This window comes from Rutilus rutilus (assembly GCF_951802725.1).
Source record: "Rutilus rutilus genome assembly, chromosome: 2".
Classification (NCBI taxonomy): domain Eukaryota; kingdom Metazoa; phylum Chordata; class Actinopteri; order Cypriniformes; family Leuciscidae; genus Rutilus; species Rutilus rutilus.
Genome location: NC_140210.1, coordinates 13,115,441 through 13,253,319, shown reverse-complemented (window position 1 = coordinate 13,253,319; position 137,879 = coordinate 13,115,441). Strand labels below are relative to the sequence as shown.

The 137,879-nt window shown below is 38.0% G+C and overlaps 7 protein-coding genes across 14 annotated transcripts in view; 3 read left to right on the top strand and 4 right to left on the bottom strand.

Moving 5' to 3' along the window:
* Window positions 1-5,106, bottom strand: part of LOC311278291 (ecto-ADP-ribosyltransferase 5) — a 5,333-nt gene extending 227 nt beyond the window's left edge. The window contains exons 1-6 of one of the 7 annotated variants that reach the window (XM_084389035.1): window positions 2,699-5,085; window positions 2,369-2,447; window positions 1,529-2,250; window positions 507-523; window positions 426-470; window positions 1-371 (exon numbers count right to left, since the gene is read on the bottom strand). The exon at window positions 1-371 is cut by the window's left edge and continues 227 nt beyond it. In XM_084389035.1, coding sequence (XP_084245161.1) covers window positions 265-371; window positions 426-470; window positions 507-523; window positions 1,529-2,250; window positions 2,369-2,416 — 939 coding nt within the window. In that variant the 5' untranslated portion in view covers window positions 2,417-2,447; window positions 2,699-5,085 and the 3' untranslated portion in view covers window positions 1-264. Of the gene's footprint in view, window positions 524-1,528; window positions 2,251-2,368; window positions 2,448-2,698 lie in introns of all 7 variants that reach the window. The other 6 variants (XM_084389036.1, XM_084389033.1, XM_084389034.1 and 3 more) reach the window with 6 other exon arrangements.
* A 14,233-nt stretch (window positions 5,107-19,339) lies between these two features.
* On the bottom strand, window positions 19,340-31,948 carry gpank1 (G patch domain and ankyrin repeats 1). Its single transcript, XM_084401950.1, has 5 exons — window positions 31,852-31,948; window positions 31,153-31,407; window positions 24,456-24,730; window positions 23,120-23,235; window positions 19,340-20,289 (listed from the first exon to the last, which is right to left on the bottom strand). The coding sequence occupies exons 2-5, from the start codon at window positions 31,343-31,345 to the stop codon at window positions 19,839-19,841; spliced, it is 1,035 nt and encodes a 344-aa protein (XP_084258076.1). The 5' UTR covers window positions 31,346-31,407; window positions 31,852-31,948; the 3' UTR covers window positions 19,340-19,838.
* Window positions 31,949-35,362: 3,414 nt separating this feature from the next.
* Window positions 35,363-53,951, bottom strand: pdcd4a (programmed cell death 4a). Its single transcript, XM_084401664.1, has 12 exons — window positions 53,701-53,951; window positions 53,462-53,535; window positions 49,079-49,369; window positions 48,627-48,724; window positions 46,995-47,108; window positions 42,267-42,488; window positions 41,989-42,086; window positions 41,048-41,162; window positions 38,928-39,035; window positions 37,893-38,003; window positions 36,729-36,868; window positions 35,363-36,589 (listed from the first exon to the last, which is right to left on the bottom strand). Exons 2-12 carry the CDS (start codon window positions 53,505-53,507, stop codon window positions 36,538-36,540), a joined length of 1,395 nt encoding a protein of 464 aa, XP_084257790.1. The 5' UTR covers window positions 53,508-53,535; window positions 53,701-53,951; the 3' UTR covers window positions 35,363-36,537.
* Window positions 53,952-60,545: 6,594 nt separating this feature from the next.
* Window positions 60,546-94,223, top strand: mxd4 (MAX dimerization protein 4). 2 transcript variants are annotated; one of them, XM_084400110.1, is made up of 7 exons: window positions 60,546-60,814; window positions 61,251-61,350; window positions 63,097-63,126; window positions 86,265-86,379; window positions 89,511-89,670; window positions 91,545-91,583; window positions 93,014-94,223. In XM_084400110.1, exons 1-7 carry the CDS (start codon window positions 60,751-60,753, stop codon window positions 93,112-93,114), a joined length of 609 nt encoding a protein of 202 aa, XP_084256236.1. In that variant the 5' UTR covers window positions 60,546-60,750; the 3' UTR covers window positions 93,115-94,223. The 2 variants fall into 2 exon arrangements, with proteins under 2 accessions (XP_084256236.1, XP_084256235.1); XM_084400109.1 differs by lacking the exon at window positions 93,014-94,223 and having other exon boundaries at window positions 60,548-60,814; window positions 91,545-92,735.
* A 1,773-nt stretch (window positions 94,224-95,996) lies between these two features.
* Window positions 95,997-98,815, top strand: ndufb6 (NADH:ubiquinone oxidoreductase subunit B). The gene is made up of 4 exons (XM_084394604.1): window positions 95,997-96,290; window positions 96,446-96,538; window positions 98,367-98,411; window positions 98,650-98,815. The coding sequence occupies exons 1-4, from the start codon at window positions 96,111-96,113 to the stop codon at window positions 98,719-98,721; spliced, it is 390 nt and encodes a 129-aa protein (XP_084250730.1). The 5' UTR covers window positions 95,997-96,110; the 3' UTR covers window positions 98,722-98,815.
* A 726-nt stretch (window positions 98,816-99,541) lies between these two features.
* On the top strand, window positions 99,542-116,267 carry toporsa (topoisomerase I binding, arginine/serine-rich a). Its single transcript, XM_084402768.1, has 11 exons — window positions 99,542-99,681; window positions 99,793-99,878; window positions 100,496-103,131; window positions 104,073-104,133; window positions 105,190-105,276; window positions 105,502-105,560; window positions 105,668-105,835; window positions 113,279-113,381; window positions 113,463-113,702; window positions 115,577-115,699; window positions 115,844-116,267. Exons 3-11 carry the CDS (start codon window positions 100,499-100,501, stop codon window positions 115,880-115,882), a joined length of 3,513 nt encoding a protein of 1,170 aa, XP_084258894.1. The 5' UTR covers window positions 99,542-99,681; window positions 99,793-99,878; window positions 100,496-100,498; the 3' UTR covers window positions 115,883-116,267.
* An 860-nt stretch (window positions 116,268-117,127) lies between these two features.
* On the bottom strand, window positions 117,128-119,972 carry cdkn2a/b (cyclin-dependent kinase inhibitor 2A/B (p15, inhibits CDK4)). The gene is made up of 2 exons (XM_084389983.1): window positions 119,711-119,972; window positions 117,128-118,134 (listed from the first exon to the last, which is right to left on the bottom strand). Exons 1-2 carry the CDS (start codon window positions 119,843-119,845, stop codon window positions 117,883-117,885), a joined length of 387 nt encoding a protein of 128 aa, XP_084246109.1. The 5' UTR covers window positions 119,846-119,972; the 3' UTR covers window positions 117,128-117,882.
* Window positions 119,973-137,879: the final 17,907 nt, after the last annotated feature.

Genomic DNA, 137,879 nt, shown 5'->3' with positions numbered 1-137,879 from the left:
GACTTTCAAAGAAATGTCAAAAACAGTAAAGCATAATAGGTTTACTAAAAAGATTATAGGCCTATATCAATTTATATGGGTGTAAATTATAGGCATAAGGATTAGAACAGAGAATATGCATTGAAACAATGTAATCTATTATTGTGATAAATTCTTCCTTATAAGTCAAGAACACTGAATGTGTTTATAAAATTCATTAAAAAAGGAATGCCGCTTTTACTTTTCCACATGAGTTTGTGCATTTTTGAGAACACACAGAGTATTTTACAGAGTCGGCATGAGGAAGTACATCATGAGTAAAGAAGCCATCAGACTCAGTGAACTGGAACTCAGGAAACTTGAAGACGATTCTTTAGATTCTTCAGATTCTTTAGATTCTTTAGATTCTTCAGATTCTTTAGATTCTTTAGATTCTTTAGATTCTTCAGATTCTTTAGATTCTTTAGATTCTTTAGATTCTTTAGATTCTTCAGATTCTTTAGATTCTTTAGATTCTTTAGATTCTTTAGATTCTTCAGACACGCTTTAGACAGAAAGAGAAAATTCAAGTCAGTAGGTTTATTTTAGTTATGCTCAGTTTATTAGAAATTAGTATTTCTACATTAGTTTTATTCAATCAAATAAATCATAAAGGATTAGTTCACTTCGGAATTAAAATTTCCGGATAATTTACTCACCCCCATGTCATCCAAGATAATCATGTCTTTCTTTCTTCAGTCAAAAAGAAATTAAGGTTTTTGAGGAAAACTTTCCAGGATTTTTCTCCATATAGTGGACTTCAATGGGGTACAACGGTTTGAAGGTCCAAATTGCAGTTTCAGGGCAGCTTCAGAGGTCTCTACACGATCCCAGCCGAGGACTAAGGGTCTTATCTAGCAAAACAATCGGTCATTTTATTAAAATTTTTTACATTTCTATACTTTTTATCCTGCACTAACTCTGCGATGTGCCACGCATTACGTAATCACGTTGAAAGGTCACACGTTACATAGGCATAAGTATGGACCTAGTGTTTACAAAGCAAACGTGCAAAGACTAAGTCAAACGCCATTTACCAAAAAAATTAGAAAAATAAAAGGTAAAACAACTATGTGGGACGATTTTGAAGTTGGAGGAGAAAATTAAATTAGACCCTAATTTTTGAACCGAAACACGTATGACCTTTCAACATGTTTACGTAATGCTTGGCGCATCGCAGAGTTAGTGCAAGACGAGCATTTGTGGTGAAAAAAATATATGTCTATATTTATTTATTTTTGAAAATGACATATTGTTTCGCTAGATAAGACCCTTATTCCTCAGCTGGGATCGTGTAGAGCCCTTTAAAGCTGCATTGAAACCATTGTAACCCATTTAAGTCCATGGAGAAAAATCCTGTAATATTTTCCTCAAAAACCCTAATTTTTTTTCGACTGAAGAGAGAAAGACATGAACATCTTGGATGACGTGGGGGTGAGAAAATTATCAGGAAATTTGAATTCTGAAGTGAACTAATCCTTTAACTGCTCTCTCTCTCTCTCTCTCTTACCTGACAAGGCTACTGCAGTTGGATGAGCTGTGCATGTGTGAATGCATTAAGTTGATCTCTGTATAATGTTCATCATCATTATCAACAGTCTTGATATTCCTAACTGTGAAAACTTCAGTGGGTGGTATTAGCAGATCTATTTCCTCTGATATACACACTTCATCAAGGTTGATCACAGAACAGGAAACGATATTGAAAACAGTCCCAGTGGTGTCATAATTTGCTGTATCTTCGGTTGCAACAGTATATTCCGTATATGCTGGAAAAAAACTCTCAAAACGTACTTTGTCCCCAATTTCGAATCTATAGTCCTTCTCTGTGGCAGAGTACACTGTAGTACAATTGCTTTTCAAGAGTTGTATGGCATCTGTCAGCAGGAAGAAAAGAGATTTGAAAGGAAACATATCTTGGTAAGTTGAATTGTTCCTGCTTTCGGTGTGAATCAACTTATTAAATTTTTTATGAAATGCCGGTTCAGCGTCAACATAGCTCTTCAGTGCAGTTATGTGCTCTGGTGTAGCCTCTGGAATGGCCTTCTCACATGTTGTGTTACCTTTCCACATATTCTTAAAATCTGTATTGTTGTTAAGCTCTGTCTGCAGCAAACCTCCAGCTTTTGTGACCATTTGCAGCATCTCTTTCCGACAACTGTAGAATGAGTAATCTGCATATTCAGGAAACATGCTCACATGTATCAGCTCTTCAGTTATCTGCACCACAGTCTGAAAGCACAAGAAATTTGGAGAGAAATAAAATCAAAGATTATGCCTCACAAAGTTTGATGAGTTCTCCAAGTTAAACAGTTTAAAGTAGTGAGGATATGTTCAATGGAGACCTTACAGTGTACAAGAGCACCAGGAGAAATGCAGGAAACCGCAAACTACCCATTGTATCAGTTGGCGTATGTGCACGGGAAAGTCTGGGAAAAGACAATAACATGAACAACAAGCTAAAAAATAAAGATGGTAAATATATGCTTGCTAAATATATATCAAATACAATTGTTTTCAGCACAGACAGAACAAAAGCACAAACCCATAAAAAAAAATAAGAAGCGAAAAATTAACAAGAAGCACAAATGTACATGGTACATTGATGTTGTCAGAAACATCTGCCTAAACCCAGTGGCTTATCAAAAAACTAAGAGAAACTGAGAAAGGCAGTACTCACCGTCTCAAGATGCCTGGTATTTTTAAGGTTGGTTAAACATGACAAAGCTACAGGTCAGAAGGGTGTCCACAAACTGGAAAAAAAAAAATATACAGGAAAGCTTATCAGGGCTGTACTCTGCCTTTTCCTTCCTGCAATTTAATCACTATGGTGATCAACAATGAGCAAAACAAGACAGCATAAAAATGTAAGAAGAATCACAGAGTAGGTCATTTAAAAAAAAAAAAAAGGTAAACTTTTGTACAGGGTTGTGTGGTGGTACTTGTCTGTGAAACCGGGCCATAGTAACAACTTTTTAAAAAAGAGTGCGAATTACTCTATTAATACTTTTGGAGGTTAATAAAAAACTAATTTTGCCAACAATGGTTTCAAAAACATCAAATGAGGTCAACTCATAGAAAAAGTATTCAAATGCACCATTCGATGGAATCGAACCAATAACAATAGAAAACTCTTTTTGAGAAACTGGTATTTTAAAACAAATTCTTTATATGAGAGAAACTGTCCTTCATTATATAATTGACCAGCAAGTTTAATATTATCAGATAAGAAAAGATGATTACAGAAGAAACCTACAGTATCTAAAAATAAATAAAAATAAACTTAACTTTAGGAAAACTCTGGTGTCCTAACTTAAAACCTTTTGAAAGCCAACAGTAAAAATAACATTAAAATAGCTTAGTTCGAGAATGGCGTTACATTTATTAATTTTAAAAGGTGAAGAGCAGTGATGTTTGATGGTGGAGACTTTTAGAAAACCCAGATGTACTGCGCTTTGATGACAAAATACTTGTAAATTACAGACTCCCACAACATTTATAGTGAGCGAAGGTAAAAACTTACTGAAGTGGGAGTGAAAGTAAAAACTTACCGAATAGAATAGATTCTACCTTTTCTACTGAGCTTATCAAAAATTCTGTAACACTTTAGAATACTGTTCAGTCATTATAACTACACAGGAACAAATGAGTAACTCACTATTAACATTCTAGTAACTATTAACAAGAAACTCTGATTAACTATCTGATTAGCTATTAAAGGTGCTGTATGTAACTTTTCTACTAAAATGAATCCTTTTATTGCCTGTGTGTGAAGGGGTTGTAATCTCACATTAAAACGATCCACTTTGCGGGTTTTGCTATTACCTCGGAATTTAAGCAAGTATTCTTATTTTTATGTGAAGGTGCCGGGTCGGATTTACCGCGAAATCCAGTGACGTGACCTGCACGCGCGCTCCCGAGCCTCTCGCCTCGTCTAGCCTACTGACTTTGCACTCAACAGCGACGAAACTGCAACTTATGACATGGACTTATGCAACTTATGACATGTCTGATAACACTAAGAAACGACCTGCTCCCAGCACAACACAGACTCCAACACAAACTCCACATATAAAAAAAAAAGAAGAAAAAAAAAGAAGTTTTTTTCTGGCTCAACATCGGCAGGGCATTTGAATCATGGAAAAACCTTATCTACAAACCTAGAATGTACATTTCCTAAAGAAAATGTGAAGTGGTGCTTGCAGTGGCAAAATTCGGCACGGTTGATAGGGTTCCATACTTATCATGGTACGAGCATGGAGCATTAGTTCAACGTCAAGCTGATAAAAGTAGCCTATTATTGTAACGTTGCAGTGGGAGTTTACCTTAGTTTCCAGCATGTTGTGTGATGCTTTCTCCGGTGTGTTGCGTCTCGGTACCCACAGTGCTCGCTCATAAATTCGAGCACGCGCTTGTAAACTTATTGGTTGCAATCTGAAACATCACCGCTAGAGGTCGCTGAAAACTACATACAGCACCTTTAAGTAATAGCGCTCAGTTAAATGTGGTAGTTCACTATTAGATCATCTGTAACTACTATTTGTTTTTTCATACCTCCAGAGGACTATTAAGAACTACTATACACAGGTTCATAATTAACATGAATAATGGATAATGTATAATTCATTCTAAAGTAAAGATCATAGTAACCCACTAGTAGTTACTCAAGTATTACCAAATCCTTCAGAAGGAATTACTAGTTATTTGGATCAGTATTCTAATGTGAAAAGCATGATAACTCTCTAATATTGACAAAAGTCATTGCAAACTTTTGACTTATAAGTAAAAAAGAATGTATTATTCATATTAATTATAAACCTGTAGGCCTATATAGCCTATTAGCCTATATAGCCTATATAGAGTTCACAGGGAGGTATGAAAAAAATAGTAGTTTTTGACTAGCTAATAGAGAACCAAGGTTAATTTTGTAAATGAAAACTGAAACTAAGACTAAAACTATTGGTCAAAAAACATTTTCGTAAACTGAAATAAAATAAAAAAATCATAATAAATGAAAAACTAAAACGTACTCGGTTACTAACGTAACCTCTGTTCTCTCTAGAGAGGGAACGAGTATTGCGTAAGCTAGCTTACGCTGCGGGAAAGTCTCCTTTCACGAGATACTGAAGCCAAAAATTATCCTAATTTTTTAAAACTTGTCAACGCAGTGCGGCAGCCTGCAGACCTAGGGCAAGCGAGTCGCGTGCCCATTGGCTGCTCTGCGGCAACTGCAGCAGCCTATGGCTGAGCCTTGCGCGTGACGTCACGTCCAATGAGCGCGCTTGGCGCGCTTAGTGCGTCACAGCCCGTCATTAGGGGTGTGGCTTAGCGTATATAAGCAAGGAACAGAGGCTGCTTCGCTGGTTTCTGTCGCATGAAGCGAAAATGAGCTCGTGGCGAGAGCACGGCGGGTTACGCAATACTCGTTCCCTCTCTAGAGAGAACAGAGGTTACGTTAGTAACCGAGTACGTTCTCTTACGAGAGGTTCTCTCGTATTGCGTAAGCTAGCTTACGCTGCGGGAACACCTTTGTCAACGCCGTGCGCGCGCCCAGCATCCTGAATGAATTCCCGTGGGGAGCCCAGGGGACGCGAAGCGGAGCTGGGCGGCCAAGATACCACAGTTCATAAGCACATAATATGGGGCAGGGAGCGGCACAGCCGGTCCAACTAACACTTCCATATAGTGTAGCTCAACCAGTAGAGCCAAATCAGCAGCGTAGCCCGCGCACAGACAGTGGGCTGGCTTACGCGAGACTTAGACTGATAGTACTTTGGCCTGCAAAGCGGGGACTTCCAGGTTGTAAAACCTAACAAATGTGGAGGGGGAGGCCCAGCCTGCCGCTGCACAAATGTCATGAATGGGAATCCCACTGGACCACGCCCACGATGAGGCCATGCCTCTGGTGGAGTGTGCCCGAATGCCCAAGGGGCACTGCAGGTTTTTAGATGCGTAAGCAGCTGCGATAGCATCGACTATCCATCTGGACAGGGTGTGTTTCGAGGCGGCGAGACCCTTGGTGCGCCCACCAAACGAAACAAAAAGCTGCTCTGAACGCCTGAAGGCGGCGGAGCGCGAAATATAGCTTCTCAGCGCCCTAACTGGGCAGAGGAGGTGACTATCTGCCTCGCAGCCAGTATTCGGCAGGGCTGAAAGGGAAATGACCTGCGCTCTGAAGGGAGTGCCCAAAATTTTTGGGACGTACCCATGCCTCGGTCTGAGAATAACTTTAGAGTCATTGGGTCCGAACTCGAGGCACGCAGCGTTAGTGGATAACGCGTGAAGGTCTCCCACACGTTTTACTGAAGACAGTGCTATCAGAAAAACGGTTTTGAGCGTGAGGTATTTCATATCCACAGTTTCTAAGGGTTCAAAGGGATGTGCTTTCAGTGCGTCTAAGACCAGTGAAAGATCCCACATAGGAACCGAAGGGGGTCGCGGGGGGTTCATCCTCCTCGCTCCTCTAAGGAAGCGGATGACAAACTCGTTCCTTCCTAATGCGCGGCCCGGCTCTGAAACAGAGAGCGCTGAAATGGCCGCGACATAAACTTTGAGCGTGGAGGGGGACCTGCCCGCGTCCAGTAGCTCTTGAAGGAAGCACAATACTTGCGAGACCCCACATGTCTGTGGATTGAGCCCTTTGGTAGTGCACCATTTGTTAAACACAGACCATTTAGACGTGTAGAGCCGCCTCGTGGAGGGGGCTCTAGATTGTATGATCGTGTTCATCACCCCTTCTGGTAGGTCAGCATGTAATTGTTGAGGCTCCACGCATGCAGAGACCAGTGCTCTGGGTGGGGATGCCAAATCGAGCCGCGGGCTTGAGAGAGAAGGTCTCTCCGCACCGGAATCGGCCAAGGGGCTGAGTCTGCCAATTGTATGAGTTCCGGGAACCAAGCTTGGTTCTCCCAGAACGGGGCTATGAGGAGCACTGTGTGGCGCGCTTTCCTGACTCTCTCGATGACCTGAGGCAGCAGAGAGACTGGTGGAAACGCATATAGCGGGCCGCTGGGCCAAGACTGGGCCAGCGCGTCCTCGCTCTTCGAAAAGAACGCTGGGCAGTGTGCGTTGTCTTTTGACGCAAAGAGGTCGACTTTCGCTCTGCCAAAGCGGCGCCACAGCGACTGGACTGTTTGGGGGTGTAGAGACCACTCCCCAGGGGGAACGTTGTCCCTGGACAGTCTGTCGGGACCCTCGTTCAGATGGCCAGGCACATGCGATGCTCTCAGAGAGCGCAGAGAGTGCTGAGCCCATACGAGGAGGCGTTCCGTCAGGGCGCAGAGTTGCTTTGATCTGACACCGCCCTGGCGGTTCACATAGGCCACTACTGAAGTGTTGTCCGTGCGGACTAGAACATGGTGACCATGGAGGAAAGGGAGGAAGTGCATGAGCGCTTTCTCGACCGCGAGCATCTCTAGACAGTTTATGTGTAGGAGATTCTCCTGGTCTGACCAGTGGCCAAAGACCGGTCTGCCTTCGAAGAGCGCTCCCCAACCTAGGTTGGACGCGTCTGTTGAGACAACTTTCCGGTGAAACCACTCCCATATTCACTCCCGTGTGATACCATTCGGCTGCTAGCCAGGGCTGCAGGGCTGAGACACAGACCTGAGTCACTCTGATTAGCGAGCCGCCGGTCGCCCAGGCTCGATGGGATACGCGCGTTCTCAGCCAGCGTTGAAGCGGGCGCATGCGCAGTAAACCCAGCTGAAGCACTGCTGCAGCTGAGGCCATATGCCCCAGAATGCGCTGAAATGCCTTCAGGGGAACCCGGTCGCCTTCTTTGAAGGATGCAGCGAGGCGCTGGATGCGGCGCGCGCGCTGCTCCGACAATCTGGCCGTCATCGCCACCGAGTCCAGATCTATTCCGAGAAAGGAAATCGACTGCCGGGGCGAGAGCGAGCTCTTGGTCCAGTTGACCGCCAGGCCTAGACCCTCCAGGTGGTCGAGTAGCGCTGTTCTGTGAGACACAAGTTCTGTCTCTGACTGCGCTAGAACGAGCCAATCGTCCAAGTAGTTCAGAATTCGCATTCCCTGACTCCTCAGGGGAGCGAGAGCCGTGTCCATGCATTTCGTAAATGTACGGGGTGCTAAAGACAGGCCGAACGGCAGGACTGTGTATTGATAAGCTCGACCGTCGAAGGCGAATCTCAAAAATGGCCTGTGACGGGGAGTTATCTGGATCTGGAAATAAGCGTCTTTCAGATCGAGAGAGATAAACCAGTCTCCTGGGCGAATTTGCGCGAGGATCTGTCTGGTTGTAATCATCCTGAACGGCCGTCTCATGAGAGCCTTGTTCAGATGTCTCAGATCTAAAATAGGTCTTAATGCTCCGTCCTTCTTGGGAACGAGGAAGTAACGGCTGTAAAAGCCTGACTCGCTCAGGGAAGGATGCACCTGTTCTATGGCCCCTTTTCGCAGCAGCTTTGATATCTCTGCTTGAAGCAGATGTGCTGTTTCCAAACTCACTTTCGTTTCCGTCTGCGCTAGAAAGCGCGGAGGGCGACGAGCAAATTGGAGCGAATAACCGTGTCTTATGGTGTTGAGCACCCATTCTGACGCGCCCTGAATAGCCTCCCATGCTTTTGCATGCATGGCTAGGGGTCGAATGGTCTCTGGGTTCAGATCGCCGCGTTGCGCGGGATGGGGAACCTGTATCAGAGAAGACGGGGCGGCGCGCGCGCCGCCGATGCTCGGACACGAGGGCAGAAGAACAGGGCTGGCCGACTGTGCAGAATTTAGTAGCTCGATCTCGGACGATGGAGCGTGAGCTGCTGTCAAACAACCCAGGCGCGAGAGCGGCGTGGGGATTATGGTGTCTGAAAGTGGGCGCGCGTGCTCGTGAGCTGGCGCGGGATTTGCACTTATGACACGGCCAGTGTTTGGGGGCTTTATGAGGTTTGCAACCTGTCTGGCAGAGCGAGCAGTGGGCAGGTGTGAGCACAGGGCTGTGGGCACATTCCCTACACTTGATACTCGAGCGGAAAGTTTCCGCTTTAAGAGATAGCGCTCTGGACGCGTTGCCATGGGAACCTGGTCTGTGTGAGGCAGTGAGCACACGGGAGTGGGCACTTTTTCTACACTTAATACCCCTGCGGCTTGAGCCGTGGCAATTTGAGGTAACTGAGTGACAGAGCGAGCAGCGAGTAGTTGTGAGCACGGAAGTGTGGGCACATTTACTACATTTAGTACTCGAGCGGTGTGAGGCCGCTTTATGAGAGAGCGCTCTGGGCGCGTTACCATGGGGATTGTACTTGTGTGAGGCAGTGAGCACATGGGTGTGGGCACATTTTCTACACTTAAAGCACTTATACTCTTTTTGAGATTTATCTGGGTCGCCGTAAAAACGGCGTTTGTGTGCAGGCGAGCGAGTGTTAATACTGGCTCGTTGGCTGCGGTGTGTGCTGCTGCAGTAGCCTGAACATAGGGGACTGACAGAGCTGTGCGTTTTGATGGCGGTCCGGCCGTAGCGGGACTCAACCATCTTTTCCTCCCTGCGGATGCTAGGAGGACTTCGCGGGCTCGGGCTTCAACGCGATCTTGGGCCGCGGGCCCCGTGGGGGCGGCGGTCTGTGACGGCTGGTCGAGCGCGACCTGGGGCGATTGCCCTGGCGTCGCTGCGAAGCGCTGGGAGGCCTGGAAGAGCGCTGGTTAGAGCTGCGCACAGGAGGCTGCGTTTGAGGGCGGCCTGTGGCTGAGCTCGAACGGCGGGGCAGGAAGAGGTCCATCGCCTGCGACGCCTTCTGCACTTCAGAGAACCGATCCACAATTCCGCTGACCGCAGGGCCAAAGAGGCCGGTGGGCGAGAGTGGTGCGTTCAGAAACACAGCGCGCTCTGACTCACTCATGTCCGCGAGCGTCAACCATAGATGTCTGTCGATGACGGTGAGCGCGGCCATGGATCTGCCGATGGCTTGAGCAGCGGTCTTGGTAGCGCGCAGCGCGAGATCCGTAGCGCTGCGCAGATCGGTAAAGGCAGACTGATCCGAGCCCTTCTCGTCCAGTTCACGGAGGAGGTCGGCCTGAAGGATCTGAAGGATAGCCATTGAGTGCAGGGCGGAAGCAGCCTGGCCGGAGGCGGCGAAAGCGCGGCCGGCGAGAGCTGAGGTGGTCCTGCAGGCTTTAGACGGCAGGGCAGACTTTGAGCGCCATCTAGCAGACGGCGGGCAAAGGTGCGTTGCCACAGCGTCCTCAACGGCGGGGATGCCGTTATAGCCGTTCTCGGCGGCTCCGTCCACCTGGGAGAGAGCCGAGGAGACTGGCGGGCGGAGTCTGGTGGAGAACGGAGCGTTCCAGGACTTAGAGAGCTCGGCGTGGAGCTCAGGCAGGAAGGGTGCTGACCTAGAGGCAGGCGCAGGGCGGCGGCTAGGCAGAAAAAACCCGTCAAGGCGATTGGGCTCCGGCTCCTTAGGTGGGGACCAATCCAGTCCCATTCTCTCGACCGCTAAAGTGAGGAGGCGGAGAAGCTCTGCGTCGAAACTAGCGCGGGTTCGAGAAGACTCCAGAGTCGAGGGGGCGGAGCGGTGAGAGCCCGACCACTCCTCGCTGTCGGACGCGAGCAGAGAGCAGCTGTCAGCGGCATCATCTGCATCGTCCCCCAGGGCGACGGCAGTGCGGGCAGTGGCCGGCCGCTGCGCGTCGGTGAAGGGTGGGGGGGAAGGAGAGAGCGAGGCTCGCGGGAGAGGTTCCGGCGAGCGCTCAGCTGTAGCGTCCAGTTCCGGCGGCCTTTGAGAGCGACGTTTCTTCTTTCGTGGCCCGGAAGAAGCGGCCGGAGAAGGTGGAGTTCCTTCAAAGTTAGCGAGTCGAGCCCGTAGGGTCGACATCGGTAACTCCTCACACTGTTCGCAGCCGCCCTCGGAGAGAGCACGAACAGCGTGGTCAAAACCCAGGCAGAGAGCGCACAGCACGTGGCGGTCTCCGTCGCTGAGCGAGGCTCTGCACGAGCCACAGGATGTGCGAGGCATTTGAAACAACGCCTCGCGCTCTTTTAGATGCAAGTGTGTCGTGGCGGACACACAAACACAAACACAGAGCAGAAAAGGATATATATGCCGGATGGCGCAGCAGGCAGGGAAGGCTGAAGGCGGCGAGCGGCCGGCGTCCTCAGGCTGAGATCCTCGGCGTGCTGGTCGCTGGATTCGACGGCGGCTTCCTCGGAGATCAGCGATGCGAAGAGCTTCGCTGAAGAGACAGAAATCAGCGAAGCAGCCTCTGTTCCTTGCTTATATACGCTAAGCCACACCCCTAATGACGGGCTGTGACGCACTAAGCGCGCCAAGCGTGCTCATTGGACGTGACGTCACGCGCAAGGCTCAGCCATAGGCTGCTGCAGTTGCCGCAGAGCAGCCAATGGGCACGCGACTCGCTTGCCCTAGGTCTGCAGGCTGCCGCACTGCGTTGACAAGTTTTAAAAAATTAGGATAATTTTTGGCTTCAGTATCTCGTGAAAGGAGACTTTCCCGCAGCGTAAGCTAGCTTACGCAATACGAGAGAACCTCTCGTAAGAGAACTAAATGCATAAAGCATATGGGGAAACTCAGTTTTCTCAGAATACTGGAGCCTGATTGGTTAACGTCTGTGCACTTGCACAGACAAATGGCTTTTTAGCCCGCCAAAGAGGGTGGGGCCGACTGCCTATTTAAGTCGCGCAAAAAGGCCATTAATCAGATTTTCTCTCCTGGTGTTTTTGGGGTCCTTGAGATGTTTTGACATTTTTTCAGTTACTTATAAACATATTAATGGCAAAGGTGTAATTACACTCTATTTAGTACAAACAGGGCTACCATAATATGTGGGCAACATGTATGTACATGTTTGTATTTTTGAGAGAATAATGTTTATGCATGGTTATTGAAAAAACTAATAATGGGTGTTGTCACTTAGAGTTTTTTCTTCAAAATGATCTGAAAATCATCCTGCCTAATCATTCACATAAAACAATACATTGATTTAAACTTTGTGAGACACGTTTTGTTTGGAAAGGCAATATGTGTGGGGGGCGTAAATGATCATGAATAATGCTGTGGTTCACACCTGAGAAGACAATGACCCACATAATGAGCCTTTGAGCCTTTCAGTCAGGTGTGTCACTGAGAGGGTACCAGAAGAAAGAATGCGAGGACAATATATACATATATATATATATATATACACACTGTAAATGTTAATTTGCACTTTAATACGTTGCTTATACAAAGACATTTTATTTCAACATATTTCAGTCGATCTTTTCTCATCTCAGTATAGTAATACAGTTTGGTCAAAGCTAAACTAGTAGATGTGTTCATGTAAAAATAACACGTTTACTAATGTAAGTGCAAGTGTGAATGAATGGCACAGATGCCCGCTTTAATTGTTTACTACAGCTGTAGTAAACAACAGTTGTGCCGTTCATTCATTCACACACAGACACACAATTCATATTTAAACAGTCGTTTTGCGGTTTACAGACACCATCGCGATTAGAACAAAGGACTTAAGAATAAATAATTTACTATTCACAATCCTCGGCTGGATCCGTTGCTCCTCGAAATGAAACTAAACCAGCACTTCTGAGGTAAATTTCTCAGGATTATTCCTCACAGCGAAGCAAGATGACGTAAAGTACATTAAAGGTGAACTAAGTAACTTTTGTACCTTAACTGAACAGCTTCAGAGTAATTGGAATGGTTATATTACTTATTTCGGGTTGAATGGTGGTCGTTTCGCACCCCCCTGGTGCCCGTGAGCGGAAAATCTGCACTTGCAACTTTGAGCCGGCGGGCCGCCGGCTGCCGCGTCAGGAAGTATCGCGTGATATCAGGTCTCGCGATGTAAACAATTGCTTTACGGCCAAAATAAATCTGCTAAAATGCTGTCATTACTGCGCTCCCTCATGCTGTTCGAACCCGAATGAAGAAGATGTTTTAAAGAATGTCCCATCTGCTTTGATGTCGTTGATCTGCTAGCCTCTGCTGTCTGAGAATCGCCAACAAGTTTTTACAACAGTGTTGTCAAATATCTATTCCGAAGCTGTGGGGGGAGCTCTAGAGAGAAACCTGCGAGCAAAAAGCGAGAATACAGCGAAGAAATCCCGAAACTACTGAGCCCCGCTTTAAAGGTAGGGTAGGTAATCCTTTTTTCTAAAAAAAAAACATTCCAAATTTGTTTAAACTGTCTTTATATACCAATACATAATTAAAATGTAAGTACTCTGAAAAAGAAAATATAAAAATCGAGTGACTGTAGACCTTTTAATCTGCAATAAACACAGCTCATTATTTCCATTCACTCCCACCCCCTCCCTTCTGAGCTCCTTCCAAAGCCACGCCCCCAAAACACATGAACGCGCGACGCCAAACGCTCAGGCTGGAACAAGACACATTTATTACCTGAGACGAGTGGAGAGGAAGGAGCGCAGTACATACAGTGACATCATGTCAGAATCACATGTAATAAAATACCTAACTTTATCACTATGAATATAAACAAATAAGATTTATTTTAGTACTCACTATCAAGCTAGCATATCGATAATGGTAAAGTTTCATTCGGTAACGAGCTATATTTATAAGGCAAAACTAAAAACAGGTTGCATTGATACACGTTTTTCCATTACCATCAGTTACACTGTGATGAAGGTGAATTTCGTGTAAGATTCATAACATATACGGTGTTTTGCATGTAAGAGTTTCCATGATGAAAACATTGTTGACTCTAATGAAGACTAACGTACACTCCGAGTCCGGAGACAAGTACCGCATCGTCGGTTCGAGGACAGGTCCGGGGTTGAGGGCGAAGCAGAGGAGGTCGTTCAAGAGTGCGGGCAGGGTCCGAGGAAGTAGTTTTTGCCTTGTTTGCCTTCGCTGACTGCATGCAGGTGCTTTGAGCTGAATATTTCCGGGAACGGTGACATGTGATGAGTGCGCGCAGGGCAGCGCACGCAGTGGGGCTCGGGCACGAGACATGAAGGCATCTGATTGGTTCTTTACATTCGCACCGAATGGCAGTGATTGGTCAGAGTTTTTACTGTCCTGCAGCTGCTACAGAGGTCTGATTTTTTTCATTCCTTTTTCTAAACACATAATGTATTGACTACTATCAGGATGGAAGGACCATTTCACCCAGTATAAAAAAAGTGTTTCTGAACAGGATTACCTACCCTACCTTTAAGTAAAAAGTTGCTTATCTGGAAAATATTTTTTTTGATGGGTGTAAATATCATTTACACTGAAGCAATATTCTCATCAGCGTTCTATCAACTTTGACATATTTAAATGTTCATATTTGTGAAATTTACCCCAAGGGCATTTTTTTTTTATTCTATCAAAAATTGTCAAGAAGTACCTGTAATAGGCCCTACTGACTAAGCACAACATGATTCCGCACGTGTGGATAATAAATGTACATAGACGAGATATATTAATATAAAACATAATAAACTTCAGTTGGCATTTGGCCTGGTCGTATTTTTAATATTCCAACGTGCAGGTTACGTTATTTAAACGCAGGTATAAAACATCCCAAAAAGTTGAGGTTTGGTCTGGTTTCTCCTTCCACCTCGGGCGCTCACCCTCCGACCCCTGGGATGTTACACGGCACGAGGATGCACCTTCCGGGAGGGGGGGCTACTGTCACAGATCTATCACCCTCCTTGGCTCCCACCTGTTTGTCATTCCCTATCGCTCCTCATCACTGCCACTATAAATGCACTCACCTCACCCCAGCTCATTGTCCAATCTTGTTCATGCGAAGTGGACTTCTCACAACCTGTCTCCAGCGATCTCCCTGTCTCCAGTGTCTTCTATTTCTCTGTCTCCCTCAAGATCATCCTTTGGACTCTCACTTACCTGCTCACTGCCCCATTGCTGTCAATAAACCTCACTGTTTACCCTCCATCTTCCTCTCCAGTGTCTACTTCCGTAACAGTTTGCTGCAATGTTTTTAAGAAATAGGGATTACCATACTCCAAAAAGTTCCTGTCATAATGAAACCATTAAAGAAGGCCAACGGTTCAGGTAAATAGGTTAAAGCACTACATATGTAAGTTAGTTTCCAACTTTTCCCCCAAAATCAAATACTGTATTACACGTTTTCAAAGGATAATCATGCTTTAAAGTTTGCATAAAAAGTTTAAATCAAACGTATCTTCATACCGGTTGTGTTCTGACACAATGCCATTAATTGGATCTTTTTGTTTTAAAAATTTACATTTCTTATTTCTACAAAGGTTCACTCTACCTTCAGGTATTCCCTAACGTTGTGTGGACAAAATGTGGCCAAAAGGGCAGTAATACCAAATTTTTTTGCCCTGAGCAAAACCGCTTATAAATTATATTAAATTATGTTGGGTTTTTTTTTGTTTTTTTTTAAATGTAAAAATGCAGAACGTTTTCTGTGAGGGTCGTGTTTAGGTGTACAGGATAGAATATACAGTTACAGTACAAAAATCATTAAGGCTATGGAAAGCCCCCAAATAAAACATTGAAACCCAATGTGTGTGTGTGGTGATTTTCTTAAAGATACAACAGCAGTCGTGTTCCTGGTGGCAGTACTCGACTCGTCCGAAATGCAGGCTTGAATTTAGCCAGATCGCTCCCTGAAAATTCAGCAGCTAGCAACTGGGGAGCAACCTCCCCTTGAAGACATTTCAGAAGCTACTGGGCCTTATTGCAGCAGCCTCCTCAGTAGTTCCCTTGGGCCTGTTACACATGCTGCCTCTGCAACACAGCTTGAAGGCTTGCGTTCCACCTCGAACGTGGCGCGAAGGCCGTATTATTCTCAGGGTGAGCCATGGCTGTACCAGAGCCCTAGCTGGGGCCTCATTTATAACCGTTGCGTATGCACAAAACAGGCCCTGAAAGAGGCGTACGCCACTTCTGACGCATTCTTCTGACGCAAGTTGTGATTTATAAAAACAAACTTGACGGGAAAATTTGCACACCTGCACGCAAACTCTGACCCATGCGTACGAACGTTTTGGAGATGGAGCAGTTTGGCGACACCGATGGTGAGCTGGAGTTAAGTGTCTTTTTGGTCACTTTTAGACAGAAAATCTAAAGAAAATTAAACATATACAGAAATATAATACAAATATAATTTCACTCAAGCCTGTCACTTGAGGCAAATATCCATCCCTTCTTAAATGTCCGCGCCAGCGAGCGCGTTTGGCCGTTTAGTGAAACTGACGCAAATAACAGTTTAAATAAATAAAATAATGATTTAAACTATGTTTTACTTCTGATATAAACATTTAGATTAAATATGCCATTCAAATTAATGGAGTTAAACACTTAAACATGAAATCATTACTGAGAAGTTACAACATTTTTTATATTCAAATTCAATCAATAGAAATATTTGTTGTGGATGCGATGTTTTTTAACACTGTGGCGTGCTGTGTTTTAATGTTTTAACCACAGAGATAATTGCTTATCATGATCATACCAGATTGTCTGAGAAAATAGTTTCGTGCAAATAATGCCCAAGGCCTATCTGTTTCCATTAAAATACAATTCGGCCAGTGGAAAAGATTGAGAAAAACTTTCTCTGAAATGTATTTTATACACTATTTGATTTATGTATTCAAAAACAAGGCAAGGATAGGCAACTACATGATTTTTATGTGTCTTGTACCGTTAAACGTTATCACGTGGATGAATAATCATATGTAAATGATATGCAGATGAGGATCTGCATAGTAAAACTAGGCGTTGTAAGCTCCAGATATGGTTATTTCGGGGTGGAGACGCATATGCGCACAATCTTCCGCTGACTGGGATTTATAAAGTGAATTCTGCGCAGGTTCTGTCGTACGTACGGTTTTATAAGTCTGAATATTTTTTTGCGTACGCCTTTTTTGGCTTTCGGGCGCACGTACACTTTTATTAAGGTTCCTACGCACAGTTTTATAAATGAGACCCCTGGACCCCTGGAAATCGCCCCATCTGTATCAAGGGGCGTGGAACTGGGCTCAGTTTCCAGAAGGAAGGTAGTCATGACAGACACCTCTAAGACGGGTTGGGGCACACTGTGTGATGGCAGGCCAGCCTTTGGCTCTGGGACAAGCCCAATTTTGAGCTGGCACATCAAATGCCTGGAAATGATGGCAATGCTTAGTGCAGGCGCTATATGGATCCTATGATGTATCTCGTAAATTACCCCACTAATAAGGCCCAGAATGGTACCAAACTTATACAGTAGTACAAATAGGTTCTGTACTCATAAAACGAGGCATTGGAAAGTTTACATCAGGAGTTTAAAATAACACTTGCCTGACGGCTCATGCTACTGCTAACCCGGACGTCGACGTCACTTCAGTGATTAGGGAAAAGCACGTAAAAGTCCTGGCAGAAAGCGATGCATAAGGATGTAGTGTATGCTCCGCTACATCTGCTTCTGCTCCGCTGCTTTGCGCATGCGTAGAAGTATGAGAAAATAAATAATTAATACGAGAAAGTTTCTCATTCTCATTATTACAAGAAAGTTATAATGAGAAACTTTCTCGTAATCATGACTTAGTATGTCATAATAATGAAAAATGAAGTCATTATTATGAGAAACTTTCTCAATATAATGAGATACTAAGTCATAATAATGAGAACATTTCTCCTTACGACTTAAAGAATCATATTTTTTTACTCATCCGTGGCAGAAACGGGCTTCCATACTGTGTGATTGTGCATGTCAACAACTCATTTTATGGAACTTCTTGTCCTTTTTGTAGCTTAAACATTCATATCATCACCTAGTTTTACTATAATGAAAAAAGAGAAGTTAGGAAACTCAGCTAATGTGTCAGGAGTGTCATGAGCAAGTACATACATCTGGATTAGAAACTATACTTTTATATACATACATACATTATGAATGTGTAAGAATTGATAAATTAGGAAATGCCGGACAGTCTGTTTCGGGGGTGACCAGACCCTGAGAGGACAAAAGGACCTCTCTGGAGATTACCATTTGAACTGGCCCTCGTGCACTATGGAGACGAAAGTCTCACCTCCGAGTCATCTTAATCTACATCTCTTTCCCTCTCCCCTCACCCCCTCTCTCTCATGCTCAGATGATCACCTAGCCTGGGTGCCAGCCCGAACCCCGCCCACAATATTTTTTGGTCGGGAAGTTCGGTCTGGACTCGCTCCGTTGAGGAGCTATTATGCCCGAACAAAAATTGTTCGGACCAATCAAATTGTCAGGGCGGGCTTTATACGATGATGGACAGATAAGCAACGGTAACGTCATCATCCACGTCATCAACGAGCGCTTGGGTTGAATTCAAATGACTGCCGCTGAAGAATTGAGATTTCACGAGTTCACGCTTACAAATAAGTCAGATAGAATAAATGCATATTTGGCGTGCTGTCTGAGGAGAGGCTTCGGGCTCGGTATTCGGCCCGAACCCAAAGTACTCCCCCCGTATTCCTGGCTGTGGAAGAACAAGCCAAGAGTGAGTGCAGGGATGCTGAAAACTGTCATGTTAGGTGAGTTGACCGAGTGAATAAATATATGCTTTCCTCTCATGCTGATAGACGGTTGATTGGATTGATTATTTGAATGTGCTCCTCCTGAAATTTGTTTATAAAACATCATGTGTAGATTCCGCCATCGCGTCTGTTATAGAAGATATCGACAGCGCATTAATTTTAAAAGAGGAACAGAGAACCGCGATTGGAAACATGAATGAAAAACATTCGTCACTTACTCCGTTGCTCTGATTGGTTGTAGGTCTATCCAATTGAGTGCAGAGGAATTTTTTTTCCTGGTTCGGTTGAAACACGCCCCATAATCAAAGCTCAATGGAGAAGTATCAGACTCACATTCTGACTAGAATTGAGTATGACGACGTCAGGCTAATGATCACCTGAATTCACCCAAGAAAATGTATAGTTTAATGTGAATGATTATCACAGAGTATTTTTCATGTTTGGTATCATTTAAAATGTCACAGTGCGACTGGTACAAATGTCTCATTTTCAATAAGTAAAACAAAAGGCAATAAGGTTTTTAAGAGTTTAAAGATAACTGACTTACAAAGGAAGGTGGTCTCTCAAGACAAATGGTCACACACAATGTATTTCTCAATGTTGGGTTGCATCTTTTCTCTTTATTATAGAGCATTTGATGTTTTGTATCAATTATCTTTGAATTGATTATGAAATTGGCATGATACTTTTACCTGACATAATAAATTGTTACATTTGATTATTCTAACTGACTTTGACATTATTTTCATTGAAGAGTTAAACGGAATAGTCAAACATTCGCTCATAATTAATGATCCACAGATATCATTAAAACCTTTTCATTTATGGAGTCAGATGAAATAACGAGAGAATACATATTCAAATGTATTGCATTTAATCAAAAAATACTTTCCCTCGAGAAAAGGACAGTAACACGTAAAGACCTTCCGCGCTGGTCGGATGCCGGACTTTGGGCCGATTTAGCGTGAGCTTACAAATGCATTAAAACTGAATACAAAAGATGACCATTCAAAATTTGAGATTGATTGCATTAAATAAAAATAAAAAACGATGCTTGTTTATTCATGTTTTCTAATCTAATTATGTAATTATAATTTGTTGACAAAAAATGTTTTTCATAAAGTGTCATCCAGTTCCTGTTTATTGTCAGACAACTGTTTTGTCCTCTAGAAATGGAAAAAGAGTAGAAATGTTTACAGTGTTCCATGTAGGCTGAATACAATTTGTTACTGCCAAAGCTACAGTTTGTTCAACAGATCAAGTTTCAGTTACAGCAGAAAAGTAAAAAGACCACTGAATTTCACTGAAAAATACAAATGTTTATGTTACAAAATTCCCCACAAGAGCCATGGTAGTTCAGAAGTCAAAGTTAAATGAAGAACGGTAGTTTCTCTCCCATCTCTTTTCTCGCTCTTCTTTCCTCTCAAGTTGTTTGGCACTGAGGGTTGTTTCTCTCTCCTGTCTCAGTCTTTTTTCTTTATGTTTGTGTTGCACTGCCTGAGGATCTTTGGCCTTGAAGTGAGTGACTTTAGGCTGTGGGGTCACACCATATCCCAGTCCCGTCTGATCTCTCTTTAGTACTGTGCTTACTGGATTTTTGCGGCCAGAGTGGACAGGTCCAAGACCAGAGGAGGGGTCCCACCCCAAGCGAAGCATCATTTTATAGCTAGTGCTGGAAGAGGGCAGACAGTATTGAGGGGTGGCTGGGGTGCGGCGCTCACTGAACTGATGCATTGTGGACCTGTTGTGTGCTTCAGTGTTGTCTGTGTAATCAACAGCACACACATTGCACCACTGAGAATGAACACTGTGGAAACAGGCGCACATATAAATAGGTATATAAAAAAAACTTAGACTTATTAACTGTAACAGCAAATAAACTTTTATAAACATAATGGAACATCATGTCAAATACATGTGTTATACATGGGGGAAAATACAAAAGAAAATAAAAAAGCACAGCATTGAGCAAGTTTACTGTACAATCACATTGATATGCTGATAGCTCCTAAAAATCTTTTTTTATTATTTTTTTATTAAACCAATAAATGCCAATGCAAGTAAACTGTTTACAAGACTTATTCCCCTGGAATTGACTGAGTATTCCAATTGTTATGTAAGGTTTTATGTTAAATAAATAAGCAGTATTTTGCATTATTACAACAAGGAGAAGATATTTATTATTATTATTATTATTATTAATTATTTCACTCTAATGTTAAAACTCTGTAAGTCAATTACTTTATAAATTAATACAATTTAAAATATCATCAATGTTGGGCAGAAACCCCGTATCACCATATTTCGTCTTTTTTTTCTCTTTCATAAATGTATTACTATTGGTCACCCTTTACATCTATCATCTATCTTTCATTAACAAATGAAAAGTATTAAAGAGAGCTTGTGACTAAACAAGACTAAACTAAGCTTGTGACTAAACTCCATTGGCTTTTCAAACTTACGGTACACCCCTCCTCTATCATCAAAGAAGTGCTGCATGCAGTTTGTGCCATCTCTGGTTCTTTGCAGTGCAAGAATAAATAAATAACTGGTTGTTGTTTAAATAAGTACAACATTTTCTTTACTCCAGAAAAAAAAAAGAATTTTTATATATATAAGGCTAATGTTTTATGTATTTGAGGACCAAAGAAGAGTGTCATAGTCTAGCATTTGCAGTAGAGTCAATACTGTTTTAAATAGCCTGTGCATAGCACTTCATCTTTTATAACATGAGATTTTGGCCAAATGAATCTGCGCACACATAGCAACAGTAAACTTTATAACCTGCAACTTGATGAAAACACAATGCAATGCACTTATTGCCTCAGATGCGGCCGCTCTAATGACGGACAAAAACATGACATTCGCTGGTCAAAACCTTCGTAACTTAATTTGAGCTTGATTTTGGTCAAATGCAAGTATATAATCATATAAAAAGCCACAATATCAGCTTTGACAACACAGTGTTTAATTAATTAAAGAATAGTGTTTTTCAATTTCCTGAAAAGTAGTAGTTTTGATCATGTTTCTGACCGACAGCGGGGCAAGGTTTACCTATGTCACAATATGACCACATGCATTGTCGGCTTATACATTATTTAAATTTTGACAAACAAAGAACATTGTTTTGATTGTGCTTCGGCTGTTCTTGATTGTGCGGATGAATATGGTTATCCTGCTGCTCTTAAAACATTCACTACTAGGCTTAAGAGATAAAAAACAGCTTATGCTGGATACACACCAAAAGATTTTTTACATCTTATAAGATTTTCAAAATGTGATAGACCACAAACATGAGGACAAAAAAATCCTAGATTTAAGCTTTTTGCTCCTATAGTGTGTGGTGTGCCATGATGTGACAAAGACAGCACACCACACACCAACAGATCTTCAACCAGAGTCTCGACTGTGAACACAGGAAATCTCGCAAAATCTCGCGAGACTTCAGAATAAGCATCGCAGACGATATGCAGGAAGAAATTGCGATGATAGTGTTAGGAATGATTTTCACACAAAATTAACGTGAAAAAAACCATTGTACCCACCATTATATATAACCTTTTATACAGAAATATATTCATTCTTTATTGTCTTTCTTTATTCTTTATTGGATTTATTGTCTCTTTAGAAAAAGTTATTTAATCCCTCTATAGAACCTCACTGAACCCTTAACACTCAGCTTCCTGCAAGTGTGTGTGTGTGAGAATGACCGTATCTTCCATCATCTCGCTTTCTGATTGGATATTGTTAGAGCGTGCGCGCGTTTGTCCTCGGAGTTCCCCCCACACATCAGGATTTCTGATCGTAAATATTAAACATGTTGAATATTTACGATTCGCGATCGGGGCGGCTCCGACGTTCTTCTGATCAGGTTCGGACACTCTTAACACACCTCACACCAAGGGAAAATCTGATAAGATAATCTGTTGAACCATCAAGATAATCGGGACAGAGCTAGGATTGTCGGAAGGGGGGAAATCGGCCCAAAATCAGCCCGATTATCTTTTGGTGTGTACCCAGCATTAGGTGGAAAGGATCCAAGCTGACTAGCTGAAGACGTTACAGTGGCTATATACTCATTAATAGATAAAAGCCAAGCCAATGTTGATTCTCTTATTACAAGCTCAGTTGCGTTCTCTTTTTGCCAGCAGACTCTCCTCTGTCCGTTTTCTTTTTTTTTTAAACGGGTGATTCCCCGGAAGTTCGAGATTTAGCGTTTAGCGTGCTCCATCAAGCTAGTAAACTTGTCGCTCATTGTGACAAGTAACCTATGCCACTCCCACACCATACACACGTGTCAAAGTAGCCAGAGCAGCTTTTTACTATTTACAGATATGAAGAGACACTTACGGGCGAGTGACCCATGTACGCAAATACCCGCTAGGTCTAAAATATAAACACTTATAATAGGCTTACCACAGTTAATCAGGGTAAGGCAAAAACATTTTAGAAGGAATTATGATGTATTGACTCATTTTAATTTTGTTAATAAAAAAAAAGAAAAAAAAAAAGTGTACCTTTACGCAAAATCGGGTTAAGAACATGCATGTTAATGATAATGTTAACTGCTATATTTAAGTGTGAATTTCTGTACTTTAGACATCTGGACACTAAGTTATAACTGTAAACCATCTAACCTGTCTGCATTGTTTGTAGTAGGTGTGTTTGTAGTCTCTGACACACTAAACTGCTCCAGGTCTCTCACTACATCCTGATGACCTGCCTGCAGGGCCAGATCCCGAGCATCTCTGCCCTGAGAGAGAAAGAAAAAAGGAAGGAGATAAAACTAAAAGGAATGAGACAAAACAAGACATAACCAGAGATAATGTATTTGCAAAATATTACATCAATAGTGTTTCAGGATTTTGTGTTTGAAGTAGCAGTACTACTTCCATTAGGGATCATATAGGTTAACTTAATTAGTTTAGCTTACAGACATATAACTATTTTTAAAGTAATTTTATGAATAACAATGTATTGTGTAAATGTTTCACTGCCCTTGTGTTAAATGTTCACATTTTCTCTTTTTGACGTATTCAGTGTCAATATTGTTAAATAAAACTAAAACTATTTAAAATATTTTAACTGAAATACAGATGAAATAAAATAAAATATAAATACTAGATGAATAACAAACTAAAATAAGCACTAAAATTACTAATTGTAAATAAATAATAATAATAATAATAATAATGACAAAAGCTCATACAATTACTAAAAAGTGATCTAAAATTAAATCTTAAGATATAAAAACAACAGGTAATTGAAAATAATAATAAAAATTACATTAGTATATAAATGATAGTAAAGGTTGTCATCTGCTGCTTTAAATGCTCAAGCTCTTTAATGATTCTGATTAGCTGTCAATGCTTTTATAGTTCATTAGATGAAAAACAAAAAGTTCTGAAAAGTTCTTTTGTCATAGAATTTGAATAGTTACCGCAATTATACTTAGTTATCGCAAGTATTATTGTCCTTGAATGGGCCTTAAAAGTACTGGTAGTGTTATAAAAGTCTGTGATACGCTAATTCGATTTTTTTTTCCTTTAATGAAGTCACATTTTAGTTTTTTTTGTTTTTTAAACATCGAAACCATCCATTTAACTACAGCTAATTAAACATCTCCCAAAGAGAACATCTTATTATTAATAATAATATTAGTATTACTATACTTATAAGTAATAATGCACACAAGTCTAGTTCCAGGGGCGTTATTGTGTGACTGATATTTCAAGTGCATAATAATTACAATCAGATCAAATAATCATCAAAGTACTTTAGTAGTTTGAGTGGCCAGCAGTACAATCTGATCTATATCATCACTCCACTATTAATCAACTGACCATATTGACAAATTGCTAACAAATAAGTAGAAGCCAATGGGGAAAAAAGTAAATCATCCTTATCTCCACCACTTTAATTTTTCAAAAAGGAAGAGGCAGAGGGATTTTTTCATAATTGAATGTTATGCACCTGTTTGTCCACTACTCCCACCCAAGCAGCGCCGTGTTGAAGAAGAAACCGAACAGCCTCTGTTTTTCCTGCCTTACTTGCACACATCACACCCGTCCAGTAAAAATCATCACGGAAGTTGACATCACAGCCACACCGCAAGAGGTCTTTCAAGGCCCGAATGTTGCCCTCCTGGGCATATCGCAGAAGTTTGTGTCCATCACGCTCTGAGGTCCTGACCGGTTGGACATAAGAAGCTTCTTGTCTTTGTGCTTCTCTTCTTCTGCGACTGGGTCCTCATGTCAAAAGATAATGGGTTATCATGATAAAACTGTAGAATAATGTGTCTTAAACAGCTACAACTATTATAAATTAAAGGGGATGTCTAATGCTATTTCATGCATACTGACTTATTTACACTGTTAAAGAGTTGGATTCTCCTGCTAAACATGGCCAAATTTTTTAAATATGAGTTGAACATTATTCTGTGCTAAAATACACTCCATCAGGGTTCGTATAAGTTTCGGAAAGTTTTTTTCCTGAGTATAGCCCTGTATGAAGGGCGGAATTCCTTGTATGGGTACTTTTCCTGGAAAAGCGCACGCACACATCAACCAGAGTGAGAGTAAAGCCTGGAACACACCAAGCCGATGCCGACGAACTAGCGCTGATGAAAGCCGACAGTGTTGCTGCCTCGGGTTGGGGTAAAAAGCTGCACTTGAACACACCGAGAGAACTACAGCCGACTGTCAGCTAGAATGTGCGTTCTGCGCCTGCGTGTAAATGAGACAACTGTCTATTTCTGCAGATATATTTGTCTATATTCGTCATTCAGAAAGGGAAAGCGATGCTGCAGGCTGCAGATACACGAACCATAAACAAAACAGTGTATACTTACCGTTTTGAATATCAATCCTGCTAAAAACTTTCTTTATTCCACTCCGCTCGAGTTAATATTGAAATATTCGCCAAGGAACACTCAAGTAAGATGACGTAACATTAGAACAGCCTTCTATCTGTACCGTTTTGACTTCTTTGCTCACTGTTTTGCTATTATTCTCGTGCACTGACTCGTTCACTAAGCTGAACAGCCAATCAGAGTTCCCTCTTTCACCAACGACCCGACGCCGAATTCAACATGTCGAATCACCCGAAAAAAGCAGAGACAAGGACCAATTTTTGCCAACGGCGCAGAACCGTGCGGAACACACTGAGAAAATTTAGTCGGCCAACACACAAAAACTGCCCGACGGCCGACCGTCGGCTTGGTGTGTTTCAGGCTTAAGAGCACGCCCATCAACGTGCTTCATTTGGGTTACGGAAGTCGTATGCAGTGCTGCACGGCATGCATCCAAGAGCTCAACTGTTTTCGGAAAGAAGCAGTACAGCTGTATCTGTTTTTTATAAATCTGATAAAACTAAAGACTCTTTGGAGATATGAAGGATGCAATACTACTCTATAGGTACTTACGATTAACATGAGATTGGCAGAAACTGTGTGTTATGTCCCCTTTAAACTCTGAAGGAATGCAAAGATTAAATTTCTTAAAGGAGAACTCCGGTCAATTTTAACATTGAGCTCATTTTTTTGTACATTTGGAGTGCTGTCAATACAGAGAACAACGACAAAAATCGGTGTTGCCTACACCGAGTTATTCTATTTTTAAAATTTGCACGCTATTGACTTCAATGGGGCAAGTAGTAAGCCTGCTTTTTAGCCTTTTAACATCCTTTAAGTGTCATTACAAGTGCACAGAAAATGTGAGTGATTCCTTCCGAGTGAACACGGGTGGATCTGACTGCAGTAGATGTTAGAGATATTAATAAAAATGAAGTTAATTCAGCCAGCGCACATACCTTTGTTTACATCCTGTTTTCGGTGGAAGGCCATAGTAATCGATTGTCGAGTTCACGCGCGTGATCATAGGTAACTAAGCAACAGTGGAGACTCAGACTGTCAGCCCAGCCGATGACGGTGCTGTGTGGTGTTCTGAGAATATCAGATCTGATGGATAGTTCATCCGAATCAGATGTTGAACACACAGAGGATTTTTTTGAACTCGACAATCGATTACTATGGCCTTCCACCGAAAACAAGATGTAAACAAAGGTATGAGCGCTGGCTGAATTAACTTCATTTTTATTAATATCTCTAACATCTACTGCAGTCAGATCCACCCGTGTTCACTCGGAAGGAATCACTCACATTTTCTGTGCACTTGTAATGACACTTAAAGGATGTTAAGAGGCTAAAAAGCAGGCTTACTACTTGCCCCATTGAAGTCAATAGGGTGCAAATTTTAAAAATATAATAACTCGGTGTAGGCAACACCGATTTTTGTCGTTGTTCTCTGTATTGACAGCACTCCAAATGTACAAAAAAATGAGCTCAATGTTAAAATTGACCGGAGTTCTCCTTTAATGAAGACTACTCATACTGTATAGGATTTTGAAGGGCACAATTACTATATAGCCTAGACTTTATGCGCCAGAGAAACAAGCCCACAGCCATCTTTAAAATGTTGTGTTTAAACTTCCAGTTTTGCGGTAGCTCTATATATTACTATGTCATTGCTCTGGAACGCTGGTTACTTGCGTAACCATGGTTCTATGAATGGTGGAAGACCACCAGAGATGGTCAGTACATGGTGGAAGGAGTCGCATCTCATGCATCACATCGAGAATCTCGTATTAATTCAGTCACACGTGACTATGACCGATGACAGGTCGGATGCTATATCAGTTCTGACTACGTTACGGTCGGTCTCTTAGTCATTCTCAATCAGAGTGACTAGAGACTCCGACAGTCTTCCACCATTCATAGAACAACGGTTACGCAAGTAACCAGCATTCTATTTCACTGTTTCAGACCGCCAGATACGATCAGTACATGGAGGAAAATGAATACAGCCAAGTCACGAGGATAAAATAACTTAAACGTTATCTGGCAACACAGGGGAGACAAACAAAGGCATAGGAGCCACATTAAGCATATAAAACCTTGTGAACGTGCAAGATGATTCCTATGTGGCTGTCACGCATATCTCTGAGAGGGGCACGCCACGTAATGCTGCCCAAGAAGTAGCCACAGCCTTGTCCTCCTTTCTAAATGCCTCCAGCTGAATAGGCTGATTTGTGAATTTCTGATGACAATACCTTGGGCTGGAAAGCTGGGTTTGGCCAAAGTGTAACTTGACTGCTCACTGCGGACTCTCCAACTGTCCAGCAATCCCTTGCAAATCCCACTGGGAACACACTAAACTTAAGCCGCATAGCTCCTTTAAGAAAAACCACCACTAGCCTATTTGCACTGATTGACACCTGCCCCATAGGATCTCGATGGGCTGACAGGGTTGCCACAAACACCTTAAGAGTGGCTAGAGAGCGTCAAATAAGTACTGCAGAAATACTGCAGAAATCCAAGACTACACTGATAGGGCAATCAATTGAAAACCATAACAGGCAATGTGTCGTTGCCTTGCTGGCAAGAGGTCCACAGCTGCTGTTACATAAATTATCCAGATTGACCGGACAACCTCCTTGTGCATACACTACTCCCCTGGTTTCGGCCTTGAACGGGAAAGTGAGTCTGCCACACTGTTGCAGCAACCGGAATGTGTGCTGCTCTGACTGACAGGAAGTGTTTGTTTGCCCACAATGGAAGCACTTTCGTCAACTGGAGACAGGGTAGGGACCTCGTGCCTCCCTGGTGGTTGTTTAAAAATACCACTGTGGTATTGTCCGTCCTTACCAGAATGTGTCTCCCTGAGAGTTCCTGCCTGAAATGTCTTAGGGTAAAGAGTACTGCCCACAGCTCCAGGAGTTTGATGTGAGGTGCCCCCAACTGAGGGTACCAACTGCCCCGTATACCTCGGTGTTGCCAAAGTCCTTCCCAGGCATCTACAATCTGTAACATGCAGAAAGGAAGACGGTCGAGGCTCTTGAGGTCCAGGATGGGCATAAAGCTCCCATCTTTCTTAAGGACAAGAAAATACTTTGAGTGGAATCCCCCGGGGTCTACTGGCTCTATCGGATCCTTCAAAATGTTTTGGACCTCCACCGGGCAAGGGCACTGACAAGGGTCCTGGACCACTGTAGAATGGACCTGGGTGCTAACTAGGGGTCTGTGACGGAACTGAAGACAATAGCCCAGCCCAGCCCAGTCCAGTCAGTGCAGGATGGTTCACACTGCGCCCAATATGCTGAGATCGGGATTCTGCTGCTAGAGGTAACTGACGAAGGTTGTTACGGCATGCCGCTAAAAGCTTGGACTGAGCAAAGCACACTTGCCACCTGGCCTGCGTAATAAGTCAAAGAGACTTTACACTGGAGAAGGCAATCGATCCAAAGGCCTGCTGAGAAGCGTCACCAGCAACAGATGAGCCATTGAATTCCCCACACGACTCAACCCTGAGAAAGTGTTATAAATACGCACCAATAAGTCATCAGTACGCCTGCACGGTTTGGGGGAGCGGATTTCCTGTTTCAGGGCTTCATCTGGAGATACCAATGGAAGATTAAAGATTTCAAGGAAAAAATACATGGCTCTAAAGGAGGCATACTACCAAGCCCTTTCTCCTGGGCTTCGGCCATTGCTGCTAGAGTGCACGCTACTAAATCCGGCCTGAATGACGGAGCTGAGCAAAACGCAGAGAAGACCACTTCAGTAAAGTCAGGACAGCAAGGTATCTGGAAGTCCTCCGGCTGTGCAACCGGAAGACGCAAGAGGTTTGAAGGACCCAACACAGGAAGAGGTGGGTCCAAGTTCAGCCTAGCAACGGCCATCTTGATTGTGTCCTGCAGCGAGAACACTACTGAAGAATCAGCACCTTGAAGACCTGAGCCCTCATCACTATGAGAGTGTTGAGACTGAGAATGTAAAGATGAAGTCTCCTCTAAAGGTGCAAAACACTCCTGCTCATGAACAATTAATGAATCCGATGCTGCTAAAGACAAGGTGTCCAGTTCCTCCCTGGAACATTCAGCTGCTGGTTTGAACCTGGGCAATGAGGAGGTAGATACGGATCCCCCCCATTTCCTCATTTACGTTCAGAGTGCCAGAAGGAAATTACATTGCCAAAAGAGCTTGAATGCCCTGCACAGCATTATAGTTCAGCCACCTGGTGGGATAGTGTCGTAGATATGGTTTGTTTCTTCCTTGGAGGCCCTTCAGTTTTGCTAGCTGAACGCTTACTACCAGTCTGAACCTTGGCTCTGGCTGGTGCTGATGAATTTTGAACTTCAGGCCAGTCTGTTGCCTAACCTCAAAAGGCATCAAATTACATTCTGGGAAAGGATCAACAAAGGCCTCCCTGAGATGCTTGATGCCTAGACAGACAGGACATTGTAAATTGGCATCAATTTCTGACAGGAACACGCGTTAAGTGAAGACCCTGGATAACTAATGGGTCCAAAACAATTTAAAATCCAATATAAATCCAATAACGAAACCAACGACGAATCCAATGTTGTTTTGTTTTCTCGAGACACAGCTATAACAGGGAACAAATGCCAACCACTCGAGCAAGATCTCTTTGCGAGAATGACAAAGAGACCGACCGTGACGTAGTCAGAACTGAAATAGCTTCCATTAAGTCAAAGTCACGTGTAACTGAATTAATACGAGATTCTTGATGTGATGCATGAGTCGCGACTCCTTCCACCATGTACTGACCGTCTCTGGCGGTCTGGAACAGTGAAATAGAAGAGTAATTAGCGGGTGAAGTGGATTTACTTATTATAGAGTTTACAAAAGTTATCATGAGCATTATAACGTTTGAAGCGGATGTCTTAAAAAATGTCAGTTGACCGGGAAGGTTTTAAAACAAGCGGTTAATTTATAAGATCTGTAAGATCTTACCTTTATGCTGTGCAAATACAAACCGGAAGACATGAAACAAAGAGCGCAGCGCTGAAAAGGGGCAGGGCTACATAAGGTCTATAGATTCTAGTTTTATGAAAAAGGTAGTTTAGTAGAAGCCACACTGTGCCAATAATTATATAAATACATTTGTGACAAATATCAATGCAACTTAAAAAAAAAAGTGCAATCTATTTATGGAATCATATTTTAAGACATAATTTAAACATATATGCTTGTAGTCAAAGCTCTATGGAAAATTTCAGTTTGAATGTTCTAACAGTTATGAAGTAATAAGAGCAATTACAGCTATACCATGGTTTAGGCCAATGATTTTTTTCCTTCTTTCATTTTCCCACCCTGTCAAAATGCAAAGACATTCAGAATAAATTATAGAAACTAGGTCTGTCAAAGTTTAGCTTTTCATGACCATTTCCCGCTTTTTTGGTGCTGTGTCTTTAAAGCGTAACTGGTTGCCGCAGGTGCTAACATATTTAGGGAAAAATATATGGTTAGCTGACTCTTATCAGTTTTTATAAATAATAAATGTGTAAATATTGGTGGTCATGGTAATGTATTTATCAGCTTTTTTGCAAAAAAGTGTTACAGAATATATTCATAACACCACTATTATTTTTTACTTTCAATCATCAGTTGTATCAATGTAACAATGTGCCAGCTGATAACTAGATTTTTCATTTGACCGCTTTAAATACTTTTAAATCATGCAAAAAAGGATTCCAACTTCAGCTGAGTTGTGACCAGGAGAACTGGGAAGGAAATAAAATCAGAATGAAACAATATTTTTTTAGATGCTGTGATCATAATTCTCAATCTACGTATTATCTCCAAATCTACCTGCTCTTCTTCTCACTCTCCTTATGGTTGCTGCTTCTCCCTCTTTTGGCCTTTCTCCATCTCTCTCTTGTAGCAGGGTTTGGTAGAAGTCTCTGGCCTCCTCCCCAGAAAGTGTTTGCTTGTCTTCTCTCTTTCTTTCTATCCAGAGATTTTCCTCCTCTTTAGCTCTCGTAAAGTAGACTGGTTTGTTCATCTTTAACACAGTATCTACTAAAGAGGAAATATCTGATGGGACTGCTGCTCATGTCTTTGAGACTAAAACCAAGAGAAAGAATAAAAGCTTTAAAATATTCAATGCCTTCTTATTCTTAGGTCAGTTAAATGTCTTGCTTTATATGGGCAGCTAAACATTATCTCTAAAATAAATTCATTAACAGCAAATGATTAAATCAAAGAAGCTTGATCAAGACTAGATAAAATAAGTAATGGGTAACGTTAAACACAGAGTTCTTGTTTTCTAAATAAAAGGATTTACATCCTTAGATACTGATAGTGTTATTATAGTCACTGTGCCATTTAGCATTCCACAAATCAGAGAGAGGTACAATAGTTACACAGCCACAATATGTATAACTATAATTACATAAAATAAATCAAAGGAAAGAAATAACAATACACTTTTAATTGCGCGTGAATTTGGGACTATAATTCTCACATCCAGAAAAATGAAACAAACGATTAAAAAAAATCTACACGTACGGTAAACAAACACTGTGCTCCTCTTCTTGTTGTGATGTTTATTGGCGACCAAAGTGCACTATTGCCACCAACTGGTCTGGAGTATGAAACGGACAGTGGAAACAAAACAACCGTAGCAAAATGATTCACTGTTTTGAAGCTCTCTGAACGCCAAACACGCTGGTGACGCCTGCTGGTCAGAATGGTGTAAATGCATCGAAAACTCAGTGAAAAACATTTTACAAACCAATTGCAAATGTTTTATTGAAAGTGTAATCTATTAAATGCAATTAACAACTAATCTAATACCATTAAATATGAACTGTCGGTATAAATGTGTTATTTTTATTAAATTGTTGTTACTAAATTTGTTCTTTTTTTTTTTTTTTATGGAGAGCTTGGCTAATCAGGCCAATAAGAGACAACAAATCTTCCTTTGTATTATACAAATGTGTCAAAAAAATGTCCACAAATGTATAAAATCGATCAGAGATCAATTTTGTACAATTGTAAAAGTGTAAAAACCATACACTGGGTTTGGTTAATTATTGAACCATTGAAATTTCTAAACAGTTATAACGTCATGAAGCCTCGTTTACTGAAATCACGTGACTCTTGCATTTTGATACGAGCTCCGAATCACTGGTTCGAAACAAAAGATTCACAAAGGTTCCGAAGCTTCACTAAGCAGTGTTTCGAAAACGCCCATCACTATTTAAATTGTGAATAATAGTTATTTTGAGATATGCATGGCATGTAATGATCACATGCTAACAGCCTCTGGGTGTATGGCAAACCGTTTTAACCTAGTTTTTTTTTACAGTCTATGGTTTTAACATTTAATCCTTAAAACCTACTAGTCTCTATTTTCATGCTGCTACTACTAGTAGCCTACTAAGTCATTAGATACTTTAGGTACTAGTGCCTATTCTTTAGATACTACTACCTTTTTAAAATATAGCCTACTAGTAGGCTAGTTATTCATTACATTCTAGGGCCTATTAAATTGGTACTAGTACGTATTTATTATATACTAGTACTTATTCATTAGTCACTAGTACTTATTATTAGATACTAGTACGTATTCATAAGATACTATTACTTATTTCAATAGTGACTAGTAGTAACTATTCTTTTGTTAGTAACATGTTTTTTTTTTTTTTTTTTTGCCATTGACTTCTGGGGATCTGTCATTCAGATATCAACTATTCAGTTCTGACTAGTATGTATTCCAATTGTGACTAGTACATATTTATTAGATACAAGCTGTTATTCATTATGTAGTACTTATTTTTTAGATACCAGTACCTATTACTAGATACTAGCACTTATTCATTAGCTACTAGTACTTATTAATTAATTAGATACTAGTACCTATTAATTAGATGATAGTACTTATTCATTAGCTACTAGTACTTATTCAATAGATACTAGTACCTATTTATTAGATACTAGTATTTATTCCAAATGTTACTAGTAAGATTTTTTTATTTTACTAGTAAGATTTTTAATTGACCTCTTCAGTGGTCATTCTGATTAGTCATAACATAAGACGAGTAAAAAAACAGTTGTGACAAGTAAAATAAGAATAGTTACTAGTAACAATTACAAAAGATACTAGTGTCTAATAAATAAGTAGTATCTATTGAATCAGTTCTAGTAGCTAATTAATAAGTACTATCTATTTTATAGGAACTAGAATCTATTTAATAGGTCCTAGTATCTAATGACTAAGTAGTAAGTACTAGTATCTATTGAACAAGAACTAGTATCTAGTAATAGCTGGTATCTAAAAAATAAGTACTAGTTCCTAATGAATAACTATAGTATCTAATAAAAACACACTAGTCACAATTGGAATACAGTCAGAACTAAATAGTTGATATCTGAATGACAGATCCCCATAGAAGTCAATGGCAAAAATGTAAAATGTGTCACTAGTAACAAAAGAATAGTTATTGAAATAAGCATAGTATATAATGAATACATACTAGTATCTAATAATAAGGACTAGTAACTAATGAATAAGTACTAGTGTCTAATAAATAAGTACTAGTACCAATTTAATAGGCACTAGAATCTAATTAATAAGTACTAGTGTCTGTTTAATAGGTATAGGCCTAGGATCTAATGAATGAGTACCAGTCTCTAAAAAATTAACAACTAATGAATAACTACTAGTATCTTTTAAAAAGGTACTAGTATCTAAAGAATAGGCACTAGTACCTAAAGAATAAGCGCTAGTACTTAATGAAAATAGATACTAGTAGGTTTTAAGGATTAAATGGTGTGTCCACACTCCACAACGTTCATTTTTGTCGATGCCCTGTTTGAATAATGAACGGTTTAAACCATGATGCTGTATGCGTTATTTATAAGAAATGTTTCTTGCAACACATGAGACAGGAGAATGATTTCTGAAGGGTGCTGGTGGGTAGTAATTATATCTGAATTATGTAATCAGATTCCTAAAATGAAATAGGTTACAAGTCCTATTGTAATTCGATTTTAAAATAAATAGACTTAAGCCTACAGTTTTTTTTTTTTTATTGACATGGTCAATTTATATTCACAAAACGGCAGTAGATGATTCATAATTTAAAGAATCTACCTAATTCTCCTAATTTTATCTTTTAAATTTTCCTTTCTAAAGAAAAGCTATATTGCTGAAGCCTATACATTCAGAAAGTCTTCAAGGTTTTGTGGAATTACACACACAAGAACGGCTTGAGAGGCCACTCAGCATAAACAAGTAAAATATTTTTTTAGTTAGTGTTTTATTTTTATTTAAAAACAATTCTTTAAATGTAACATTTTTAAGATTTAATTATTAGCTTTTCATTAATTTACAAACCCCCTAGTTACACAACCCCCAGTTTGAGAAAGCCTGACATATGTTTAATGCACTTCACGTTAACAAAGAGTGGAATACATTTTCTTTCTCTTTGCATTTTTATATCAATATGCTACAAGATTATTCTATACAAATCAGTGTGATAAATGAGTTAAGTCAAAAGTAATAAGATTATTTTACCTAAAATGTGTAATGTAATAGATTACGTTACTAATCACGATTTTCATCATGTAATTTGTATTCAGTAATGGATTAATTTGTAAGGAATCTACTCAGCACTGCTGAAGTACACATAACACTGGTGTAATGGCTGCTGAATATTCAGCTTTACATCGTCATTTTACAATGGTTATTTTAAATTGTAGTATTTCACAATATTACTGCTATTACCGTATAATGAATCAAACAAATGTAGTCTTAGTGAGCATAAGAGACTTCTTTCAATCAAATAACATAAAAAAAAAAAAAAAAATCCCAGTCCTAAAATTTTGAAAGGTAATGTGCAATATTAGCAGATAAGTGATTTTATCACTAGTTTCATGTTATAACCTAATTTTAGGTCTTGTAGCCAGTTTCAAATCAGTACTGTATTTTGACACGTCTACATATAAATTGACTGGAAAATCTATGAAAAAAAAAAAAAAAAAAGAGTGTAAAACTATCACAAAGAAACCGGAATATGAGCATTATGAATTTTATTGAAATAATTAGTGTCAAAATGTATTCAATGCTGGAACTCTGGAACTGCTGGTTGACAAAAATAATGTTTTTGCTTTGAAAAAGTGTCCCATGAACAAGCAGACACAAAGACTGATCGCATGACAAAAGTAAAAAAAAAAAAAAAAATTCACCCATCATATTATAACTGAGACTAAGTATTGATTGCTGAAAAGTTTAACACTTCCAAAATGATAGATATTTTCATTAATTGTCTCAGCTGGCTTCTCTTTGTCCAAATAAATACAAGGACTAAATATGAAAATGGATGCTCAGAACTTCATCAAATAGGGGTACAAAACTTTAGGCTGCTATGAAGATGGGAGGCAAAAGTCTCACAGGCATCAGCCTGACTGAGAGGTGATGATGCTCTCTCTCCTCCATTCCTTGGCAGCTAAAACATCCAAAGATGTCAAAACTAACCAGAAACATTAGAATTTCTTGACATGCATTTGGCATAAACCATGAATAAGCATAAAAAAGAAAAAAAAAAGTCTGTATGCAGCTAACCAAAAATCTCCCAGATCCTTGTGAATCTGTAAACGTATGGTTTCTTTATGCAATAAGACAAATTTGAAGATAAACATGCAATCAAATGAAAACAATTAGAAGTGACCCCAATCGTTTCATAAAATATTGTTTTTTGGCCCAACAGTTAGATTAAGCACTTCCGTTGAATAGCACAAATTCTTTTAATACCTTATTCTAAATACTTCATATTTTATGCATTACATTGCAAAAATTGGGAGATCACTGTGAACACTAACAAGTGAACACTTGTGAACAAAAACAGAAAACCAACTTAAGCTAAAAAAGATAAAGCAAAATTAATCCCTCAACCCAAACTGTATTTCATGGCCATTTGAAACTGCTGATTTCCCCTCTCTTCTTTTTTTCACTGCAGCATTTATGCTGCGTACAAACGCACATAAATTCACAAACAAATGAAACAAAGCCTGTAATAGAGGAGAGAACAGCATTTCTCAGTTGTCACTCTTCTACATGATATCATTTCTGAGGCTGAGTATTTCTGTGTACTCGGAAGATGAGCAAGACAGTGAGGACAGACTCCCATGGAAGTGCAGGAGATCCCAGCCTGCTCAGCATCAGGGTCCTGCGGAGCTCTCCTGATTCTTCTAGCTTTTCACGATCCCTCCGTCGCCCTCACTCACAAAGCGCTTACGCCCCCTGTTGGCCACAGGAATACATTTGTTATAATGCTAGTGTTCACAGGAAGAGAATTACCATCAAATATTAGACAGTAACAAATTAAAAATCCTTATTCCCTAAAGAACATTGATAAACAGGGAAGATGCAAGTCTCTGACCTGGTTGGACAGAAATCCCTCAACTGCTTAGTGATGACTGACTCCTGGTAACAAAGGTCCACAAAGGTTTCCATAATGGAGTGTGCATGAGGCACATCCAGGTTAATCTCAGGCAGCTCATCATATACACGCTGGAAGCCCTGTGTATAACACGCAAACCCATTAATTCTCTCACAAACAACTACATGGAAAATGTTGCCAACCATGTTGGAGCAATTCCATATCTAACCTGGTCAGATCCAAATTATTGAATTATGTGGAATTCAATTATTGACTTGAAAGTCATTGTTATGAGCAGATCAAGCTAAAATATTACAACTGTAACAAGTTTAATGCCAGATTATTAAAAATATGGAAAATAAATAAATAAAGACTACTTTGTGGGTTTATGTCCCTTGCTCACAAGCACAATAATAACGGCTCTCAGACTTTCCTCTGCATGGTTTGAACCTGCAACCTTCAAATGACCAGGTCAAGTTGGATATCAATACAACAAGCTTCGCTGAGAAACTTCTACTGACGTTACAAAAGCAAACCATTTTGAATACAACCATGATCCAAAGATTAACAGACCCAAATTTAGTGCAAAAACTCAGGCACCTCACTATCCGATTATGATTCCAATTCTAGGAATCACAATTCAATTCTAAAACGGATTTTTTTTCCGATCGATAAATTCGTTTTTTAAATGCATTTTATTTTAAAAAACATACACACACTCAAATCAAAACAATTGTATGTTAAGTTCATTATTACATATATCTTTAAAGTAATTTGTAACAATTTCAAATGGCATAAATGATGCCTTGTGCAATGAAGTCCACGATTGCCGTTTAATTTGGTTTGGACCATGAAACCATATGCAAGTTTATATACTCGTTCAATGGTTTTGTGTGTGTGTGCGTGTGTAACTGGCAGCAAGCAGAACACAGCTGTCTCTAGCACATACAAGTGCCATCGCACATATGTGGAAAAAACTCATTTTCAGAATGTTGGCTAATAATTAAAATAACAATAATAGTAAGCAATCATTAGGATCTGAAATTACTAGAAGAATAATGGTAGAATGTTTAGACAGTTTTAGCTAATTGGTAACAGTATATCACCCAGCTGCATAATAGGTAAAAAAAAAAGAAAAAAGAAAGAAGTCAAGTTTGTACAAACCCTGTTCATCTGGTCCAGAGTGATTAGGCCAGTTTGCCACAACACCTTGAGGAGTTTGACCATCATCTGAATGGCTGTGTCACCTGTAGATTCTAGTACCATAATCACAGCCTATATCAACCAGACAGAAAAACAGGTGAGAGAAATCAGAATGAAGAGGAATGAGAGGAATCATACAAAATGCATGTTGTTTTTTATTTAGTACTGTCCTGTATAAGATATTTTACAGACACAATGCATTTAGAGCCGGGAAATTAAAACTTTTGAACAGGATGTCGTCCAAATTTTCTTATTTTGTTTAAATATAAAAATATATATTTTAGCACTGCCCTTCGAAAGCAGCAGAAGATACTTATATTTTTCACGGACGACAAATTAATTAGTATTTAAATTAATTGTAAATGTGTAAAATTTTATTACAATCTTCCTTTATCTTCAAATGCAAAAGTTTTCATCCCTGGCCTTTAATGCATCATGTTTCTTTCCGGAGCATCAGTGAATGTTTGAACCTTTTTTCACTGTTGTGTTTGAGTCCCTCAATTGTGCTCAATGTGAAAAGATCTCAAAATCATACAGTCACTGCTGGAAAGTGTTCAAATATGAAAAAGATACTGAAACTGAAGAATTTGCAGGACCTGAGGGATTTTTCTGAAGAACATTGGGCAGTTTAACTCCTCAGGACAAAAAAAAGTTGTGGATCATCCAGGTAACGACACACAGTATTAAGAATCAAGGGCACGTAAACTTTTGAAAAGGGTCATTTTTATAAATTCAGCAATTTTTTTGTCTTGTGGACTTTATGTAAACATCTTCTATGTAAAATATCTTATTTAGGACAGTACAAAATAAAAAATAAAATGCATTTGATATGATCTCTTTTTTTTTATAATTAACATTTTGAAGAGTCTGCAAGGGCTTTTGAGCACAACTGTATATATAATAGTCGTTTTTATATATTGTCATATATGACAATGATGACAATTTATGTGCATTCAATATATTGACTATTTTAGTATGTGAAATGTTCATCCATACCTCATAGACCAGTTCATGATGAAAGTGTGGCACTTCTAGATCTCGCAGACAGTGCTCAGCCTCAGAAAGCACACCTGACACCAGGTACTCCTTTAGCAGCAGGTTCATCTGTAAAACAAACAGCAACAGAATATATAAACGGCAAATAAGGTGTAGGATGTTGAACAAAATTTGAGTTTCTTCATTTACATGTTTTGTGCCCAAGAAGTTTGAAGATAGCGTCACCTAACCTTCAAGAGATAGTGTTTTTACCAAAACTTTTTTTGTTTTCTTTGTCTCACTATATTCCATGGGTTATGTTGATTCCAACAATATTCTATGTATAATTTTCTGTAATTTTGCTTGTCTGTCATTTTAAAGTTTTGTTGTCAACTCCTACTACAAATCTTGTCCAATTTTGTCCAAAATCGGCTCAGATGATCTTTGGACTGAGCCACACAGAAAGGACCAAACAGATGTTTGATTATTGCTACTGTTACAGTAAAACAACATTCCAAAATGTGTATTTGTTGTCTTATGCAATGTAGTTTAATGCTAACCATTAGCCATTCTTTCTAATGTGGCTCTTCAGCTATAAAACTAACAGTAAACTTTGTTAATGGTTAATACTCTAGTTTAGCATACTAATCAGTTAGCATTACTAATGCTTTTGTATGTACATTCTCACCTTGGAAGCTCTCCTTTGCACCGAGACAAATGTGTCCTCAATGTGGCAAACAAGCACAATAAGCAGCAAGCTCCCGAACTGAAGGTTCTGACTCTAGCATGTTACAATGTTCAAATTTATTGTGATATGCTAAATACATCGTATTCTGTTCTTCTTTTACATGTATTCTTTTGGCTCAGCACTGCAGTACTTTTTGGCAAAATATTTTTTGTGCCTGTTCATTCTCATCTCCTGATACTGGCATTTCGACAATTTTTTGTTTTTGTTCATTCAAGTGAGATAAGATGCAAAAGACAACTCAAATCAGTACTGGCAGGCTATCTAAGAAGTGGCTTTCTGTGCGCAAATTTCATAGCAATTTCACAGCACGCCAGTACTGAATTTAGGTCTCTTTTGCGTCATTAAAAAAGCCTTTATCACAGTCCGCGTGTCGTCACATTCTGCTCCGATTAGTAGCGTAAAGGAATTCCCCGCTGCATTATTGTCAATGACAGCAGTTTTGAGAAGAAAATTATACTCATTTAGCTTCATTTAACAAAAAAGGTAAATGTTCAAAACTTTTTATTTAGACTTACATGATACCCCACCATGCATGTTATCTTTCATTCTAATGTTTAACATGATCTGAGAGACGCGATTGTCAGCGCTGCCGAGAATAACGAGCAGCGCGCAGCTCAAGTAAATGTCAGAGGAATGATTTCATTTTATTTTTAATGTTATTTCGTTTATTTTTGCATTATATTACCACCCATTATTGTCTACAGTATCACTGCACTCAAACACGGATGATACGTTTACGATGATCAAAACAGTTATTTTTGAATAATTGTCTATGGGCTGGAAAATTTCTTTATTCAAACTACTTGAACTACTAAAAAATTTGAACATTATGGTTTAATACAATAAGTTTTCCCCAACCTTTAATTGAATCCCCATAAAATAGACTTCAGTCATAATTAATATTTTAAGATTTGCCTAATTCTAATGCTCTTTAATGTAATACAGTATGCTGTTTGTATTCTATTCTTGTAGTTCTGCAATAAAATAAGGTGATCGGATTCTGAAGTATTGCGCTCAGACATACAGTATGGCTTGCGTGCTCCCCTTTAAATCACAAAATATGCGTCGGAATATTATGACACATTTTTTCTTTGTTTCACAATACTCAATTAATGATTGTAAACTAAGGCTGGTGTCTTTAGAAGAGGTATCTGTGCTGAATTTTACAAAAACATAATCAAACCAATCCCATGCTATGGGCACAGCCATTGATACAGGCTGGAGTGGAAGTTTTTTTACGCTCCTATTTGAAGCTTCCGCTTTTCGATAAAGCCCTATTGCGCTTGAATTGTTTAAAAGTACTTGAATTAATGATTGGCTGATCATTGGATAAGCCTACATTAGTACCATCCTCGGTAATGATGGAGGGATTTGAAATCCGGCCTCACTTTACCTCTTTGATGAGATGTTTGACAGGCCTCTGTCCGCCACCAACTCCCCACACATTATCAAGCCGCATGATTTCCCTCTTCATGGAGAGCAGAACTGATGCTCTGTCCAGTGCAGCTCTAACAGTAATAAAGGCATGAACACACAAACATGGAAACAGCATATCAGTGGGTCAGGAGCAGATAATACAGAAAATAGAACAAAAAGAATGATTTCACACATTAGATAAAACTGCATATTCAATCTAGGGCCCCATGGCATGTAGGGTGGGAAATTACCTTCATTGCCCACAAGCCACAATGACTGGTAAAAGCACAATTTGCCACTTTAGTTCTAATAGTAGCCATTTTAACTTTTTAATTCAAATACACGCCATTCATAAATCCCTATTAGGAATGTGCAAACTGCTTGAGTGACTCGTCGACAAGTAGCCCTAGTCGATTAGGCTGCTTGTGGGTTCACTCTTATAGGGATGTGCTTCTTTCCATCTGTGCTACAAGATAATAAAATGCTACTTCTACAAACATGCTTCATTTTTACAAAGCAAAAGCATGTTTCATCAAGGGCCAATCAGAGGCAGTCACCACCGTTACGTAGTGACAAGGCAAATCTTTCTGCCACTGTAATCACATTTGGCTGGTGGCAGATGGTAAATTCCCACCCCAAATCTCACTCTGACCCACAATCCCATTATCATTGTGACTCCCTGAATTTAACTAAAAATGATCGTCAAAACCTTGAAACCTTAAAGCACCTCGCAATTCTAAGGGCTGCATTCAACACTTTTCACGTTAATTACAATTTGGTTTGTGATGCAATGAAGGTTCTGCATAAAATTTAGGTTTATGTACTAAGTAACAGAATACTTATTCATAATCTGGACACAAGACTGGTGAATATCCAAGCAAATTACCCAAATAACCAAGATTGTCACATCAAGCTCACCTGGCATGGTCACAATCCACCTTGCCTTTGTAACAGTCAAGGAAACTCATGGGTAAAGCGTGGTCAGCAATGGCTCGTGCAATAAATTGACCAAGCATCTGAAGAAAAGAAAGGAACCAGGTATTATAGAGAATGTGCTCATACAGGTTTGGAATGACATAAGGATGAATAAATAAATAAATAAATGAGTGAAATAAAAAGTGAACTTGATTGAACTCTTTTAATAATATTATCCTTTTTATGGAATTTTTCATTGTCATATGACATTTTTCCCTTACCTGTGGGGCCTCTGGTGTGTCCAGGATGAGGTCTGGCAGTTCTTTAAGTATTTTGTCAAACGCACGTGACATGTCCCTTTCAGAGAGCACCTTTCCAGACAAGTCTGAGAGAAGACGTGATGTAAGCTCTCTTTGGCTGGCCTTGCCTTCCAGAGACAGAGAAACAGCCAGAGAGGAGAACTCATATCTGTGATGGCCCAAGTTGAGCTCTTTGAGAAGCATCTATCAGACAAAGAAGGAAGCAGAAATAAAAATTTAGATCAACAACTTACAAAGACTGTGGAAAATTGCTGGGAGGTGAATTAACCCTCTGGGGTCTAAGGTGTTTTTGGGGTCCTTGAGTTGTTTTGACATGCCCTGACATTTGTGCTTTTTTCAGTTGCTTATAAACATATTAATGGCAAAGGTGTCATTACACTCTATTCAGTACAAACAGGGCTATCGTAATATGTGAGCAACATGTTTGTAGATGTTTGTATTTTTGAGAGAATAATGTTTATGCATGGTTATTGAAAAAAATAAAAATTAAAGTTTCTGAAATAAGGCCACAAAACACATACTAAATATGTGTCCACAAGACTTTTGACTAATGGATGTTGTTGTCTAGAGTTTTTGCTTCAAAATTATCTGAAAATCATCCTGCCTAATCATTCACATAAAACAATACATTTATTTAAATTTTGTAAGACACTTTTTGTTTGGAAAGGCAATATGCGTGGGGGCGTGAATGATCATGAAAAATGCTCTGATTCACATCTGAGAAGACAATGACCCGCATAATGAGCCTTTCAGTCAGGTATGTCACTGAGAGGGTACCACAAGAAAGAATATATATATATATATATATATATATATATATATATATATATATATATATATATATATATATATATATAAAATCCAAATATAAATGAAAGTCAAAAGCACATTTTTAGTACATAGTCATACCTGGAAACAAATCCTGTTCAAATAGGCTATATGGGCCATTTTACAGAACTGGTTCAAAGTTAGAGTTGGAAACATCTTGAATTTTTTTTGTCTTTTTCCACAAATTGTGTATGCATACAAATTGTATAATATCCAAGGTAAACATTTCTAGTAATTGTGCAGTTAATTCCCATACTGTATTTTCAGAAAGTCTTGGAATATATCCTCTCCCGAAATTTGTCACTAATAAAACACAATAATAAATAATTTAATGAGAAGGCTTATATTGACCTATTAAGGTTTTGTTTACATCTACCTTGTAAATATATATTTTTGCTATTTTATTAAAAAGTTTTCACATATAAATCAACAACAATTACAATTTTAACAATATTTCAAGTGTAATCTTTCTTTTTTTAAAGTATACATTTTATCATACGTATTTCAAAGTTAAGGATTCATTAGTTTGCATTAGTTTCAAAGTTAAGGATTCATAGCCTACATTGGAACAAACACTATAATAGCATCTTAGTTGATGACTTTATTTTTGACAAAACATACTATATATTTAACATATGAGCAGAAATTGGCGAACAAAAGCTTATTTGACGTGGCAGTAGGCTACTATTTTACAGTAACTTTTTTATAATCTATCCAAAACTAGTCAACAAAATGTTGTCTTTCATATTTCGTCTGTAACACCGTTTTTATGATATTTTAGAGCATATAAATGTTAACTTGCAGTTTAATACGTTGCTTATATAAAGACATTTTATTTCAACATATTTCAGTCGATTTTTACTCATCTCAGTATAGCAATATAGTTTGGTAAAAGCTAAACTAGTAGATGTGTTCATGTAAAAATAACATGTTTACTAATGTAAGTGCTAGTGTGAATGAACTACACAGATACCCGCTGTTGTTTACTACAGCTGTAGTAAGATCTGCATCTGTGCAGTTCATTAATTTACACACAGACACGTTATTCATATTTAAACAGTCTTTTTGCGGTTTACAGACACTTTTCCACATTGCGATTAGAACAAAGCACTTAAGAATAAAGAACTTACTATTCACAATCCTCAGCTGGATCCGACGCGCAGCGGAGGACGGTTGCCTCTGCCGAAGTCCATTAATACCTGACAATGGACACCTCGAAGGGCATTAACCCGCTTATACCATGGTCACTTGCCAAATAACACATTTTTAAAACATTAGTTTATATCTTAATTAGTTTTACAATCGAAATCTAAAGTTTTTACAAACAATAACCTGGTTTCCCTGGTTACGCCTGACGGTTTATTTAGCAGCCGGAGATATTTATAGTCCTCTCAATTTATAGATACTTTGACTGCCTGTTGCTATGGTTACTCACAGCTGATGTAGCCAGCGCATTTATTTATTAATTTCGAACGGTAAACAGTCGGTTTCACCAGAACTCCTTTACTAGGTGTCAGGGCTCGAGACTAACGGCGTCCTATCGTCCTGGGGACGATAGAAAATGTGTTTAGGACAAACAGAAATATTCTCTAGGACGCCTTCAGGACGAAAGACATTTTTGTATGTGTGTTCATTTATTACTAGCCTATTAGGGTAACTTACTTAGAAAATGCCCAAATTAACCGACCAAGCGATGACTACAACGGAGCGCGTCTTCTCATGCTGTTACTATAGTTACTATCACTGACGGCTACTCACCCGGAGACTTGTTTCGCGGTACATCTATCACATGGCTTATTTTCACAGACAAAAACGAGACGATAACTAAATAAAAACTAGTTTTGAATGACAAAAACCATGACGAAAATCTATTGACATTTTCGTCAACGAATAAAAACTAGACAAAAATGTTAGATAGTGACGATTTGGGAAGCGATCCAGTCAGAACTGATGTCCTGCGTTTGTGGTAGATGCGCACATTTGTACTGTAACGTGCTGATCTACCCAGCGGCACACGGGTTGACATGCGCTGCATGTCTCATAAAACGTTAAAAAATGTAAACGTCTGGGAGAATGAGTAGAGCAGACAGATAGATCTGAATAAGAGTGACGACGCAAAAAAAGAGCTCTATTCGGTACGGTTTTCTGTGCGCACACACCCGACCCGAAGCGTGCAGCCATGCACATAGACACCTATACAGCGCGCGAGTGAATTGAGCTCTCTTTCGTGTCTGAATGGACAAATACACACAACATTATGTCAAAAATGTCCGTTTTGGAGAGTATTCACGTAAACTATGTTGGTTATGTCTTAAACAGTTTTGAGTGTATCGGATGTGCATCAGCGCACGTCACTGGACATGATCCGATGTCTTAAAGTGACAGTAATAAACCTAATGTGGTCTGTGTATTGATCAAGCAACAAAAGAAAAAGAGAAAAGCATTCACTGCTCGTTAATAGCTTTAATAATAATTCATTATATTTAAATCATACAAATAAATATGTCTGCTGCTTGAAAGAATAAAGAATGATATTTTTGAGATATGTTGTCACCAGTATTTATTTGTTATTTTTTAATCCAACCAACTCTAAAACGTTTTGAGCTGTATGTATTTTTATCTTAATTTTCGTAAATGGAAATGTATGTAATGTAAAATTTAATGTAAATTTTAAATTATGTAAAAAAAGAAAGGAAAAAAAAAATTCTGCATGAATACAAAAAAGCATACACTCCTGTTATTTTTTTATTAAATCTGTTTTTTACCTGTTTACAGATAATTACTTTGAATGGAGCTAAATAAATATAATACTATATATCATAAACATTTTAATGGTGTTTTTGTTATGTAACTAACAACTATAGATGATAATAACAAAGTACAGAAACAACATGTTTATTTTGGGACGGTTGACGTTCACTTTAGGACGGTTCAAATCGTTTTTCAGGACGGTTCCAGGACGGAGGTGAAAAAAGTTAGTCTGGAGCCCTGCTAGGTGTCCTCTATCACTTTTTAATGGACACCCTGCAGCCAATCAGAATTCGAGAATTCACCAAGAGCATGGTATAATGAGTTGTAATGAGCTGTAATGAGAACGACTGACAGCTCTCTCTTTTCATACAGATTACATAAACAGAGAATATTTGTTTTTGTTTTGAATTAGATCATTTAAAAGTAGACACTTAAATGATTATAAAGATATATAGCTCATGCTTGGGTGAATAGTTTTCGCTCAGTTTTAAGTTTAGAGACGTGCTCCAGAAAAAAAGTCCACGAAGAGGCAGAAAGCACACCCTCTTTATTTTCTTTACTTTACAAAAGCACAATGTTTTTTTTCAATTATAAGTGGACACCAAAAAAGTAGACATTTTACAGTTTATTTTTTCATATTTCTTAAGTCTGTATGACCATAAATGAGTATTTTAAGTCTATTTTGCTGCTATGTGAAAAAGAATGCCAGCGCATTTGCTGACCCCAGAGGTTTAAAGAAAAGGTTGACCCAAAAATTATCCCATAATTTACTCTCTCGTGAATGTGTGTACAGCCGTTGTCGGTTTTATAAAAACCCATCGCTTCGCTACATTTATTAACCCACTGGAGTCATATGGATTACTTTTAGGATGGATGGATGTGCTTTTTGGAGCTTGAAATCAGGCACTATATGAGTAATATTTTGATTTAGATTTTTTTCATCTTTTTTTAAGGCTTGGTTTAATTTCCCCTAGTGGGCCCCAGCTTCCTGGATGAGAAGCATTGCTCTAATGGTATTCAACGAATAGGAATGGAATGTTTAGCTACTAATACTACTGAAACGAAGTTTCTGTTATTTGGCATCTGGCTTTGTGTTAAGCTATAGCTCACCTCCACCTCTTTGGTGTCTCCATGCTCAAAGTACTCCTGCACAATGGGGTTGATGGTCTTCTCGAGTTCTCTCTCATCCAGCTCCGGTACTACTGTAGCATATACCGTGTCTCCCTGATAAACAAACAAGAGTCTGACACTAGAAAAAACACCTTTAACAAAAGGATAACAAATCAATTAAACAAATACTAAATCATATTTTTAAATTTATTTTCCCTAGTAGAGCTCTCCAGTAAACTGTCATTGCTGCAGCCCATCTGTGTTTGTTAAACACTTGGGTGATACTTGGGTGATACAGTGCACTGATTAGCATAACAGCAGTATTCAAACAGCATGAATATCAGCAGGGCTGCCAGAATCACTTTTAGCTCACATCCCACTCAACTGAACAAGAGAAACACTGACTCACTGACTCTGATTCTTAAAGGATTGGTTCAACAAAAATTTAAATGCTGTCATTATTTAGTCTCCCTCATAACATTCAAAACATCAAACCTCATTGGTGGTCATGTCATGACGCAGGAATGATATTACTGACATCACCATATTGGATTTGGGCTCTATATACATGAGCTGTGTCTGAAATCGCATACTGTATAGCAAGTGCTACATTTGGTTTGAAACGTACTTCATGACCATTAAAGGGGTCCTACTACGCCCTTCAGGACAGTCCTGAAGAAGCTGTGTTGCCAAAACGCGTAGATCTACTTTCAACTGGTTTTAATGATTTAGCCCAGTTCATTAAAGGCCATTTACTTTACCATGTGAGTGCCTTGGAGTATTTCGTCTACATTGTTTAATCATGATACTTGTCGGAAAACTATGGTTAATTTTCCTAAGGGGCTGTGAACAACCTTACAAAAGCTATAGTAAACAATATATAAACACTCATTTTGGCTAGCAGGCGAGCGGAGCTAAAGAGCTTTGCCCTTTGTTTACATTGTAGCAACAACATAAAACTTATAATTGGAACTGTTGGTAGAAAACGCAACTAGAAATAATAGTTGTTATCCAAAAACAACAGATTGTCCCGACAAAGTGAGAACTGCTCCATTTCAGGAGAAGCTTTTGTGCGTAGCTTGCATTGTACTCTCTTAGTTTCTGGAAGCTGTTCTCCATAAAATGTGCAGCACACAGATAAACTTTGGGGTTATAATGTTCAGGAACAGTGTTTAAAATTTATTTTAACCACTCTAAGTTCGTCAGCTTTAGGAAGGTCAAACAAATGAGTTTTGGAAGTGGACTCTGTTAAATAAAATATCTCCCTTTGGAAGTTAACTTTGAGCTTTGTAACCTTGCAGATCTTTTGTATGCTCAAACAGCAACATTACACACTAACTTAAGTTGAAAAAGCATAATGGGACCCTTTAAAAAAAAAAAAGCAAAGTATAGATAGTAAAGTGTCCAGTGGATGGATACACACTTCAGAACCTAGTCAGAAGTAGTAGATAGTACTTTTTGCCTACTGTTATATGCGTATTATAAATTTAGACAAACTACTTGCATTTGGCAGACATTTGCTGACAAATAAACAGGGATATCTGGGTGCAGGTGCATGTGTTGACTGGCACAAAAGTGTACTAGTATTCTTCATGTATAGGCTGCAAAGGTAAATAGTAGGTGTACTCTTACCTGTGCAGATTCATCATAGTTGGGGTCCTTTGCGTCAGGTTCCTCCACCTCATATACCATACCTGCTGCTCCCCACACACCTTTACCACCTGCTCCTCCTATTCATAGGGGCAATAAGAATAAAACAGCTATAAGATAGCCAAAAACGCAAAAGGTAGGGAGGAAGGAATTTGAAATATAAAACATTTATCCAATAGAAACTAGAACATAAGAGGCGACTTTTATACCTGTTACCATATTTTTAGGTTTGGATCCATTAAATAAATATATCATGATGATAAATACTGTAACAGTGATGTAAGATTTTGGTCATACCACACAAAAAAACAAAGTTACTAAATGGTGGTTTGTGGTTTATATTAACATCTAAATTTGGTATCCATCTATCTTTAATTAACTGATATATTGGAAAAACAAATAATTAGAGAACAATTCATATTTCACAATCTCACCTTTTTTGGGGAGTCCTCGACCTTTACCAGTCCGTGACTTTCGATCATTTACAGCATTTTTACCCTTGGGGCTGTGTGGATCGGTAGAAAGCTCTCCAGAAACCGATTCAGAAAGTGATTCCCGAGTGGAATCCCGGGAGGATGATTTACGCAGGCGCCGTTTAGCCTTGGCTTTCAGTCTGGCCTCATGCAGGGCCTTTTCCTGAGGGGTCCAGTTCCCATTCACCTCCAACTCATTCAGATCCTCACTGCCATAAGTCCCATCCTGCTCTTTCTCAAGTGAGAACACACCTGTACCAGACACAGACAGAATCGACAACTATTAAGATACTCCTAGCTTGTGCACTAATCTAGCTTATACTTCAAAACTTGGCATTGTGTACTATGAATATTGTTGGTTTTCATTTTTTATAAACTACTTTAAATGTAAATATACAATTAAGGCTCCTAAAAAATACAAGCCCAAAAGAAAATTCACAATTTGTCATAAATGCATCAAAAAATATGCTTTAAACATCAATCAGGCATACCACTTTAAGGCCTGGTTTTTACAGTCAGGGCTTAGATAAAGCCAGGATTAGGCCTTAGGTCAATTAGGGCATTTAAGTAGCTTTTATAAATATGCCTTAGAAAAAACATTACTGGTATGCATTTTGAGACAGAACAATGGCACTTGACCTTTTAAGATATGTCAGTGCAAGTTGCTTTCAGTTAAAACAGCTCAAACGTGCATCTTAGTCTGGTACTAGACTTAAGCCTTGTATGTGAAACCAGGGATAAGAGAACTAAACATTAAAAAAAAAAAACTTACGAATATTGACATTTTCAAGTGACATTATATGTACCATCCCAAGCATTTCAATCATCAATCAGCTTTAATTTCATCATGCAGAAATGTTTATCTTCCCTGCACACCTGGTCATGTCTCATTCACCTCCGATAAACTTTAAAAAAAAAAGTTCTAGTTCTCCGCCCTACAAGTATGCAAACATCTTAATTCAAGAGGTTTCATTTGCTGAATTTCAGGCTCTGGAACTGTCAGCCAAAATTCTTGCACAATCTTGGCGTTTAAAGGTTGTATCAGCGATTTCAGGCCCAAAAAGGCCCAAACATAAATTATCACATTCATCTAATCTTTCCTAACGATCCGCTAGCCCTATAAGCAGGCCGTGAAAAAAACGCGTCTCTGTAGGCAGCCTAGGCTCTGAGATCTGCACACAAAAACAATTGGTTTCACCAACCACTCAAAACCAAAATAAATAGTGTTCCAACCAATCACCAACAGGGGGTGGGATGTTGTGAGGTTTTGCAAAACCTCACAACACCCACCCCCTGTCGGTGATTGGTTGGAACACTATTTATTTTGGTTTTGGGTGGTTAGGAAAGATTAGATGAATGTGATCATTTATGTTTGGGCCTTTTTTGGGCCTGAAATCGCTGATACAACCTTTAAAATAATGTGGGCGGGGAAAACTATACACATTAGAAGAAGGTAACTGACATTCAAGGAATAATTAACTCAAAAATAAATTGCCTTTTTTTACACCAAAAAGGAATATGAAGAATCTTCAACTGGTCATAATTTCAAGGTTCGCTGTACCTATACCGGTACTATAGCAAAAACTATTGTAAATGCTATAGAGCTGGTAAGTCCCACCTATCCGTAAAACCCCAAGTGGACCTCTAGGTTGACAAATCCTCAATGCAAGTGAATGTGAGAAAATAATTATTTTCTGGTCCCGTTTGAATTGTGCCATGAATGTGAACATATGTTGTCTGTGAATTTTTTATATAATTTTTCATGTTACGAGTTTGACAGTATATTGTATGATTCTTTGGCTAGCAGTTGTGGAAAAGACATAACGAGAAAGACTACATGTCGCCTATGTGACGTCACCCCATAACACATTTTCCCTCCACTTGTCAAATCACGGTGCTAATGCTGCGATAATCTATGGAGACAGATCGAGATGCCTGTGTGTTTTGTACCCAAATGTCACCATTCAAACAAAATGGGCTGTTCTTTCTTCAGATTCCCGTTTGATGTAGCGAAGAGTTGTAGTCCACAAAGTGCTCTCACACAAAGTCTAACCGTATCAAACTTCTACCCGCTAAATTGTAGCATTCTTCACATGAAACACTGTATTAAAAATTCACAGACAACATATGTTCACATCCATGGCAAAATTCAAACGGGACCAGAAAATTATTATTTTCTCACATTCACTTGCATTGACGATTTTTCAACCTAGAGGTCCAGCGGGGTTAGCGGAAGGGGCGGGACTTACCAGCTCTATAGGACTTTGTTTTGTCCCGTTCATTGTTTTGGTTATTACAATCAATCATGACTTTAGGCGCATATAAACTTACTGACATGTTTACACTGAGATAAGGTGGACATGCAACAAAAAGAGCATGTGTTATGAAGGTTCAATTTAATAACGTGATATTATATCCCAACACTTGTAATGAAACCATAAATGAAATGCAGTACTTCTCATAATGTAAAAAATTATTCCAGAACACAATGTAAAAAGTGAGTCCACTTTCAAGTCAATGTCTCAAAGCTAATCTCAGAGCTGCAATAAATATGAGCTGAGGTTCATCCAAAAACAGACGTCTTACTCTTGACAAACCATATGCTACTCTGTTTTAAAGGGATAGACTCAAAATAAAAATGCATACAGGTTTGAAACAACATTAGAGTGTAAAGGTGTTTTTTTCTGCTTTCACTGGACTACACAAAAGGACAAGCAAATGAAGAGATAAAGAGGGCAGCAGCAGCACAAGGAGGCAGAAAAGCTGACTTTGCTTTTTCTGATGCCTCTCTGGTGCTCTTGCCAAGCCTGACTACATATGGCAGTGTACAGTCTACATGGGGGTGGATGGGGGTTAGAAGGAGGAGTAGGAGTGGCCTTCATGGTCATAAATACTCCCGTCCTAAAATACTAGCTCTGATCAGACGAGAAACCACACTGTAGTTACTACAGTGTTTAAACCTGTTAAAAGTGCCCGGGAACAGCAACACAAAATGGGCACAGCAGGGCCAAATCAAAAGTGTTATTTCAGTCGTAGCTATGTTCTGTAAAAGTTTTTGACGAGGCCACCAGAGGTCTAAACTATATCACAAAAAAATAAAAATAATCGTTTTTGTATTAAGTATTAAGCAAGCAGGAGAACAGAAGGTGTGGTGGGTGTGTTTAACCAGCAGTTTAACTGTCAATAAGGAAAATGTGACATGATAAAAGGAAACCGTCTTATCTATTTTGACAACTATGGCTTATTCACCTCTGACATCTTCTGGGGGTGTACATTAGACCCACTTTACAACAACAAATACAGTCAGTAGTGCAAATTTGCCTTTCTAGTCTGTGCATTACATATTATGCAGTATGACTGTTAAACAATTATAGGAATCCAAAAATTGGCTGGTATTCATAGTATGGGGTCAAAAATATCTCATTTGTTTGTTGCAAGCTGAACAAAGACACACATTCAACATACATTTTTTTTTTATCTATAACACGTGTCTTTCCAATAGAGATGCTCTGATGTACCAACCATTTTTTAATCAAATTAAAATCTCATCAATTACAAAAAAGTTGATATGATCTGCACTGATCTGGACGCTGTTTTTGTGAAAATCGTGAAAACAAATCATGAAATATTCATATTCAAACTCATGTGGCAAAAAAAAAACAAAAAAAAAAAAAAAAAAACATCCGGGTATCTCAGCAAGGGGGCGTATGTTTTAATATTGTAGCAAATTTCCCCTAACAAAGAAGCTTAATGATTGTATCGCATAGGCTACAAGATCAAACATAAATAGATATCATTAGAAAAGAAACGTATTTAATGACACAATTGGTCATTCCATATTGGTTTGTTCATAAGCCAGATTTGCAGCAATAAACATGACAATCTAATATGCTAGCTCGGTTTGCGATTAACTGTTTTGGTACCAAGTTGTAGAGTTCATATTATGAACAATAGTTAATTTGTGTAAAATATGGGGAAATAATGTTGCTTGTATTTGACCACTTTATTTGTATCAGAGAAATTATTAAAAAATAAAACGCTTATCCGCAAAAAGTTTTGCATGAAATAGTTATCTTGCTTATATGCGTTCACAATAACAACCAGTGAAATCTTGGTATTAATGTAATAATGCACCGATTATTTTTCTAGAAGTTTATACCACACATGCGATATACAAGCCTTTCTGCCAGAGCACATGGTGGAACATGAGTGCAACTAAAGCCCATGTCGTCTGCAAAGACGACACAGTAAAAGACCAATCACCATATGCATTGACTAGCCAAATGCAGGCTGAATACATAAATGAGCAGTTGTTAAGGCAATCAGAGGTTTAAATGTTCGTACCATCGTTTTGGGTGGCAGTGGTCCAGGCTTCAATCTCAGTCGCCATTATACGCTTGTTTACCGTCCTCCTAAGCCTGCAGATCACGGAAACAAGTAGTAACCACATCACTATCAAACGTGCAAAATCCCGTGATGACATAAATAACAATAACAAAAAGATATATAGTGTCTGACCATAGCGAATGATCTGACCAGTGTAATTTACGTTTCAGTCGTAAATGCATTAAGCTTAACCTCACCTTAAACTGAAGGCTCGCTTATCACTTAAAATCTAGCAGTAAGGTTGCTGGTAGAGTAAACAGTCCTTGAGGAAAATTAGAAGATTCGGCAAAAATATCTTGTTTAATAATAATAAATTCAAGTCAAAAATGTCTACAAAAATATATATATTTGCATTAGAAGTGACCGTTTTGCATTCTGAACTGCACGTTGCAGAGAGGAAGCAATAACATGGACAGTGTTTTCAACTTCAGACAGCTCAGAGCACGTCACATGAGTAGCGTGAGCCTCATGCATATTAATTACGCAACGTGTCTGTCATCTAACGTTAGTAGGACTGTTCTAAAGTGGACGAATGAACGTGACTTGTAACTCATTAATATTAAATATGTTACGTGACTGGTCCGACTGGTCCAACGCCCCAGGAAGCCAACGTCAGCATCGCTAAATTTATATTCATGAGAGAAGTAATTTCGCCATAGTGTTGGATTTGTAATGGGGAGTGAATGGAGGGGCTGGAATTAAACCGTTTTGTCCAATCTCATAGCAATGGCAAACTAGGCGGAGTTTGACGAGTTTGTTTCTTTGGTAAACACAATTCAATGTTTGGAGTTGTGCACATTTTGATACCAGTGTGTACTCCAACACTACCAGTGTGTTGCCATAGACTGTAAAAAGAAAAGTGGTAGCCTATACTAAATTACTTACTTAAATTACTTAAAACTTAAAATATTAGGCCATATAGTGTAATTTGGTTAATCTGTACATTTTAGCCGTAGGCTACTATAAATTGCAGGAATTTATATATCTATGACGCTTTCTGGACAACAAACATACTAACTGTGATTGATGTTTCGATCTTCTTTGCACGCATCCACACATTCTGTCTGATGTGATAAGTCTCTCTCTCTCTCTCTCTCTCTCTCTCTCTCTCTCTCTCTCTCTCTCTCTCTATCTATCTCCTTTGTAAGTATAGCGATCTATGTGTTTTTCAAGTAAATACTGTTGAATACAAGAATGCATTGAAAAGGAAAACTAAAGATTTAAAGCTGTATTATAATGTTTGTAGACTTCCGCCTTCTACTAAATAGTCTACAAGAGCCTTTAAATTTCCCAGTACGCCACTAGATGTCGCTGTCACCACAATAGTGATGTTTCCACTTCAACTTTCCCACCTTATTCCAGATGGAAAATGAACATCATATCACTGGTGTATGAATTGCTCTTTAATTGTGTTTTTAAAATATTGTGTTAACTGTATTGTTTAATTTTTTTTTCTTCACACTTGTATTTTTAATTCATCATCAAAATCAGTTTGACCTTAGATCTCATGTTTGTTTGGTTAATCCTTTTTGATTTTAATATTTTACCACATGCACCTATGCACCCCATTATTATAAATTATTTATTATAAATGAAAATGTATTATTATAATTATTTTACATGAATTAATTTAGGTTATGCGTTTAATAGTGCGTGGAATGCTAATAAAAAAATCATGGTATCAGTGATATGTTGCATATCAGAAACAGTTTTCTATTCACTTGCACTATTGATATAAATATGTCTGACTATAATTCAGTAGTTCAGCAAATGAGATGTCTCTCTATTTAAATGACTTAGCAATTGGCCCAATTTGAAGCAGACCTCTTCATTATGTAATAACCTATTTATTTATTTATTTGAAAATGAAGATTTCTGAAGATAATGAAGCATTATCAAAAGTTTGTGTGTGATTTTTCCACTGCATTCAACTAGAAGTATAAACTTCACAGAAGTTTAAAAAAAATGGTTGTCTATAAGTTTATGTGTAAATGTATGTGCTGTCTTCTTTTTATTTTTTTGAGTCCATTAAGTTGACTCCACCCCCTATTTGGTGATGTGCACAGCTGCACTTGTGGGCTGCGGAAACACATTCCCAGGCACGCAAAGCCTGTGGGGCTCTAGCTCTCTTTTCATTCTCACTTACAACAAGTATGAAAGTGATGCTTTGAATTATTATTTTATTTTTATTATTTTTTTGCTCTAATTTGTCAGCATTGAGTAAATTAATATTTACAAGCAGTATAGGACCATATTAGACTATGCCATCAGTCCCTTAATTGGCCCAGACTGGTTACATTGCATGGTTATACAATATAATATAATATAATATAATATAATATAATATAATATAATATAATATAATATAATATAATATAATATAATATAATATAATATAATATAATATAAAAGTGTTGAATGTAGTATTTCAAAGTAAAAAACAAACACTCAAGAGATTAAACTTTTTCTTTCTTCTTTTGAAGTTTCACTTTTAAATGGCTTCTCATTTTGCAAATCACAGTTTGAGATCTATTTGTCTAGAACTTACTGATTACTGGACACCTTGCTCTCATCTATGCCTACACAGAACAAAAATAACCCCCTAACATTTCTTTGCATGGTTACAATACAATAACATACAGCAACTTTCAACGGACCTGGTTTCTGCAGAAATTAGTCATAAAAATGTCACAGCCACAGACAAAACAGTCTGCTTACATACCACACCACCACACAAACAGTGTGTTTTCGTGTTTTTATTGAACCCACTGGGTGAACAGTGCACGGTGGAAAAAATAATGTGACGTAAAAAAGGCTAATGACGTCTCCAAAAGCTAAATGGAATCAGGACTCATCGTTCAATCAATGAGATTACATATTGAAGGTGTTGGGCAGAGCCTGCACTGTACAACACATATTTTTAGTTTGCTATTTGCGGGAAGCATAGCCTTATGTTAACCATGTGTCAAAAACAAAGGAGTTCATAGAACACATTCAGGGTTACAGTATCTTTAAAAGCCTCGATGTTCATCAATCCACAGTAAAACGAATAGTCTATAAATACAGAAAGTTTAGGACTGTTGCTTCTCTCTTTATGAGTGGGCGTCCTGCAAAGACGACTGCAAGAGCACGGTGCAGAATTTATGTGAAGACTTGCTAATATCTATGTTGGTTTACAAAAACACTAAACTCAGATGTGCTCCTACAGTAGTCACATTCAAATCCAGACTCAAAACACATCTGTTTAGCTGTGCATTTACTGAATGAGCACTGTGCCACTGTTCGTCCGACTGATTACACTGTATTTTATCTCTGCTTTCTCTGTATTCTTCCTTTTGATTCTAAACTGAGCTCAAATGGCACTGATGTTTTGTGAAGGGTATAGTGGGGGAAGCCCCGATGGTCCTGATGACCAAATTTGTGAGCAAGTGCTCACCTTTCTGTGGTGGAGTTTGATAGGGATTGACTCATGACAGTCAAGGGGACACTGTGGTGACTAGTACAGATTACTGGTCTGGATTGGTACAGATTACTAATCTGATGGGCTCAGATAATCCACCGTATATGAAAATCCACAGAAGAATACTGACCGTCATGGGTCAAAATAAGATACACCAGTGTTTTGCCAGATGAGAAGTTTATTTACTATTTTAATTCATTTTACTCTAATTAATTGTATAACTGTATCATTTATCTCTTTTAATTCCTTTTATAACTGTTTTAATTTCCCCTGCTTTTATTTTGTGTCTATTTTCTATGCAAAGCTCTATGAATTGCTATAGTGTGATTATTATAATTCCTTTCTATGTAAAGCTTTTGAATAACTGTTTGAATTTTCCTTGCTTTTATTTTGTGATTATTTGTATTCCTCTCTATGTAAACTAACTAACTAACTAACAAATAAATAAATAAACCTCATCCCAACTGTAAAATATGGTTGGAAGGCCATATAACTGTAATTTTTATTGTTATTATTATTATTATATTATGGTTTGGTTTGGGGAGAATAAGCCATTTTCTAGGAGGCCATCTTAACCACCAATTGAAGCTCAACAGAATTTAGATGATGTGACAGGAAAACAACTCAAAGAAAAAGAGTAAATCAACAACATAATGGCTTCATCAAAAGAAAATATGCCTTCAGGAGTGGCCCAGTCATGACCTCAACCTGACTGAGATGCTATGACCTCAGCTATCTGAAAATCTGAAATGTCCAGATCAACATTTTGGTCAATTTTGAAGTGAGAAAAGTAGTTCTTGGTTTGAAGGGATATTTCACCCATAAATGAAAATTTTATAATAATTTGTTGTTACAAACCTCTTTCTACTGTGGAATGCAAAATATATAAAAAATGTAAAAAAAAAAAAAAATTTGTCAACACAATAAAATTTGAGATCTGCCAGAAAGCCAGAGATCTGTGTTTTGCTTGACAGAATATTAAAATAAAATAAAATAAATAAAATGACTAATTGGTCAGTAGATTTATATCAGTATGTGGTAGACATTCACAATAATGTCAGGCCACTCAAAGGTAAAAGCTTTATTCCAAACAGAGAGCTACCAAAGTGAGCGCTAAAACACATTTTATGAGTATTTATTCAGTAAAATCATACATATACACACTTATCAATGAAACAAAGACTTTCAAAATTGATTGGATAAACAAATGAACAGATCACCGTAAGGCCTCCTACTTTCTTTTACCATGTATACTTCCAGTTCATCTTCATCCACCTTGGTCTTTCTTATCATCCCATGTTGTGATGCACGTAAATAATTTTTAATTGGAAACGTTTTATGACTCGCTAGGCTCTTACAAAGCATACTGACCTTGAAGTATTTTTAGTTCTTTTTCACAGCATTTGGCTACAGAGTGCAGATTAGACTTGAAACATGCAAGAGGGACAGACAGAAAGAAACATACAATCATTTTCTCAAAATATTGACACACACACACACACACACACACACGTATATATGTAAAAACAAACAATATAAAATCAAAAAGCTAAAACTTAAACATAAAGAACATGTAAATGACACACCCTTCCTCAGTTCACACATCCTTCCTTCAGGAACAACCTGCTGACTGTTCTCAGAACCGAGTGCTCGTTCAAAAACAAAAACAAATCTTTAAATTAAAAAGTAACTGTTGTACCTCATGCAAAATTAACAACATTAATCATGTATAAGAAGTGGTAGTGATTGAATACACATTAGAAAATAATAATTCCCTTACAGTAACTGGCTGATTTGATTGCATTTTATTTAGGCATTTCACTGAAATGAAGAACGCTCGGATAACAGATGACAAATGCAGGGCCGGATTAACCATATGGGCATTTGGGCACCATACAGGGCTGTATACAGGTTTTCAAGCATGGACGAGCTGACCAGTGTGTCCAGGGGAACTGCAATACCTGCAGTGAGACAAATAATTCTCTTATTTTATATTTTCCTGTCACCTCCTATTCAGCTCCTCCACAAATCAATGCTCATGGTTTCAACTTCACCTCTGTGTGTTGTCTTATTTTTCCTCTCTCTCCTTTGCTGAGTTCAGAATCTAAAGCAGAATGTAGGTCAGCAGTCGGTGCCGAGTTACCAATTAGAAACAGCTGTGTTTTTTTGTCCACAGAGTGAGCGGAGGTCAGCGATTTCTGCTTTCGTTCTCATTCTTCTTCTTGTTGCTCTCTGGCTTCTTTCCCCTCTCTCATTTACCAGTCTAAAAAAATAATGTGTTTAACTGTCTCTTTTCACTGGTCTATGATGATGATGATAACACCTCAGCTCAATATTTATACTCTTTCTTCCCTAAAGGAATATATTGTTAAAAGGAATAGGCCAGTTCAGCCAAAACGAATAATCTGTCATTATATGTTCAACCTCACGTCATTTCAAAACTGTATGATTTTTTCCCCTTTTTTCCCCTTAACACACACACACACACACACACACACACACACACACACACACACACACACACACACACACACACACAAATAATAATAAAAATAAATAAAAAATGGAATGAGGCATCTCTTTATTCACTAAACCCCTATACCTTGGCAGAAATGACTGACTTATTATTTTAAGTCCGATATTTGTAATGAAGCAGTTGATATAGTTCACAAAACCATAACCATGATTCTTTCATAAACAACATGAGCATGAGTAAATGATGACAACATTTTCAGTTTTGGGTGAACTGCTTATTTAAAACAAAAGAAAATAATTCAGTTTACTCAAATTCCTCCTGTTGACAATTTTTAAAAGCCTTGAGAAATGAATAAAATACATGTGTTTTATGACTTGCAAATAAACATGGTTTTGAAAACTGTTTCTTTGCAAATTCTGCTAAATGTCAACAAGAACCCCAAGGTGTGATATTGTGCTTTATAGCATTATTGATATATATATATATATATATATATATATATATATTCTTATGGTATATAGCCTGTTTTGAACCTCAGGAAAGTAGCCACTTTGAAAGAAATAGTAGGCTACACGGATGACCATTTCAGAGTCGACCGCGCCCTTGGCGTCATATCATCCAACTTTGATGGTTTCATTTAATAAAAAATGTAAGCTAATTTAGGCTACATCTTATTTTTAAACGTGAATCAGCGAGCTGTACTAATACTTTAATGTGATAGTGCCTCAGTAAACGATCAGAAACTTGATTTTCAAAAACATTTCCTTTCGCTGAGTTCCTTCCAGAGACAACTTTGTCACTGCCAGCATAGTTCAGTAAACGAGGTTATTAGAAAACACGCCCAGTGTTTCATTTGGCCAACCAGCTGCTAGTATAGGGTGCGTCAGTCCAATGAGCGATTTAGGGGTTGAGTCACACGTACTGTTGCTAGGGCATGGCTTCAACCTTGTTACTATCACTGACTAACCAATCAAATGACATTTCTCAATGTGTCAACATCTTTCCCGTGAACTTCACTCTTTGAAGTATTTGATTGGATACAAATGTTTTTAAGTTCCGCCTTTCACACTTTTCTGTTATCTGATTGGGCGAAGAAGCCATCAATCGAGCTCCAGATTTTAGTTTACGTGCAGTCTGCATTAATTTTTGTCGAGAGTCTCTACGACTCGGAATTGAACTGTTCATATCGAGCGTCATCACTTTTTTTTTGTTTATTTGTTTTGTTTTTTGTTTCTTGCATTTGTTTTAAATTTGTTGTTATACAGTGTTAATGCGTTTTTGTATTGTTTTTATTTCTGTAAACACACCAGGATGGAACTTAATTCTCTTCTACTTCTTCTTGAGGCAGCAGAGTATTTGGAAAGAAGAGACAGAGGTATAACGTTATATGGATGTCTGTGGGGTCAACTAAAACAATCTTCGTATTTGCAATTTTTCGTTTCTGGGGTCTGATGCCACTTATAAACCTGCCAGCTGATCAATTGTAGTTTAATTCAAGCCCAAAAGGACGATAGCATCTTGTTACTGTGAGTTACTAAAGTCAATAAATAGTCAGTTATCGGGATAAGATGACTTGCATTGTCATTCATCCCAACCTATGTTAAAATGTTGATCCGTTTTCATTTTCCGTCAAATGTAACCCGGGGGATGAGGTGTTTGCTTTACAGTAAGTTAAGAGAAACACAATTCGTCATTTTAAACGGCTTGACGTGAAAACATATAAAGTGTCTAACTTTCTAACCGTCCAAACGGGTGTTCACTGAATCACACAAATCTGTATTTAATGCTGGTTTTGTTTACTTTCTCACTAGAAGCTGAACACGGTTATGCGTCTGTTTTGCCGTACGACAGCGACTTGTCCAGAAAGAAAACGAAATCTTCTCCCATTTCAAGAAAAAACCACAACAATAGGTAAATACAATACAAGGACATTGCTATATTAATGGATGGATACGGTCAAACTATGTTTATTCTACGTGTAATCGCCATTTTTGTTGATGGGCTTGGCTGTGTATAAACATTGCCACGCGTACAGCGTCAACTTTCTGCTGCTGCTGCTGCTTTCCCTTTTCCACTGCTGTCATCTCCCTTCAACTCAGTCAATTTCATTTAAAAGCATATATTTAATTAACAAAACCTATTTGTTTAAACACTACTGCCAACGTCAGTACATTTTTAAGGATTTGTAATATATACGGGAAGTAGCTTAAAACACAAAAGTTTGCATGCTTAAAATAATTTGTCAACCATTTTTTGACCATGCATTCTTGCACACTGAAAACAAACAGTGACTTCAGAAATAATGTTTTTCTCAGAAGTTGCAATTTTATTGACTTTATTAAATATGAGCATTAATGTGTCATAGACAGTGGGCTTGTAGTAGTGTAGATAAGGTGTGGTTTAACTCTCACGGTTGGGTGTGGTGTGAATAGACTCAAGTCAGCTGCTGGAGAGTTGACCCCTGGATCTGTTTTGCTGCATTAGTCCCCTTTCCTTGCAATGTCAAAGCAAAACAGCAGGAGCCTAGTGTGCTGCCCTTCCCCCACATATGCATAGATAGCACTGAAAAGGGGAAATCTATGGGATATCCAGGACATTTGTGAATATTTTTTTTATTTTTACTTTTTACCAAAATGTACTTTTCTAATTGATTTACAGATTACAAAAACATCTGATGTGTGGACTTTCAGTAGTATATTGTTAAATATTTTTTTCTCCCAACACCATGCATTCTGCGCTAGCCTTGTGCCTGTATTTTTAGTCACGGTAATGTTTTTATAATGAACATAGCTTATAGCATGTTTTTCTATGCAGCCTCATACCTGTCATTTGCATTAATTTCATTATGCATACTCAGGGATACTTCCACATTAAGCAAGAGGTAAAATCATTCTTTTTGCAGTCCCACATGATGATGCTAGTCATGCAGAAAGTGCACACTGCAGCTTCGACATACAATAAACAACTGATGCTATGACCCATATATTTTGTTTCTATCTTGCATTGAGTATAATATCTCTGTTTTGTTTGTTTGTTTGGAGAACATGTAATTGCCCTATCGTACACCCCAGGATTCATACCCTGGACTAAAATAGCAATGAGTTGTAGCGTGCTGAATTTCCTCTGCGTCATTGAGTGCATGCTGTTGGGTGATATTGGCCTAATAGACACAGTAAGGGAATGCAAAATGATTGTGTTTTGTCTATAATATAGAATTCAGAGCATAACAGCATGTGGAGTGGGAAGGGGCCAGGGTGCATCAAAAGCATATAATTAATTTATTCATAGATTAATTTAAACTCAAAATGCGTTGCATTACCTTCTTTGGGTGCAATGATAATTTATTGAATATTTATACAACAAGGGCATTTTTGTTAATTTTCTCAATAGACAACATCTTGAGCAAGTGCACATGTGTGCTAACAGACAAATGTATCTCTTTGACGCTCCTTTTGGACCACATCATTTTATAAAGAACATCACCACTATTTCACACTGCTTTATTTTGCCACTGTAGATTGTAACAGCATCACTATCATTATAAAAACATCCTGGCAGTTGTTCAGAGCTACAGAGTTCTCCACTTCTGCCCCCTTTTAAATGCTTTGTTAAAGAGGTTTACATGCTCATCTGTGTTTCTATTTATTCCCTGTTCAGGTCATCACACAATGAGCTGGAAAAACACAGGTAAGATCATATCTGATATCCTACAATTCATATGAACTGTCGTTTAAGAAATGCCTTTAAGAGTTTTTATATGTAGGAACCATTAAAAGAGTATGGGTTATAATTGTGGATAACAATGGTTCACATATATCCTAGAAGCCAGTGTCTTGAAGTGATGAGCAGGGTTTGAAATTAACATTCGCTAATCTGCCAAATGTCGTTGATAATCATCTATGATCAACTTAAAATCCAATTTGGCAGGTCATGGTTCATAAATGATGTTTGTTTCACTACACAGGAGCCAAAGGTGCCCTTTACTGTTTTGGCATATTGAGATGCTGCTGCTTAACCTGCTGCATTCAGTGTGAAATATTTGCCATCAATATACTGACTCAAAGGGCATGGGAATATCACACGATATATTGGGGCATGATTTTCACTATCATTATCGGACGCCTTGGGAATGAGAACGGGTTGGCTTTTTTGAATGTATGTTATTGGAATAGAGGCTTTAATACTTTTGTGATGAAACAACTGATCACTTTATGAATTGACAGCCTGTCTACTAATCTTTAGGGTGTTTGCCATTAAACACTCATTTTGGAGTGATTTAAAACAAAATAAACACGATTTCCTGCATTGCCCTTCAAGGGCACAAAAACACTATTTGAAATTTCACCCCACAGGTATAAGATTCAGATTTCGATTTTATAATAAATATATTTAAATCTAAGCTGTCACTTTGAAAGGCAATTTTCTTAGTTAATTCTAGTAATCATTTTGTTTTAGCTAGTAGAAATTCTGAATGGTTGGTAAAGTTGCCAAATTGGCTTGTGAGTGAATAAGTTGATTTCAAACCCTGAAGATGAGGTGATAGTAAGAGAGAGATAGTGTTTGCTAAATAAGAGTTAAAATAACCTAATTACAATGTGACAGACAATTTTGTGCTGTTCGTGTTTGTTCCAGAGATCGGGTGTGTTTGTGTGAGAATTGTGTCCCTTGTGCTGATATCTTGGAGTTTGCCAGTCACATGCTTAAGTTTGAGGAATTGATTACTGCTGCTCTGTGAGAAATATGTTCAGTCATGTCCTTCCTCAGAATAGAGCTTCTGAACCATTGACAGCAGCACTAGTACCAGGGGAAAAAACAGGAAAACCATATGGACAGGTTTATGACATTTTTAAAGGGACATATAGAAATACAAAAGAGAAAAACATTCCAATGTCATGCAACTTCCTGTTACTGCATCTCTGTGTAAGGGGATCCAATTTTGAGTTAATGCTCTGGGTCCGCCAATTAATGTTTGATCACAAAAATATTTTTTTGTCAAAGTCAAATTTAAATATGCGCACTCTGAAACAAAAGCAACAGGACCCTCAGTTGATACTGTAACAATATAATATTATTGGCGAAACACTCATTTTGAGAACGTGAAATGTTCCTATTTACAGTGTGTTTTTGCAGCCAGGAGAAATGTAGCCAATCACACGTTCTCTCTTGAACGCTAATCATGTCCAATCAGTGGTGTTGAAGTTAAAATCCACTCACCGCCGTTTTTGTTCAGTGATGAGTTCTGCTCGCTCTCGTGAATCATCTCATTAACAAACAAGTACACAGTGTAAGTAAGAGATTCATTAAGCAGTGCAGACAACTTAATTGATTTTAGTGGAACGTTGTGAGATCGGGAACTGAGATGAGTGACAGTTTTTTAATGATTGTAAAGTGAGCACTATTTCACGCTTTCGAGGCTACATCTATAATCCATTGAAAAAAGGTATTGGTTTTCATGCTGCAAAGAGGACCGGTGGCCAAATACACGCTGTAAAGTTTTGTAAGTGAGTGACATCTACCTATAAATGCAGGATTCACTCTTGAAATTGCAATTGCCATAGTGATACTAGCGCGTGATAAAATTATGACATGTCAAAATAGATATGTGCGAAATACAGTTATGTCATTTTTAAATTCCATTCCATTATTTGTAAAAGTAATGACTTGTAAATAGTCTTAAATATCTCACTGTACATGGCTATTCTTGTTATGGTGTAGCCGTTGCTACACATTACATCTGCACTTTACTAGAGAATCCTCACTAACTTCAGATGCTCAGTGCTTTTGATTCTTAATTGTCCATCACACAGTCAAATTAAAATGTGATATTTTAGTAAACTTTAAGCTAAAGTTCAGGTAAAATCTGATTAATAAAATAAAAATGTATGACTCGGCAAATCCATTAAAATAATTGACAACTAATGAATTGTGATTTTTATCGCACCATGTTGTTTATTATGATTATGATGCATAAATCTAAATTTTTGGTTCACAACGTACACTTCCAAACTGTAAGACGCGGCCGAACGCATTGCCAGTTTAAAATGGTTTTATGACCTCACACACCTAAAGCACGTGCACTGAAACCAGCTGTCACAGCGCTAAACTGAATCATCTTTATCGCCTTATTGCGTTTAAAATGTCAAAAACACAAAGTTCACATAAACAGTTTATCTTAATGAATGTTAACATCTGAAAAAATTGTGTATGCCCTAGTGAAAAAAAACCTTGAATACACCAAAATGTATTTAAAATATTTAGTTATTTCATACTAAGTATATTACAAAACTATCAACATGTTTACTGACGTTACACTACACAATAATAATAATAATAATAATAATAATCCTATGACAGTAATAGCCATATATTGTAAAACAAATGCACTGAAAAATAAACGAAACTTTCATAATTAGTTTTGCCTTAATTTCTATACTTGAAAGAGATAAACACGTAAGCTTTTATTTTGACAGAAACTGCAGTCAAGCTTTTATTTTGGCGGAAAACAAGTTTATAAAACTTGTCTCATTACAAATCTAAAACTATGCAAATGTGAAAATAATGCGTAACTGGTGCCCGTTAAGTTCCCAAATGCACGCTAAACAGCCACATGCACAGATGGAATTTACCGCATTCATTCACTGTGAACTGAGCTGTGCACAGCTGATCAAGTGCTGATCGCATGAGCCAAATGTGCACTTCTCTTTAGGACTAGTTCACACAACAGGATTTTAAGCCCGATTTGCAAGTTAACGAGCTCGCCTACAGGTCGGGCTGTAATCGCGTGCAAATCTGCTGGTGATCCGCGCTCGCCAATCTTTATGTGTGAAATACTAAACGACGCAACCAATCATGCTAAATATCTGGAGCTGTCAGCTGACTCGATAGCCTGTGGTGTCACGTGTCGCGACGAGCATCAGCCAGTGAGAGAGCAAGGCATAGGTTGAGGTCACAGAAAGAAAAACAGCAGCAGCACCAGCAATGGCTTCAAGAAAAGTTTGGACCCAAGAAATGGAGCAAAATTTAATTTAACTGTGGCAGGAGCATGAATGCCTGTATGATGTTTCCAACAAGATGTAGCCTACCACAACCGAGCTGGCGGCTGCTTTTTCATTATAAACATGTTTTACTCACCTCCAACTCTCTGTAGCACAGACATGGGTGGCGCTATAGGAGGGGCTAAGCAGGTGTTTCAGCACCCCCAAGAAAGACCAAAGCAGCCCGATAGCACCCCCGAAAATAATTTCTGGAAGCAGTTATTTTCAGGCTGTATTCTATAAAAAAAGCCCTGAACCGCATGGTGAATTTATTTATTTTATTTTTTTTATTTCGAGATATTAAGTCGTTATTTCAACATAATATCTGTTATTTCGACATATCTCATTATTTCGACATATCTCATTATTTCGACATAACTCGTTATTTCAACATAAGGGGACATTCTAATCTGCATTAAGCGTTCTTATAATGGTTTTCTATGGGAGGAAAATGCTTAACGTGTAATTAAATGCGTTGCGTTCATATTCTGGGCTCATCTGATTTTTTTTGTACATACTATAGCCTACTTTATTATGATTTTAGTATCATAATGATTAATAAATGCACGCACAATTATCCGTGAACTTGATAAATGTTGCAGATATGTTTTACTATGCACAAACAAATGCCTTTCAACTTATGTTATATATTCAAAATTCAGAATTAAATGAATGTGCAGCAATTTGTACAAATAGAGAGTATGTAGGCTTACTATACGTGTTGTAGTCATTAAATAAGCCCATTTAGTTTCATATTTGTTAAAATATTATAATGTTATTTTTTTCCATCTATGTTGATTATGAATAGTGAACAGCACGAGTAAGATAGGATGCGCAATTATCGGGAGACATGGAGTGGATCAGACATGATTTTGAGCACTTCATTAAGTTTTTTTTTTTGTAGAAAGCCTTTCTTTAAAGTGAATTTCATTTTGTATAAATTGTATCTTAATTTTAATAAATTTTTCATCAACCAATTGCCTGGATTGCCTTAATAAATAAGAAGCAAATATAGTTGACAATATAATCATGACATGGAGGCGCCGGCGCGGTCACTTGCATTACACGTGAACTGGAGCGCATCTCATCCTAAATTAACCGAAACTCAGCGTAGCCTCACAGACATGAGACATATATTTATAGAAAGCTTTAAATGTCTTTAAACTAAACAATTCAAAACGGAAAAAAATAGGCTACTCTCTGATTATGTAATCCATTATGTGCATTTCTCTCTATAGGCGCGTTCACTACGGAGATGGCGATCGTCAACTTCATCATTGCAGCTGACACTGACACAGAAAACACTAGTTTATTAAAAAAAATCAATACATGCGTGTCACCAGATTTACAAATGCACATCTTATTTGTTGCACGCACACACATTATGTCGAAATAACGAGATATAATGTTGAAATAACATTATTAATAATAATACATCTTTAAGAATATTTGATTGAATGCTGAATGTTGTCGGAGTGCTTGTTCAATTTAATACAATTAAAACTTTTAAACTTTTAAACTATTAAAATGCCGCCCCTCTAACTCTAGCGCCGCCCCTGAGCACAGACAATCCCTGCTGCCCGCATGTGCTTATCCATTCTTTCACCCATATTCTTTTTTTTTTCAGGGTTCTGAACAGATCATTGCGCAAACAACTTGCACCGCCAATTTTGTCCCGGTGTCCATTTTCAAATAGACATCTCCTGTTTCGTGTCATTTTCCATTCCACTTGTGTGTGGTTTCGTGACAAAACGTGGTTTGGGGACTGGATAGAGTCATTGGGTGACAGAGTTGTTGTCAGCTCGTGTACTGTGGAACCCCCTGTTGCAGATCATTTACGTAGTGTGAACACCACAACGACTTCAAGACTCCAGAGCAAGTCATGTAGTCTAAACAGCACATCGATTTGCTGACGTTTAAAGTTGTGTAGTGTGAACTAGGCATTACGCAGCGCAGTCAGACAATCTTTTGAGATTTGATAAGGACATATAGGGATTTTAGTTTGTTTGACAGCAATGGCGCAAAACATGAGAAAAATGAGAAGTTTAAAAATTGCCTATTCTCGAGCCGCCGGTGGCAGGTCTATTGTTTTGCATTTATACTCCAAAATGTAATGCACAGTTAATTTGACATACAGTATCAGATTGTTTGTACCGTCCATTGCTATGGTTATTACTGTCAATCGGATTCAATCGCACATTTTAATAGGGTTGTTAATCCAGAAACTTTTCAATGTGTAATTAGTAGCATGAAAAATAAATCATATACAGAAAGCGAGCAAAGATCGCTGCCATTAGAATCACTGAAGCTGTCAATGAATCTCTTATTGACAACATGTTTATACTTTGGTTATAAAGAATTCTCGAGCGTGCAGAACTTGTGCTGTATAAAAAATCTGCCATTCTGAGCAGTGTTGAGTGGATTCTGACTAATTTAAACACACCTGATTGGCCATTGCGTTCACGTGCTCAAAAGACCTTTGACACTCTTCACAGAGTGCTTACACAAACACTCAAAATAGCGTTATAAAGGCGTCATATGATGCTATTTTAAAAGTTCATTATTATGTTGGCTTTGTCGGATCTACTATTTAAGCTTATTATTATTATTATTATTATTATTATTATTATCAAGAATTAAAACAGTTTATCCTTCTAGGGCTATGAAGCTACAACCACCAAACTTGTGTCAGACCTCAGACCTGTTCTGACTCGGGTTGTTATATCTTTTCTAGCTGATCCGACTGATGATTTTCGTTCATCAGTTCATCAGACTTTCAATGAGGGGGTCAAAACTTTTGTTCAATAAGACTTAGCTTAAAGGCTTGATGTAAATTTAAAAAATGTAAATTTTGTCACCATTTACTCACTTGAGCCTTGAGCCGTGAGACATCTTATTAGCATTTTAGAGTGAAAAACTATTTAATGTTTTCTAGCCTCTGGAACAAGCTGTAGTGTGCACACACTATGGTGATTCATGCAAAACTCTTACAAAACTTTGACCAGGATTCAGTGCTGCACTGATAATTAGTTGATGCTTCCCATTTAAGATGGGAAATGCATTAAGTGCTTGTTATTAAAGCTAGAGATGCACGGTCAACCGGCCCTAAATCGGAACCAGCCGGTTTTGCTCCAAACACACGATCGGTTTTTCATTTTATTTTGGCCAATCTCTATTCCGAGAAAATGCTGTATTGCTGCTGTTCCATAAGAGCCACCTACTGTCGGAGAGTGAATTTGCATTTTCATTCAGCTACCACCCATTGATGAAAGGGGTAATGTGATCAGGGTAATTTCATAGGTGAATAACCCCAAATATATGTATAGTATTAACCCTCTGGGGTCGGCTGTCGCGCCGGCGCGACAAGCTCGCTTTTTTTCTTATTAGTGCAAAAGAGACTCAAAATACTCTGTGGATTTTGATCTTACATATTAGGGGTGGAACGGTACATGTATTCGTATTGAACCGAAACGGTATGGGCGTCACGGTTCGGTGCATGAATATACACGGAGAATACACGGTATAAAAATAAATAAAACTCGCGTGCAAATTAATTAATGTAATGCGGAACTACTGTTAGATACGCGGGTTCTTTAGGGACACCTAATCTGTAGCCCCGCCTTAGCTCTGAAGCTCCGTGGCTATAATGAACAGGCTGCGATGTCAAGATTGCAATGTTGGAATATGTTGTGTGCGTGCGTGCGTGCGTGCCGTGTGTGTGCGTGTGTGTGTGTGTGTGTGTGTGTGTGTGTGAGAGAGAGGGACGGGCGCGATCGAACAGTGGAAACATAAAAACGTACTCCGTCATTTTGTTCATACAGGACATCATTCAAACTGCAAAGTGTTTACTTATATTTGTAATTCACTCGCAATAAAACACAACATTGTGCTTTTGTCAAACTGTAAACTCTTGTCAAACTGTAACCTACAACTGGCACCCAACCAAAATCTCTCTCTCTCTCTCTCTCTCCCTCTCACACACACACACACACTCACACACACTGTTTAAAAGCAAAACATATTTACCCAACCCCATTTAAAAACAGTCTGTGGGTGCCATCTTTTGGACATTCATCATATTGCATTGGTTTTCATTTCTTGTCCTCAAACAGAGCACTAATCTGTTTATTTTTAAGTAACACATTCTATCTTGATTAAAATAATTAAAATGTTTTTAATGGTAGTATTATTTTATACAGAAATAAATTACCTCAGAAGTGCTGGTTTAGTTTCACTTCGAGGAGCAACAGATCCAGCTGAGGATTGTGAATAGTAAGTTCTTTATTCTTAAGTGCTTTGTTCTAATTGCGGTGTGGACTAGTGTCTGTAAACCGCAAAAAGACTGTTTAAATATGAATCGCGTGTCTGTGTGTGAATGAATGAACTGCACAGATGCGCGCAGTTCATTCACACTCGCACTTACATCAGTAAACGTTATTTTTACATGAACACATCTACTAGTTTAGCTTTTACCAAACTATATTGCTGTACTGAGATGCGTAAAAATCGACTGAAATATGTTGTAATAAAATGTCTTTTTATAAGCAACGTATTAAACTGCAAATTAACATTTATATGCTAATATATCATAAAAACGATGTGTTACAGACGAAATATGAATGTTTAGACGAGATTTCGTTGATTAGTTTTGGATAGATTATAAAGTTTTTACTGTAAAAAAGACTACTGCCACATCAAATAAGCTTTTGTTCACAGTATGAGTATGAAAATACAGTATGAGAATTAACTGCACAATTACTAGAAATGTTTACCTTGGATATTATACAATATTACAATTATACAATATGCATGCATACAAAATTTGTGGAAAAATAAAAATAAATTCAAGATGTTTCCAACTCTAACTTTGAACCAATTCTGCAAAAAAAAAAAAAAAAAAAAGTTACAGTTGTTACAGAGAGCAGAGACAGAAGACATAATGCGCAGTATAACTGCGCAGCGCATCTGTGTTGTACGTCACACGTAGGCTCACTATTGGCTGACGCTGGTCGTGTGTGTGACGCGAGTGACGTACAACACAGAGGCGCTGCGCAGTTATACTACGTGAAAAAACTCGAGGCCCAGAGAGAAGGAAATGAATAGTGGAATAAAGTAGGGCTGCATCTAACGATTATTTTTGTTGTCGATTAATCTATTGATTATTTCTTCGATTAGTCGACTAATCTAACGATTATTTTTCCGATTAATCTAATGATTATTTTTGGGATTAGCTGATTTATCCATTGGCAAACTTTCCAATAAATAATAAGTACAACAATATATCAGCTGTATTTTGAAGAGTGTAGTGCATCTGTATATTATTTTAACATGAAATCTATGAATGATGAAAGGGTTATTGTCATTTTATTATGAAATATGCGAACAGGAAGCATTTTAAACTTTATTTTTAACTAATGGAACTATTTCATAAAATGTAAGATGTATACAGTCACAGGCCTATTTAGGAAATGTGTTTACTATAGTCTGTTATTAATTACCGTAGTGGGAGTGGGATTTACTCAGTTAACTTGTCCATTATCTTGTCCGAAAATGCATTTGTGTTTATCTGCAAAAAGGTTCACATACACTAGATTGCAGCCTAGGCTACTGTTAATGTAAATATAACGTTAGTGACCTGCGCGGGATGGATTTCTCCCTTAATAATTCCTAAAAAGCTGACATCTCAGTTCATCGTGATCTCACAAATCTCTGTTATTATCAATGAAACTGGCTGCACAATGAATCTTTCATAATATCTACACTATGTTTGCTATAATCAGATGATTTGCTAGTATGCAGAATTCAGCACTGAACAAAAAGTCCATTTTGAGCGGTGAGGGAATTCTATCTTAAATGCATCTGATTGGACATTGCGTTCAAGAAATCACACAGCAATGTCTGTGATTGGCTACTTTGTTCAACGCTGCAAACATGTTATAAATAGATAGAGACTCTGGCCTGTAAATCGTTTCTATTTTGTTTTAGTTGTTATTGTTGCTTTTGTGCAACAGATGAATGAGAATTTATTCGTTTTTAGATGTTCAATAGATATTTCTATTTTGCGGGAGTCCCGCGAATCGTTATATTCTCCCGCAACCAGCACACACACGAGTGCATTACCGCCCGCGCCCGCACTCGGCCATCAGATCTATATTCCCCCGTCGCACTCTGTTGCGTTGGGTCCCGCTGGGGTGCAGGTCTCTAGTCTACATGTGCATTGCATACACAACTTTTAAAAACTGGCAAATGCACTGAAAGCTTCGTTGACAGATTGAAGTTTAAGTTATAAATTAAAGTCCATTTTATTGTCGCCGAATGGGGCATAGTTTGCATAGTGAACAAAGCACCTTTCTGTTCGGCCGTAGTTTAAAGTATTCCCATACTTTGGATGATCGTGGTCTGTCATTTTCACCATGAGCGAGAGCAGAAGCCACCATTACTCGATATTTAAACGTAAATAATTATTGTGACGCGTCGACGCATTTCATGCGTGTCGACGTATTTTCATAGTCGACGTAATCGATGACGTCGTTGCGGCCCTAGAATAAAGTCGTTATTTTTGTGTTTTTTGCGCACAAAAAGTATTCTCGTCGCTTTATAAATTTAAGATTGAGCCACTGTAGTCACTTGGACTATATTAACGATGTCTTTAATACATTTTCTGGGCCAGCAAGTTATAATGCCTTAGAAGCCTATGGAGGAGTGATCCAGCTCTCAGATTTAATCAAAAATGTCTTATGGGGTTGGAACAACATGAGGGTGAGTAATTACTGACAGAATTTTCATTTTTGGGTGAACTAACCCTTTAAGTGTCCCGCAATGAATGTAGCAAAATTCAGTGTGCAATTTGAAAATGGATTCTGTTGGCCCCGCCCCCAACCCAATGCAAAACGTCGGCAAAATAGGCTCAATCGTTTTTACTTCGTTTGTGCTGTAATTTTTGTTTGTTTGTGCTGCTTCTGTTTTTTAGATTGTAAAATAATTTTTATAGGTCATTCTGATGTCACCCAGCCCGCCACATGCTCCAAATAAAATAGTTTCATTCGGTTTGTGCCGATTTTGTTTGTGCTGCTTCAGTTTTTGAAATATTAGACCGAATTATAGACGATGACGTCACCAGCCCCTCGACCTGCTCCACATTCACCCAAATTATAGTCTCATATGTTTGTGCTAACTTGCGCCGATAAACGTTTATTTTGTGCTGCTTCGGTTTCTTATATATGAAAATAATATTTATTGGTCATTCTGAGGTCACTCAGCCCCCTACTGCTCCACATTCACCCAAAATAGTCTCGTTTGTTTGTGCGATCGTTTGTGCCGGTTAAAGTTTCGTGTGCTGCTTCGTTGTTTAAAATATTAGACACTGAATTATAGACGATGACGTCACCAGCCCTCGACCTGCTCCACACATTCACCCAAAAAAGGCTAGGTCGATGAATTTGACCCGTCAGATTCCGTGACCATGTACATAATTAATACCTTATCAATATGCTTTATAAAATGGAAAGGGACTCGCATGTCTGCCTCATATTTTATGATTATACAGCTGCATAAATAGAGATCACATTCGTCACTTTATTGAACATTCCAGTCAGTTATAAATAAATAAATCGGTCACATACCGAATACCAATGGAGCTTTGTCATACATATTATGCGATCTCAGAGTAATAGCCTTTGCATTTGTAAGGAAAAACTATAGGATCTCCAACATTATTGGGTATTACAGTTAATAGTAGGCTAATAAGAATCAAGATAAGCATGTATCAGACAATGATAATATTTTATACAAAACGAAACCATCAACACAGTCCAGCATCAGACAACAGCAGCGCAGCAGAATGTTGATATGGGTGTTGACGCTTGATAAGGCAGAACATTCTCCCAGACCCAGACGGTCCAACATCGTACTGGTTCTATCACCTGCAGACGCGTAATAATCTTCGGGAATACATTTCTCTGTCCACGCTCCACTTCATCTGCTAGTGAATTTAACGCTCGTATCAGCTCTGCCGCCGCCCTGTTTCCTTCCAACACCTCAAAATACGCACCATAGCATTTGTTTACCTGTTGCCGAGCCCCGCCTTCACGCAGTGATTGACAGGGTGGGCTCAGAATCCATTTTCAAATTGCACATTGAATTTTGCTACATTCATTGCGGGACACTTAATGGAAATGCAATCGCAAGTGTCTTAACTGTGAGTGTAAATGCAATTAAGAAAAAATTACATTTAAATTACACTTTTGCTACAGTTTTTGCTTGAACGTGTTAAACATATCTAATCATTTCTGTAATACATTTTAATTTTAATTTTGCAACTTATAAAGAATTAAAAATGTACTCAAATTACATATTAAAACTAGTGTATGAAATGGCAAATGTAAATTATATAATTGAATTTTTATTTTAATTTTGCACCAAACGTTGCACAAATGTATGGGAAAATTCAAATTTAAATACAGAAATGCATTGCCATTTTACATATTGCATTGTGATTTTGCATATTACATTTCAGATTGAATATTGCTACCCATATGCTTCCATATGTCAGAAATGGTGATATGTCAATATTTATTGATACTGAAATATCTGAAATGATTACAATACTCCTTTTCTGCAATATTGATACACCGATACCAGTTGTGCGTTCTCTCTCTCTCTCTCTACTCTCTTACAGCGAATTGACAGTTTGACACACACCCAACTCCTCTCACTCGTCTCATTTGTTCCGGTTGAAGTATTGGTGTTTAGGGCTGTCACTTTTGTGAAAAAATCCTGTTCGATTTTTGAGACATAAGTGTTCATTGAATCGATTGTAAAATCGATTTTCCATGTCTAAAGACGTTTCCATTTTAAACGCCAAATATAGGCAAATCTACGGACAACTAACAGGCATTAGGATGAACTTAAAGAGGCGCGCACAAGTCAGCAATATTTCTGATGATTTATTGGCGTGAAGTTTTGTGCACAATGACAAACAGGAGTGCAACATTCTCAAAAAACACTAAGCAGAGTGGACTGCCATAACATCAATGAAAAACATTACTGCAGGCTTCAACATGGCTGTGTTTACGATTAGAAATGTCAAACAAATTTTGCCTACGTAGGCGATTGTAGACCGTAGCCCGAATCTGTATCTGTATGCATGAGATGAGACTGTCTAAATACTGGCAGAATTCACTTTTTTGTAGTAAAAAGAGACACATTATGCAGAAGTATAATTTGCTGTCATGTGTGTTTGTCAGAGCCTACAGTTGCTGTGTGATGCGCGTTCGCTGTAGGCGTATTGTGACGAGCTGGACGCGCTCCGAGAGAAGGCCGTTAAAATCGATTCCCTATTTTCGTTTTCGAAACTTGTGTTGGTTGGTCCGATCGATTGTGCAATCGATTTTCGAACGTAAAGTGACAGCCCTATTGGTGTTACAGGTCCTGAATTTTGGCTCGGGGTTGTGGTTATTGTGCATAATTTTACTCATTCCCGCATGTTTCATGCTCACAACAAAAGCATGCGCAATACTGATCTAAAGAAGTGGTGCCCCCACATAAAGCCGCCTCTCAATCAGCTCGCAAGTAACAAATTTAGTTCGTTTTCCTGGCTTATTGTGCTTAAACGGTCAAATGCACACAAAATTATGTCAAAATGCTTGGTTTGGTGAATATTCAGATAAACAGTCTGGAATGGAACAGTTTTGGAATGTAAATAGTTGAGAAAGAAAACACATGTTGTATGACAGTATATTGGATCTGTGCATAAGCTTTTAAAGGCAAGTAGGTTTTTTCTAAAAAACTTTTCCCCAAATTTGTTTAAACTGTCTTTATATACCAATACATAATTAAAATGTAAGTACTCTGAAAAAGAGAGTATAAAAATCGAGTGTCTGTAGTCCTCTCAGGGCTGCAATAAACACAGCTACTTATTCCATTCACTCCCACCCCCTCCCTTCTGGGCTCCTTCCAAAGCCACGCCCCCAAAACACATGAACGCGCGATGCCGACCGCTCAGCTTGGAGGACGCGTTTGCCAGCGCCGAGCGGAGAGGAGCGCAGTGCATGTAGTGACATCATGTCAGAATCACATGTAATAAAATACTTTATCATTATGAATATAAACAACTAACATGGCTGTTAGCACTCACTATCAAACTAGCATATCGATACTGGTAAAGTTTAAAATATATTGAGTTTGATTCAGTAACGAGCTAGTAACATAAGGCAAAGCTAAAAACAGGTTGCATTGATACATGTTTTCCCATTACCATCAATTACACAGTGATGAAGGTGAATTTCGTGTAAGATTCATAACATATACAGTGTTTTGCATGTAAGAGCTTCCACGATGAAAGCACTGTTGGCCGATATTAACTCTCGTCTGACTTCTTGCTTTATCCAAAGACTTTTTGGTCATAGCCTTTTCAAATACTGTCTTCCTTTTTTTGCCTTGTTTGCCTTCGCTGACTGTATATGCAGGTACTGGGAATTTTGACTGCTCTTTCTCTGCCATAATTGTGATTCTTCCTAGCTTCCGTGCCTCTTCGCCTCCTCGAGTCAAACGGGTGCGCGCATGTGGGCAGCTCCTGTAGCAGCAGGGGTGGTAGCCATGGTAGCGAGGGAGAGTGACAGTCGCCCAGCCAATCATTTCATTCGTTCCGAATGGAAATAAGTAGCTGTGTTTATTGTAGCCCTGAAAAGACTACAGACACTCGATTTTTATACTCTCCTTTTCAGTAGGGCTGAACGATTTTGGAAAATAATCTAATTGCGATTTAGTTTTACCAATATTGCGATTGCGATTTAATATGCAATTATTTTTTAAGCTCTTTATATTTTCTATTATTCAACAAAAACAAGCAATAAATCATTGTAAAATAGGGAAGGGAATCTTTAGGCACCTCATGAGCCGATCACATTTTTTTCTTTAATTGATCTTATTAATAAAACTTAAAATATTTAATTACATAATTATAAGTAGGCCTACTTATAATAATTACACATTAAAAAAACTAAATTAATACAATTACATGTTAATAATTTTAACAGATATAGCTTCAAAACAAATAACAAAGAGGGGAAAAAAATATTACAAGCAATAAACACTTTTGAGTGCTTTCAGTATTTAGAGTAGGCTGTCTGAACGTTTTCATCTCTTTTGAAATTATAATATGTGGTTTGTCCTGTCTGTTTAATAACTTAAGATATAACTGACTGTCACATTAATTTTGCGTCATAAAAGCATTTTGAGATGCAAGTAGCCTACATTTGACCACGTAGACGGAGTCGCTCATGCTCAAACGCTCTTCGCAAAGCGCTCTTCGCAAAGCGCGCGTGAGTATTTGAAATTGAAAGCAGCTTCTGTCTGTGATTTTCATATTTTTAATATATAAGCCAAATGCATTCCAAGACATATGAGCATTCCAAGACTTCGTAGAACATTTGTAAGTAAAATACCGTCGGGCGAGACTGCGCACTACAAAAGTAACATCACGCAGACCGCGCATATCTCATATCTTGTATCTTGTGCAATGAAGCCCGCGAATGTCCTTGTAATTCGCTTCAACTTTTCCGAACTTTATTAAAGATTATTTCTCGTAAGGTTCGAGTGGTGTCGTGTGTGTGTGTGTGTGTGTGTGAGTGAGACAGAGGAATTAGAAGCAAGCAGAATACGGTTGTTTATAAAGCACACGTGTCATCACGTATAAAACTAAGCTCAGACATAAATCTGAAATTATCTTACTTACAGAATCATTGGAGAGAATCTATAACACAATATAACATAAATTAAACTAGGGGTGGGAATCTTTTACCATCTCACGATTCAATTCGATTCCGATTCTTGAGGCCACGATTCGATTCAAAATCGATTTTCGATTCAAAAAGATTTTCGATTCAAAACAATTCGATTTTATTCATAATGATTTCTAATCAGGTTTCTGATCATGATCTACTCTCATCTGCTTTGCTATACAATAATAGACTTCTAACTAACATCCTCTTGTTATTTCCAATGAGCAATATAATCCTTCAGACAAAAAAACAAAACATTTTGCTGTAGCAAATTCACAAACAGTTTTCGTTCAAAAATATAGAATTATGTACCAGAAGCTATCATATAATGCTTGTGGACTTATGCATATTCTGAATAATTAGTAACATACAAAGTCGCTCTTATACACAACTAAATAATAAAGAGTTATGACTTGAAATGTTTGCTGTATACCACAATCAAAAACAGCTTATACAAAGAAAGTGAATGAACATCTGCAGAGAGTAACTTGCAGTCAAAATGTAACTTTTTGTGACTGGCATTGCACATATTGCATACAGATCGGTTTACAGCATATTGATGTGAAAACTAAACAATACAGAAATTAGCTCTCATACAAAAAAATACTAAATAGATCACAATGAAATTGCCAATTTTCCATACGTTAGCTTTTAACGAAGAGGGTGCCGTTCGGATTTGGCTGTCTGTTATGTGCACGGCACAGACTGTCCGCGGCGCGCACTGCACGTCCGCTTCAGAGTTCCGCCTTTTGCGTTCCGTCAATGTTACGTTATTAGAATTATTTTTTTTTTATTTTTTTTTTTGAAAATCGATTTTTGACATTTATGAATCGTCCACGTCCCGCATCGCGATTAATCTAAGAATCGATTTTTTCCCCCACCCCTAAATTAAACATAAACTGTTATTTCCTGTAGCCAGGCCTATGCGTAGCGTGCCAAATTGATGCTTCATCTGCAATACAGACTGGTTTACTCTCGCGTGTCACGTGACCAGACTGTAATCGCAGCTTTGCGGTTAAAAAATCGCATTTCATCATATCGCGATATTATCGCAAATGCAATTAATCGTTCAGCCCTACTTTTCAGAGTACTTACATTTTAATTATGTATTGGTATATAAAGACAGTTTAGAAAAAACCTACCTACCCTGCCTTTAAAGTGACAGCAGCCTAATAAACCTGCTGCTGTCATGTTAATCAGAGAATAAAAGACAAAGAGAAGATCACTCTTTGCTCTTTACTGAATAACTTTTTTAACTTTAATTGTAAGCATTAATCAGTATTTCATTTTTACAACGAAGACTATCCAGTGTTATTTTTTTTATTTTATTTAGTATTTCTTACCCGAATGCTACTGATAAACCCACCTGAAAAACATAAAACCTTATTTATTTCAGTTTTTTTTATTCTATTGCATTTTATTTGTGATATTGTTTGCAATTAGCTTTTTTTGTTCATTACTAACTGTCTACTTGTCTTTTTGGTAAAGTTTCAAATAAAGCCTCCCTGTGCTGTGTGTAAGCTATTGCAACAAAATTACCCAAATTATCACAAAATAATGAGATAATAATAAAACTGTCTATATCGTATCGAAGTTAGAAATTCCAGTAATCGTGACAACACTAGTGGAAGTCTCTTGTTACCCTACCAAATGTTACCCTACCAAAAGAGGAATCAAAATTGAAGTTGGGGTGTGCGATATCACAATATTAGATCATGAACTAAGTGTAAAATTACACCTAGGTGTAAACAAATTACAATTGTTATTGATTAAATTATTATCGACAATTAATTGGTTGTCAAATAATCATTAGCATCTCTAATTAAAATGTCTTTACGATCTGCCTGCTTGAGAGATCATAGAATCTCAGTCGGAGTTTTGATGCCCCCGTCCCAACATACAGTGTGTACATTAACATCACGTTTAGCACCGTAGTGGTAGGGTTATAAACTGTCAAATAAACAAAAGGTTTACATAAACACATGGATATATGTCTTAAGTACAGGCTTGGGAGGGTTACTTTAAAAATGTATTCCGTTACAGTTACAAATTACTTCATAAAAAAAGTATTCAGTAACGTAATCCAAGTACTATAATATGAAAGTAATGTAACTGATTACTTTTGGATTACTTCAAGGTCACGTATATAAATAAAGTCAAGCAAGAAGAAATATTATTTAAAAAAAAAAAATAAAAAAAAAAAACTTATTAAGATTTTGGCCTTAACACATTAACACAGGCCTGAATATAATATTTTTATGTAAAGGGCTATACAGACATCTAGTGGCTAATGTATGGTATTACAGATTATTTTGTTTTATTTTTAACAATTTTTTTACAAAAAAATAAAAAGCACAAAATTTTTACACAATCTACATATTAGTTTATTTTAAAATAGGCCTACATGTTGACTAAAGCCGTGATCTTTCTTAATTTGCCTGACTGAACTTGAGGCGTTGGCAGTGGGAGTTCCCCTACGTTACCTAGACAGCGAACATCCCGTTACGCGAGAAAATATTAAGAAAGGACATTTTGGGTAGCCTACTAAAAAAGCTACTCTCCTAATTTCTACAAAATAGCAGCGGAATTTCCATGAATTAAAAGCGATTTTACCCGCAGGCAGCATCATTTCTACTAGCAGCAGTGATTCAATCTGCGTCTGAGGAGATTGTAGACAGCTGTTATTTGCACATGCACCAGCGTGAGTCATTACTGGCAACAGAACCAGGAACTACTGTAAGTAGCGCGCTCGTCTTAATATAGTGTTATTATGCCAAAATACTTAATTATTTCGTTTTAAATGAAACCATTGTAATCCTGAAAGTATTCCCCCTTTTTTCAAAATGTAACTATAATCTGATTACTACGTTTTTTGACGTAACTGTAACGGATTACAGTTACTGGATTTTTGTATCCTGATTACATAACGCCGTTACATGTATTCCGTTACTCCCCAACCCTGCTTAAGTAGGGCTGGGCGATAAAACGATAACGATAATTATCGCAATATAATTTTTCTCGATAAAACGATATCAAGAGTTCGATAATGTTTGGAACGAAACTCATTTGAACCGCGCGCCACACGGACCATTTATCCGCTCGGCTCAAAGTCCAAACGGCAGCGCAGCGCGAGCTCACTAGAGCCGATGCGTTTACTCTGATCGCTCTCGTCACGAGATCCAGTGAGAAGCGCTTGAATTCAGCGAAGAACACCGAATGTCTCAGTGATTTAAACCAGTTTTAAAGGCAGATGTAACAGCACTGACAAACAGGAGAAACACTGTGCGCAGAAGGCTTTTCCGTCTACAATTTCCCATCATTTACCATGGATTTACTGTAACGTTAGCCTAGTCATATTAACTGCACCATGAAATGTGGGATATACATATTGAATTGTATTATATTATTAATGTAGACGATGTATTAAAGGACTGATGGAATATAATTACAGTATTTAATAATGTATTTAGGCTACTGTTTTTCATTCAAATACCATAGAAACCATGAAGTTACATTTTGCCATGATAGTGAGGTTATCATGATCTAAATGCATGATACTGGATGACCAATGGTTAAGTTTAATAAAACTCAAACAGTCAGAATATTACCTTTTACCAAATAAAAATTAGCACATGCAGAAACTAAGAAATTAATTGTCCAATAATGATATTTATTTTGTTAAGGAAAAATGACAAATGTTTGATTCTACCTCAGATTTGTGAAATGTTCACCAGTTTGGTAAGTGTTTGTCCTGATATGTTCTGACAATAAAGAGTAGTTTAAAACCACAATTAACGCTCTGGTTTCTACAACTTTCACTTAGGAGCAAAAATCTGCCTTTAAATTTCAAAGAAATAAAGATTTGACTTTTATCGTGATAATTATCGATATCGACTGATATAAAAAAAATTATCGTGATATATTTTTTTTGGCCATATCGCCCAGCCCTAGTCTTAAGTGAATGTAAACAGCTGAGATAAAATCAGATGTCTGTCAGTATATTGGATCCGTTCATGAGGTGACAGAAGCTAGTCTCGCATAGCTGACGGCAGACGGCCTGGACTCCATCGCAGCTTTAAAGGGGCATTTCACCCGTGGGAACTAAGGATGGGCATTTTTCAAAAATATTGCATTAGAATATTCGGGCTCATAAATGATGTGTAACGAAAAAAGACGTTTTTTGTTTTGTTTTTGTCACCATTTCTGAACAAACTTACGATTAGGCAATATACACAACTAACTTACAATATATGTTAAAGTTTTATTTTAGTTGAAAACATTAAACAATGTGTAAACAAAAAATATATTGATCTAAGCGCGTGATCTACTGACAATGCACAAATTACACACGCAGCCAGATCATTTTGATAATGACCAATGCAATCTATCAAGAGCAGCGCAAAATAGCATCTGGTTTAAGACATGCTTTTTTTGGACGTTAAATGGCGCAAATACCAGTAAATTGACTAGTGCAAACCTTAGTAAACCACCTTACATAAGAATAAGATAAGAATAATCATTAAATTCTCTCTTATAAATTTTGCAGAAGGGAAACTTCTACAAATGCTTGTATTACTGATTGTCTTAAGTAAATCATGACAAAAGAGGGTGTGTGCTGGTGCAAGCTGTTAGTAAATCTGATCCTTAGTGTAATTGAAACAAAACAAAACAAAATAGCATAAGATTAATACTCCCTGCATTAAAAAAAAAAAAAAAAAAAATCCACGTTTTTGGAAGTTTAATGTTTTTTTTTTTTAATGGGTTTTTTTTTTATGTTTTTAAAATGATTATGTAAATTTTAAATAACTTGCCCTTGGCCCTCTGGTTGAGAACCACAGCATTGTCACTAAAAATGTCAATGTCAAAGTCAAAACAAAAATTACAAATAAATCTAAATAAACTAATCAATCTTTTAAAATAAATAGTTGGATGGTGGAACATCCTGGCCCTTCACTAGTCAGTAGCCTACATTTAAAGAGTAATCTCTGTTGGAATGGTCAGCAAAGATCTGTGTTGACACCAGTTCACTGAAGATATGCCTGAACCTGCAACTTTACTGTAGGCATTTGAAATGGAATCCATGCTGTGCCTGTACTTCATGTGTCACCCAGCATTCCTGTGTCATTTTCACATCTGCAGGTGGAACTTTTCTGAGCAGTTCGCTTTGTACAGTTGTACAGTACTTGGAATTGCATTATGTTTGTCTATTTTCAGTTATGTAAAAGTGCATTCATTTGTTATTGTTTTGAAGAAATTTAACTTGACATTCAACAATGACCTGAATGACCACAAATCTTCACGCACATGTAATCATGCGCATAGCTGGGAGGCAGTTAGGAAAACAAGGCTGATCTGTGAACACTGAAATACAGCTCACATACGCTACAGTTTACAGTGTCAAAGACAGGAAAGGTGGAGGGTTGTTTGTGGTGAATGCTGAGGGAACATTGTAAAAGCCACAATTGTAAGTTCTAAAGACTGATACACCAAAAGCAAAGCATTTATGCCCAGTTTTGGCAATACTAATAAAAATAGTTTAACATAAATGGAGTCTATTTCACAGATTTACTGTTGGATTGCACACAATGACATTTAAGTTGTGACAAAATATTCAAGAATTGTAAATAATGTTACAAAAATAATGACAAAAAAAATGATACTTTATTATAATATAGGCTAAATTATTACAAATATATAATAATATTTATTCCTTATCCTACCTAACATCACATTTTTCATTGCTACAGTCAAATTACACTTTCTTCACTGGGGGTTTAAACCTCCATGTTCTGTAAAGCTGCTTTGGAACATTATGCATTGTGAATGGCGCTATATGAATAAAACTGACTTAACTTGTGCTGTTTGACCCAGAAATCAGATCACTGCACTGCACTCAGTGAGATCAGGGTTTCAGGAGTTGGAACCTTTTTGGAAATTTCAGTTAGGTACATTTATTTGCATGCAGGGTCTCACCATTAATCAGTGAAATTATACTGTGAAAAACGAACAGTGCAGGAATAGAAAGAGAAGCTCAAGATACAGTGTCCTGTTATTTAGCTCATGGTAATCATTCACAGAGTCATTATAATGTGACTCCTGGCCTATTTCAAATAGCCTCTGTGTTAGCAGGCACACTATATTTTTTTTAGTTTACTCCCCAGGCTTTCTTTAAGTGCTGTTGAGAGATTGTTCTAATCAATACACCAGTATGATTGCAAAAGAGTCTGGACCCAGTTTTAGCAGCTGCTTGAGTGATACCAGTTGCTTGAATAAAACTGATTGAGAACAACAATAAGTCTAAATGCAAATTAACTTAACAGAATGTTCACCAATTTAGCATATCATTTCAAAGCTCTTTTCATAATTTTTTTCCATCACAGTATTCTAAGACATGTGACCATTAGAAGTCTGGCAAGTAGTATTGCTTAACATTTTACGTTTTAGCTATCACTCATTTATTAAGGACTTGATTGCTTTTTATTCCACAAACATTGCAAGGCATCAGCTCTTTGTTATAAGCTCACTTTAATGATAATGGAGGTGTGGCGAGGTTAGGTGTGCATTTGTCAAGTACACTGTACAGTCATTAAAGGGTTAGTTCACCCAAAAATGAAAATTCTGTCAGTAATTACTCACCCTCATACCCCGTAAGACCTTCGTTCATCTTCGGAACACAAATTAAGATATTTTTGATTAAATCTGAGAGTTGTCTAACTCCTCCATAGGCTTCTAAGGAACCGAAACTTGCTGGCCCAGAAAATGTATTAAAGACATCGTTAATATAGTCCAAGTGACTCCAGTGGCTCAATCTTAAGTTTATAAAGCGACGAGAATACTTTTTGTGCGCAAAAACAAACAAAAATAACGACTTTATTCCACTATTTATTTCCTTCTCTCTGGACCTCTAGTTGGTTCGCGTAGTGTTTTTGCGCAGCGCGTCTGTGTTACACGTCACCACGTAGGCTCACTATTGGCCGACGCTTGTCATGTGTGATACGTGGTGACGTGCAACACAGACGCGTTACGCTTAAACACTACGCAAAAAGACCCGAGGCCCAGAGAGAAGGAAATGAAAAGTGGAATAAAGTCGTTATTTTTGTTTGTTTTTGCGCACAAAAAGTATTCTCGTCGCTTTATAAACTTAAGATTGAGCTACTGGAGTCACTTGGACTATATTAACGATGTCTTTAATACATGTTTTGGGCCAGCAAGTTTCGGTTCCTTAGAAGCCTATGGAGGAGTTAGACAACTTTAAGATTTAATCAAAAATATCTTAATTTGTGTTCCGAAGATGAACGAAGGTCTTACGTGGTTGGAACAACATGAGGGTGAGTAATTACTGACAGAATTTTCATTTTTGGGTGAACTAACCCTTTAATCACGTTTCTCAGGTTGGGTTAGATAAAGTCACAGAAATACATTATCCACTTCCTTTTCACATCACTCACATTTGTAAGCTAATGCTTCTTTGCAGATGAAGACCTACTTTTTGTGCATTTAAGCATTGGCTGTAAAATTGTGTGTGGAAAACACCACTAAGACTTCTCACTGTTTGTCCACTTATCTTGATATGGCATGAATTTACTTATTATATTTTATATTACTTATTATATATATATATTATCTTAAAAATATTAGTTTCACTTTTCTGGTTTGATGTTTGGTGGGAATAGACCTTTATACTGAACATTTTGTCCCCCTTAATTCTGACAGCTTTTCTGTCAACATAAATCCACACATAGGTTAAACAATGCATCGCGGTTGTATTACATGACATGTCTTAGTATCTGTGGAGCCCTGTGGAGTCTTTTTGTAGAGTCTTGGTTAATTTATATTTAAATTAATTAGAGAAACCACCCACTTGCATAAATCTGCAATTTCAGTCTAGTTCCTCTGTCATCCCTGCATTCAAACCTGCAACCTTTGTGTTAGCAGCCCACAGCAGCATCCTGAATCAGTCTAAATTTATCTCAGGCTAATAATCCTATAACCTGTTCTTTATTTGTTGCAGACGTGCCAAACTGCGATTGTACCTGGAGCAGTTGAAACAGCTTGTGCCTTTGGGTCCTGATAGCACCCGTCACACCACACTGAGCCTGCTCAAACGCGCCAAAATGCACATCAAGGTACAAACATATAAGCATATTTCTGACTATATGTTTGTTTACACAGCAGTAAAGAGGTTAGAGCAGCTTAAAGCAGTTACAGTCAGAGGAGAAGTTAATCAGGAACTGGCTACAGGAAGTGTATGTCTTTATGTCACTCTCCATGTTGTAACTCAGATAATCCACAGTTCCTAACGCGGTAGAGATGGTAATATACCTCAGCTTAACATTATTCCTTTTTTTTTTTTTATCATTTAAATATTCATGCATGTGATGCATCTGACAGTTCTCAAGTGAATCATTACATCATGTGAGGTAATTTCTGAATTAAGATTCATATTGATATTTTTGTGTGGTATAAAGTAAAAAATGTCAGGGTGATACAACTGTTCTGATATCATCAGGAAAGAAAAAAGCCTCATTAAAAGAATGACATTCTGTGTTGCCAAATCCCCCAATCAAAACATTTCTCTTGAATGGATATTTTTCATGCCTGGTGTTTTACCTGGTGGCAATCCGCCCAATCTGGCAACACTGTCTACAGCAGCAGCAGCAGCCTCCCTCGGGTCCTAGTGCCCGCCCAGTAGGAAGTTTGATTTATTTAGGGGGGAGCTGTAGATCGACTTGTTAGGCTAATAAAATGGAACGTAAAATACACAAATAAGATTTAGTCACTTCTGTTTCTCAGTAAAGCAAGAATTAATTGATGTCATACAATCACGAGTCTGATTTGATTTAATGGTCAGAAGCTATAGCCTACATGATAAATAAATGGCACTTGTAAATTTATTAATCTGTAATATATTTTTTTCAAACAGATGATGAAAATAACTTGAATCCAAGGAGCTCTAAAAGAATTGTAGAATTTTTATCTGAGGCTAAAGGCAGCATCCTTCAACTGAAGTCACGCCACCCGCACTGTGTTGATGACTCCATTGCTGTGTAGACCATCGACAAAAGTTAAATCCACAAATGAAATATTTAGGTTACAACTGTATCTGTCTGAAAAAGATTTGTTTTACTGTTTTGTTATTTTCAAAGCTTTCAATGTACTCTTATTATAAAAAAGAAATTTATTAATATTTATTTAGCACTATTAAGTAACCTTTTGATAAGGAGACCTCAGAACTCTAAAACCTGAATACATTTTTTTAACACTAAGGCTATTTTCAGACTGCAGGCAAAAGTGGCCCAAATCCGATTTTTTTGTTCATAAGTCATTAGCTGAAATATGATATGTTTTTTTTATATTTTTTTTATAACAGTGTAAAAAGCTCAAACATGGAATTTGATCTTTTCGATTCTGATTTGGGCCACTTCCATATAGCCTATGATTCTAAATCAGACACAGGTCTGATGTTTTGCAATGCGACCTCAGTTCAAACAGTCATATCGGAATTCATGCAACTTTTAAGTCACTCTAGAGTCTAGATCAACATTCATCACAGTTCAGCACTGATGGGAGTCAATCCAAAGATTTTACATACCGTTAATTCTTTGGTCACTCCGTGAATATGGTATACTGCAGTGAAGTTAGTCAGTGGAGGGATGGTGAGCTGTTATACTAATGTATTACAGTGACAGCCCTATACGAGCAAAACTTTAGGAAAAACTGTATGAGAAAAACATCTCATCCTAGTCTGTGTCCTCTTTATCGGCTGTGCACAGATTCGCTAGCTTCCACAGCACATCACTGTACAAATGAACTTGTTTTTCTGTTTTCTTCTGTATAATTCTGTGCTGCGTGCCATCTTTGTTATTGTTCTTTTGCGCATGTGTGTGAGTTTGGGATCGTGAGCTGTTCAGACTCGAATCTGATATTGGCCACTTTTAAAAATAACGTGAACAGCCAAACAAAACAAAAAAAATCGGATTTGAGCAATAAATCAGAATTGAGCACTAAGGCTTGCTTTGTGAATGTAGCCTAACTAAAATAATTCATTTATAATTCCTAAACAGGAGAGAGGTGTTATGTCCATACAAAGAAAAAAAAAAAAATATATATATTTTTGTTCGTATTGGCTATCGCAAAAAATTGGTTTAAAAATATCGGCATATCGGATATTAGCAAAAATCCAATATCGTGCATCCCTATCAGTGTGACATTACAATTGTTTTTTGTTGTTTTAATAGAAAAACTTTGACATAATTTGAATTGAAATGAATTGTTTTAGCTTGAGAGAAATTTTTAACTTTTTCCCGTTTTCATAATGTAGAGAGTGTGTTAATTTATATAAAAACATTTTAAACCAGCAAACTAAGTGAGATAAACAAATAAGTAAAATAAACAACGCGTGTGAGTTGACATTGTCTTGATTTGTGCTTGAAATCATGATCAGGAAACAAGATTGTAATTTTGAGCAAAATAATTGTAATTATCATTTAACCATGACTAAAATATTAGGTAAAACTAAAAAGTTTTCAATGACTAAAACCAGACTAAAATTCCCAGAATTTTAGTTAACCAAAACTTGACCAAACAAAAAACAGAATAGGTTGACAATAAAAAATGGACAAAACAAAACAAAAAACACAAGGCTAATAAGACTGATGTATCATGCATATACACGTAGGGAAAAAAATATATTTGTGAATGAATAACTATTTTTAAACTTGAAATAATTATTAGGTTGTGTACCAAGCACATGTTTTCTATGTGTACTAAAGCAGTTATTACTTATTGCTTGATGGTTAAACCACATGAGTAACATCTGTAGAGTCATTCAATTGAAAATTTCTTGAAAATTGAACTTTTCGAATGAACTAGATTTTTATCTTTTATTTATTATGGACACTCTTTTATGTCACTAAATTTGCCTAATGAAAAAGGGCATTTAGCGTCAGTGGAATGAAATGTGTTCAAGCTGTCACTGTGAAACAGAGACTAGACTAAGGCAATCTGGTACTATGTCTCTGTTGGCCCTTTTGTTTCTTTCCTGTTTGTCACACAGTATTTCAGCTCACCCTGTCTGGTTTCCTGTCATGCACCATAGTCATGCACCAATCTGTTCATGTGATTGTTTCCCTTTTTAGCTCACACAAATTGTGGATTTATTGCACTGTGCATGCTCAAGCCGACTAGTAGATGCATGTCATGCTGTGTGGTGTTTCTGTGCTCTGTGGTTTGATCAGTGGAAACATATGCTCTGCAGAAGCTGGAGGAACAGGACAGGAAAGCTCTAAACATGAAGGAGCAACTGCAAAGAGAACATCGCTACCTCAAACGGCGTCTGGAGCAGCTCTCTGTACAGGGCTTAGAGCGCATTCGCACTGACAGCATGGGCTCCACCATCTCCACTGACTCTGAGCAAGGTACGGCACAGCTGAAATATCCCGATGTATGCTGAAATACATCCAATAAAACCTTTAAAAACGAAATTAAGTTCTACACTTACAGCAATTACACATACTGTTACATATGCTACACATATTGTGTATATCGTATGTACTATACAGGCTGTATGACCATAGTTGATTCCAGATCATGTGACCTACATTAATCTCTGTATATACAGTGAGGTCCAGATGTCTGAGACTTTTTGTAAAAATGTTAGTTTTCTGTTAAAATTATACGATTAGCATTACAATTTAAGTGCAAGTTTAATTGATAAATGAACAAATTTCAGAATGCCTTTGAATGTTTTAATGTTCTTGCGCGTGTATGTACAGGTGCTGGTCATAAAATTAGAATATCATCAAAAAGTTTATTTATTTCAAGAATTCAACTTAACAGGTGAAACTAATATATTATATAGACTCATTACATGCAAAGTGAGATATTTCAAGCCATTATTTGTTATAATTTTGATGATTATGGCTTACAGCTTATGAAACCCACAAAATCAAAATCCCAGAAAATTAGAATATTACATGAAATCACACAGTAATACCATGGTCATTGAACCAGGTTTTGGTTCTTTTGGCAGTGTGGGCAGGTGCAAATCCTGCTGGAAAATGAAGGAAGCATCTCCATAAAGCTTGTCTGCTGAAGGAAGCATGAAGTGCTCTGAAAATGTCCTGGTAGACGGCTGCGTTGAGTCTGGATTTAATAAAGCACAGTGGACCAAAGTCCTCTTTTCTGATGAGAGCAAATTTTGCATCTCATTTGGAAACCAAGGTCCCAGAGTCTGGAGGAAGAATGGAGAGGCACACAATCCAAGATGCTTGAAGTCCAGTGTGAAGTTTCCACAGTCTGTGTTGGTTTGGGGAGCCATGTCATCGGCTGGTGTTGGTCCACTGTGCTGTCCACTCAACGCAGCCGTCTACCAGGACATTTTCAGAGCACTTCATGCTTCCTTCAGCAGACAAGCTTTATGGAGATGCTGACTTCATTTTCCAGCAGGATTTGCACCTGCCCACACTGCCAAAAGAACCAAAAACTGGTTCAATGACCATGGTATTACTGTGTGATTTCATGTAATACTCTAATTTTCTGGGATTTTGATTTCGTGGGTTTCATAAGCTGTAAGCCATAATCATCAAAATTGTAACAAATAATGGCTTGAAATATCTCACTTTGCATGTAATGAGTCTATAGAATATATTAGTTTCACCTGTTAAGTTGAATTCTTGAAATAAATCAACTTTTTGATGATAATCTAATTTTATGACCAGCACCTGTACATACACGCACACAGACACACACCATACTGTTCCTTCATACTATTCCGTGTTTTTAAATTTTCAAAATCCTAAAATTTTCTCTTTCAGTTTAAATGAGATAGAAGTGGACTTACATTTTGTGTAAAATATGTAAATACATTTTGTAGTTAACAAAAGTAAATTAAGCAAATTTGTTAATTAAGCAAATGAGCAGAAATCAGATTTGATCTGCATTCAGCTGTAGTTTGTGTGCTTGTAAGTGCTGTTGATTACCACAGATAGTAATTTCAACTCTTCACACTTTAATATGTATAAACAAACATGAAGAGGGTTTACAGTAAATACATGTATTGTGGAACACCAGTAGGTAAGCGGGCAGCACTGCAAATAATAATAACAATAATGTTAAGCATACTATTTCACAAGTATAACCATAACCCTTTTACACAAGTCAGCATTATTGTCTGTGGCAAGCTTCAGAATTTTGCCATCCAAAGACATTAGGTTTAATATAACACAGAATATTCCTTTATTCTTGGGATCTTTGATTCATGTATAAAAAAACACTTTCTATGTTTTCGCAGATGTGGACATTGACATAGAGGGAATGGAGTTTACGCCAGGTGAGAATGATAGTGTGGACAGTGTTAGCGATGGTGAGGACCACTACAGCCTGCAGAGCAGCTCCAGCGATGGAGGCCACCATTCACATTCCCACAGATTACAGGCTCACATCTGCTAGGCCGTATCAGACCGCTACAGTGTGTCACCTCCAACATACCCATCAGACAGTCCCAGCTGGCAGGAAACACCTGGCTGACTTCCACTCATCAGAAAACTCTCTTGCCTCTCAACCCTTGCAACACTTTATATCAGCCCCTCCCCAACCCCAACCCCAACCCCAACCCCACGAATACACACAAACAAGCAATATGTGGTTTTAGTAAGAACATGTGGTATGGTAATGCAGTTTTAACTTGTCTTTTCTGCTGCGGTGTGAAACTGGCTCTGTTCCAAAACTTAGTAACTGCCTTGCTGTCTATCATCTACATAGGCAGTTCTGTCATCTAAGGCAGTATAGACTCCTTAATAGATTAATGGAAAAGGAGCAAAAGGCTAAAACTCCTGGGCACTAGGAATCAATGGATTTTCTTTCAGATAAGAAATTTGAAGGTAAATTGACCTAGAAGTTTATTAATTGGTAAATTTTTTGTGAAAGAAGATAGAATATTAATATCTAATGGTTGACTACTGATGGAGCAAAGAAATGGTGCTCTCCAAATGCATCACTACAACGGTCTGTTGATAGTTTTAGTAGTAAATTAACAGTAGGAAAATTTAATAGTAAATTATCTGCCATTAAACTTGGAAAGCTACAGCTTTCTAATTCAGTAAAATTATTCTGGACCAAGCCTGAAAGACCTGAGAAGATGAGTAGTTTTTTTGTTTTTTGTTTTTTGTGTGTGTGTGTGTGGCAAAACTGACAAGTCAAAACTGCATGACTGTACATGTGAAGGTGTAGAGAACACTTGTCGAGGTGTTGGTACTATCAGAATATAATTAATATGATGCTTTTAGTCCCATGTTTTTCCCTGTAACTTAATTGCAATAATTTTTGAAGCCTTTATTCTTCAGCAGTTTATATGCAGTGCAGTGTGCAATATTCAGTATATAAAAGAAAGTTCTTTGTGCTAGGAATTCCAACTCTTCAGACAGTCCCAGTCTTTAAAGCAGGTTAGACCAAAATAATTGAAAACAGAAAGAAATTACTTTTGAAAAAAAGAAAGAAATTACTGTTGAAAAAAGAAGCCAAAAACATACTGGTGATTTGAAGTGTAGTTTATATTTTCTGTAGTAGATTTTGTATTATATTTTCCTAAATAGTCCTTGATTAAAAGACAAATAGAGGTGTGTATATATAAATGACAGAACATGAGGCCAGGATAATGTTTGGGAGAACTCTGGCATTTGTTCCTTATCTCCAACCGTCATACTGTGCCTTGACTGGTCGTATCTCTTTTCCTCCCATCATCTCCTTGACACATCCCTCCAGCCCTGCTCGGATCCACTACCTGCCAGCCACCCCGCAGCTTCCATCCTCAGAATAGACTCTTTTTTGGCCTTTGGCACAAGGTGACGAGAAACATTGGTTAGTCACCTCTGACCTCCTTCTTTTAATTCCCCGAAAATGTGCTTTCCATTCTGCCATGCAACATCATCCACATCAGCGACACTGGTCATCTCCTCTTTTGGCAGCTCGTCTCACCCCATTGAAAAGCGTTATCTAATCAACTCTGCCCTTGAGGCTCTTTTCATTTCTTTTTTTTTTTCTTTTTCTTTTTAAGTTTGATAATAGCTGTCTTTTATTGTCCTTATGCCTAAGATGTGTTTTGTATTTCAAATAATGAAGTGGAAAACCTTGGGAGAAGAGCATTGGAATCAATCATTAATGGCAGCTCAAGTCCTCCCCACCCTCTCCCAATGGTAGTTCCTGTTTTAGTGTTAAAGTGTGCTTAAGGTGATGGTAGTATTTGATCCTTTGCCCATAAAAGCAAAGATACAGCAATATGATTTTGTTTGTAAAGAGGTCGAGACTGGGTGTATTTGGTAAGCAGCACTGTTTCAATACTATGGTGCATATTGTGACCAACTCATTGAGGTTTTTTTATTTTTTTTAATTGTTATTATTTTATCTCTCCATTCTCTGCAAACACTTAAAGGAGGGAGCATGTTTTTATTTTATTTCATTTTACTCTTTTATTTTACATCTTTTTGTAAAGCATTTTTTTTTCATTGAAGAGTTTACATTTATGTCATGGATATATGCCTGACAGTTGTAGCAAAACTATGCTTTTTCAATGTGTTCCAGTATGTTGATCAAGTGAATTGTAAAAAAGAAAAAGAAAACTCTTGCACAGAATCTCCAACAACATGATTTGATCGAGAGTTCAAAGAGTTGTGCATGAGATTTTTTTTTTTTTTCAAATCTTTAAGAGATTGTAGCTTCCATTGGCATTATCTAAGAATCACGTCACATGGCAAATTATGTGAAATCAAGCTAAAGTCAGCTTCCAGTGTGGTGAAAGAAATACTTGTGACAGAGACAGGGCTATTCAGCGGCTGCAGGGTTTTTGAAAGCTTTAAAACACTAAAAAAAAAAAGAAAAAAAAAAAGAGTGTATGTCAGCAGACAGGTACACATATAATTATGTGAAAAGAGCCAGGTGTCCAAGGATCTTAGATGTGTGTTCTATAACTCTGCAGAAAAAAAAAAAAAAGATGGCATGTTGTGATGATACTTTGCATTTGTTGGGCCTTGCAGATTGAGCTTTCTGCTGAGCATGTTTGATTGAGCTTACTTAAAGTCTGTGCGGCAGGAAAGCTAGATGGCATAGAGACAGGCGACTGGGAGTCAAGGCTACTTAAAGAACAGACCAGAATGACCAAGAAGAAAATATATAGCTATATATAATTCCTTTTACCTTTGTTATACACATAAAAGCACTAGAAGAAAGAAAGAACTTCCATGAAAAAGATTCCTGCCATATAGATTCTATTAGATATAGACTTATTTTTCTAACCCCTCCCAATTTTGGGAGGCATCAGGTGTAATATCAGATTTATATCTTTATATGACTGTAGGTTTGTGACCCATATTTTCTGCCCACTTTTTCTCTCTGCTTTTATTTGTGTTCATGAAGCAGTTTGTTGACCGGTCAGCATGAGTGGCGTAGCCCGCAGAACGCTTGCGTTTTAGCATGAGGAAAACTTGCGGAGAGACTGCGAAGGGAGGGTTCTGTGCTAGAGACCTGTGAACAGATTTCCTTTTAGAAAACAAGTAATATGCATTCAGATGTTGTATAATATTGTAAAGGTGTTTTTTTTTCTCTCTCTCTTTGTGTGTGTGTGTGTGTGTGTGTGTCTGTGAGTACGTACACATATTTACCTGGTGCTGGCTATGTTTGAGCCCACACTCTTAAGGTATTATGTATTCTTGTATTGTAATATAAATAATTAAAATGTTTTATACATAGTGGGTCTACGGTCATTATTTGCAATTTGCAACAGCCATTGTGAAAATATAGGTTTGGAGTGTAGATCATACATTTTAGCCCTCATGTTCTGTGGACAATCATGTATCAACAAAACAAAATATATCCTTATGCAGTGTAGTTTCTGAAAGGCAGCAGATAGGGAAAAATATAGACAAATTGGGCACTGGTAAAATGTTTCTAAAATTTTAACTAAGTATTTGTAATTTATATGTCAGCAAAGATGCTTTTGGCACCCAGATAATGTAGTTCTACCAGTAGAGAGCCTAACACGACCATGCTACCCAACAAAACCTTGATTGACCTCTTTTTGACAAAAAAACAGCAACATACAAAGCTCTCGTAGGGGAAAGAATATACATGCGATGCGTATGTGTGACATGACATGTTGTCAATAAACAAAAAAGTATTAAATAAGCAGAAAACAACAAAAAACAAACCAAAAAGGGGGAGATACTTAAATGAGCCGTATGTAAGATTGTGGCCAAAACTGGTAACTTACTGCAATCACTTTCAAATTACTGTAGAGCGGTGCATCCCCTCCCCCTCCCCCTCCCCTAGATTTCTTAATGTCTAGTGACATATATCAGGGCCATTTTATGATTAATTGAAATACATTTTTTACATACAGCTCCTTTAAAAATACATAAGTCAAAGGCAAAAAGGCTAGAGAAAATAAAATTAACATTTGGAGCGGCACTACAAGCGACAGGGGGAGGTTAATCAAAACAGTAGTTTCCTACATATATCACTACACGTTTTTTCTTGCAATTTTAGTAGATTTGATCTTTTTCAGTGAGGTAAAAAAATATTTTAAATGATTTATAAACCAAACAAAGGAAGGCTTAGAGAACATCTGACCTCTTGTCCTGTCGCAGGCAGTGAAATGGCAGTTATTTGGGTAACGCACGACCTCGTGTGGTTATTGCTTTATCATTGCTTATCATTTGCAGTGGTTATTTGACTCCAGATCAATAGGTGTCGCAGTGTAAAAGCCGAGTGCCGAGTGTTCTTGAGTTCGCTTTGCACTCTGGGAGGTTTGTCCTCTTTAGATGTCATTGTACATTCTACTTTATTTGTAAAGTAATAGAAAATCAGTATGGCTGGATCCACAGCGGATGAAAAGCTCCGCTTTGAGCAGTTAACAAAGCTTCGGCGGCAATGGCTTAAAGATCAGGAACTCAGTCCTCGAGAGCCTGTCACTGCACCCAAAACACCCGGCCGCATCGAGCGATTCTGGGGTGGATTTCTGGAGCCCAAGACACTCTGGAGACTTTACGTGAGTTTATGCCTTATATGATCTATTTATCCAGAAATTAAAAATGTATGTTGTGTATAAGTAACATGCATTGAAGTCTAACTGAGGATTTTAACGGCAGGATATTATTATAACATGCAATTTTGTCTTATCTTTTTTTTATGTGGACGAACCAGACATTTAAAGCCTATAATGCCAGTGTTTTTGCTATCACGCGGATTCTGATCCCGGCCTGGGTCGTGCATTACTATATGAAGTACCATGTCGCTGTAAGTGCATGTTTATTATGGTCACACTGATTTCTTTGAACATAATTAATTAATTATTGTGTGTGTGTGTGTGTGTGTAAGGATGTACATTATTCGATGAGAAGTAGGAGTAAAAAAGGAGTTCAACACTTATGTTACGTTTTGACTCGCAAAGTCAAAATAGATTTGAAGTACTTGTTTTTATTTATTTATTATTTTTAACACTTTACAATAAGGTCTCATTTGTTAACAGTATATTTACTTCTAAGACATGGTATGATAAACAGTTAACAAAAAGTATGGTTTATTAAAATGTTAAATTTGGTATTTCATCAGGCATGGGCTTGAATAGGCTTCAACTTATCCATGTGCAGGGCAACGATGACACCAGAATAGTAGCCTAATATTCATGACTCATGATAAAAATACAAAATTATGCTAGACACGCATGCTGGCACTCTGTCCCTGACTTCAAACATTTAAAGTCTTAAATTATGTATTTTATAAAATAATGTATTGTATATTTAAATTTTTAATCATAAATAATAAACATGGAAGCTCAAATGTGCAGGGTGTTTCCAGAGTTTGATAATTGCAAATAATTGTGGAGTAATATATAATATAATATAATATACATTTTTTTTGCATTCATATTTATTTATTTGTTTTCTTTACTCTTAGAATGTAGAAAACATTACTGTATGCTGCAGATCATTTCATCATTTTACATTTTAATTTACTGTAAAGGTCTTTGTCTAGGTGACCCTTTCTAGCTATCAAAACTGATAACTGTTTGGGTGTGACATTGACCAACCATATTTGTATATATTGGAACACTTTTGCCATGGCAATTTTAAACAATTACTAACAACATTAATTGAATCTATGCATGTTTATATTTTATTTGACACCTAATTAATTTCTATTAAAATTCACATAGTTCACCCAAATATTAAAATTCTGTCATCATTTAATTACTCACCCTCACGTTCTTCCAAACCTGTATGAATTTCTCTCTTTTGTGTTGAGCAGAAGAAAGAAAATCATGCAGGTTGATGTATGATTTTAACTGCGGTTTTGTTTTGATTGTATTTATTCAACTCGGTTTTTGCCATGAAGTTGCTGACGTGGCATTAAAAAGCTATACTATTTCTACACAAATACCAGATAATATACTGGAAGCTCCATCCATAATCAAACACACCTGAAAATTCTAACCAAAGTTTTCAGTTACTTAAAAATTACAGGCAGGTGTCTGTTTGATTAAGGATGGAGCTAAACTCTGCAGGACAGAATTGCCCATCCCTAAACTTAATACTTCAACAAATCAAACAGGTATAAAACATAACATACTGAAAGAAGTATCTAGAACATTCACTTAAAAATAGAACATGCTTGCTAACGTTATCAATCAAATCAATGATTTCAGATGTATCTATTTACTGTAACCTACCTCATCAGTGAAGTATCAGAAAATTAGTTTGACAATCTGGGTTTATCATATTTGATGCTAAATTAAATCTGTCTACACTTTAATTTTGGGAAAACTATACATATTGTTGCTATCCACGATACATATTTTTGTATTGTGATATATATCCTGACATGTTATATTGTTGTACCCTTAATAAATATGAATGCAGTATTTCTTTCAATTCAGTGTAATGGTTATATCTATTAAAAGGCTGATTACATTCTATTTTAGTGAACCAAAACTATACAAAAACTGAGGGACTGACATATTTCCATAGATAAAATGACAGATAAAATTAATATCTTTGTGTTTTGGTTGATCATTATCATGTTAAAATTTAAAACTCAAATAGAATGATATTTCTTGTTTCCACAGAAAAAGCCATATGGAATTGTTGAGCTAAAACCCAGACTGTTTCCTGTAAGTATATTTGGTCGAAGCAGTATTATCACACTAGTAATCATTTATATTTACATTTTACATTTATTCAGTTAGCAGCCTCTTTTATCCAAAGCTACTTATAATTTAAAGCATAGACAAAGGAATATAGTAAAGTAATCAGTAAGATGTTTTGTAAATTAACATTCAAGTAATCATTCATATTGATGTTTCTAAATGTCCTCATACACATCTTTCTTTGTGCATGTTTGTTTTTCAGGGAGACACCATTTTGGAAACAGGAGAAGTTGTCCCAGATCTTCCTGAAGCAGAGAGTCATGGTCATCATTAAAGATGCCCGTTTATATTCAGTGTAAACATCCTGTCTGCACTGGTTGTAAAATTAACGTTTGAGTGTATACTATGTCAATAAAATTTATTATACAGATTCTGTGTGCTTTTCCTGTGCTTTCAAGTGACAGTTACAAAGTAAAGATCCGCACACCGGAGAGCTCCCATTCACAAATTTATTTTAAGTGTAACGTTTCGGGCCTTTACGGCTCTTCCTCAGACTCAGACTGGGATGTGCGTGATTTTATTACCCCTTATACTACTTCAAGTGACAGTAACACACCAGTTTGGGTAGATTACTCCTGAATATAAATATTCTGGTACTGAGTAAAAATTAATTTTGATCATTAAAATTAAGGCTATTTAATCTGATTCTATTTTGATAAAAACAATGAACAGTCAAGAGCAACATTCTTTAACAACACAAGGAGTCTTAGACATTTGTTATTGTATGATATTTTTAGGGAGAAAATGTCAAATAAAACAGATTTTCCTAAATAGTAGTGAAAAATGTAAAGTTTTTTTTTATTTTTTTATCAATTAGAATATAATACACTCTGTCGTTGCTATTTAGTTAACAATTATCTAGTGTTTTTGTGAGTGTTTTAGTATTTTGAAATTATGAAATTAAAAATATTAACGCGTCAAATTCAGCTTACTTTGGACGTCTTTCTTGCACTTGGGTGATATGCTTTTATTTTGAAGTGAGAAACAGGAAGTTCTGAAAGCGACTGCATTTCACTTCCGAGATGTTCTTATTTTTTACGTCATAATCAACATTGCTTATGTAGAACTAGACCGACTGAGAGAAGTTGGGTCATTTTTGGTTCTTAGTAAACGATTTTTATATTTACAGTAAAGGTGTAGCTATAAAATCCTTCAGATATTATGTATTTCAGACTTTTTGAATATCGTGTAACGTTAGTGATCTTTGAACTGGCACTGCTTTGTTAGGCATTAGGTAAGTTAACGTACATTATTTTCAGGTTAACTTACATGTTTTTGTGGATTCTGTAATGCATTATTACAATTATTAAACGGTACAAGTCATAATGCTCCTTTTTTGTTTCAGATACTTAAGCGAGATGCTTCCAGTGGAATCCAGATGATCTAAGTAACTTAACGTTACTCCGAAAGTTTCAACAAATACAAGGAAGAGTAAGTAAAACATAATTTTTAAGGGGATATTAGTTCTAACGTACATTATTCGCTTCTACATAGATTTATTATAGAAATGTATTTATTGCGATTAACACAAAAGCTAGTATTACACTGCATAGTTTTGTTTATATGCTTCACGGTAGGCTATTTTGAAACGCAGCAAAGGTCCAATATTTTGTTGTATCTATCAAAAAGTAGGTTATTATTACTAAGAAGAAAAAAATTGTAATGTGAGTGAACACGATCACAGAAATACTAATATATTAGTAGGCTATTTATTGGTATGTATTCATATTTACTCATAGAATATTTCGTAATAATGTGACGTACAAAAGTTTCTAATATTAAGCAGTGAAGCTGTTTTGTTTTTAAAAAATCTGAGGAATAATAGAACAGTATGCTATACTACCTAAAAAGGTTTTCTTTTAGGGAATTCATTACAGTATCACTTTGACATCTTGTACTCCTTAAAATATATAAATAAGTTCCAATTCATTATTTTTCTTTTAATTTATAATGTTATTTAAACTTTCTAAACATTCACATTTAGACAAATGTAGCGAATGCTGAGAACAGTACAAGTAGCCTAATAATTCAAATGTTTCTTCCATCAGATAATGGCATCACCACAAATGAAGGAGCGCCCATCAGGTTTTGTGTTAAACACAATATCAAAAGCAGCATCTCCAGAATCAAAGTGCCCAATCTGCCTGGATCACTTTAAAAACATATCATATCTTGATGTGTGCCTACATAAGTTTTGCTTCTGCTGCATTCATGAGTGGTCAAAGAACAAAGCAGAATGCCCCTTATGCAAGCAGCCATTTAATTCAATCTATCACACCATTAAATCTGAAGATAACTACAAGAGATTTGACCTGCGACCAACTGAGAATGGCTCATTTGGCAACATGGCAGGGCAAAGATTCAGGTATCGCACCACACTTACCGGTGACCGCAGACCAGCAATGAGGAGAACGTCTCCTCCACCTGACCATGGTGTCATATTTGAGGGCCTGAGAGGATCTCTTCCACAGCGGCACAGCAGAGATCTCCATAGCATGATAAGGAGGCTGGCAGTAAGGCAAAGAAGAGAGAGTGAGGGCAGGTCTGTACAAAGTATTCATGAACAAGAAGTGATTAAATTCAGACGAGCCTTGTACAGAAGAGGTGTGCGAGTCCAAAGCGTGCAGGATGGTGGCCGTACCAGGGAGACCTCCGCAGAGTTCTTTAAAAGAAATCCTGCTTGTCTCCACAGGCTTGTACCTTGGTTGAGACGAGAGCTGACTGTTCTGTACGGTACCCATGGTTCCCTTGTCAATATAGTGCAGCACATCATCATGACTCTGATCACTCGACAAAACTTGGACGACCAGATTGTTCTACATGAGCTTCGGCCCTTCTTGCTGTCCCACACTGAGCACTTCCTGCATGAGTTTCTCAGCTTTGCTCAATCCCCATTCAACATGGAGGCATATGACCAGCGTGCTGTTTATGATTTGCCTCGGCCCTCCGAACAGAGTAGCAGTTCAGAAACATCTGTGATTGCCATCTCTGAAGATGAAAGTGATTCTTTAGTGTCAGGAGCCCAGGATTATGCCACTCCTAGGGTGACTTTGAGCCAAACAGCATGGGATGATGAGACCCCGGGGCCATCCTACACTTCAGAGCTATCTCAGGTATTACCTTTCCATGTGAGGGACTCAGATTCTGATAGTAGTGTTGGGGAAGCAGTAGTTTCTGTTGCTGCAGTGCCACATCAGGACTGTCCAGGAAATACTGCCACTATTGCAGTGGAAGAAGAGGACTCCTCTGGCAGTGATGAAGACTGCGTTATTATCAGCTATGTTAAGCCAGTGGCAGAAAGGACACCAGAACTGGTCCAGCTTTCTTCTGACTCTGAACATTCTGAGCCGAATGAAGAGCCGCAAAACCCTCAAGCACCCCAACACATTCGTTTTAATTCAGAGTCGGATTTGTCACCCATTGTAACTCAGAGACCCTCAAGGAGGCCAACAAGGTCCTCTTGCTCACCTGATGACACCTCTACACATCTTAGAAAAGAAGATAAATATGGTAAAAGGAATCATGAAAGGGAGTTGTCAGGATCTAGAGAAGGATCCTCACACAGCAACAGGACACACTCTTCCTCTTGTAGCAGGAAGCACCCATTGTCTAAAGAGAGCAAGCATAACCGGAACCAAGGAAAGGACACAAGTCGCCACACCTCTAGTTATTGGCATTCATATAGCCATTATAGTCAGCAAGGCAGTGACAGGAGTTGTTATACAGAGACATGCTCATCCTACACCAGCTACTACAGAAGTGATTATAATCGCCCTCATTCTCTATCACACAGCAGAAGGCGAAACGTGGATCGTGAGGACAGAAGTAGCTCAAGGAGCACTTCTAGAATCAAGTCCGGCTCCTCCAGCGGTCAGGAAAGAAGACACTCAAGGAGCAATTCCAAAATCAACTCTTCGAATCGTCGCCACAGAAGTCATTATGAGAGCCATTCTAGAATCAACTCCTCCAACCGTAAGGACAGAAGTCGCTCAAGGAGCAGTTCTAGAATCAAGTGCAGTTCCTCCAAAAGTCACTCTAGAAGCAGTTCTAGATACAACTTCTCCAATCGTGAGGGCAAAAGTCGCTCCGGGAGCAATTCTCGAATCAACTCCTCCAACCGTCAGGAAAGAAGTCGCTCAAGGAGCAATTCTAGAATCAACTCCAAATCCTCACATCAGACATCACTACATGGTGAATATGGCAGGAAAAGGAAGTACAAAACAAAGCATTATGAGGAACCCTCAAGGAAGAGTCCTAGTACATTTTTCACAGATTCTGCTGAAGATGGTGCAAAAAAGAAAAACAAGAAGCATCACAAAAGGTGCAAGAGGAAAAGTAAGAGTCCAAGCGTTGATGACAAATCTGAGGATCACAGTAGAAAACATCACAAGAAGAAGAAAAAGAAACACAAGAAGAAGAGCAAGAGACATAATAGTGAGAGGAGGGTGGTAAAGCACAGCCCTGTTCTCATTACAATTAATAGTGACAGTGACAATGCTGACTCCAGTGAACCCTCAACCAGTAATATTTGTGCAGCTAGCTCCACTTTTACAACAGCAAACAGTTCTACAAAAACTGAAACTCAGCCGCTCAAGTCCAGTTTCCTAGACATGGAGCAACAGTCAACTGCTGGAACTGAATATAGTTCAGTGGGTGATGCAGGGAATCACCTCAAGACTGATTAACGCAAATGCCTTTGTGATTTTATATGTTCAATTTAACTGTAATTGAACTCCCCAATTTGTGATGAATAAAGATTAGCAAATGACTTCTTGAAATGCCCACATGTATTTTCAGAGTTGCAAAATCCATTTTTGTTTGCTGAGACATTTCATTTTGTATTGTGTACACATCACTTTTTTTTTTATTACATTACATTATTTAATTTATGAGTTATGATGGCATTTTAGTGGAATAAATCATGCAAAATATTCAAGACATTTGATGGATTATAGTGTAACAAAAAAACAAAACAAAAATAAGTTTCAGTGCTTAAATTACATCCCATAACACAAAGTCTAATAGTAGCGTTGTCTTCATCGTTAAAATGTAGTTGTTTTATGGTTATCTTCTCTTGGATCCACTCTTGTGGGGTTCGAGATTATTTCATTATTTGGGTTTAGTTAAATCACAGTAGGCGGCGCTACTGCGCTTGTTTCGCTTGCGCAGCGCCATAAAACAAGCAAGAACAAGTAGGAATCTGATGTTATAGTTTATTGTTGCACGTGGAAGCATAGAAGAAAATGGCATCGGACAGTCACATAAAGGTAAATTAAATATTATTATGAAATATGACACGTGAGTTATGTAAGAAAATAGTTTAGGGGAGTGGTACTGCAGTGTTTTCACGTCAACATTCGAAAGAACCAAATGTTGCATTACTTGGCTTCTGAAATGAACATTAACTTCATAATAATATCTATGTGTTGTTGTAATCGTTAGAATAGAGCACTTCTCTTTCCTTCCAGTGTCAGCATCCCGTTGCGCTCTTTAGAGCATGATGAAAACCTAATACGACAACATGCTTTACGGTTAAACAGTTTTGTTTCCTGGTTCATGATAGACCAACGAGAGTGTTCCTTTTGTTTTTTTTTGGCATTGACATAAATTTTGCATTTCGAAAAGTTTGCTACTTCAGTATTTGTTGATTTTTTCCCCCCACATGTTTCCATACTGTAGAACAAAGGTAAGCATTTAATAAGTTTCAAATTGGCAAAAACATTTAATATATGCAAAGAGTCAATATTTACAGTGTTGACCCTTTTTCCTCATAACCTCTGCCATTTTCTCAGAAAGGCCCGGTTCTTGCCAGCTATAGAAGGGTGGGCTGGCAGATATGCTGAGTGGGCAAATGTGGGGAAATTTGTTTGGAAAATGTATTTATTCATTAGATATTACTTGGGTGCACATGTTATTGTTTGTTGTTTGTGGGTCAGTAAATCAAGCCAGTGACTAAACTGTCAGTTTCACATTATTTCTCTTAATAGCGTGAAAATAATCTGTTGTTTAAATTGTGATTAAATTATATACAGAAAGCAATTAAAGAACGCTCCCTTAATAATCACTGGAGCTTTCATTCATACAGCACAAGTTTATCAGTGTTCTGGACTCTCACCAAAACTCCCATTATAATCAGTGATGCTGTCTACACTGCACAATGAATCTCTTATTTACATAGTGTTTGCACTGTTAGTTATGATGAAAGCATTTGTGAGAGTGCAGAAATCGAGTTGTGTTGACGAGATCACTGCATTTAATGCACTCAAGAGACATGTCTGTCATCGGCTACATTGCTCATAGTCATCACTGCAACCTTTCATGCCACGGGAGTAGATCTAAATATTATGCTATAATCAACACTTTTCACGATTTGTTTATCTCGAATAGTAATAGTAATAGTAAAAACGTTGTAAAGTTTTCAAGAGAGTTCCACATGTAATACTTATTTCATATTCAAAGATGTTAGTCAATCATAGCAGTGGGCATTTACATTAAAGTCTCTCAGTGGACACGCCCCTTCCAATAGGGCATTCAAATCAGAAGGCTAAAATCATGGTAGATCAGGCCTTTTTTTTCTAAATTATGATATTTTTTGACAATGTAAAAATCATACTAACATTTTACGTTCACCTCCGTAAACATAAAAAAATGCATTCCATGACCCCTTTAATTGAAACAAACAACTGCAGACACCATCCCACCTTTAGATATGTCTATAATACAGCATCTCATGTTCTTATAGATAGGAATAATTGGTGGATCTGGTCTTGATGATCCAGATATCCTGGAGGGAAGAACAGAACGATATGTAGTCACACCATTTGGAAAGGTGAGTGTCTCTGCATCGTGTCTGCTGTGCTTTCTAACATGCGTGTTTATAAGAGAGCATATTTGGAATGAATATATCCATTTGCTTGAATTGAACTGAGAAGTTGATAAAATCACAAATTGTTAGGATTTTGCTTTTAAATCATGTGGTAACCATAGTATATCACAGATGGGCAGAGCCAGAAGGTTTATTTATTGACACTCATTTCCTCCTCTCTTTTGACAGCCATCTGATGCGCTAATTTTGGGCAAAATAAAGAATGTTGAATGTGTCCTTCTTGCAAGGTGATTACACTGGCATGTATATACAATACATTTGCTTTGACTTTTACTTGAAATGCCTGCTGGTTTTATATTTAATATAATATAATTTATATTATCCCCCCAACAAGGCATGGGAGACAACACACCATCATGCCCACCAATGTAAATTACCAGGCCAATATTTGGGCATTGAAGGAAGAGGGCTGCACTCACCTGCTAGTCACAACAGCATGCGGTTCTCTGAGAGAGGACATCCAGCCTGGGGACATTGTTTTGATTGACCAGTTTATTGATAGGTAAGTATTCATTTGTCTATAATAATTTGACATTACACTTTTAATTTCACCCTCACTTAAAATAATATTTTAAAGACAATAGAGGTGGAGGACATACAAAGCTACTAAACAATACTGAATGAAGCAAACACTGAGACATCCTTTGACCTTTGTTGAAGGTACTAGAGTCGACTCCCATACTAGAGCTGTTCAAAGTCAAGGAATCGACGACTCATCCAGACACAATATTAAAACTGATATCGCTAAACAAATTTAAGATAAATTCGTATGCTTTTTTTTTCTTGTCCTTGTCTTCGTTGGAATAATGAATAAGAGTGCTTCTTGTTTGCTGATTGGCTGCTGTTTGTAATAAGCTACTTAAAGGTGCTGTATGTAATTTTTTTTTACTTCGCTAAAGCATGAAAATACCATATGTTTGCAGATATTTAGGAAACCTAAGTTCACATAGCCTAACGTTTCTCTGAAAAACAATGCTAATGCCAGTTATTTTACTTTGAAATGTTTGTTCTGTGTTCGAATGTCTGTTTTTGTTTTGGTCTGTGTGATTCCGACCACTGCCAATTTATCCAATAGTATTTTGACACCCCAGGTTGCCAGTAGGTGGAAAACACAGCGTTTTGCAGCCATGGAAGCCAGCAAACGAACTGGGTCAGAGATTGCAGATTCTGCCCGACCTAAAAAGCTAATCTAATTGTCATCAACTTGCATTGTAAGTCTCCTCGCCTTCTATTGTCAATTGCGCTCGCTCCAGTTGCGTGTCCTCAATCTGGCAACCCGTGTGAGTGTCGAGTCTGAGGAGAAGGGGGCGGGGGAAACAACTCTCTCCAATATTTACAATTTGGACTGCAGTACCCATTTCCACCACTAGCTATTCATTAAACATACTGCACCTTTAATTTGAATGTCAAAAGGAAGGTTGAATTACAAATTTCTATTCACTTTTGTTCTGTAGTGGAATTACAGTTAGAGCACATAAAGAGACCAATATCCTTAATGAAGACCAGGAGTCAAAGCTGAAGTTGACAGAGTTTTGAAGTCAAAGTTCTCCACACTTCCAAAGGCTGTAGTAGGAGTAAGATGATCTAGCCTAGAACTAAGGGCCAATCTCATTTCTCTGTCTTACCCCTTCCCCTTCCTCTACCCCTTTGTCTGCGTCTTCCCCTTGCCCTTCGATAACGAGTGAAGGGGGGTAGGGGGAAGAACGTTTCATTAAAAAATGAGACACCACTCGATTACCGTTTGCGTCATCTTCCCTTTCCGCTAGCTGGCTGCTACGTCAACAGAGGCGATACGCGTTGACATAAACAAACGAAGATGCCGTCGACTCGGGTTGTTATATCGATTGCCTGGTCTCTCTTTATCTTTGCACGCTTGTGTGCCATCAGTCAAAGACATTGTTTCATTGTATTTAATGGCGGCGCCGGCGACACCATAAGCAAAACATTAGCAAACGGCAAATAGCGCATAGCTGCTAGCTAGCGGTTAACTAGTGATTCAAAACAAAAACATTACAATTAAAACCGCTTGAAGGTTTTATTAAAGGTATCATAAAACACGAGTGTCATTAAACTGCTGAAAATACATACATTTGTGCGACTCACTTCTGAGAAATTCCTACCCCTCTCTTTCAAGTGTGGTCCTCCGCAGACTTCGTTTCAAGGGCTATGTAGCCCTACGCCTTGGCCCTAGCCCTTAATCAAAATGAGAATTGGGACGCCACTTCCCCTCACATGAACGCGCAAAACCGAGGGGAAGGGGTAAGAGTAAGGGGTAAGACAGAGAAATGAGACGCAGCCTAACTTTGGACACAGAAACACTAGTACTTATTAGGGGCTTTCGCACTGTGTAGTTCTAGGAACTAGCCACCAGGATGGTTCACTGAGAACAAATGGTTCCCCTAGGAACGTTTTCCTGGTTGCATTCGCACCGCCAGTAGGAACTCTGAAGTGACGTAAGCCGCGCTTGTTGTTGCGACTTTTATTTTAATGGTGTGGCGGACCTTAATTTTGACGGCTTTGAGAACGCTAAAGCCTGAGCTCAGAGTGCTATCTCCGAGTTCATTAGTTTACAATCTGTCTAACAGTCCTGTCTAATACGTTAATAATACATAGAAGGTAGACGGTATATGAAAAGGTATTAGTGTATGGAGTGTGGTTGATGTCCAGTGTTGCTAGATGAGCAGAAATCATGTTTGGCTTGGTCCCCTCAAAGTTGCGTTGGATTTTCTCCTCAGCGTAAAGGTTAAGAGGCCCATCTATCACTGTTTTCCATTTTCAATAGATTTAATTTCTGGAGTAAATATATAGGTTGTAATCTGTGTGTTTACACAGCCTTTTTAAAAATGGTAGGTGCTGGTGTTTCGCGTGCGTTCGGCCAATCAGCATACACTAATGCCATGGATAGTTTCTATAGTGCTGGTTTAGACCCTACTCTGAAGTAGGAACTAAATTAGTTCCTCCAAAAATCGCTCCTAGTTCCTGTGTTGTGAACATGCCAAAATTCAGGTTCTTCCGCCAATAGTTCTAGGAACTATGAAAAGGTTCTTCCGATGCGAAAGCACCTATAGTCATATGGATAATCACGTTATTTCTACAGGTTCTGTACAGGTTAACAGTACAGATAAATTTAGCAACATCCGAATATTGTATTTTTCTGTATAATTCTGTATTCTATTGTATTGTATTGTTCTTTACGCAAATGAGGTCATTTAAAGTCATTATCTTTGACGCTCTCTGTCCCATATACATGAAGTTTGGTAAGGGTCACTGGTGTGTCATAGGAGTCAAAGACACTTCTCATCTGGAACATTTTGAACTCTTCTGGAGACTATTCCTTTGGCATGGTCACATGCGTCTCATCACAATAATAATAATAAACAACCCCTGCAAACACAATTGGATAAAACACAGGCTAGCTATATCTTTTCCCTTCAAGGCTGAGTTTTGTCAGAACATGAACACTACGGTCCACACATGTGCACAGAGCACTGGTATAAACTTTTGTACATGATTCACTCTCATAGTTAAAATATAGTGGCCAATGGTGCAATAAATCCTAAAAAGAATTACACATGCTAAGTATGCATAGCCTATGTGTTAATGGGTTCATGTAGTGCGTTATTGACCTTCATGACCTTAGAAACAGTTGTCTCATACAACTAGATGAGAAGAGCAAAATAAAATGAATTAGTTCAAACTGACAATTCTTGATTTTGTTGTATGAGCAAATTAATTAATTACAAAACAAGTACATATCTATTCTCTGCCAAGCCAGGCTAAATAAGTAAACACTTATACTGCATTCCTGTCAAGTCAAGTCAACTTCATTTATATAGTGCTTTTAACAATGTAGATTGTTCCAAAGCGGCTTTACAGAGATACAAGGATAGTTTAAAATAACAGAGAATGTTTTGGCTTTATAGCAGTTCTTGAATAAAGTTATTTTCCAGCTAAAATTAATTTGATTGATTCACTTCGGTCGCAACGATCATTAGTTATTAACTTAGGGGCTGCTAAAACAACACCGTTTTAACAGGAAACTTTACACAGACTTTAAACGCGAAACCTGTGAGAACGCTGATGGCGTGTTCATGCGTATTACGAGTTCAGTCTATTGGTATGCGCGTTTGAATATATGTGCGCAGGTTTGTAATTCCCTACAAACCAAGCCTTAAAAAAACTACTTGTCTGGCCTTAGTATTTTGATACAGAATTGTATCACTTCGGGGTAGATACGCGAACCGAATTTTCCCGACAACGCTTTATCTGTAGAGTGGTAAAGGGATCCTCCATAAGGAGAAACTAGTTGGCACTTTAGCACCCCGCTATGACATCGGGTCCAGACGCAGGTCCTTCATCAGATCTGGATACAGCCTGGATCCGGCAGGCTGCGGGAAAACCTCGGGATAAACAAAAACACTAAAATTAACGTAGATGCCATTCTTCTTATGATGTAACGAGTACATCAGGATTTATGTGAAGTGTTCCCGGTTCCGGCTGACCTGATCTATGCAGCCTAACATTGAATTATAGAAGTCTATAATGTGTTATGTGTATGCTAGGTCAAAGAGATGTGTTTTTAGTCTAGCTTTGAACTGACAGAGTGTGTCTGCTTCCCAGACAATGTTAGGAAGACTGTTCCAAAGTTTTGGTGCTAAATAGGAGAAGGATCTACCACCAGCAGTTGATTTTGATATTCTAGGTATTAGTAACTGGCCGGAATTTTGAGATCGCAATAGACGTGAAGGACTATAATGCGTTAAGAGCTCGCTCAAGTGCTGCGGAGCTAAACCATTTAGTGCTTTGTAAGTAATCAGCAATATTTTAAAATGTAGGCTAAACGATGTTTAATAGGGAGCCAGTGCAGTTTTGACAGAACCGGGCTAATATGGTCATACTTCCTGGTTCTGGTAAGAACTTGAGCTGCTGCGTTTTGGACCAGCTGTAGTTTGTTTATTAAGCATGCAGGGAAACCACCCAGTAGAGCATTACAATAATCTAGCCTTGAGGTCATGAACGCATTAACTAATTGTTCCGCATTTGTCAATGAGAGCATATGGCGTAATTTAGATATATTTTTAAGATGGAAAAATGCGGTTTTACAGATACTAGACACGTGACTTTCAAATGAAAGATTGGTATCAAAGAGCACACTCAGGTTCCTAACCGACGACGAAGACTTAACAGAGCAGCCATCAAGTGTTAGACAGTATTCTAGGTTATTACGTGAGGAATTTTTTTTGTCCAATAATTAGAATCTCTGTTTTTCCAGAATTTAGTAGAAGGAAATTGCTAGTCATCCAATTTTTTATATCAGCTATGCATTCCGTTAATTTTGTGAGTTGGTAGTTTTCGTTAGGTTATGAAGAAATGAGTATCATCGGCATAACAGTGAAAGCTAATTCAATGCTTCCTAATGATATCTCCTAATGGTAGCATGTACAGAGTGAACAGCAGTGGTCCTAGTACTGAGCCTTGTGGTACACCATACTGAACTTGTGATCGATAAGACATCTCTTCATTTACTGCTACAAACTGATAACGGTCAGATAAGTATGATTTAAACCATGCTAATGCAATTCCCCTAATGCCAACATAATTTTCAAGTCTTATTTAAAAGAATGTTGTGGTCAATAGTGTCAAATGCAGCACTAAGATCGAGTAACACTAATAGAGAGATACAACCACGATCGAATGATAAGAGCAAATCATTTGTGACTCTAATGAGAGCTGTCTCGGTACTATGGTACGGTCTAAATCCTGACTGAAAATCCTCGCAGATATCATTTCTTTCTAAAGAGGAACATAGTTGTGAGGATACTGCCTTTTCTAGTATCTTTGACAGAAAGGGTAGATTCGAGATCAGCCTGTAATTGACTAATTCTGTTGGATCAAGTTGCGTTTTTTTAACAAGCGGTTTAATCATAGCCAGCTTAAATGTTTTTGGTACGTATCCTAGAGACAAAGATGAATTGATGATAGTAAGAAGAGGATCTATGACCTCGGTTTAGATAATTTAATGAGTTTAGCGAATTCTTCCTCTCTTATAGCAATAAATGAATCTAATTTTTCCTTAGGGAGACTACAATGCACTCCCTGATGCGATACTGTAGTAGACGGTTGCATAGTTATAATTTTGTCCCTGATATTATTAATCTTATAAGTGAAGAAGTTCATAAAGTCATTACTGCTGTGTTGCTTGGAAATTTCTGAAATATAATGGAAATTTAATGGAAATATTGTCTATATTCTGTAATTGATATTTCATATTGTATTGCTATTATTATAGCTATATGCATACATAACATAAACTATATGCTATTATCAATATATTATTATTATTATTATTATTATTATATTATTGTACTTATATAATTATACTATTCATTACTATTTTATTTCTTTTTTATTTGCTGTATACTGTTTGTTTATTTTATTGACTTTACACTAAACTATTTACTATTACTTCTCACTTTATCTTATAGAATAGAATAGAATAGAATAGAATAGAATGAGGCATTTATATAGCGCTTTCATATGTACTACTGTACACCCAAAGCGCTTTACAATCATATCAGGGGTCTCTCCTCAACCACCACCAGTGTGTAGCATCCACTTGGATGATGCGACGGCAGCCACAGTACAACGGCGCCAGTGCGCTCACCACACACCAGCTATAGGTGGAGAGAGGAGAGAGAGTGATAGAGCCAATTCAATGTAAGGGGATTATTAGGAGGCCATGATTGGTAAGGGCCAATGTGTGGAATGTGGCCAGGACACCGGGGTTACACCCCTACTCTTTACGAGAAATGCCATGGGATTTTTAATGACCACAGAGAGTCAGGACCTCGGTTTTACGTCTCATCCGAAGGACGGTGCTCTTTTGACAGTATAGTGTCCTCGTCACTACACTGGGGCATTAGGACCCACACAGACCACAGGGTGAGCACCCCCTGCTGGCCTCACTAACACCTCCTCCAGCAGCAACCTGGTTTTTCTCAGGAGGTCTCCCATCCAGGTACTAACCAGGCTCAGTAAATTATATTTACTATTTGCATTGCACTGTAGTTGTACCATATCATATATATATTACCATAAAGGATCCATCAGTTATCTTCGTTATTGTATATCAGGAGTATCTATCTGTAAATATCTATCATTTTAGTGCTATAAAAATACAGAAAGCAGCCTGCCGGTGTGATTTGTAGGCCTATTTGCCGATTTGTTTCATTTTCTCAATGGCGGTCAATTCTAAGCACAAGAAAAGCTAAAATCGGGTTAAAAACTTTCTTTTATTGTGAAAATAAAATTATATCTCAGTATGGGGGTCTTCACAGTTCTTATCCAAGAATAAAAAGCCAAATACATGACAAACCTGAGCTTTGACAATTCCTTATTAAAAAAATAGTCTAATTATCGAGATTTTAATAACTAGAGATGGAACTTTTTGTACACCATGTACAAACCACTGAAATGGGTTGATAAATGTAAACGTTATTTTTGTTTTTATCCAGAAAAACCACAGCTCACCGGTTTACTTACATTTGTTTACAGCGGAGTCTTGCCCTCAGCAATATGGCGGATGCGTTGACGTATCGCAGCAACGTTCCAAAGCTATGTATTTATTATGTCCATGCGCAATACCACGTGAGAGAGAACTTAGTTTAATACTCATGGGACCCATCGACTGACGTCCAGCTTTCTGTGCACATGCTTTAGATGTGGGTGCTCAGAAAACCTTTAAAACGCATGCAGATAATAAACTTTCATAATGGTGAAGAACATGTCACGTGAGCGTGACCACGATAGAGATGATAATCAAAACCAAACAGATGTTTTTTTTTTATTGTTCCTCACAACACACCTCGTCAGTTTGATGCATATTCTTTTTCATTTCCTTTTCTTAATTCCATGCCAAAATGTCCCACACCACCTTGAAATCAAGGACAACAAAACGTGTTCAGACATTCTATGACGGGCAGCCCACCAGCCCCCCAGGTGTGTGTCACATCCCTATGGCTGAACCTTTCTGCAGCAAGACTAGAGAGGTTAGTGACATTTCCCAGCTCTCTGTCCTTATTATTCATCTTATCTTATTCTCTTCACCTTTTGCTTACCTCCTCTTGCAGGTTCTCCTGGAGGTTGCCCAGGCACTTGGTGTGAAGTGTCATACTCGAGGGACAATGGTGACCATAGAGGGTCCTCGTTTCTCTTCTCGGGCAGAGAGCCTAATGTTCAGACAGTGGGGTGCTGATGTCATTAACATGTCCACAGTACCGGAGGTGGTTCTTGCCAAGGAGGCTGGGCTGTGCTACGCTAGTATTGCAATGGCAACTGATTATGACTGCTGGAAAGAGCACGAAGAGGCGGTGAGCAGATAGAAGCCTCTGTCTGTGTCTGTGTGTATTTGTGTGTGTGTTCCTGCTTAACCATATTCTTATTTTTCGGGACATCCAGGAGCTCAATTCTATTGGTGGTGTTGGACTGTTTATTTTATATTGTATAAATAAAGTAAATAATTTTTTTACTTGTAAAAATGCTGTAAGGTTTCTGTCAGCAGACCTCAGTTTGAAACCCCCTGGGTTATAGCATTTATAATAATTAGCTGTAAATTAAAAACTATAAAAGTCTTTAGAATGACCCCATTTAGATAAGTATAGTTCATTTGAATCATTTGAGTTCAAGCCATTATTCCAATGAGCTGTGCACACGCACAGCTGCACGTTTCTGATGTTACTCCCACACAGACCAAACAGATTCTGTGCAGGAGGCAGACTTATGAATGTGTGTGGGGGGGAAAAGTGTAAAATTTCTTTAATCAGATCTATGTGAATGGACAGTCCATTTTGATTTCAGTCTGGAACGGAGTAATTCTGTGCCAAAATACACATTCAAAAGATTAAAAATTTCAAGTGCAAAGTGTTACCAAACACTGCTTTATTAATAAACTACACAATGTAATGTTTGAGTAATTTAGTAATTTATTTTGGGTCAAAGGAAGATTGATAAATATCTACAACCTTGGACCCACACAAACCCTGGTATTTCATTGGTTCTTATGTTTGTGGCAAATACTCACTCTAGAAACGTTGAGTAAAAAAAAAAAAAAAAAAATTGTGATCTGTTTTTCCAATACTGGTCTGCTGCTTCTCTACAATTTAATTAGAGTGCCATAAATAGAAGCATTTGTCTTTTGCTTACACATGCCACATAAAAGCCCTTCCTATTAAAAAAAAGTTTTTATGGTTAATTTTCATTGTAACTAGACCATGTGAGTTTTAACAGCGACAGTGTGTATAAACTTTTGATGCCATGTCAGAGAAAGGCCATAATAAAGGGCAAATGTGCTGCTATTGTGTTCAAAGTTGTTTGTATCCTATTGGTTTAGAAGGATTGTTATAGGATATTCCTTTTTAAGTCAATAAACTCTCCACAGATTATAGTTTCCGATAGCCGGACAACCGGTTAGGCTTGTAGTTTGAAGCAATGTTTACTTCCCCTTGCAGTTCAGAGTCCTCCTTCCGAGTTCCTGCTGCTGACCTCTAGTTTTCACGCCCCACTTCACCACATCCTTCCGACCCTGTCCTGTATTCTCATTCTCTCTCTGACTCATGCACAGACGATCATTTTGCTGCCAGATCAACACATTTTGCTGCCAGCCAATTAGTCAGTTCCTCTAAAGGAAAACATTGGTGATGAAAAACAGTCTACAGTTCAGTTTTCTTTCTTGATCACATGGATTTTTCTTGTTGCCGTCTTAATTCAGTAGGTTAACTATAGATCCTGTCATAGTCCCCTGTAGAATTTGAATGCACAATGTAGCTGTAGATAACTATGACTTACAAATTCAGGCATTAGAGACAATAGACCATTTGTTGCTTGAGCATAAAACTTGTGAAAGGTTATACATGACTCATGGCAACCTTATCTGCATTACTGAGTGGCCACGGGCAAACGTGAGACTCACTGAGAATTAACAGTGTGATATCTGTTATGTGAATTTTTTTAAAAATATAAAAAATTTTGTTTGTAGAGGTAACATTCAGTTTTAAGAATAAATGTGATCATTTTAAGGTCCGGATGCACTGCACCTTCATATCTTATCAGTTAATGAATCTCTATGGCTTGCTGGTCCATTAATAGCCATTTTTTTAAATGTACCATTATTTTTGTTTTTCCTATATATTTTTATAAACCTGCATGTACCAAACTTAGCTCCTTTTTATTTTATTTTATTTTTTAGGTGTGTGTGGACAATGTTCTAAAAACCATGAAGGAGAACGCGAACAAAGCTAGCAGTATCCTGCTCACAGCAATCCCACAGATCAGCCAGATGGACTGGGAGAGCACAATAAATGCACAAAAAGTGAGTTTAAAGCTCTTGAAATTAAGTAAAGTTCTGTTTTATTTTATCTTATTTTAATATATGTAATTATATAATAGATCTTTTTTTCTGACATGTATGAAACTTTCCATGTCATAATTTGTATTCCTTTCTGTTGCTGTCCAGTTGATGTCACAGTCTTCAGTAATGTTGCCCAAACATTAAAGTACTCTGCCATCAAGGAGCCATGAAGATGTGGTGTCCACAAATGCAATCATGTATCTGTTGATTACAAGTGTGACATTCTTACCGCTATATTAACCTAAAAAAAAGAAAAGGGGTTTGTTTGTCAGCCACACTGACATGAATGTGCATTTACCACTCTTTAAAATACAGTATTATGTTGATGTTGTTGTTTTTTGTTTTTTAAACAATTAGACATAATGCATGGAAGCATTGGTAGAGGGAATGGACAGGATCTTTTGATCTTTGAATCGTTTTTTCAGTGCCTTTTAAATGTAGTAAATATAGTAGTAGTGTATTTGGTTGTTTATATAGCTAAATACATTTCTCTCATAACCACAAATAAATGTATGCATTTGTTCCCCTATTATATTAGTATTCATTTTGCCACATTTCAATGAGCAGTGCTGAAACTTCTCCATTTTGAGTCAGCAGTGCATTTGTTTTTCCAGAGTTTTGTAAAGAACGGATGTCTATTTGTAACAAAAAATGTTAAACTGGTTGCTTGTCAGAAAAAAAAAAAAAAAAAAGTTCTGCAGTGTTTTTCCCTCAAGCAATCTTAACAGAAATATGTTCATTGTTTTAAAAATAATATTTCTGCTTTCAAAATGGAGGCCTTCCTAATCTGACTTTGACTACAGTAGTTTCTGAACATAATTATGTTTTTCTGTTCTTTCCATGAGATTAGATCAGCTTGCCAATACCTTGCTGAAATAATTTTACAAATAGAGATAGAGATAAACTCCCAAGTTAATAGGTAATTCTACAAATAACCTGACATTTTTGTATACTTAAAAGTTAATTCTCTTTTATGTTATTTATTATTTAGTTTTCTACATTTAGTTCTCTATCTCGTACAAAATGCCAGTATCTGTATTCCACACAGGTTATTTGCAGCCAGGAGATAAAATTATGTAGGCAAATCAATAATGTCTGCAGTCAAAATGATATCAAAAATAACAAACATTCCTTTCTGCACAAGCTAAATGTTTCTTTGGACTCTACAAACCCCAGTAAAACAGTGTATGCTTTATAAAGAACAAAACAAAGAATTTAAGCTTCATAGAACACAAGATGCAAAGAGTGCTACTAGGGCATAAAGTCAGTAGACTATCTCAGTGCTCTTTGGATGTGGTAGGCTATAGTTCAACTTGCAAAAAGAAAAAAAACATTTGGTCCAAGCCACTCGCGAATGTAGAAACACCATAAAAACCTTTTATTCATGGCTATAACTTTTTATTCATGGCTATAACATTTTAAAAACATTCACATATGTAAAGGCTAAAAGGCTTTTCAATTTTTGTATTTTTTTTTTTACATTCTCAAGTGCATTGGTCTCGTTTTTTTTTAAAGAATTTAAGCTTGCATGGTTGAGTAGGCCTATTTATAGTTTAAGCTTATTCATAAAATATAATAAATCAAACGAAAATATCTTTACAAGACAAAACGGCTCCCTAAAATGTAAATCTCGCGCTAGTAGCTTATTGCATTGTGAGCATAGGCTGCTCAAAACGGACGACTTGATTTCATTATATTTCATCGATTTGATTCCATATAGCCACATCATTCATCACCATGCCTAAGTTAAAAACAAATATTTTGTGTCTAGTAATAACTTGTATCATTAGGCTACGCCGTGTCTAGTTTTTAGTAGGCTAACATTACCGGTAATGCTTCAGACTGAAGGTTGGGTTTCTTTCATTCGTTTATACCAAACATAATGCGGAGATGCTATGCCTATTCAAAAATGAAGAACATAAAATTATCAAAGAAAACATAAAATATAGCTATAGCCTACTTAAAATGTTTAGCCTAAACTGCAAGTAGCCTAACCTCAGACAGTATAGCCTACCTATAAATCACAATTAAAATGCATTAACTAACTGCGCTCATTCCTTTACTTTTTTAAATACAGTATAGCCCTGTCATTTGTGAAAAATAGGCTATATGTATTTATGTAAAAAAAAAAAAAACTTTAGCGTTTAAAAACGACTAAGAAATTCAACCACGTCAACATGGTCAGCCTGCCGTGCCACATCCACAGGTCGGAAATTGCAGTGATCTGTTGCATTGGGATCAGCGTTAAAAAGGATTAAAAGTCGCACAGTGTCTATGAATCCGGCTCTGGCAGCATCGTGCAGAGGAGTGCTTCCTGTCCCGGGATCAGGCAGATTCGGATCCGCTCCATATTTCAGCAGCAGGTGAGCCAATGGTGTGTTTCCCATCATCATCACCTGCGAAAAACGTGAAATGTTTTTGCTTTCAGAAAAAAAAAAACTACTGTTTGGCATAAATAGGCTAACTGTTCCATTTAAAAGAAACACGTCAGCTGCAATTTCTACTCTTGCATTATTTTAATCATTAAGGAACAGATTTTTAAGTGCAGTAAGAACATTGTAGGCTTATTGTAGGTTATTCAAATTTTTGCAGCAATAATGAAATCATGTACGGGCAGAAGGCTATATTTAATGCAACGACTCATAACATTATCTCATGTTTTTATTAGCCTTAAGTAGGCTATTGTTTATCAGTTAAGTGCGTATGAGTATGCACACTTGTGATATTAAACATCTTTCGTTAAAATATTAAAAGCTTTATAGGCTACCAATAAGCCTGACACTTCAAGCAATACGGTGGTTTTACAATTTCTGCATTTTTGCTGTCTGTTCATTTTAAGTTTAAGAAACTATAAGCCGACATTGTTTTAGCCTACTTTGTAAGCACTTTATTTGACCCCTCCAGCTTTTTTTATTTTTTTATCCTGTACAGAATGAATTGCAACATGGAATGAGCTGTAACACCAATCAGTTGAACCAACTAGAAATTAGCAACGAAATGATAGCTTATACGTGACCAAATTATTTAGAAAAAATGCTTTTAACGTCTGGTTTAAAATGTTTGCAGTTTGTGAGGGGGTGGTGAATTGTGATGGGGGGCTATTTATTTTGAAGAAGCTAATAAAACTGGACATTAAATCCACGGCAGAATGTAAGCGTCCAGGTTTTCTATTAGATTTACAACCCATCCTGGTGGTAGTGGTAGGCTAAAAACAGCATAAAAAAAAAAAAAAAAAAAAAAAAAAAAAATTATTGACACAGTTTAGGAATAGGATTATTTTTAAATTTTTTTTACTCAAGTAGGATAAGTAGATTTAAGAATACTAAAATGTGACATCGAGACACTTTTTTGTTCTTTGAAGCACATGACTTTATATCGTCGTTTTATCCAGTTGCTAAAAATTAACTATATCTTACATTCAAGACAAATAAAACAGCAAAGTTTTTTTTTTACTATTTTTTTTTTCTTCGAGTTAAAAAAAAGGCCATTTACTGGTGCTATGTTAAAAAATAAAGTGAAATAGGCTGTTAGGTTAGTGCTACCTACCTCTACAATACACTATTAATATATTATTAATATATTCTTTAGACTATACAAAAAAATACATCAATGACATTATTAAAAGTCATTAGAATGACAATAGGCCATAGGCTATTATAAATAGGCTAAAACAAAAATGTTCCAGTTAGTCTATGTAACGAACATTTTTAATACATAAATAAATAAGACAATTTATTTAATTAATTAAAATTAAATTCTGTAGCCTATTAAACCAACTGCGAGAAAGAATTAAGTGAAATCCTAAAGTGATATTAATTTATATGTCATAGTAATTCAATAATTCGACCTTTCGTAGCCTACATTTAAATGCCTTTCTGTTGTATATGTAGCCTAATAACTAATATTGTGTATGTAAGCAGTCCGTCTGATGTAGGCTTTATTATTATTAGGACATCTGAAAACGTTGCCTACCTGTATAGGCGTTCTTCCGAATTTATTAACGTTGTTGACATTCACTCTGTTAGAAAGTAAAAACTGAACACGGCAAGTGTTTCCAGTGGCGGCTGCTTTGGTTAGTTCATCCTCGGCATGCATCCTCTTCATCATCAGTCCAATGAAGAATTTCACTCTGACAGGTAAAAGCAATAAGGACGATATGCGAAAATAATCACTGCATTTCAATATTCCCTGTCACAGACATAAAATGTGCCCCTGCGCTGCGTAACTGAGTTGAATCAGCTCCTTCATAAGCTGTTGTGCCTAATAATTATTACACGTAGGGAGAATTTGTTCGGACTTGCCTCTTATCAACGTCATGGCAAACCGAAACCGTGCTGCAGTACTGTATGTACTGCGCAGGCGCACTCAAACAGCTGATCCAGGAAGACTTGGAGCTACAATGACACGATAAAGCAGTAAGAGAGTCTGTTAATGTTTTTAAAAAAACTGGTATTAAAAAAATTAAAACAGAACAATCGCGAGAACGAGTTTTCTTTTTCGGTGTCCACAATAGTAATTATAAAAACACTTCCACGTAGGCCTATAGTCGAATTTTGGAAGTCAAAGCGGGAGGTTATACCCTACCCAAGAAAAAAAAATTCAAAGTAGCCTTGTTGCTATAAAGATACGCAATGTTATAGGCTAATTATGACTCCCTCAGCATCCCACATTACTTTAGATTTAGCAATGTATTGGTCACCGTATTGTTTACACTGCTATTTAGCCTACATGTATCCTGTTTAATTATAATTTTGTTAGTAGGCCTACACTATGGAACGCCTATACACACAACATTAATAAAGCATAGGCTAGCCTACATTTACGTTACACTTTTCAAAAAAAAAAAAAAAAAACTCAAGTATTTGATTAGCTGCTCACATAGCCTACAGTGTGTAGAAAGGAAGGGGAATTCCAGGGATGTAAGCTACTGCAATTCTTCTTCTGACACTGACAGTATTTCGTTCTAGGCTACTTTCCGTTTTATAGTGATATTTGTTCTACAACAGAATCTTAAAAAATGTAGGCTGTAGCAATTTATTTTCTTTTAAAATATTGTGCTTTATTCATCTGATTTGTTTGGATGTGTGTCAGTGAGAGTAGTAAAAATTAATTACATAAACTGTCCTTTCTTTCCAACGGTCTAGGAAGTGACATTCAGAACTGCAACAGTTTTAACTTGTATAGAAGATGGAAGAAGAGGCCCCTTTAAGAACAATGTGTATTTACTTTTAAACTCTAACATTTAGTATGCAGGATGATGATGCATCAGTCAGTGTTTTATTAATGGAAATAAATAGAAACATTTGCATATTTAGTTGTCAGCATAAAAAGTAAAGTTATTCAAATAGAGGACAAGAAGCCATAGCTAAAATTTTACAGGATGTGAAAATGACTTGATATTATTCTTATTTTAACATCGTTCTTATGCTTCTGTGCCAATTTTTTACTCCGCAGATCTAAAACCCCCCATTAACAAAAAGACACAAAAAACTTTGATATTCAAAATGATACAATGTCACATATTAGTATTTCCCAAAGACACAAAATTAGATCAGTTAACCTCTAAACTGTTTTTACGGACTAGGCCTAATCTTATAAATGTTCATAATTAGATGAACATTTGTAATTAAGAAGAGCATCGCCATTCATTGTATTGAGATAAAATTTCGGTTTTTTTATTATTTATTTTTATAAAACCAACCAAAAAAGATTTCATATTCAGAATGTTTTGTTCATGATTAAAGTGTTTCTGACATTTTAGTTAAGGTGACCAAGTATGATAGTACAAGTATTTTTCATAATTCATAAAACAAATTATGAAAGATTTGTGTCAATATAATATTTCCCACATTTGGTGGTATGTGTAGAGTCTGTTACAATCAGACACACAATTATTCATTATATTTAATGAATGATCCAGCAAACCCCTTCGCTCAACAAACTATGTGTTAGAATTCTGTGAACTACCCCCAAACTGCAACTAACACCCTGGCAGAACAATAGCTAACACTCTGGTCACAATAGCAAAAAAAATTAGCAAAAAAAAATGGGATTGTGTATTTTCCACTTTTCCTATTGAAACACACATTGCCCATAAAAAAGGACCCTTTCATTAATTAATAGGCAAACATTCTATTAATGACCATGCATATTTCCAGGACATTATGATTATTACTGTCTTGTATAGTGTCTTTTGTATTGTATACTGTTTTATGCATGCTTTATGATTGAACCACTAGTTAATGTAACCTCTTTTATACCATGCTATCAAAATAATCCTCATTTAATGCCCTACACATTGGTGTACATCGTCTCCTCATATCATGCATTGCATTCGTTTTATATTAATTCAGAGTTTGAAGGGACACAAACTGCCAGCCCACTCTAATATGCAAAATACCATGCTCAAAGACAAACTCATAAACTGTCCCTTGAAAGTTTAAGTTACCACTGGCTCACCTGACCCCCTGGAAGAGTGACCTCCACAGAAGTTAAAGGCCACTTTTCCAGTGACCTCCCACTTCTCATCCTCATCCTCAACAGAGTCAGACTAACATCAACGAAGTCTCTCGACACCCTTCACTCAACCCGGAAGAATTGAACTGCTGAACCATCAAGACTTTCTCCTGAAAGTGCATATCCGGACGCTCGTTCAATGGCTAAGGCATTGCAAGTATCGTACAATTAACTAACTAAGCAGAGGTTTAGTATAAGTGGTAGACCCCTTGTTAACGGTGCTTTAAACTAAGAAACTGATAGTTCTGTTCAGATGGTTAAATAATTATTTTCCATAGCTTCATTCTGGTTCCAGTTTCATTCACGTTCGCTGTCCATTTTACCCATCCCATGTATGCGTGATTATGTGTTGTGTTTTTTGTAGATTGTTTGTTAGTGATTTAGTTAAATTAACTTTTGTGCACATCTCACACGAGTTTTGATTCTGTTTCCTGCTTGTAAATCAACATCACTTTAACAATGCAATCACAGCTACATGCTAACAAAGAGTTATTTTTCAATGACCATGCAAAAATCCTTTCTGAGAGTTGATAGACGATCAATAGTGTTTGCTGGACGAACAGATTAATTGATTGTAATATTAATTCAGCTACATCAAATTAATTCTATTAACCTATCCAAATATTTATAATTTATCATTACAAGTTATAAATAATTATTAATATTTCCCTTTTGAGCTAATTTGCATATTAGCACATGTCTGAAAATTACTTTTATCCTCAAAGTTCTCATACACTAAAATGAAATGTGATAGAAATATCACTCTCTTCTGAACTGCTGTGTGATTTTATTCTTGGTAAACATATAGTATAAATGTTTTATAAATTATTAAAGGTTCACTCAGTAATTTTGTCCTCATTAATTTCTCACAGAAATGTATTGTTACATTACAACATTTTAGGTTTTTGAGCACTTGTGGCTTGTGGAATAGATGGTACCTGTAAAGGAGAATCTTATTTTTGTTGTTGTTATTTATTTATTTGGTTACACTTTATTTTAAGGCATCCCTGCTACAGTGTAATTATACATTTAGGTACTGAGTAATATTAATTAACAACATGTATACTGTTAGGGTTACAAGGTTTGGTTTAAGGTTAGTTTTATGTAGTTATGCATAATTTACATTTACATTTTACATTTAGTCATTTAGCAGACGCTTTTATCCAAAGCGACTTACAAATTAGGACTAAATAAGCGAGTCATCATGAAGACACAACAACAACGCAAGAAGTGCTCAGAATACAAAGTTCAGGCATTATTCAGAGTAGCATAAGTCTGATAAGTGATGTTTCAAAGGAATTTTTTTTTTTTTTTATGAGGTTAAGTGCTCACGGAAGAGATGGGTTTTCAGCTGTTTTTTGAATGTTGCCAGTGATTCTGCATTCCGGATGAGGCCGGGGAGAGCGTTCCACCAGCAAGGAGCTGTGAATGAGAATGTTCTGGAAAGTGATTTTGTGGCTCTCTGTGATGGAACCACGAGACGTCGCTCGTTGATCGATCGTAGGCGTCTGGTAGGGATGTTTTTAGGAATTTACTATTACTAAGGTAAGTACATGTAACAAGGACACAGCAAAATAAAGTGTTACCCTTTTTCTTTTCTTTTTTTTTGCTTTTGTGTGATTGTGAATCTGCACTGCTTGGTGTCAGCGTCCAAGTTCCAGAACACTGACCCATTGAACAGGAGGTCCAAGAAGTTTGCTGGTTTGTCTCCAATAATACTTGCTGATGGATGTAATAACAACTCTACTCTTGCAGCAAAAAGCATATTTCTACATTAAAAATTATTGGTATTCTGACAAATAACTGTATGCAAGCAACATTTAAACATTTACATTTTATTATATTAAAGTAGGTGGTTTATAGTGCCTGATTCTTAATTTGTAGGACTTTTAAATGTTTTAAATGAATTAGTATTGCCCCTTTCTGCTGATTTTCACGTCACAGCTCAGCTTTCTGAATGGCTTGAGGGTGTGCACATTCTTGGTTGTGACATAGAGCTTTCTTGGCTGGTGTTTGTGCCAATGATCAGGCACAGTCAGGCCTATTTCGACACTGACCATTCTTTGAAATGGCCATGTACTGCCTTATTCTAACACATGCAGATACATACAAACCCACAAATAAACATGATGCTGCTTTAGAACAATGGGGTATTTGTGAGCATTTGAGAAGCAGCACTAGGCCATATCCAGTGAGAGTTACCGAGAATTTTGAGAAAGATGGAAAGTGATTTAGTCACATGCACACTGCCTAACGGTCTGTGAACAAAGCGTTCAGACACAGCCCTCCTTCTTACCCATCTACTGTAGAATACAATACAGGGAAAAATCATGAAGCTAAAACATTTCTGACATACATCAGCATCATGACAGAATTAGTTTGTATTGATATATGATTTGAACATATATCATATACAACATTTGAACATATATATGATTTTGTACATAGATTTTTATTTTAGATTTTATTTTTTATTTTTTTACCTATATGGCATCAATTTTCTCTAAGCATGTGCGTGACTGCATTTAAGTTTTAATTTTGTGAGACCGCACAAGCCCCTTCCCCACTTTGACATCCCTTGTCTACAAACTCAAGCAAATTCAGTGCAAATTCAATCCACATCATACAATTGTAATCACAGTCTAAATGCATTAGTTACACTTTTGAGCTGCATTAAACAATGAATTAAACAATTTACAATACAACTCTTTTATTAAATTAAGTATAAGGAATCAGTTTTTTTTTTTTAAACCTATTAATGTGACAAAACAAGCACATCCACTGTAGTCACTTGGACTATTTTAATGATGTCTTTTCTGGGCCGGCAAGTTTCGATCCCATAGAAGCCTATGGAGGAGTGAGCCAGCTCTCAGATTTCATAAAAAATATCTTAATTTGTGTTCCAAAGATGAACGAAAGCCTTGCGGGGTTGGAACAACATGAGGGTGAGTACTGACAGAATTTTCATTTTTGGGTGAACTATCCCTTTAACAAATGAAATTAGTGTGTCACAGTGGCTGCAAAACAACTGTTTGACTTTGAATTGTTTAAAAACTGTCTCAATGTGTTTTTCAGTTAGAAGGAAGGAAATAGATGGTTTTATAATTAAGATCAATCAAAAGATTTTAGATTCTCAATTGAAATTCGATGTGCATGTAAAGAGGCTGTGTAGAACAATCAGAACAAATCTTAATTGTTTTTATTTGATTAGGCCATATATATCCCTAAAAGCAGCCAAGTTATGCATGCAATGGTCTTCTCACATTTATCTTCTTGCGTAACTGTCTGGAGTCAGGTTTCTCAAATGACTATGAAACCAGTTAGATGTTTATATAAACAAACACAAAAAAATTTGGACAAGAAACCAATTAGATGGCACCATTGTAATATTTTACAAAAATATAGAAAAAAAAAAAAAAAAAGTAAAAATTTGTCTCTCATTAAAATGGTTTTTAAATGTGTAAATAATCTTGCTCCAGATATCATATGCCAATTAACCTAACCAGGGACTGTCATGATCCACACTCGAAGGAACGGGAAAAGGGAAGATCCAAGTGCAGTAATTATTTTATTGGGGAATTCCGTAAGCATAAATCCAGTCCAGGCAATTAGTCGTCATCATAAATCCATCCAAAAAAAAGTGGCATGATAATAGACAAGGAATCCGTAACAAACACTAGACAGGCAGGGCATATATAACAAAGAACTAACAATGAATAACAGGGAACAGCTGGGTACAATGATGATGGGGAACAGCTGAGTGCAATGAACAGTGATTGGTACAGACAAGGATTGTGGGGACTGCAGTTCATGAATAGGAAGACACCGTGGGGAAGAGGACCTCTAGTGAACACCAGGGATACACAAACCAGACACTGTGACATAACCACCCCTCTACGGAGCGGCTACCAGACGCTCCAAGACGTAACAACAGACAAAACAAGAGTCCAGGCAGGAGGTGGAACGGTGGAGGATCAAGGGGAGGGATGGAGGACCAGGTCCATGAAAGGGAACAAGAACAGGGGTTGACGGCTTAGCCGACGGCCAGGGCAAAACAGACGACTCATGGGGAGGCCAGGGCGGAGACGATAGTCCATCGGGCGTCCAGGGTGGAGACTTTCCCTCGGGCGGCCATGGAGGAGACGACAGTCCATCGGGCGGCCAGGGCGGAGACGACCCTTCGGGCGGCCAGGCCGGAGACTTTCCCTCGGGCGGCCAGGGAAGAGACGACCCTTCAGGAGGCCAGGGAGGAGACGACCCTTCAGGAGGCCATGGCACAGAAACAGGCTCAGGCGGCCATGGCACAGAAACAGGCTCAGGCGGCCATGGCACAGAAACAGGAACAGGTACCGGCTCAGGAACAGACACCGGCTCAGGAACAGACCCCGGCTCGGCGGCGGCCATCTTGTCCGAAGACACAGGCTCGGCGGCGGCCCTCTTGTCCAGAGACACAAGGCGTTTCTCAATGTCAAGGAAGGATCCTCGGAAGCCAGAATTTCGAGGATGCTACGTCATCGACATCCGTCGAAGGACTGTTCCAATGTCGAGGATCCTCGGAATTTCCACCAAGGACTGAGTCCTTCGTTCGAAAAATATCCCATATACAGGAAAGGATGCATATGTGTAGCCTTCGCGCTCTTCGCGCTCTCAAATCACCCACAATCCTATGTGCGCAGCTTTGCTATCTTGTTCAAAAAATTCAAAATGTTGGACGTTAACGGAGTCGGAGTGTTAACGGATCAATATGCTTTCAAATGTTAATATATTTACGTTACCAAACATTTGTTTAAAAAAATAATTACATGCATTATGTTATGGGTCAAATTGACATGCACTGTTTAAACACACTTACCAGTCAAATAATCAATATGATTAAAAAGGAGTTTATTGATTTAAAAACGATTATTTTGCCTGAGTGAACAGAACTGCGTCCATAGCAACACTCTGTTTATCATTTTCACTGACGTAATGACGCACTGACGTGCACTTGCTAGCCTGTTCCATTTACATGTTTTCCGAATGCTAAAGAGGAGCCTCGCCTAGCCTCTGAAGGAAGTGACTTGGAAGGACCAGTCCTGCCAAGGAAGTATCCTTGACATTGAGAAACACCTACAGGCTCGGCGGCGGCCCTCTTGTCCGGAGACACAGGCTCGGCGGCGGCCATCTTGTCCGGAGACACAGGCTCGGCGGTGGCCATCTTGTCCGGAGACACTGGATCGACAGACGTGATGTGAACAGTCTCTGGATCGGCAGACGTGACGTGAACAGTCTCTGGATCGGCAGACGTGCCAGGTCGCTGGGGTGGCGCTGGCAGGGTGAGCAGCTTGGGCGGCGCGGGCAGAGCAGGGCGCCTGAGCAGCGCGTCAGGGATGGCAGTCACCTCCGGGATGGTCTCTGGGTTAGGAGCCACCGGACAAGTCGTTGTGGAGGGGTTTCTCTTCCTCCTCCGGACCACCGGACTCGAGACCACCGGACTCGGGACCACCGGAACTGGGACCACCGGACTCGGGACCACCGGAACAGGGACCACCGGAACAGGGAGCACCGGACTCGGGTCCACCAGGACTCGGGACCACCGGAACAGTCACGGAGGGAGTCTTCCTTCTCCTCCTCCGTTTCGGGACCACCGGAACTGGGACCACCGGAACCAGCGGTGAAGGACGCTCGGGGCTGAACATCACCGGCCCATGGTCAGAGAATGACCGAAATGGAGAATGCTGTCGGTGCTCACCTCTAGTATCTCCTCTAGTTCCCCTAAACTTGACCAGACAGGTTCCCCTAAAAGGCTCTCTGTCCCAGGTGGAAGGCTGCTCAGGGAACTTGACTGCCACGGCCTCCTCAGTCTGGCGGGTCCATAACGCCAGGCACTGAAAAATGTTCATACGAAGGGGAACCTCTTCAACTCTTGAACTCCCCCTCTGCTGCCTCCTCTCTGCCCTCATGGTTGAGGAAAACCCGCGAAAATCCATACTGCTGGATCTTGTAGTGACGGATTCCTTCTGTCACGATCCACACTCAAAGGAACGGGAAAAGGGAAGATCCAAGTGCAGTAATTATTTTATTGGGGAATTCCATAAGCATAAATCCAGTCCAGGCAATTAGTCGTCATCATAAATCCATCCAAAAACAAGAACACAAACAGGAAACACAGGGAACAGAATTGGCATGATAATAGACAAGGAATCCATAACAAACACTAGACAGGCAGGGCATATATAACAAAGAACTAACAATGAATAACAGGGAACAGCTGGGTACAATGATGACGGGGAACAGCTGAGTGCAATGAACAGTGATTGGTACAGACAAGGATTGTGGGGAATGCAGTTCATGAATAGGATGACACCGTGGGGAAGAGGACCTCTAGTGGACACCAGGGATACACAAACCAGACACTGTGACAGGGACTGGGGATGCAAATGAGCTTTTGGCTAGAAGCCTGTATGTGGAGCATTGGCTGCTGGAAATTTTAGCAATGTTTCTGCATTGTCCCTGCTAAATAAACTAATACATAAATCAATTCCTAGAAATATTGCTTTTTCAGTTTCCTAAGTTGTAGGAACTAAGTTGTCAGACAGCATTTGAGCACAAAGATTCTGCATGATCTGGTTACAGACAGGCTTCTGAGGCAGCATATTGTTCTAATGATCTACAACAAATTAGAGATAGCTTTGGTAATGACTAAGCAAATATTTAAATCACTAATAAACTGTAGTTATTGACTCTTTAAGTAGCTCTTAAATTAGCATTCACTGTGTTTAGAAGAGCAGGAGGTCTGCAGGCCCTTTCAGACTAGCCTTCTCCTGCTTTGTTTTTGCATCCCAGACTGGATTACAGGCAGCATGCAGAAATAGGAAAGCAGCCAGGCACATCCTCAGCAACCTTCATCTGATGAGTTTTTTTTTTTTAAGATACCTATGATATCACACAATTCTGTGATTTCAATTCTTTAACAGTTGAGCTAAAAAATATATATTTTGTTGTGATTGAAAGGTCAGTTTGTGTGTAAATGTATGTTTTTGAACAACTTTTCAACTTTTGAAACACTTTTCAAGTGTTTTTTTTAAGTGATTTAAATATTTGCAGGAGATAAACATGCTTGCATCATGGTCGAATTCCATGCTTAACCTAGAAAAGTGGCACCCAAAGTATACTTTCAGTCAACATTTTATATACTTCTCAAAAATATACTTTATGTACTTCTCAGACATATACTTAAAATTACACTTAAGTGTACTTGACTTATACTGAGAGAAAAATCCAAGTATATTTGGCCTGTACTTGTACTCAATATTTTGATCGAGATATACTTAAAAGTATAATTAAGTATTCAAAGTATACTAGGCTTGTAGTTGTGTTAACTCTTTTGATCGAGTAGCCAATTAAATATACTTTTTTTACATAGTTTTAAATACACAGTCTTATGAAACTTACATTGTTTGAAAATATTGATTAGAATATTGATATAAAACAGATATGTTTCTAATTCTGAATTTTTGTGTAGGCTAGTCCACTGGTAGTGTATAGGAATTTACTCTAATTCTACTTAGTGAATGGTACTTACATCCGTCTGAGTTCGCAGATACTGACGGCAACAATTACCTCCATCCTCCCCAACCACCTCCAAGATGGTCCTTTCCCTCCATCTTCCCCACCACCACCAGGATGGTCCCTTCCTTTGCCTCCAGGGGGTCGGCTGCGCCCCTGCCTTCATCTTCAGGCGGGATTTGCAGATTCCGTTACCCTCGCATTGCTTGCTAAGGATGGGGCCTACGCCAAAGACTTTATAAAATTATGCTTGCTGAGCTATTAATAAATTTACACTTGTTATATCATTTTATTTGTTTTATATCATTTTATCTCCCGAGTCTTTCTGGTAGAACTGAAATATCACATGGTCCTAAGTATTCAGACCCTTTGCTCAGTATTTAGTAGAAGCACCCTTTTGATCTAATACAGCCATGAGTCTTTTTGGGAAAGATGCAACAAGTTTTTCACACCTGGATTTGGGTATCCTCTGCCATTCCGCCTTGCAGATTCTCTCCAGTTCTGTCAGGTTGGATGGTAAACGTTGCTGGACAGCCATTTTCAGGTCTCTCCAGAGATGCTCAATTGGGTTTAAGTCAGGGCTCTGGCTGGGCCATTCAAGAACAGTCACGGAGTTGTTGTGAAGCCACTCCTTCGTTATTTTAGCTGTGTGCTTAGGGTCATTGTCTTGTTGGAAGGTGAACCTTCCGCCCAGTCTGAGGTCCAGAGCACTCTGGAGAAGGTTTTCGTCCAGGTTATCCCTGTACTTGGCCGCATTCATCTTTCCCTTGATTGCAATCAGCTGTCCTGTCCCTGCAGCTGAAAAACACCCCCACAGCATGATGCTGCCACCACCATGCTTCACTGTTGAGACTGTATTGGACAGGTGATGAGCAGTGTCTGGTTTTCTCCACACATACCGCTTAGAATTAAGGCCAAAAAGTTCTATCTTGGTCTCATCAGACCAGAGAATCTTATTTATCACCATCTTGGAGTCCTTCAGGTCCTTCATGTGTCTTGCACTGAGGAGAGGCTTCCGTCGGGCCACTCTGCTATAAAGCCCCGACTGGTGGATGGCTGCAGTGATGGTTGACTTACTACAACTTTCTCCCATCTCCCGACTGCATCTCTAGAGCTCAGCCACAGTGATCTTTGGATTCTTCTTTACCTCTCTCACCAAGGCTCTTCTCCCCCGATAGCTCAGTTTGGCCGGACGGCCAGCTCTAGGAAGGGTTCTGGTCGTCCCAAACGTCTTCCATTTAAGGATTATGGAGGCCACTGTGCTCTTAGGAACCTTAAGTGCAGCAGAATTTTTTTTGTAACCTTGGCCAGATCTGTGCCTTGCCACAATTCTGTCTCTGAGCTCTTCAGGCAGTTCCTTTGACCTCATGATTCTCATTTGCTCTGACATGCACTGTGAGCTGTAAGGTCTTATATAGACAGGTGTGTGGCTTTCCTAATCAAGTCCAATCAGTATAATCAAACACAGCTGGACTCAAATGAAGGTGTAGAACCATCTCAAGGATGATCAGAAGAAATGGACAGCACCTGAGTTAAATATATGAGTGTCACAGCAAAGGGTCTGAATACTTAGGACCATGTGATATTTCAGTTTTTCTTTTTTAATAAATGTGCAAAAATGTCAACAATTCTGTGTTTTTCTGTCAATGTGGGGTGCTGTGTGTACAATAATGAGGAAAATGAACTTAAATGATTTTAGCAAATGGCTGCAATATAACAAAGAGTGAAAAATTTAAGGCGAGACACGGCAGGCAAAAACATCGTTTTTTTTTTACTGGTCAATTTTGAGATTTGGGGATATTTGTCTTCAATAACATGTCTTCTTTCAGACTTGTGTTGAAAAAAAGTCCGAAATACACATTTAGGTCTTTATTTTATTACACTTTGTCTGTTTGCGTCTGTAGATTTCTCATAAATTCAACAAAAGTTCGCGTTCTTAATCAACGTGCTGCTCCGCGATCTCTGCCGTCAGCCTGTCATCAGAAGCACCGTTAGGAAGCTCTCTCTGTTGTGTACAATCCTGTCGGATCCAAATATGGTCATTTCCTTTCTATCAGCAACCAATCGTGAAAGTAAAAGGGCTGAATGCGCAATCTCATTGGCTGATGAAAAATCTTTAAAGCCCGTTTTCTCAAAATGACTTTTCTCTCATACTCCAAGGACGAAATCTCCACTTCAGTAGCACCTATATACACCAAACTTTCCAGACTTGTACCTAGTTATATTATGAAGACATTTACAGAGGGATTTGTAAATATATTATTCCTAGCCTGATTTATATAACATTTTATTCCAAAAAACATGGCGAAAATCATTTTTTTAAGGCTATTGACAGTATTTTCTGATTTACAGGATAACAAAAGTAGATATCCATAAATCCCTCTGTAATTTTTTTCCCATCTAATATGTAAACACAAGGAAAAAATAATTTTTAACCTGGCTTTATCCAATACTCAGACATCGTTTTTTAAAATATATGCAAATTAGTGCATATTTGATTAGATATTGCCTGATTTGCATATTTAAACATTCAATTACAGAAAACTTGTAATACATTTTTTTCTCATCTTAATGTAGGTAATCAACTGGGAAAGTTTCATGGTGATATCTGCTAGTTAAAAAATTTACCCTATTCACCTGTAGTGTCTCGCCTTAAGGGGGTCTGAATACTTTCTGTACCCACTGTATATGGGGAAGTATACTTCTTTTTCGTAAGGGATAGCACATTTTTCTTGAGGTGCAGCCTCCTATGCACCTTATATGGGTAAGAACGACACCTTAATGCCAAGCCACCAACTCCACTGACTGGGCTAGGATCAGCCAGTCAATGTAATTCAGTACATGGATACCCTGAAGTTGCAAAGGAGCCAGAGCTTTGTGAAAGTGATAAGGCTAGGTCAAGAGGAAGAACCCAATACTAGTATGTTTCGTTCTCGTAAGCAAACCTGTATGAACTTCTTGTTGTAAAGTGGGACGGGAAAGTATTGATTTGTTTGGTGCCCTGAAACAACTCGCTGGCAGGGAACAACCGAACATAAACCGATTTGGGGACTGGTTGGGATGGGATGCCCATGACTAGAGAGGCCTACTGCCCTAACAACATTACATGTCCTGATGCCCTCTGAAGAGGGAGACAGGTGCCATTTTGATTGCTAAACTTTTTAAATATTAATATTTCTACAGAAGCAGCAAAACATGTTATCAAGCAAGTACTGCGCAATAAACTTGAAGAAATGGGGATTCAGAACAATCGCTTGACTATGAATCTGAAGGCTGTGAAGGCTGCTGTACTTAGAGCGTATGAACTGGTACCAGAGGAGTACAGACAAAGGTTCCGTTCTCATCCCAGAGCTGCCAAACAGACTTATGTTGAGTTTGCCCGAGAGAAGCGCACACTTTTTGAGAAGTGGTGTATTTCTAATCGGGTCACTACTTTTGAACAACTACAAAAGCTAATTTTGCTTGAGTTCAAAAGTAGTGTACCCGAAAACATGGTAATTCACCTAAACGAACAGAAAGTGACTTCTATCGTTGACACAGCTGTTTTAGCTGATGAATTCGTGTTAACGCACCGAAATGTATTCTTTACTCCACGGCGTAATGTCCTCCACTAGTGTTAATATGGACAAAGAGATGAGACCTGTCTGGTCACACACAAAATCAGTCACGCAACCGAGTTCGCCTCGTAGAAAGAAAACCTCACGATAAGGTAAGGTACTTTTGGGAAGGGGAAGTTTTAATGTGGAGATATAAACCCATTGCTCGTTCTTCCCTCAACGAAGTTCATCAAATTGTTCTGCCTCAACAGTATAGAGAGCCTGTATTAAAAATCGCTCATGAGCATGTATTTTCAGGACACTTAGGAGTTACCAAGACGTTCAAACGAGTGTCACGCCACTCTTTCTGGCCAGGGATAAAATCAGCTGTGTCTAAGTTCTGCCACTCGTGTGCTGCCAGTCAAATAGCTGGTAAACCGAACCAAAAACTTCCAGTTGCTCCCTTGCAACCTATTCCTGTTATGCGAGAACCTTTTGAATGCCTGTTATTAGACTGCGTAGGTCCTCTGCCTAAGTCAAAATCTGGTCACGAGTACATTCTGTCTTTAATGTGTACTTCTACATGTTTCCCCAAAGCGATCCCCTTGCGCTCTACGAAAGCCCACATCATTGTTCATGAGCTGATCAAGTTTTGCACTGTCTTTGGATTGCCAAAGGTCATACAAACTGATCAGGGTACACATTTCACCTTGAAACTGTTTACACAGACTCTAACTCAGTTTGGAATTAGGCATGAACTATCAAGTGCATACCACCCTCAATCGCAAGGTGCTGTGGAAAGGTTCCACCAAACGTTAAAGATGATGCTGCGGACTTACTGTCTTTCTAGTGGTAAAGATTGGGCAGAAAGTTTACCATTCTTGATGTTTGCGATTCGAGAAGCAGAGCAGGAATCACTTGGATTCAGTCCTGCCGATCTTGCCTTTGGTCAAACGGTGCGGGGCCCTCTTAAAGTGTTACGCGAGCAGCTGTTGGCTAAAGATGCAATGCCTGTCACGGTCCTTGAATATGTAAGCTCATTTAGAGAACGGTTACACAGAGCTTGTAAACTGGCTTGAGAACACTTGACCACAACCCAATCTAAAATGAAAGACAAAAAAAGTGTTTCTCGTAGTTTTCAACTGAACGACGAATTCTTATACTTCTATCTGAGCCTGGTTCATCCCTCCATGCTAAGTTCACAGGTCCATATTCTGTGAAAGAAAAACTTTTGTCAGAAAAATTTGTCAGCACTCCTGAAAGGCAGCGTAAAACCAGGATATGCCACATTAACATGTTAAAGAGATTTGTTCGTAAGCCTAATTCCCCATGTAACCTTGTGACTATGCCCTTACTGGTTGCTGTAGCAGTACAAGCTGCTGAACAAGATGGTAAAAGACTACTAAACTCTGCTGTTTGAAAATAATCCAAGATATTTGAAACGAACAAAAACATTTGCTTTACTGTTTTTCTACCCCCTCTTTCTACCACAAGGACCATTTGGAGTTCCCAAAGACAAAGATAGTGATCAAGGCCTGTAGGTCAAGATGTGTGTACTTTGGGGGTATATGAATTGTCACACCTCTAGTACGGTGGGGGAAGTTGGAATTACCTGACTGGTCAGTTTGAATGTCTCACATTTCTTTAGTCACATGGTCTGGAAAAGGATAAAAGAAGAATGTAACTGTTGCTCTGTCTCTTTTTATGCTCTGGCTCTCTGATCCTCTGGGTCCCTTTCTTGGGGCTCTCTTCCTTTACCTCCTGTTTTCTTTCCTCTTACTCTCTCTCTCTCTCTCTCTTTCTCTCTCTCTCAGGTAACATTTTACATATTTGTTGGGTAAGATTATTGATATAAGTTATCATCATCTCATACATCTATTTTGTAACTATTTTAAGTGTAACCATAACCATATTTTGTCATTAAACCATTTCAATTACAAATAATGTGCTAACTAGTTTTGATTTGGTATTGACTTTGAAGTGCTTCATATTGCAATACAATATTGTCACTCTCTATAGCAACGCTCTCCCACATATTAAGCTATTGTAACTGCGCTTATTTCCGTCGTTGGTATAAGTGGCAGTGGGTGGAATAGACAAGAAATGTACCGTTTTCTACCATCTTGCTGACAACTTTTTTTTGTCATTCGGCAGTCTTGCAGCTTGAACCTCTACAGGAATTCTACCCTTACAGATGGTGCCGAAACCTGGGATCCCTTGCAGTGAGTGTTCTGAATTTTACTGTGGTCGGTCATCAGAATGAGGAAATTTTTTCACAGTTGATTTTGTGAATGGATTAAAGCTAACCTTCTGACCATGGAATGGGTAAGTCCGTTTTCATTGTTTAATGGTATGATAGGAAGAGTCTCCATTTGCATGTATTGAATGAACCAGAATTTATAAGGTTTTGAATAGCTTTAATAGTCCCATTACTGTAGAATTTGTGAATATTGTGAATATTCAGATCTCCTCAGCGATGGAAGGGAAAAATTCTGATAATATTGATGTATTGTTTGCTTTATGGAGCAAAAAAGTTAAGCCTACCTTGTGTAAACTCAAGAAAGAGTACATTGGAATTAAATGTCCAGATAAGGAAATACTCCCAATGGTGGGACATAATTGGCAAACAAAGAAATCAAAACATGGTGAAATAATTGAGGCTTTAAACTTCATAAGTTTTACACGGCTACGTGAGTTAACAACGTGTCTATCTTCAAGTATAGATGTCAAATGTAAAGAAGTGCAATCTAAAAATGCAGAGGCACAAAAGTCTGAGGCAAAGATTCAAGATCTTCAAACACAGCTAGATAAATAACTAGCTGAGCAGTTAGCCCTGACTGAAAAGTGTAAAAATCACAAGGAAATCATTGCAGATCTCAAGGCTAAGCTAAATGCTAAAAAGTCCATGTCTCCCAAAATGCTTAACAGTGATAGGACTAAAAAGCATGTTCACTTCTTAGAGGAGGTGACTTGCTCTAATGAACCTGAAACATTTAGTTCAGAAAATGCATGTTAAACTGTCCAAGAAAGTGTGCCTATTTCAGTTTTTAAGGTGATGCAAAACCGTAAAAGTGCAGCGTCATGTACCAGAAGAACGCATGGTGTACTAGCATTAGAGAGTCATAAAAATCCTCAAACTCCAGGAGAACATAGCAAACATTCCTATGGAGAAAGCAGGTTTTGCAGTTCCTGTCAGAAAATAGGCCATACAGAGGAAAAATGCTGGTCACTGGGTAGGGGTAGACCTCCACCTTATATTCAGAAAAATACAAAACCACTTTCTAAGGGCAAAAATCAGCGATCTGCATGTACAGGTAAAACTCTTAGTGAGTTAACTACATTGTTCATGCAAGGCCTTCAGCTATGAACTTCACTTGCTAGTGGGTTAACAGCCCAATAGCAACAAGTTTAATATCCAAATTGCAATGATCCTGTTTGTATTTTCAAATTTGTAATTGTGCTTAACACATTGTGCTCATAGAACACACTTTATAGTTGTTTGTGCTACTACAATGTGCACATAGGCTAATTAAGTTTATTCTTTAAAACACATGATTGCTTTACTGTAAGTGTTGTATGAAACACTTAGGTTAAAAGGTTGTAGATGATATGAATTCTAGGCCATGTATCTTGTGTAAACTGGAATAATTGTTTTACTGGAATTGCATAGCAATTTCAAGTTACACGTGTGACTATGTTGAATTTGTTTGTCTCCTTAGTGGAAAACTCTGCTATTTTTCCATATAGCAGCAGTAAAACCACGTAAAGGAGCATAGAATTGCCATGTGGCTACAATGTTAATCACAATTTGCATTAACCATGCAAATGCTTTCCTCACAACAGGATTTAGTAACTCTGTACTTTGCACTTTTATCATGCTCCTTAACTGAAACATTGGTGTGGGAAGATTTTGAGCCAAATCACACCTCATACTCACTGGCTCCCTGTTACAACAACAGGACCAAATTTGCATCATAATTGTAAAACCTCCTCACCTTTGGTTGGGGGCATGATGAATTTACACATAGCCACAGCTAAATGCAGCCACATAATTTGATCTTCACACAAAGTCAAATCTGCAGCTGATTCTGTCTCACAAAATTAATGCATACAATGTTATTTAAGTCTTTACATCTAGACTGAATTTTAACTGTGAATTGCATCCAGTAATTGTTTGTTTTGTTTTTTCTTTGGATTTACTTAATCACTTAAGTTTTCATTTGTCTCATCAAGTTAGATTTTAAAATGTATGTCAGTATTTCTCAGTTTTACCTAAATACAAAAAAAATTGTTATCATTAATGCTTTTGAAACATTTCTGAAACTTATTTGGTTTCTGCTCATTTGTATTTTGTCCATTTGACTTGCAACAATGTTTTTGGACATTAATTGGCATTAATTGGTGATATAGCCAGCAGCCATATCACCCTGTAATCCAAGACTGGTTGCCCGCTGAAGCTAAGCAGGGCTGAGCCTAGTACCTGGATGGGAGACCTCCTGAGAAAACCAGGTTGCTGCTGGAAGAGGTGTTAGTGAGGCCAG

What these genes read in the sequence shown, in the direction of transcription:
- ndufb6 (XM_084394604.1), top strand. Translation starts at nt 96,111, where the DNA reads ATGGCTGGATCCACAGCGGATGAAAAGCTCCGCTTTGAGCAGTTAACA. An exon ending in ATATGAAGTACCATGTCGCT is followed by an intron (nt 96,539 to 98,366) that starts GTAAGTGCATGT and finishes TTGTTTCCACAG; the next exon opens with AAAAAGCCATATGGAATTGT. An exon ending in TAAAACCCAGACTGTTTCCT is followed by an intron (nt 98,412 to 98,649) that starts GTAAGTATATTT and finishes TTTGTTTTTCAG; the next exon opens with GGAGACACCATTTTGGAAAC.
- toporsa (XM_084402768.1), top strand. Translation starts at nt 100,499, where the DNA reads ATGGCATCACCACAAATGAAGGAGCGCCCATCAGGTTTTGTGTTAAAC. An exon ending in TTCCATACTGTAGAACAAAG is followed by an intron (nt 104,134 to 105,189) that starts GTAAGCATTTAA and finishes ATGTTCTTATAG; the next exon opens with ATAGGAATAATTGGTGGATC. An exon ending in GAATGTGTCCTTCTTGCAAG is followed by an intron (nt 105,561 to 105,667) that starts GTGATTACACTG and finishes CCCCCCAACAAG; the next exon opens with GCATGGGAGACAACACACCA.
- mxd4 (XM_084400109.1), top strand. Translation starts at nt 60,751, where the DNA reads ATGGAACTTAATTCTCTTCTACTTCTTCTTGAGGCAGCAGAGTATTTG. An exon ending in TTTGGAAAGAAGAGACAGAG is followed by an intron (nt 60,815 to 61,250) that starts GTATAACGTTAT and finishes CTTTCTCACTAG; the next exon opens with AAGCTGAACACGGTTATGCG. An exon ending in GCGCCAAAATGCACATCAAG is followed by an intron (nt 86,380 to 89,510) that starts GTACAAACATAT and finishes TATGCTCTGCAG; the next exon opens with AAGCTGGAGGAACAGGACAG.
- pdcd4a (XM_084401664.1), bottom strand. Translation starts at nt 53,507, where the DNA reads ATGGCGACTGAGATTGAAGCCTGGACCACTGCCACCCAAAACGATG. An exon ending in GAGACACCAAAGAGGTGGAG is followed by an intron (nt 42,489 to 46,994) that starts GTGAGCTATAGC and finishes TTTGTCTGATAG; the next exon opens with ATGCTTCTCAAAGAGCTCAA. An exon ending in CTCTGGACCAGATGAACAGG is followed by an intron (nt 36,869 to 37,892) that starts GTTTGTACAAAC and finishes TGTTATACACAG; the next exon opens with GGCTTCCAGCGTGTATATGA.
- cdkn2a/b (XM_084389983.1), bottom strand. Translation starts at nt 119,845, where the DNA reads ATGATGAAGAGGATGCATGCCGAGGATGAACTAACCAAAGCAGCCGCC. An exon ending in TCGGAAGAACGCCTATACAG is followed by an intron (nt 118,135 to 119,710) that starts GTAGGCAACGTT and finishes CGTTTTTCGCAG; the next exon opens with GTGATGATGATGGGAAACAC.
- gpank1 (XM_084401950.1), bottom strand. Translation starts at nt 31,345, where the DNA reads ATGAACAAACCAGTCTACTTTACGAGAGCTAAAGAGGAGGAAAATCTC. An exon ending in GAGAGTGAGAAGAAGAGCAG is followed by an intron (nt 24,731 to 31,152) that starts GTAGATTTGGAG and finishes TTTTGACATGAG; the next exon opens with GACCCAGTCGCAGAAGAAGA. An exon ending in TGGGAGTAGTGGACAAACAG is followed by an intron (nt 23,236 to 24,455) that starts GTGCATAACATT and finishes TTTCTCTCTCAG; the next exon opens with GGCAGAGATGCTCGGGATCT.